Genomic DNA, 144,179 nt, shown 5'->3' with positions numbered 1-144,179 from the left:
TGTCATGATTGGCTATCAGCCTTTGGGAGACAAAGTCAATTTCTTCAGGTGTGTGTTCTCCAATCCCGCCACACAGACAGAGGATGTCGACTTCCTGCTGGACGAGATCGCCAGTCTGGGCGTTGACCTTTGACATCTGATTTGATTACTTGGTCGAAGGAAATGAGTGCATCCAATAAGACCATGGTTTTACTGTGCCATTAGTCTACATTGTATCCAGCGTGGGTGCACAAGCTTTTGACAATTACTTAAAGGTATGCTCTATAGCCTCTGATTAACATTGCAACTTTTGATCATTTTACAGCCTTGCTATACTACAACATACATCTTAACCCTTATCCAACATTGTTTTCTGCTGGGGTTTAAGGGTCACCTCAATCATGTAAATATCTTTACATCCTGTCAGCAGTCAATAAATTAAATGCTATGAAGAAAAAAAAAAAAAGAAAAAATCCTGCAGGACTGTAATAAGCCTGTTCAATCATTTTATTTAGCCTGAATGAAATGATTGGATGGTCTGATCGCACTCTGCCCGTGCACTCAGTGGCATCAACGGAGTCTTTGTCAAGCTGCTAGCTTGACAGCTGCGATTTCTAATAGCCGTGTTTGTTAACATTTGTTATACTCATTTTGGGGGAGTTGCTTTGGAGGGATGCACAAAAGTCATTGTTGCCAATTTAGCTACTTTTGGAGCTAGTGCTGCAATCTGCTTTCATTGGAAAAACACTGGGCTGTTTTTTTTCATGAACTTTAAGTCGTAATTCGGAAACAACGTGGACGCTACAAAAATTACGAGTTATATTTTATACAAAAGTGCTGCTCCACATCAGCACTGAATCTTTCACACTTGAGGGAGTCAGACAGACTAGATCTTAACAAGGCCCCAAGTGTTTTAGTTTTGTTCAAGCTTGTCTTGCTTTGTTCAAGTAAAGCAAGAATTGTCTGTTTTTTTTTATAAAAAAACAAAATAATAAATAAAAAAAGAAAAACTTGGAATAGTGAACTAGGAGGTGCTCTTTATGTACAAGCAGAAATTCAAATAGGTTCTCAGTAAACTGTCAGAACAGAAAGCTACTCTGAAGTAATACTGGTTCCTTAAGAAAAAACAAACAGAACGGGAACATGCTCTTTGAAGTTATGTTTCTTTTATTTATATGCAAGGTTTCAAATGGACAGGTTCTCAAGAAATATAAACGGCAGGAAGTGAACCTGCTCTTTGAAGTTACTTTATGAAGTAAACGGGTGCCTTTCACGTACAAACAGGAATTATAATCCAAAAATAACATTGAGAAAGGGAGAATAACTTTCACTGTGTAAAATGATAAATTAACCCTCATTTGCTTTTAAGATAGTATAAACCATGTTTAAAAAAACCCTCAAAACTTTGAATATTGAACATACTAAACATTTATTGAAAAATAGGATTATTACATTTTTAATTTTAAATATTCAATTTAATCTTTAAAACCAAGCGTTGTCTTGTAGTGTGCAGTCAGTGCTCAGAAGTTCCTTCCATTTCCACCTGGAAGAAGCAAAGAGGTGTTCAAAGAATGCCGGTTTTCATCTCTTTAGGTCATTAAGACATTTTGCATGAAAGTGAGTACTTTTGTCCAATGTAATTAAGTCTAGTAGCATTTTCCCCTCATTTCTTTTTACACAGACACAGCATTCAAAGCAGTGAATTAAAATTTGAAGCTACTGGTAGAATTAATAGAAAGGACAGGTCCTGTTAAATTTCTTCATCCATTAGCAATTAACAGTTTATTTGATGTGTGTGGATTTTTCATCTGTACTGCAATCCCACCAATCTACACAAACCAGACCAAAGAGATTTCAGTTTTAAAACCAATCTGCACCTCATGATCACCACCACCACCACCCATCCTGACACAAGAGGGGATCAAAGTTGGGATTCTCACCTTGGCGTTTACCATAGTATCCGTTGTAGTCTTCCTGCACGGCTTTTCTGTAGACATAAACAAAGATGTTTTAAGAGTACACTATGATCATCCTAGGGTCCTACATGATCACACCATTTTGTGCCAAAGTCCAGACAGTTAACCCTAAAGTTTGTGTTTTTCTGTAACCTTTCTTACTGGTTTGAAGTGGGCGGGTTCAATCGATTGAAAAAAATGCATCATTTACTTGTGGGCTCTAGTGAGACATTTGAATCTTAATTTGATGTTTGGGGCGAGGGATGCTTTCAAATGTTCAAGCCTTTTGGTACTTTCTATTTGGATGGATTATTAAAAAACATATATTTAAAACATTCAGGCCTTGTCATTCTCCTTTTCACACCTATGAATTCCGGTTAAAAATACAGCATAGACCAGTTCTTTGTTTTGTATACGAGCCTATTCTGGAAAGTATTCATTACAACCATGTCTTTATTTTCTGAAAAAAAAAGAAAAAGAAAAAAAAGATGTGGTCTTGCAGGAATTTGGTGATTAACTAAACTGACCTGATGGAGGCTGTATTTGCGACACCCACTCTAGATCACTTGCTTTACCTTGACCCCTGTTCTTCCAGTGAGGCTTCTTGTGGTTTTTCTGCATTTGTCCCTTCATGCTGAATCCTTCACCCTGGCCATTGATTGCCTTCCTCTTATCTATAAGATAAGATTTAAAGCACTATACAAATTATTTCTTGAGCGCAGCACAAGTCTGTCATGGTTAAATCGAGAAGAAGATCACCTGTGTATTTAACATAATGCCTTCTGCCTGGTCCCATTCTGCTCTTCGTCACCTCGCAGTCACAGTTCCGCTCCTGTAATCCTGTGCACTGGACACCACAGTCCACCAAACGACCCTTTGACGGGGACACTTTGGCCATCCTATGGTCTGCCATCGGGACACACAGTTGCTCATTTCTCAGCTGGCTGACTTCTTCCTTCCCGCATGCTTCATCCTCCGCCTCCAGGTCCACTCCCTTTAGGAAGACCAGCTGCCGTGCAGTGGTGATCTTCTCCGCTGCCGCAGAGTTTAAGAGGAGAGTTTTTTCCTGCTGCTCATTTACAATTAGCAATTCCTGGTTTGGGCTTTGATTAGCCTCCGGTTCAGAAGACCTATTTTTATCCACATCCTCTTCAGTGGCAGTAGATAAAACGGTTTTGCTCGGCGGCAGTTGAGTCGGGGAAGTGATGGAATCCTTTTCTGAAGGAGCCATGTTCTGGCCTTTTTTTGATCCAATTTCAGACGCATCGATTTCACTCTCCATTTCTGGCTTCTTTGGCCTCCCAGCGGGGGTACTGAAAACGAGCCAGCTGTCCGACATTGGAATAGAGTCAGAAGAGGAATACCTGCGAGTCTGCCTCCTCTCTTTACCAGCTTTGACAATTGGGTTGTTCGGGGTTAACAGTCCACCATTTTCAGCTTCCTCCATTATCTCGACGATTACTTGATTCTCAAACGTGGTGTTCTGAAGCAGCCACTCTTTAGTGGGGATATAGGGTGTCAGAGACTCCACAGACCAAACAGACTCATTCATTTGTCTCTTCATCTGACCACTACTTAAAGACATTTGATAGGGAATGATGTCTGCAGTGTCTTCGTGTGGAATTGTCTCGCTGCCATTTTCCTGCTCGTTGTCAGGGAGCTTATCAGAAGCGTTTAGGTAATGTAGCAGTTCATCTCTGTAGGGTGGGCAACTTCTAACAGAGCCAACCAATCCCATGGACTCATTTTCTCTACTGGATTCCATCATTTGCTCTTCAAGAGCTCTCCTTTTGAGGCTCTTGAAAAGGGTTGCACTGTCCCTTGAGCTTAAGTTACCTTCAGCATCATCAGCAAAAGCAGTCTCAGCCACCGCTGGACTCTTATAAAGGGACTGATCATGCTCTACTTCAGTTCCAAGGTCATTCTGAGGCAGCTTGCCGGGCATCGTCAACGTTGTTGCCTGCGGTGGGCCAACTCCCCAGCTCATTAGAATGTCAGGAACAGAGACGCGTCTCTCTTTGACAACCTCCTCTTCTTGTTGAGAAGAGCTGCACACAGGAACCATACTATCTGCAGAACTCACTGACCACACATTGCAGTGAGCGTTTCTGCAAGGGGGAACGTTCTCCTGACCGACACAGTCTTTAAGGCTCTGCTGCTTTTCTAGAGTTGCTCTGATATGCTCCTGGACAGTCTTCGTTTCCGTGGGATGCAAGACGGCAAAGGAGCGTTTGACTGAACTACTTGTGCTCGTCCTTTTGACCTGGTTGACGCTTGGCAATATATAGTTCTCAACCACGTCAGAGCCTTGTTTTTCAGAGGTGGAGCTTGAGGGTGATGGAGAGTTTGAGGCGGTTCCACGCCCAGAATCTGTGCCGACAAGTGGGCTTTCCTCACCATAGCCGCCTACGCCTCTCTGTGTGGGTTCCGTTTGGACCTCAGAGTTCACAGTTTCTCTAACAGGGCCCGTTTGAGGCAGGCGGACTCTGCGGACCTGGTTAGGGTTCTGGTAGGGTGCACTGGGAGCGTGGACCTGGGGGTGCAGCAAACGTCTGTAGTCGACTGGTTGAAAGTGGGGGTGGGGCAGAATGTAAGCTGGAGCCTCCATGTAGGGAGGAGGAGGAGGGAATGGGGGCATTACCATACCATAGCCTAGTGAGGAAGAAACACAGGAATGGTCAAATTAACTGAGATGATGGTTCATGTCCAATAAACACTACCTTACAATATCACATTTTCTTACAATAAATATAACATCTCAGGACTATTGGACAAGAAAAGGTTCATGTTATTGACCAGCACTTGTATCAAACAAACTAAACCCAGTAGGAAAAAACATTTTATCTTTCACCTCAAATAAGGTAATTGAAAAAAGAGAAATCAGTGTAATGTCTAAAACCTAACTACCAAACTTAAAAATAAGAGGAAAAAAAAACATGAAGACTAACCCATGCCTGGGAAGCCCGCATAGGGGTTATAGGAGAAGGGCATGGGCCACTGGTATTGGAGGAAAGGGGAGGTTGAGCATGGACGTAGAAGACAGGCCGGGCAGAGACATGGTGTTGGGGATAGGATGGAGGTCCTGGATCCTGGCTGGAGCCGTGCAGTCCTGGGTCTTGCGGCTGAGATATTGGCTCACCATTGGTGGCGTGAGCGTACGGGTTCCCTCCATTTGGTCCTGGATGAGGGGGCGGAGGTCTGTTGACAGCAGCCGTTGCTGCCATATTAAACCTACCAAAAGCTGGAGGAAGAAGGACTTTAGCCAGTTGTGCATCATCAGTCATTTCCTAAAACAGCTGGCTACTGTAGATTTTAGAAAACATGAGGAAATGGTTCTTTGTTTAGGACTATTTTCAGCACTGGATTATCACTGTTGATAAGTAAACTGTAGCATTAAACAGGCCCTATTATGCCTTTTTCCAGGTGAAAACCCCCCCCCAAAAAAACTCTTCCTCCAGAGCTTCGGCTCCATCTCTCTTTTGTTGTTTGAGGGCCAAACTAGCCGAAGAGTTTTACGTGATTTCGGTAACATTGTGAAATCATAAAATTACGAAAGTGAAGAGAATTCAATGGAGCTGTTTCAGGCAGCTCAGGAGCAGTGATTCTGAGGGGGAGGGTAACTCCTTTTAGACGTGGACTTCAGGTTTTACACTCTACGGACCTTTTACATGTACAAAAATATATATAACACTAAAGAAGAGGGGAAAAAGTGGAAAAGCATAATAGGGCCACTTTAAGTCAGCCCTCATCAAGCTACATAATAATCAAGGAGAACCCAGTGAATCGTTATCTAAGCCCATAACAGAGTCTGAACACCCCACTTCAGACATGCTGCTGCAGGAAAATGACAAAAGGAATTTACATTGACATATCATGCTCTTCATACCCGTTCAAACTTGTGTTTTGCATTTCAAGATTTGCTTCATTCAATGCATGTTCTTCACCTCCAGGGGCTTGGTATTGCACATGTTGTCTCAATAGTGGACACAATATTAGGTTTACTAGGGCACTAATGAAAAAGAGCCTTATCCCTTCACCAAATTATAATGGCTCCCCTGTGAAAATGCCCTTTGTCTTAGTGGCTAGTGACCTACATATGTATGGATATAAGAAATTGTTTTAGAATCTTAAAAGGAGTCTCTTCAATACAAACTTGCCTTTTCAGTGCTTGTGTACATATAGAAGGACTACCAACCCACAAACTGATCTGTAGTCTTTTATGGGCTGCTTAAATCAGAAAAAGTGAAACAAGCCAGACAGATTTCTCTCCCCTTCCTAGGTCACAAGCAGTCTCAGAAATCTCTTTGTAAAGGTGCACCATATTTTTTTTCCAAGCCAATCAAAGCAGACTGGACTTTTACAGGACGGGGGGGCTTTATGTCCATATAAACTGTTCATGGACAGTAGGAACCTGAAAATGAGCATGATAGCGCATGTTTACATAAATTTCAGTCACTTCAGTCACTTTTGTACATAGTGTTTAATGGTTCTGTCTGACTCTCTCATGCCCTTTCCCATTTAAATAAATTCAAGTTTCTAAAGTCATGCTGCATTCTGAACTTTATGTGAATAAGTGTACCAAAACATTCATTCAAGAAGCTTGAAGCTCTGATCTAAAGTGAAGAACAGTAAATCAATCAATCAATCAATCATGCAAGACAAGTCTCAACAAAAACCCCTAACTGAATACCTAAAGAGGGGATTCATGCTTCCAAATCATTCAGATGCATTTTTGTTGTGATGAAAATGTCGAGTCATTTTACCTTGTTGAGAACTTGGATGTGAAAAACACAGAGCAACGTGATTAAGCGGGAGCAGCTGACACACCTGAGTTTAAGTAGCTGCTGATCATTCAAGTGTGCGCGACATCAGCTGATTGGAGCTCTGTAGCTCAGGGGCAACAGTTAGCCATCACACACTAGATGGAGCCAAACTACCGTTAGACAACTAAGGGCTCAGCTGGCTTTCTCTTTTCAATCTTCCATCAGACATTTGACTGGATTATTTCTGCACAGTTTTTCAATACCATAGCTCCTCCACCTACTCATTAAATATTATTTTCCTAAAGCAGTTATTTCAATATACAATTAAGCACTAAGAGCATCTGTAGGTGATGATTTATCTATTACTAACATGTCAATCACTCAATTCATCAATGACAGGATCTTTCATGTGTAACATGGATGCTATGGCTCTAGGTTCTCATTCTTTAACACCAGTCATTTTGCATAACTAATGCCTCATAAATTAATTATCTTGTTCAGACAAGATACATTTAGGAATAAACACCAACTTTCCCATCATTCTTCTTTTTTTTTTCATTGGAGATTTACAGTGCAGTCTAGAAGTCTGGTGGTGTTTAGTATGTTTGTGTTTGATGTAATATCTAAGTGTCAATGTTGGAACTGTAAACATATTCAGAAGGAAAAGATGGTACCTTCAGTTTGACCTTTGGTAATGACAGAAACCAAACCAAACAGTGGTACGCAATAATAGAAAAAAAAAACAGCATTATGGCATTATTTTGCATATTAAATAAAGTTGTTGGACCCCTTTGTTAATGAGGGATGATAATAATAATAACTTTATTTATTTATCACCTTTAAAACAGAGTTTACAAAGTGCTTTGACTGACAAAGCAGCAAAAGCAAGGAAATAAAACAAAAGGAAGCTCAACAGTGAGGCCTAACTAAGCAGACAAACTAAGGTAAGAGTTCAACCCAGATAAAACAGTACAATAGATAGAACAATCAAACCAATCGATGCGATAAAAAAATCCAAATAAAATAAGTAAAAAAACATTAACATAAAAATAATTTTGTGAATTAAAATAATTCTATCAATAACAAAGTAAATCAGTAAAGCGAAGACGTCACATAATAGCCTTACTGTAAAAATGGGTTTTAAGAAGGGACTTAAAAGAGAGTACTGATTCTGCGTTCTAAAGCCCAGGGGACCATACTGGCCCATACTGGCTCCAGTATGGTCTAGTGTAGTGAACTATGACATTTCATTTGAATTGCTGCATTCCTCAGATTTATTCCACTAGAACCGTTCCATAGTCTACAAAAGAACCCTATTGTGAACACGGAAATGTTGAGTACCCCAAAGTTTTATGTTAGAGATGTACAGAATGGGTCCTTAGCATTTAGAAACTGCAGGATACTGACTTGCATATGTTGGTAATTTAGCATAAGTAGCCTAATTAGCATTCATTAGCATAATCACCTTCATGGACAGGATTTCAGCAAATGCTTGACCAATTTCTACGAAATTTGAGAGTTTTATTATTGAGGATGCTAAATCCATTTCTGTCAAATTCAACAATCAAAAAGGTTGTTCAAACCAGAGTGGCCATGTTTCCCCCCCGGCTCTTCTCTGCCTCTGAGCTACAACTGTTTACATTCTCAACAACGACACTTGCGATCATTGTCTATTGGTGATGGCAATCCTTAGCATAGCTTGCTACCTAGAATAGGCCAACGTTTTTAGCGAGCTCGCTGGAGGAAGACGTCCTTAAACAAAAACTACCAGTTTGAGGGAATTTAAACTTCAAGTCTAGATAATCCATTAATGGGATTATTGGGATTATTGGGATTTTAGTTTGTTTTAGTTCCCCCATTTTTCAGTTTTTTATACTATTACAACAAAACTGGCTATTTTACCAATTTATTTATTTCAACAGTGTGTTGGTTTATGAATCATGATCCTGCACATGCTAAACTCATTAAATTAATTCGACAGTAAATTGATTTGTATTTAAGGGGGGCTTCTTTACCCATCACACCTCTATCCTTCTCCAAGTGGAAAGATTTAACATGGCAAACTCCATAACCTTATCTCTTTTCGTCCACCTTAAGAACAAAATTACAACTTTGTATACATACACAATTCTTTCAACCACAGTCACAGTCACAGGTATTTTTTACAACATTACGGGTGCAATGACTTTTATTTGATCTATAGATACAGAGGGTGCGATAATAAGGATAAACTGTTGGTTTGTTATCTTTCTGTACAATGCTTACCAACAGAAATGATGGCCATCATTACAAAGAGAAAGAGTCTAACTGTTTTCTTCATCAAGCCCTCTGTCCATTATAATGTAGGTGCTGTTATCTCAACCTCATGCTAAATAATGTTAAAACTTATCAACATTTGAAACCTCTCTCATATACAGCTTTAGACAGAATCCCTGCAATTACTGACAAGCAAATATCCAAAAGAGAAATGGATGAATTCCTGATTCCTCGTCATCTTTTCATGACCTCATGACCTAATTTCCATCTTGATCATGGAGAAGTGGTTAGAAAAAGACATCATTTATTCATTTTTTGGATCCACTGTGGATTAGGGCTAGTTTGCTGTGTCAACATACAATTTAGACCAAGGATACATTACAATCGTTTAATCCATGGCCATAAATATCCCTTGCACAGTTTTAAAAATGTTACAGTGTCTTTGCAAAATTCAAAACTTAAAATTTAAACTTCCACTTGGTTAGGTTTAGGAAACAGTTCGGCTTTTGTTCAAATAAGTATGTATGTTACTGTTACGTGTCAGGCAGGGGCGACGCGTCTGTGTGTGTTTTCTCCCCTCCTCTCTCTCACTCTCTCGCTCTCTCTCTCTCTCCAGGTGATTGGTTTCCACTTCCTGTAAGTCGCTTTGGATAAAAGCGTCTGCTAAATGACTGTAATGTAATGTAATGTAATGTAATGTTTCCACCTGTGCAGCCCAGTCATGCTGCCCTAAATAAAAGGAGGAAGCCTGAGAAGTTCAGGTTTTTTGTTCTCATACTGAGTGAGATGTGCAGCAAAGTGTTTAAGGTTTGTGATGAGAGGTTGAGGACTAGGTGAGTTTTGGGGTACCCTGTACATTTCTTTCATTCACGTAGCTCACTTTTGTATAGACACACTAGGTTTATTGGCCGATGCCACCCCTGTATTTTGTTTTGGAGAAAGACTTATTAGAAAAGCCAGTAAAGCTGTTTTTATTGTGTTTTGTTTTCAGAGAGAGTTAGCCAGGCCTCCTTTTGTTATATTCATTTATATTAGTTTGGCACGACCATTTTTGTCCCATCCTCTCCCACATTTGTTTGAGAACCTTTGTTTGCACCCGAGTTTGTGACTAAATCCTATTTTTCTTCCGTTTTTGACCCGTGATCTTTGGTTGTTGTGTTATCGTCACCCCCTTTTTCCCCTAGACGTAAAAGGGGACATAACAGTTACGCAAAATAATTAATGAAAGTGCCGTTAGTTAAGTACATATTTTACGTAATAAAACCAAGTTAAAAAAATGCAACGTTTTATTGGTTTAACAGAGGACACGGTCAGTGGTCTCCTGGGTCAAAGTCCTGTGTTTGTTTGACCTATCCAACCCCTACGACACCCACCCACCCATTGGACTTTCAAACTGTGAACTTCAGTGTAAAACAACATGGAGGCTCTGTAGTCCGATGTAAATCAGGTAGTTTGTTTTGTGCCTGCGCTTATCTATTGGAACATTTGATTGAAAAAGTTTGCTGCTACCGGCAGCGATGAATGAATAGAGTATTTTGCATTTTCATGGTGTTTATGGTAATGCCCCTGGTGAGTACAGACCTTTACGCCTCTTCAAACCCAAAGTTGTAGGACAATGTGAACGCGTCTTTTGACCAAGAGCATATAATTAGTTCATCCCAGATAAATAGCTTTTTTTGTCAACCTTCTTTTCTTCCATATCAGTTACCCATTCCATAACTTATTATGCTTTACAGTGTCATTGTGTATACTCCGCTAGCCTAGCAATAGCTTTTTACTTCTGCCGATAGCACTCACGCTTCAGGAATTATAAAAGTGTTGGTCATTTATGAAGATTATCTTGCTTAAGAAAAAAGAAATCTAATTGAAACATCCCATTGGATGTTTGTCAAGGGAACTAGTGGAATGCTTACTTCTGAGGTTGGGCTACAAAAAAAAGCCATCCCTGCAACTCATAAAGTAAGAATATCAATGTAATAAAAGCTCATGATGTAATAATCAGCATTTTATGTAAGAAAAACATGATCACATAACGTAATAACGCTTTTGTGCATGAACTAATGTTATAAGTTATCACATTATGATAAACTTCTTACATTATAAACTCAACAAAAATGCTTGACTAATGTAATAAATTCAGCGCAGTCATTTTACATGATACAAGTGGAGTCCTTAATTTAAAGCAACTAGACTTGGACGAGACTCCGATTGGTCTAGAAGACGTGGTCATCAGTTCATTTATAATGAAGCCTCTTGGGTCATATGTGACCAAATTCAGTGCTAAAGGACATCCAGATAGAACCTTTACAAAGAAGATGCTGAATTTAATATACTGTTTGATTTTTCAGCAAGGGAATAATTGTTCCATAAAAAAATGATCACGGGTTCTAAGCAAAAAATTGACTAACTCTCAAGCTATTTGGAGATAAATTGATTTAAATAACATATCTGCAAAACTGAGTTGTGACTTATCGACAAAAGACAGCTTAGTCAACTAAGACCACTATGATCTACTAGCTGGGGCGGGGGGGCTTGTGTAGGTGGTAGTGTGCTGATCTGTCCATGGGTAGAGCATGTCTCTTTCATTTTCTCTTCCACTTTATCACTCATGGCGTTCCTCAAGGGTTCAACTTGGGTCCGATACTGTTCTCCATTTACATCCTGCCCCCAAGTCAGGTCATTAGGAATTGCATTGGGACTTGTAAAGTCCCGTTACATTTCACTCATCATTGCAGGTTTACTCATCAGCCTCTACTCCGTTTGCGTAAAATGCGTTCCCACGAGCACGGGGCATGCCATACCTTCAGTAAGGGCTATCGGGCTACATCTATCAAATCGTTTCAATCACATCTTAACATTTTTCTTTAAAAAAGGTTTTCACCTGAGGCAATATATTTATCTATATTGTATTTTTGTATTATTGTGAAACACTTTATATCCTTAAGAAAAGTGCTATACGACTTAAGTTTATTATTATCATCATCATCATAACTTAACTATATGCATCTTCCAGCGAGCCTTACATGGCTCCCATCCCATGACCCCCACTGTAGCCGACCTTGGTGAATATTTGTGCACACCCAGTAAATACCTTGCAAAGCCCTTTTTTGCACTGATTTACATATAGAAATATTTCTAATGCCATGACCCCCAGCGGAATAATCAAGGTGTGGTTCCATAAGGACAAGCAGTTCTGTTTACAGATAAACACATAGCTCAGGTCAGCCCCTAAATTGTGCCAACGGAAGGCTGTTTCTACAACCCCCCTTTTATATTTTATGATATGAACATGCAGTTGTCATGGTTACTGTTGTCACTCAGCCATGGAGAGAGCAGCATTGTGTTTTGCTGTGGGACACGGGGGGAGGGGCGCCTGTGGTGTCAGAGAGGGGGAGTTGGTGAGGGAATCCTCATTACATAATATTTGGAGTTAACACAGAGGATTAGTCATGCATCTCTCTATCATAGCGGGGCAGAGTCTGTAGAGCAGCAGATTAACAAAAATCATGTGTTTGCTATCACAACACGACCCTCATGTTCACAAACTCCAAACCACCTTTAGTTTCTCCCTCCTCCCCTCTGTCTGCCATCGGCTCTCTCTAAAACAGTGGCCTGGTCTGTGAAGCAGAGAGCCCATGGAGACTCATCAAAGCCCCTTTCATAACCTGACAGGCACGCACGCACACACACAGTAAATGTCCCCAGTTTGCCTTTGAAGTGGACATGGCATTGTTAGCCATTTTTGTATCTCTGTGGTGCTGCTGCCAATTCTGGGTCATCTGTCCTCTCATTAATATCACTTCCACATTCATCAGGCTGAAGCAGACATAGACAAGGCAAGCCTGGAGAGAGGGTGGACCATTAAGAAGACAGTATGGCAAGTTAGATAATTCCACAATCAATATTTTTGTAGTTCTGCCCACCAGTTTGTATCATAATAGCCAGACGGTTTGTTAACACAGAACCATACGAGAAGCTGTCATTGATAGCATTTCTGAAAAGGGGAGGGACTTTAAAAAAAAAGTACTTGGCAAGTGATTGGATGAACAATCTGTCAATCAAACTCTAACCAAAGCTGGTCGCACCTTGTCAGAAATCTCTTTAGGTTTAGGCAACAGACCTTCTGAGTTGGGTTTTAAAAAAAGTATCATGTTTTGGGTTCAAATAAACCCTTTCTGGCAGAGAGCCCTGACAGCAAACTTCTCCCATTGTGCGAGAAAAAGTTCTGTATATTTGAGCTTTGCCCTCATATGTTTGTCATATATACAAAAGAATTGGAAAAAAAACTAAATATGTCCTTTTTTTCATTACACGTTTTCTTTGTTTGTGATTTTTCTTTTTCTTAGTGCCAGCCATCCTCTCTCCCTTCAGTCCATTGCTGCAGCAGAGACACTGAAAGAGACTGTCAGAGACTGTTGAATGTCCAACAAAGACCGTCCAGCTAATGGTTTGTGATGATGAGGACTCGCACAAAGGAGTCACAAACAAACAGCCAAACATTGTTACATAAGGCCATCACTAGCCAATATCACTAACCCCAAATGCGTCAAATGATTTATAATAGAGGCTTAATTCATACTTAAATAATTCATTAATTATTACAAGAAAAGCACCCTCATCCTCCCTCATTAAGATTTTGTATAACGAGGTACATTTCTTTGACCCAATAGAAGTGATAAAACTGAACCAACATAAAGTTGTACTTTTGAACTTGGGCATCTTTCAAAGGTATAAACTACATCTGTTAGAATCTTTAATGAATGAATCAATGTGAAATGATAACATCAGAATGCTTACATACTAACAATGACAATCTTAACATGCCGATGTTAAGCAGATAATGTTAGACATAAACCATTTTAGTTTAAACATTTGTTTACTGGCACTAAACACACAGCTGTGGTCATAAACCAAAGTATTGGACAAATTAAAAATATTTACCTGGCAGTCAGAGGAAAACCAAGGGCAACAAAATGACATGACAATCCATCAAACAGTTGTTGAGAAGAATTCACCCAAAACCATAAATATTAACCTTATGGCAGCGCTATAGGAAAAGTCAGAGGATAACCAATGTCATTAGGATTCATCCTCTGGAAACCATAAATATCTGTACAAAATATCATGGCAAGCCTTTCAATGGTAAGATATTTCAGTCTGCACCAATGTGGTGGACCAACAGACATGCCTACATTACCAGCATGGCTAACAGTGCAATATCTGTGGACTATCCCTAGACTGTATGGACGTAGTCATGGTGACATAACCAATTGGGCTGGGCTGCGGTTTCGAAGCCTCTAGTTTGGCATTTTAGCTGGCGCCATCTTGTTTTTTTGCAACCAGAAGGGACACAAGAGGGTGGAGCTCAGTGCAACGCTGAATGAGACATTTTTAGGCGACCAAAATGTGACAATTAACTGGTTGCCGTGGTAGTAACCTGTCAATCACAAGGTAGCCACGCCCTTAAATATACCCTGCTTTATGACAGGAGAGCTCTACAGCAAATTATTAAAACTACCGTATTTTCCGCACTATAAGGCGCACTTAAAAGCCTTTAATTTTCTCAAAAAACGACAGTGCGCCTTATAATCCGGAGCGCCTTATATATGGATTAATTCTGGTTGTGCTTACTGACCTCGAAGCGATTTTGTGTGGTACACGGCGCTCTGTCAACATGTTTTAGTACGACTTTGGTAAACTACAAAGCCGCACCGCAGCAGCTTTACGGCTACCGTAGTCAGGAGCGTCGCGGAGTAATACATACTGTGCTTCACCATAATATTACAGTGTGTGTGTATAAGGACCCAACATGGCTCCTGTCAAGAGACACGCTTACGACGCGGACTTCAAACTCAAGGCTATCAGTCACGCAGTAGAACATGGGAATAGAGCAGCTGCGAGAGAATTCAACATTAATGAATCAATGGTACGGAAGTGGAGGAAGTTTGACTGACTGACTGTTTTGTTTCGCTTAATGCGCCTTATAGTCCGGTGCGCCTTATATATGAAAAAAGATCGAAAATAGACCATTCATTGACAGTGCGCCTTATAATCCAGTGCGCCCTATAGTGCGGAAAATACGGTACCCAGAAAATGATGACAAGAGGTGCCTTTGAAGAGCTCAAACGATATTAAAAGACAAAACCGCCCCAGCTGCAACCTGTTCACCCACCTACTGTCTGTCAGGAGATACATAAGTATCAGCTGCCAAACCACGAGACTTCAGAACAGCTTCTTTCCTCTTGCTGTGAGACTCCATAATTCTTCCGCCACCCTCCACCTATAATGTAGTCTTTTTTGTGTTTTTGTGCTTTCTTATGTAGCAAAATGAGACTATCATCTGCATTTCGTTGTGCAACCCTGTTGTACAATGACAATAAAATAACCTTTTAACCTTGTAGTTTACTCCTAATTGAACCATCATTTGCTAAATTTGCATCATACTTTATTGAAATAAGATAAGATAGGAAAAGATACTTTATTGTCCCACAGGGAAATTTGTCTTGGGGTCGAAGCCACTGCATCGCACTATACTCTTGCCAGCATCACAATCCACATGGAGAATCATGCATAAACATGCTTAAATACACATGTCGACAATAGTTACCAATAATAAAACCAGGTGTGATAAACACAGATAATACATAATAATCATACCATACTTGTGTGCCATATCGAATTACACTCTCTAAAATAATTTGATAGAACTACTAACTATTAACACCATAGAGTCTAACCCTTCACAAAAAATACATCACATGCCTTGTGAGCGAGCTGTCAATGTGGACACCAAGATATTTATATGAGGAAACTTGATTAATGGGTACATTGTGAATGCTTACTGGACTATGGTCCCCAGTTGACTTCCTCAGTTTTCCTCACATTCACAATAAGGTGGTGAGCATCACACCAGTCCACAGCGTTTGATTTCAAACTGGTAGAGTGATGTGTCTTGATGTTTGTGTTGTAAGCCAAGTATGTGATTAGGAGTTGTGAGAAAAAAAAGAACACTCTTAGATTTCTGCAAGTTACAAATATTTATTGATAAAACTCTTTTCCATTATGACACGAAGGATTCACAAACAAAAACATTTCTTCCACCTGTATTGTGACAGCAGTTTTAAGTGACACACATGTAAAAGGTTACAGCTACTTCACCATAACCCCCCTCTGACAGCTGATTGTTTCATAGCATTGACATAAAAGCAAAGGTAAAATGAACATTTCGCTGGTCTCTTAAGAATATCTGCCACTGATCTCACTTCGGTTAAATTAAGTGATGACATTGCTGCCAACTAGACAGATTTAATGATCATTTCTATGACCTATGTCAAAACTGTAGCGTGTGTTTATATATAGTAATAAATTGATCCTTTCAGTTCTTTCTTTCCCACTTACAGCTTTGTCTGACGTGAGTCTTAAAGGCAATGTTTAATGCACTGTGGTGATAGGTAGCTCAGTTGTTATAGTTTTTTTTTTCCTTTTAATAAAAAATCAACTGACTCTGTAGAGTCACTGATAGAATTAGGTGAGTCAAGTGTGGACATGGCCTCAGGCTGCACCATCCGCCAGTGCTTTGTAGGACTGACTTTCACAACATACTGGAACATTCCAAAGCATTACCATCATGAGATGATCATAAGTCTAAAAACCTTCCTGCGTACAAGTACCTGCCAGACGATTGTTGGTGGCCAACAAGTCAACGCTGCAAAATGTTACGCACCAAACACAGTGTGATCACTTTGTCCCAAACTGACAAAATGAGGCATCGATAAAAATGTTAACTTGAACATACTATCTGCTGCACAATTAGCAACACAATGTAAAGCATAGCAGCAAATCAGCTTTGGGAAGTTGATGAAGGCTTTTTAAACAAGGCAAAGCATATTGTCTATAAATTAAAAATAACTGAGGAAATATTAATTTATATTACCTGCATGTCATTAAGACTTACATCCTAGTGGAATAGGCTAGATGGGCTTTTGCCTATATCTGTAGTAAATAGCACGCATCATTCCTTAATATAGAGCTGCCTAAGAAGTCTTTCTTTAATATTTATTTAAGTGCATTAATGCTAACAAAAATGTATCAAAATATTATCTTTTTTTTTTCCAAACAGCTTCAGGTGCAACACTTCACTCTGGACAGGAGAAGGAACGTAGCTGAGTTGCATGTAGCCGAGAGAACGGCTAGACGGATTGAAATGAGATTTGTATTCTGAGTTTATATTAAACGTTCCCTAAATATCATCTGGATTTTATCTGGGTATAAGTGCGACCTATTTCTAAACAGCATCAAAGCTTAAAAATGCCTCAAAGTTATTTAATTCAAGATACATCCAGTTAGTCTATGTCATAGAAAATGTAAGCTGTAAAGTCTTGTATTCTACTTTTCAAGTTGATGTCAATAAGGCTAATAGAAGCTAAGTGATATAAGCTAAGGAAAGACTGCATTTGGAGGAACACGGGAGTAAGGAGGTTCGGTGAAAGGAGGGACGGATAAGCAAAGGGGGCAAGGAAGCCACCTAGATGAAGCAGGGGGTTTATTTGAAGGAGGCGCGGACCTGGCGGCCCTTCAGAGGTTGACAGGGCCGGTAGTTGTCCACCATGCAGCACGGAGCTTCTTCATCTCCGGTGAAGAGGAGACCGCGGAACTTGGCCATCTAACGAGGAAAGAGAGACAAGGAGAAATATGATTAAGATAAACGACTGGCAGCCGCTGAAATCCAAAACACTTGTGTTAAGTGAATTATCACATGTGTTGTTTCTAAGTATAACTCCAACACCTGCCTTTCAATCAGAAAAAAATATTTTCTGTCTGCAGAATCATTCCTCTAATGTAAATGGACACAGGGTGTGTGTTGCTTAGGAACCAAAATTATGAAACATTCCCATGAGTTCTTGTATCCTCAGTTGGCCAAATCATAGTGCACCTCGATGTACGAAGGGAAAAACAGTACGGCAAAACAGTGGTGTTCGCTCTCCTGATGCACCGTCCCTAGGACTGATGGAGACAGTACCTGGATAATGTTAAAGGGGATATCTGTTGAAAAACACACTTTTTCAGTTTATTTGGGTATCTGGAGTGCCTACCAACCCACAAACTGTGAAATAAGACAACCAAGTCAATGTTTTGACTGCAAAGGGGAACCATATTTTTCTCGCAAGCCAATCAGAAGAGTGGACTTTTCCCTGGACGGGGTCTTAAAGAGACAGTCGCTTAGACGGAGCGTTTCAGACAGAGGGTGAAGACAGGTGTATTCAGACGGACAGTATGAGAAAAACAACAAGTTATTTGAACATTAAAGCATGTAGACATATTTAAGTAGAAACCCCAAATACAAATATGAACCTGAAAATTAGCAGGATGTGTCCCCTTTAAATAAGAAATGTGGAATTTTATGCAATAATCTGCATCACTGCTGCCAGTATGTCTTTAATCCGGTGTTAAAACACGGCAGTCACAGTCACAGTCACGACCTCCTGCTGTGGTTGGTATCTCCCGTTTGCACATGGTGGAGCAAAAGACAGCCCCGCTGATGCTGAATCTAGTCCCATATGGGACATAGTAGCATTAAGCTGTATAAGAAAATTATCCCTCAGCTGAAACAGCCTTTCACTTCCCTCTACCAATTAAGCCAAATCACTGAGCAACTGGTTACAAGTGCACATGTCAGGGGGAATGGTGAGTGTAAAAAGCGTATGTGAGTGTTTGTGTTTGTGTGAAGCGACTGAAGCAGCAGAGTGGCGTGAACAACAACTCCCCAGGGAGCCATTTGGCCTTTAGCGAGCTGGTGAGCCCGGATTATATGCCCCTCAGCAGGCTCACTGTCTTCTTCTTCTTCTTCTTCTTCTCTGCCTAGGCACATTTCATAGTTGAACATCAGTCCTTGTGGGTTTTATGTCACATGAAGGTATGGGGTGGCAGTGTTTGTCATGTTAAAGCGGTAGAATGCAAACTGTTCACTGGAGATACAGGGAGTCAGTGTAATCTAAGTGAAACACAAGGCCCTGAAGGGTCAGACCCACCCTGCTGTGAAGCCCGATATGATTTCTGACGCTCTTGACCTTTACAATTCAATTCAATTCAATTCAGTTTATTTTGTATAGCCCAGAATCACAAATTACAAATTTGCCTCAGAGGGCTTTACAATCTGTGCACATGCGACATCCTCTGTCCTTCCCTCACAATGTTTGGACCAACATTCCAGCTCTGTTCGTATCAGTTGTCTTTTTTTCAATACTGCAAAACGAGGAAATAACTTTTTTACCTCTAACTCTCTTAATTCTAGAGTAATTGACTGGCTCTGTCTTTTGGTTTATTATACTCCCTAAGGCCTGACACTTCAAACTCTTTATTATCTCATTTTAAGTAGATTTTCCTTCAGCTTCCAGGAGAATCCGTCAGCAGTCTCTCCAGACTACGTGATCAAAAAAGCTGTACTGAAGCAACATGTCCAACCCACATAACAGCAGGTGGGCTGCCAAGAAGAAATGTCTGTATTTAGGACTGCCACAAATACACACAGGCTATTGAGTGCACGTTTAAGCACATAGAAACATGTACTTTATACTTGCAATGAAACACCCATATGACCTTCCTATATTTAAATTATATCTATTGTGTAATCCACAGTCTGTAATTCAGTTCAGTTGTTTCAGTGTTTGGTCCTCAAACTAAAGTTCAATACTACATGCATTTCTTTCTTTATTCTGTTTTACAGTGCAGAACTACCGAGGACTAAAGCTGCCATTACAATAATAAAATTAAAAAAAATGACTAAATGAACTAATTAAGCCTCACTTATCAAATAAATGTGCAAATACATTTGAAAATACATAATTGAATAAACACAGAAATAGATAAAATAAAATAAAATCCATTTAATAATTTGACAAATTACTTATTTTTGTTTACATTTATTTCATATTTGTTTATTTCTCGATTCATTCTTTTTTGTTAAATGTTTATTTATCTCCCTATTTATTCATTTTAGTATTTGTTAAAGTAAATAAATTCATTTAGCCTGGTGTGCACATGTTTACAACGCATGCTAACACTATAAATGTACCTTGTATTATCTTTTTCTGTAATTATTTATTTATTTTCAAATAAACCTGCACATTTGTTTGATGATTGAAGCTTTTATTTCCTTATTATTTTATTTATCTAAACACTGAGTGGTTTATTTACTGATTCTTCTTATAGAATTTCAGATTTAGTCCTCCATACTGACTGGCAGATGCGTAGCATTAACTTCTGAGAACGTATACAACCAAAGCTCATAAGGAATGAAGGATAGCCATTGTACACAATTACTGTAGTTAAATGCAAATTTATCAATACTCAAAATGTGTAATTTATCAGGTGGAATAATTTACATAATTCGTAATAATTTTATGAAGGTAAAGGGAGTATATATATGTGTATGTACATGAAGCAAAGATCAGTACCTGTGCAGGGCTGACACTGATTGGCTCCTTGAGGACGATCCAGGTGACACTCTCCAACAGGGGAGGTGTGGTCAAAGAGCCATCATAGGTCCAATAATCCAGAGAACCAGGAAGAAGAGTCTTTGAGTCAAAGCGTGAAAACGTGGTCTGCTTTCCCTGCAGGTGTCAACAAAGGAGAGAGAGAGGGAAGCCATTGTTACGCCTTGTTAATCTTAACCATGGAGTTGTTAGTCTCCCAAGCTTATACATTGCTGTGCATAGACAGTATTTTTCGTTACCTTGGTCTTAATAGCATCCAAGGCATCCAGAACTTTCTGAAGCCTGGGGTTGGCAGCACCAATCTGGAGCACAACACAGATACACACGCATTTGTAATTATAATACTCAAATACAGGGCATGAATACTTAAAGCACGTTTCCACGACTCACCTTGAGAAAGACCCCAACCACTGCGAGTCCATCGGGCTGGCTGGCTGCCTCTCCAAAGCTGGGATACTTAGTGTTCCAGTGCACCAGGTGAAGCTAACAAGAAAAAAAGAAGTTTGAATTTTAAGCAGTTGGCAACCTCGGGTGACTCCCTTGGCTGTATAGAAGTCTATGAGACATCTCTAGTTTCAAGTCTTCTTCATTACACCATGATGTTCATTTAGTAAATGATGGTCCATTTAGAGTCAAATAGACCATGAAGTAGGGTATGCTTTAGGGCGGGGCTACTGTGATTGACAGGTCGCTACCGCTAACAGAGCCATATACTGCATCTCTCCCCAGCAGTCCAAATATGGTCAATTCCATACAGTGGTTGCAAAAAAGCCAAGATGGCGCAGTCAAAATGCTAACACAAACAAATGGGTAACATCACGACGACTTCGTCCACTTCCTAGATATAGTCTATGCTTTTAAGGCCCAGGCTTCTCGTTCCTATTCCTAACTCGTCACATACGGACTCTTGTGTCAGGAGCCCTTAGCATCACTTAGGTTAAGGCAACAAAAAGATCATAACTTGGGTTAAGATAAACCAGTTTGTCATGCAACTTTAGTAAGGTGGCCTATGTTATGTATATTAAGTGCTTATCGCAACTTACTAATGCAACTTGAAATAAGTCAATGTTGTCTTTTGGTTTCACAGGGGACATGGACAGCGGCCTCCTGTGTGAAAGTCCTGTGTTTGTTTAAGTACATTTGTTACGTAATTTCAGTTATGTGGCCTACGTTAAGTGTTTACTTACGTTACTTAAAGTAAGTCAACATTGACTTTTGGTTTCAAACCAGACACAAACAACTGTCTCCTTGGTGAAGGTCTAAGTTTAAGTACATTTGTCACATAACGCGGCCTACGTAAGGTGTGTGACGTTTTCTGAAAGATCCAAAAACGTGGGCGCGCATAGAGTGGGAGGAGCATCTTTAAAAATGTTGTGACCAATTCCCTTGCTCTTAAATGCACCGTAATGGCAGAGCCACAGTCAGGATTGTAGACATGCTGGTCCTGAGTTAAATTTTTTATGTTTATATATGTAAATTCTGTGTCCCAATCTCAGAAGAAATGCTGTTAATACCCTCTTCACACGCAATAAATTAAATTCTGTTGAGGGAAGGCTCTATATGTAAAATTTTGAAGTGTTACTTTCATATATTTTGCCTAAGCCTCTTGAAAAAGATAGGTTAGTACCACCATTAACACCACACAACGTAGCGGTTTATCCAGTAACATGGATTGAGGGCCTGTTACTGTATGTGGTAGTTGTTAGCAGACGATCCAGTAGTCTCAGTACCTCACAGGGGAACGTGATGCCGTTGACAGTGTGTTCGGAGCCTCTGTCATCACTGGCTCCCCAGTGGAAATGAAACTGCTTCAAACGGTACGTTCCAGAAATAGGACCTCCAGTCAGGGCTGGTGAGAGCAAAACACAACCAAATCATTAGAGACACACTCAGGGGAAAAAAGCTTTAACGTCAACAATGAAGTAAGTCTATGCTCGTCAGTAACCTGCACATACAGTCAGTGATGACATGTTTGGACTTTGGTTGTATATAATCCCAGTACTTCTACTTATTTATATTACATGTTTAATGCTTTTATTCTTTCTATTTTATTTCAACTGTGTAGCCTTTGATGCTGTGGTCCTGTTCATCAAAGCAATCAGCATAGTTTCATTAGGTCTCTCGTTCAGAGGTGTACATTTTAATGGTATATTTCAATAATTTTGACCATAAAAACACAGAGAACCATGACTGTGAAACATTACTTTCAAGACATCCATTATCAGTTAAAAAAAGTATGTCTGCTACCGTGTCGTCTATTTGAGGGGGTACTCCACTGACTTTAACTCTTAAAGGTCAGTGAAGGTCATGGTTAGTACTACTCAGCCTGTGTTGTATAACAGTTGTATATTTTCTTCAGTGGCACTGTAGGAACTTCGTCAAGTCAAGTCAAAAAGAACATTTATGCAACAAGTCCTCATTGATTGTTTGTTTCTACCTTCTATTAAGACCCGCAAGAATGCTTTTAAAATGTACGTCCCGTCCCCCCCCGATTAGGAGATCAACACGTCCTCATACATAAACATAAGGTTGTGAAACGTTCGTAGTTTGATTAAAGGGTTATATTTAGGTAACAAAACTACTTGCTTATGTTTAAACAACAAAACTAGTTATGTTTAGGATAGTGGCTCAGGGAGAAGGTAAAGAAGACACTTAACACACCACCCAACAACATTGAACATTGAAATTAAGTAAAAAAAAAAAAAAAAAAAAAAGAAATAACAAATTGATATTGATATGCACTCTTGGATGAATGTTGTATAAACAGTGTCAGTGCAGCAGGGTGAGGTGGTGCAGATGTCCTGTTGGCCTCCAGATACACTCTTATCTGCTACAGTACATACAGCAGGGTGGAGGCACTAACCAGACAGACAGATAAAGTTTACCACTGTAATACTGTAATACTGTAATACTGTATTACTGTAATATTGTAATGCTAATGGAATTTCCATTTAGTGTGGTTCAATCATCCATCCAAAGATGCAGTTCATGGTTTCATTTGAGATGAGCATTGACTAAATATCTTGTAAACAGGCCTAGGAAAAGTGTTTGATTTCAATTCAAACCACATTTGTTATTAGTTAAGAGGGAATGATTTGAATTTAGTCTGTTTCATAATTATTATTATTATTATCTACCCAAGATCTTGCTCATTTCAGTGTTTTGTTAAAAGAAAAAAAACGAGTTCATTGAAATGAGGTAAATATATGAGGTATATATTTATATATATATATATATGTATATATGTATATACGTATATATGTCTATGTGACACTAGGAGCTGAACTGTGCTTACTGGAGCTGTCTGTGTCGTCCAGATAGTCCACCTGGAAGGAGTGTCCATTGTTGAGAATGCCGTTGGCGTCGGAGGGGTCGTACTTGATTTTCAGAGGCTTCAGAGTGGAGTCATATCTGACCTCCTTAGGGACAATGTTGATGGGAGACTGTCTGGGCCCACTAGCTATAGGAAAATCTGCTGCCCATTTTTCAGGTCCTGCAAATACATATTCCAATATTAGATATTAAACAAGTATATGTAAGTAGCATGTACTTTGTCCGATTCTCTTATGCTCCGTGTGTGGAGCACTTAAACGCCAACCTCTTTAAAGTTTTGCTGTAGATTTATGACAAAGAAAGTAATTCTCCTTTCTTATGCCTTCTTTGCCTGGCATTATCAGGTAGCAGTGCATAAACCAGTATTCAGATCCTTCACATGTTGCCACAGCTGAAAATTAGTAAAGCTTCATTATTCAAAACATTCTTCTCAGGTTTTCTCAGCAGCGATGTGAAATTCAGTTCCTTTATTCAAATAAAAGTAGCAATACGTTGCGTATAAAATAAGTAAATATACAGAATCAGTGAAAATATACTTTAAGTAACAAAGGTAAAAGTATTTAATATGCAGCATGGGCTCATTATTTTATATACAATTTAAGCAAACCCCTTGGGTAAATGTAACTTACAGTAAATGTAACCACTGATAGCTAGTAATAATGCTATTCTTCTGTTGCTTTATTAGAAGCCATGCTCAGAACCTTCACACGATAGCTAAATAAAATATATATTTATTAATTAAATTGATAAAATATTTATTGGCATTAAATTGATCATTGATGGTTTAGATCAAACTCTCGCCCTTTTCAAAAGTTGAGTTTCATATATGTTTAGCTACTACATGGTAGCTGGTACATATTTAAGAACAATGTTTTATTCATTCATTTTAAAATCCAATTGTTCATTCACTATAAATCCCATTTCCCCTGAAGGTGCACTTAGGTGTGCTACTTTAATATGAATGAAATAAGCCATGACAATGTTTTTGAGGAATGGCAACTCACTGACTGCAGCATACTATCTGCACTTATGCAACACTGAGTAAAGAGTTTCAACCTGTTACACATCAAACCTGCCGTCCGGTTCACACACTGAGGGATCCTCACCGTTAGTTGGTCCGTATCCCCATCCGTGAGACATGGCTGCTCCCAATGCGTGCTATCCTGGTAAGACAAAACACTGATTAATCCAGGGTCAGGTCTGAGAGAGGCTGAAGATGGATGAAGATGATGGTGATGATCTGGTGACAGACACTCGGCTGAAAGGCTGCTGCTGCTGGGCTTTATATAGGCTCACACCGGGGGGGGGGGGTGTCGTTCAGGAGGACGGTGCAGCCATCCAGAGATACGATGGACGTCCTCCTCTCCTCTCCCTCCCCCTCCTCCCCTCTCCTCCCCTCCTCCCCTCTCCCTCTCCTCTCTCTCTCCTCTCTCTCCTCTCCTCTCCCTCTCCTCCTCTCCTCTCTCCTCTCCTCTCCTCCCCTCCCTCTCTCTCCTCCCCTCTCCTCTCCCTCCTCTCCTCCCCCTCCTCCCCCTCTCTCCTCTCCCCCTCTCCCCTCTCCCCTCCCCCTCCCCTCTCCTCTCCTCCTCCTCTCCTCTCCCTCTCCCTCTCCTCTCCTCTCCTCCTCCCCTCTCCTCCCCTCCCTCCCCCCTCTCCTCCTCTCCTCTCTCTCCCTCCCCTCTCTCCCCCCCCCTCTCCCTCCCTCCTCCTCTCTCTCTCCCCCCTCCCCTCTCCTCCTCTCCTCCTCCCCCTCTCCCTCTCTCCCTCTCCTCCCTCCTCTCCTCCTCTCCTCTCCTCCCCCTCTCCCTCTCTCCTCCCTCCCTCCCTCTCCCTCCCCTCTCTCTCTCCTCTCTCTCCCTCCTCCTCTCCTCTCCTCCCCCTCTCCCCTCTCCTCCCTCCCCCCTCCCCTCTCCTCTCCCTCTCCTCTCCCCTCTCCCTCCCCCCCCTCCCCCTCCCTCTCCCTCTCCCTCCTCTCCTCTCCTCCCCCCTCTCCTCTCCCTCTCTCTCCTCTCCCTCTCTCCTCCTCTCCTCTCCTCTCCTCCCCTCTCCTCTCCTCTCCTCCCCTCCTCCTCTCCTCTCCCCTCTCCCTCCTCTCCTCCTCCCCTCTCCTCTCTCCTCTCCCTCTCCTCTCCTCTCTCTCCTCCCCCTCCCTCTCCCCTCCCTCTCCCTCCCCTCTCCTCTCCCCTCTCCTCTCCTCTCCCTCTCCTCCTCTCTCCCTCTCCTCTCCCTCCTCCTCTCCTCTCCTCCTCCTCCCCTCCCTCCCTCTCTCCTCCCCCTCTCCTCCCCCCCTCTCCTCTCTCTCTCCTCTCCCCTCTCCTCCCCTCTCCTCCCCTCCCTCCCCTCTCCCTCTCCTCTCCTCTCTCTCCCTCTCCCTCCTCTCCCTCCTCTCCTCTCCCTTTCCCCGCCGCCCACTCCTTTTGTTTCGGTGTATTCTGAGGCAGATTGTTGAAGAGATCTGTTTTTTTATTGTATTTACTCATCCCTGAGTCGCTCCCTGGCAGAGATGGATGCGTGCACATCCTCCTCACATCCTCCACACATCCTCCACACATCCATCCTCACATCCATCCTAACACCACCGCTGCTCTCAGCCTGTCTCAGGATCAGTGTTTGGATCGGAGCCGCCTGAAGATGGTCCGGTCCGGGGGATTTTAGCGCAATATCCTGAGGTGGACATTTTTCCTTTCACCTCTTGCCAGCCTCCTCTGACCTCGGTGATCCGGTGATCCGGTTACCCTGCTGCTTTATGGAGGCTGCGTGCGCCGCGGGATGCGATTTGCGTGCCCCTGGCTCTCTGCAGGGCCGGACAGAGACATTTTGGGACCTGATGGAGAACATCACCCCACCCACCCCCTCACCAACTGTTTCATTATTCATTCAACTCATACAAGCATTACATACTACATTAATTCAAATGGTTTAGGATTTTAAAAAAAACCCTGACATCCCTTCTTTTAGCCTGTTGTAACTCAAACCAGCACAGATTACACTCACAGGCCGCTGGAGGGATCATTGTGACTTACATGTTCCAACAATATGTTCCTCTGATGTCTGCTGTGGATAAACATCCGTATATACATTCCAATATATAAAAGGAGCACCTATTAAAATAACCTGTTTCTCCAGTCGTCAAGATAAGAACTTCTCTTCAGTATTCAGTTATCCAGGTGACTGTTTCCATGGTAACAGAACAGGAGCCTCTAAGCAGGTTACAGGGTTATTTTATTTTCATTGTACAACGGAATGGAGATTGTAGTCCCATCCACCTACATAACAACACACAATACAACTATACCATATGTGGAGGATGAGTTAGAGGGTATTACAGCCAGAGGAAATAAGATGTTCTGATGTCTGGTGGTTCATCAGCTGATACCTCTGTACCTGCTGCCTCACAGCAGCAGGGGGACTGAGTATTACATTACATTACATTACATTACAGTCATTTAGCAGACGCTTTTATCCAAAGCGACTTACAGTCAGTAGTATGTTACATATCATTCACCCATTCACACACTGATGACAGGCTACCATGCAAGGTGCCACCATCAGACTCTAACTAACATTCATCATCCAGTCCACACCGATGGCCTTCAGGAGCAACTTGGGGTTAAGTGTCTTGCGCAAGGACACATCGACTGCCGAAGCCGGGTATCGAACCACCGACCCTCTGATTGGAGAACTACCTTGCTCTCCACTACGCCACAGCCGCCCTTAGTATTGCCTTTAATGTATTTTTATACCCCTTCTCACCAATATCACTGATGCTCAGTAGATGAGTACTAATGATGTTAACGACATGGAACCAATTTCGACCAAAAAAATCCATATTTCTATTATTGATAACTTTTGTGTCAGATATTTGAGGGTACTAAGGCAAAGAATGCCCAATCGACATGAATACCAGCTGCAACAGTGATCTGTGTGTGAGAGTCATCGTAGCAAAATGTGGTCCTGAGACACCTTCTGTAGTAGGGTTTTTATTACTTCGCCAGGCATTTTACATTTACGTCTGTCCGTCTCTCTGTCTGATCAAAGTGAGGGCTCAGGTTGATGATGGGTGTGGTATGAGTTAGGGCGCAGGAAGAGAGGGGTAGGAAGTTAGGAACACACACATTTGGCCTATCACAAGATGTTCTCCAGTTTTTACTTATCACTGAAAAAACTATCCCTGCCACTCTCCTTAAAGGGACAGTTCACCACAAAAAAGAAATACGTATCCATCCTCCTTCTTATCGTTCTATGGCATGTGGTGCTCAAAGCGCCGGAAAAAAACATTTGAAAAACTCAACAGCAATTTATTTTTCCAGGAATCATCTCTCAAGATAACCCAAAGACCTTGTTTCGAGCAGTTTGATAGGAATTTCTTTTTCTTTCTCAAATGCATCGTCCTTATTGACCTTCCATCCCTCCTTCTCATCCCCTATTAACAGAGAGTATGCAGGGACCGCCTCAGTCAGGTACATTAGTTACATTGATGATACCTTTACTCAAGTACAGTTGTGAGTACTTCTTATTTCTTTCTGTTTTCCAAAAATTCAGCTTTAATTGTAATGCAGTAAAAATATCATACTGAAATAGGCAATTCTGCATATTGAATATTTTTACTTTTGTACTTAAAGTGCATCTTTCTGATTCTGTACTTTAATTTACTTCTAGGGAGTACTTTTGCACCGTATTGCTACTTTAATTTAAGTAAAGGATCTAAATAGCACACGGCTGTTGATGACACTTGAGTACACTAGATTGAATTGCTGTAAATCTACGGTAAATTTACAACAGTATCTTACTGTATTTTATAATTACTGTAACATACAGTTAAATATTCATCCTTCTCATGTAAATTAACAGGTAATGCCGTAAGTTAACCATAACGGCAGATAACTATAATTTATCAGCATAATACAGTTTTTTATCTGAAGAAGTGGAAATACGCTTTGCTAAGTTCAGTGAGTCACTATAATATTATTTGTTTTACAAAGTCAGCTGTATAAATGATTAAGAACAACTAATACACTAAAGTAATATTGTATTGTATATGAATTCTTTTTTTTTATGTGTGGGGAATTAAATCCAAAAGTTGCAGATTGTATTACCCTTTGTAAATAAATGGTAACATGCTGGTATATACTGTAAAAGTACCTTAAAACCCAATTATTCTACTCTCACATACTGTAATCGAATACGACAAGATACTACCTGGTAAGGTCTAGGTAAGAAAACTATGTGGTTAGGTTTAGGTAGCAAATCCACTTGGGTAACAAAACCACTTGCTTTGTTTAGCTAACAAACTACCTGGTTTGGTTAAGGTAAAAAAAAAAGTTACACACCTTAGTTAACCTAGGTTAGATAAGGTTCCCCAAATAGCTTTCTCCTGTGTCAAAGTCCTGTGTTTGTTTAACCCAATCATTGCACCCTGACCTCCTCCCTTTTTTCAGTCTTTATTTTACCTCAACTGACCTCTTCCTTTGCTCCTGTCTTAATTGCTACATCCACTAGAAACTTGCTGTTTAACAACAAATAAATATGGGTTGTAATAATCTGCTTGTACAAAGACCTCTGGGTTCATTTTTTGAGGGGGACAGTCTTCACTGATGATGTCATAGTGATGTCATTAGCTTGGATAATACAACTTTATAACAGAAAGCCATGAAGGCAGTGGCTCAGGGGGTAAGTTGAGCGGGTTGTCCTTTAAGACACTGAACCCCAAGTGGCTCCCTATGTGCTTTACAGCAGCCCACTGCATGGGTTAAACACAGAGGTCAAATTTAACGTGTGGAGTTTGAAAGATGTGTGTGTTTGCCAGTCAGGACAGTGTCTAATTTTTTTTTTTAGCTAGAACCATAATTGTTAACACAGGCTTCTGTTTTGACCATTCTGTTTTTAATTTGTCTTGATACTAAATCACTGAAGTCTCCCTTTGTTTTTTACTTTAACGTGTACCAGTCAGTCTCTGTAGCACCTTCCTTTGTTTTGATGGTTATTCATGGTAACTTGCTGTTCATGCTAGAGAGGACATTCTATGTTGTTTCTTTTTGTTTCATAAATAATGACAATTTTAAGTCATATGTAATTTATTTAATTGATATTGATATGCACTCTTGGATGAATGTTGTATAAACAGTGTCAGTGCAGCAGGGTGAGGTGGTGCAGATGTCCTGTTGGCCTCCAGATACACTCTTATCTGCTACAGTACATACAGCAGGGTGGAGGCACTAACCAGACAGACAGATAAAGTTTACTACTGTAATACTGTAATACTGTAATACTGTAATACTGTAATACTGTAATACTGTAATACTATAATACTGTAATACTGTAATACTGTAATACTGTAATACTGTAATACTGTAATACTATAATACTGTAATACTGTAATACTGTAATACCTCGGCCTTGAATTGCAATGCATAATTGCAATCTCATATTGTTGAGATAAGGATTAAAGGTGCTGATCATAACTTGTTGTAATATTGAGGAACAAATTAGCTGCTAATGAGCTACATATATAAGACAAGGAAGCATCAGCTTCACACTCTCTTCTCACCATAACACATATTATAGTCAGTCTGGGTCGATCGTTCCTTCCTTTGGCCCCATCTGCTGGTAGTTTTAACAGTGTGATTATGGCAGATGGAAGTGCCCGGAGCTTATATTTTGGCTATCTGCACACATTTAGTACATGTTTTTCACATGTGGAAAAACAAAATTGATGAAAAACATTCCGTGAAAAACAGACAACCAATATGAAAAACACATGTGTCCAAAAATGTGTTTTCAGTTCACATGTATAGCCAACTTTTCACATACTGGATGTTCACATGTGATTTTCAAATGTCTTTATTGTAACGATTGCCTTGTGTTTATTATATATTGTATACATTGTGTTATTATGTATATATTGTCTTATTATCTAGTCGTGTCTTACATAAAGCATGTTAAACTGTCTTGTTATACTAATAAAGTAGTATTGTCATGCCTATAAACATGCAAATTATCATCATCCAGTCTGTTATTATTCAACATTATTGGTGTACATGTGCATATATGTAGACCATTAATGTCAACAATATTAACCAAGACATAATATTCAGAGTTTGACACCTGGTGTTCATCTTAATATTTCTAATAACTCAGTATTCTCTTTTAAATCCTTTCTTAAAACCCATTTTTACAGACTGGCTTTCATGTGATGATACTTTTTGTTATTATTTATATTATTGTTTAAAAAAAATTCTAAGTTTATTTTTATTGCATCGATTGGTTTTTATCGATCTATTTATTGTACTGTTTTATCTGGGTTTAACTCTTACATTAGCTTGTCTGCTTAGTTAGTCCTCACAGTTGAGCTTTCTTTTGTTTTATTGCTTTGTCAGTCAAAGCACTTTGTAAACTCTGTTTTTAAAGTTGCTATATAAATAAAGTTATTACTATCATTATTATAAATAACTTCATATTTGTCACACAGTCAGTCAACACATTTGCTGCCATCTTGTGGCCCGATCAGAGATACCTGTCACCCTTACTCCTCATCTCTGATTATCTAACAGAGCATAGCTATAAGAGTAGGAGTCCATCAGGAAGCTTTGATTCACCACGCTATCTACACAGGACAAAAAAACAAGAGCCTCTGTCCACATAGTGCCTGTGTCTTCTTTCAATGAATTCATTCATTAATTCCCTCATTGATATTGCACAAGGGTTACTACAGTTCTTGTGGCACAATTATTGAAAGGGTCCACCATCCAAAATGGCAGACAACGAACATATCGATAGATAATATTGTTTAAAACTGCAGTTGGGATTCTGTAAAACATATTTATTTAGTGTTTGTGTGTATAGTTGTGATGCACAAATACCATTTTTAGAAGAGTTTACTTAGTTTTCTTATGAAGTGTTTGCTTCTGCAAGAGATGTAGGATATTATGAGTGTATGTTTTTGATTTTAGTGTGTAGTTTTGATTAAAAAAAACACAAAAAATTGACCTGGCACAATGAAATAACCCAGGCATTGGGAGAAAATAAACAGACATGGAAAAATTAAAAACTGCTGTAGTTAAAAAAAAAATACACGCAATAAACTGTGTTTGGCAACAACAACAAAAAATGCTGAGATACAGAGATGTAAACTCGCTGGTTTCCTGGTTACATGTGGTGTATATGAAGTGAACTGTGGACATTTTGACATTATGACTCCAGTCTGTGCTGTCAGATTTCAGGGGCCTAAAAATCCACTCCCATGCACACACACACACACACACACACACACACACACACACACACACACACACACACACACACACACACACACACACACACACACACACACACACACACACACACACACACACACATGCTAGCACACTTTTGGAACAGCAGCCTTTGTGTGTGAGACTGTGAGCGGGGCTGAAGAGAAAGATGACATGAGACAGGACGATCTGTTGCAGGTCCATTCTAGCTTTAGTGTCAGTCAGACGCCATCACCCGAGGCTCAGGTTCAGTCTGCCTCGTGTTCCTGTAAAGCGCTCACCATGTCCTGCAGATCAGCCAGCTTCTGAACTGAGACCGTGCCAATGTGACTCTTCCCTCTTCCTGTTTGTTCTCTCCCCCTCTGTCTCATCAGGGAGGCCATTCACAGCTTCACTCAGGTGAATCCTGCTCAGCACAATGAAGTGCTAATTGCAGTGCGAACCGTGTAATCATTAGCACTCCCTGAGCTAAATACCCCACTTCATTTACCCCCCTGCTGTCATCACAAAATAGACCCAGCATCCTGGATGAACATGTGCAACAGGTGCAAAGTGAATCTGATATGTATACATTTAGTATGTGGCTAGGAATATGATGTGTGTTTGTATGTTTTTTTTAATGTTTTATTATTATCTGGGATCTAAATGTATGTCTACTGCTATATTACATTACACTTATGAACTGATGCTTTAATACAAAGTGACTTCCAGTAAGTCCATTCAACCGTGTGGACACAGGAAACAGCCCAGGAAGGTTTGGGTTCAAATAAATGTTGAAGAGGCGTTACTTAAGAACGTCAGTTACGTGACAAATAAATCAGCGTTGACTTCTGGTTTCACAGATGTGGCGTGAGGAACGGTCTCTGGGGTCAAAGACCCATCCCTCAGCCCCTCCCACCCTCCCTGAGTTGTTTTTGCCGGTCTTTTATCTCCTCGTACATGATTGCGTGGATTTTATAACAATTCATTTTGTGAGATATTTGTATGAAAGCGAATTCATTTTCGTAAGTATATAGCCTGCATTCTCACTTCCAACTGGTCAAATACGGCAGCTTGGTCAGTGGCCCTACGCCTTAAGCTATGACGCTGCATATGGCCAGGATTATGGCGGTGATAAAGACCATAGTCAGGTGACATAGTATAAGTAAAATCTTTTCTGTCAGATGGTACTGCAATGTTTTCTTCGGAAGAAGAAGTAGTATACAGTTGAGTTTCATACATTGTAACTACTTTTGGAGCCCCTTATAAGTTATTGGAAGTAAAGTGACTGATAATAGTGACATAATTCAAACATTTTAATATCTTAACATCTAAATATTAAAGCAAGGAATCCCAGTCTGTGTGTGTATGTGTGTATGCGTATGTGTGTCCTTCACATATCTTGAGAACAGTTCATCGGCTCTACTTCACACTCCGTGGCCGTATTGCTGAGGACACAGGGACGTGCACTGTTGAAGTCTGTGCAATTTCAACACCGGACACATCCAATACTAATAAACTAATAAACAAGCGCCAGCAGAGCCGTGATAGCTTCAGGGCTTCAGGACTGAGTCTAGAGCATCGTCTGTATATGCTGGATATACCAACATTATAACCATATACTGTGTATAAGAATAGATTGTAGTCATAGTGTACGTCACTTATTGAGTTTTGGACTGCGCGTAATTTCGCTGTCGCCATCTTGACATATGGCCAACGCCATCTTATGGTCTATTTGACTCTAAATGGACCATGATTTACTAAATGAACATCATGCTGTATTGAAGAAGACTTGAAACTAGAGATTGAGACCATAAACTCATGTTTACAATGTTTACTGAGGGAATAAATCAAGAGAGAAGTAGAGTCATTTTCTCATAGACTTCTATACAACCAGAGGAGTCGCCCCCTGATGGTCAGTAGAGAGAATGCAAGTTTTAAGATACATCCGCTTCATTCCACAGAAACAGAAGGTTACCACCTGGTTACAACCAAACTCTTCTTCACTTTCCAAGCTAGCAGTGTTCTGAGAGGCCACGCGCTGAAATGGCCCTTAAAGTGGCCCTATTATGCTTTTCCACTTTTTCCCTCTCCTTTAGTGTGTTATATATATTTTTGTACATGTAAAAGGTCCGTAGAGTGTAAAACCTGAATTCCACGCCTAAAAGCAGTCCTGAAGCTTTGCAGGCGTATTCCTGAGGGAGGAGAGGAGGACTTCCTCCTGCAGCAGGAAGTGGAAATGTCCTGAGTCCATGGCAGGGATGCTCTTCTGATTTTTGAGGATGTTTCTACCGTCCTGTTTTCCTGTTTGTGGTCCCGTTCAGTCAGGTTAGCAGTTCTGGATTCCTTGGAATTCCAGACCAGTGGGGTAATTACTGGGTCCTAATTGTTTTCTACCAACATTGAGGTAAAGGACAGATAGGTCCCTCGCCTCCAAGCTTCCCGGTCCTATCACTGTGTTGACATCGACCAAATTCCCAATGCAGTTGTTTTGATATTTGGCAACCCTACATCCGTTGAGATGGTACGGCGGCATTACATGCAGAGCTGTGATGTAGATGAACAAAAATGATGACATACAAGATGTTTTAACACAGAATGCTGAGCCAGTGAAAATCTCCTGCAGATCTATTTGACAGATATGCAGTCTCTGGAGATGTGGGGAGCATCAATCCTGAATTCCCAGGATAATGGAGGTGATAATGAGATCTAAGTGACCTTTATGCAGTTGTTTTTTCTGCTTTCCTTTCCTCTTCCAGACGCACAAATTATACTGCGAGGATCAAGTCTGATATAGAAAAACTAAAGGACAAAAGAATAAATGCAAATTACAGTTTTTTGCTTAAGTTTACCATAGTCTGTGAAAAAAAGCCATGTATTATTGGGATTTCCCTTTAAGCAGTACACTTGAATTGAAATGATTCCATCTCTGGTCTTAGAAGAGACATGTCGAAGAAACTCTCTCTCACGCCTCAAGCCTCTCTCTCTCTCTCTCTCTCTCTCTCTCTCTCCCTTCCTTCTCTCTCTCTCTTCTTTCTCTCTCTCTCTCTCTCTCTCTCAGTCGGATGAGTCGACCAGAGCGAAGCCCGCTGCGGTATTGCGACTCTACTACCGCTTCTGCTTCAAAAATAAAAGCCCTTAGTTGCAAAGCATTATGTAGGCTATCTGTCATGTACAATTATATACATTTTTGGACCAGTGCCTAATTGCCAAATGCGCCAATTAACAGAATCCCTGGAGGTTAGATTGTCATTGTGTGATTTGAAATAATTGGATTTAAATTGAATTGCAAATGCTGGTTATATGCACCACTAAATATCAATATAAACTAAAGTGATTAGGTTATCATGGGGACCCCTACAAATGAACCTTAAATGAAACAAATCTGACGGCTACATATGGGTCCCATACCTGGAGGACTGGTCATGCTTAACCCTCAGCTCAGTGAAATGATGACTTGAAGACCCGGGGGAAGTTTGATTTGATGTAAGCTAGTTACCTAGTTACATGACCGGTTTGGCAACGTTGGGGCAGATACATGCTATATTTTTAATACATTTTTTGTTGTGTTTATCACTAATGGCATGTGACAGAACACTATCATCGACAACTGAAAAGGAAGCATAACAGTGGGAGCGCATCAAACTTTAAGAAGATCACTGCACAGCCGACCAACCAGCCAGACCTGCCGGACCAAACGCCACCAAACTTACTCAGGGAAGAGAGGGAGGAATGTCCAGATGGAAGCTAAGCAAACCCAGCTGGACCTGGGATCTGACATCTTCTCAGAGACCTGACTCCATCGTTTTTCCTGGATCAACCTGCACTTGACAGGCCGACAGCAGGACGAGAGGAGGTGGACTCTGTGTTTACATCATGATGCTTGGTGCTCAAACACAGTCAAAGTTGATGGACAATGTTTTTCCTTATGTTGAATTTGTAACGTGACGATGTCGGCCGTATTATCTTCCCAGAGAATTGTTTTTGTTGATGTTGTTTACATTCCTAATGATACAAATTAAAAAAAAAATGCACCACAGGAATGTACTACAGTGGTCAGCATGTTGTGTCAACATGTCTGTGTCTGTGTAGTTGTATAGTATAGTATGTGTATTTATTGTCTGTGTAGTTGTATAGTATGTGTATTTATTGTCTGTGTAGTTGTATAGTATGTGTATTTATTGTCTGTGTAGTTGTATAGTATGTGTATTTATTGTCTGTGTAGTTGTATAGTATGTGTATTTATTGTCTGTGTAGTTGTATAGTATGTGTATTTATTGTCTGTGTAGTTGTATAGTATGTGTATTTATTGTCTGTATGTATGTATTTATTGTCTGTGTAGTTGTATAGTATGTGTATTTATTGTCTGTGTAGTTGTATAGTATGTGTATTTATTGTCTGTCTGTGTAGTATTGTATATTGTCTGTGTATGTGTATTTATTGTCTGTGTAGTTGTATAGTATGTGTATTTATTGTCTGTGTAGTTGTATAGTATGTGTATTTATTGTCTGTGTAGTTGTATAGTATGTGTATTTATTGTCTGTGTAGTTGTATAGTATGTGTATTTATTGTCTGTGTAGTAGTATAGTATGTGTATTTATTGTCTGTGTAGTTGTATAGTATGTGTATTTATTGTCTGTTGTAGTTGTATTTATAGTTGTATAGTATGTGTATTTATTGTCTGTGTCTGTGTAGTTGAGCTGCTGCAACACTTGAATTTCCCCCATGGGGATCAATAAAGGAATATAATAATGTCACACAAGAAACGTGTGCTTTTATTTTCTAGAGCTAAATGGCCTGGTTTCCGTTGTAACTCTGTAACTGTGGTTAACTTGCCGCAGTTCACGGACCACAGGCTTGCGCCACTTGATGCCCCCCCCCCACACACACACACACACACACACACACACACACACACACACACACACACACAGACAAACACACACACACACACACACACATTCCAGCAGTGACTCTCTGTTGTGGTCGCCTCGCTTCCAGAAGCGGACGTGCTTTTTTTGGGGGATTTAGCAGCCGGTGCGTCCGCTCAGCGATGGTGTGAGGAGCCGCTGCTACAAGGTAAGCTGGAGGATTCAACAGCTTATTAATACGAACCGCTGTCCGTTGAAGACATGACTCATACCGGGGGAGAAGGAGGACATTCGGCGGTGAAGCGGTCCTTCTCTGACACGTCGGTTCGGGAGATTCACGCTGCAGTTTGCCATTCAAATTTAAAACGTTAAATTAAAGTTTCTGGAGTGATGACATTGATGTGGGGGTAGAAACAGAGTGTTGACAAGGTGCATTGGGTGAATAATCACCTATAGATGCAGCGGTTTGCGTCAGACGCCGTCAAACGGAAGGGAAATACGAAAATACGCTCCATGTCACACACACACGCATCATAACGGGACCACGACGAATGTCACACACACACGCATCATAACGGGACCACGACGACGACGACATGCATCCACGTTAATTAGCCCACAGCCCGAGTACATCACACCCGAAAAGGGGTGATAAAGTGCTGTGCTGAGCAGAGTCACTATATAATATATATATATCATTATATATGTAATGTATTTTCGGTGAGACAAGTTGTGAGCTCCTCTGAGCTCGGCGTCGGTTGGAGGACTAACGGACGCGCAGATTCCCCGCGCGTTTCTAATTCGAGGAGACCAACTGGTGAAGATGAGGATTATATTATTATATTCTCACTCAACATAGAAAGGTGAATGAGTTATAATGCAAATCATCTTCATTTAGTTTTTTTTCTTACAAGGTGGACTAGTGCTTCCTGTACAATGCTCTATATCTTCTATGTCTATGCATTCAGCATAATGGAACATTACATTACAGTCATTTAGCAGACGCTTTTATCCAAAGCAACTTACAGTCAGTAGTATATTACATATCATTCACCCATTCACACACTGATGACAGGCTACCATGCAAGGTGCCACCATCAGACTCTAACTAACATTCATGCATCATCCAGTCCACACCGATGGCAAGCCTTCAGGAGCAACTTGGGGTTAAGTGTCTTGCCCAAGGACACATCGACTGCCAAAGCCGGGTATTGAACCACTGACCCTCAGATTGGATAACTACCTTGCTCTCCACTACGCCACAGCCTCCCCGGTGTATTCCCATCTATTTAATGCTTTTCTATGCAAAGTGATTCATCATTTACTAAACATACAATTTCATTGATCTGCTGTTGCATTTATTAAAATAATGATAATGATAAAAGGACATCAGAGGGTTACGAAGTTCCAAAGACAACCGTCAAAGTGAGGTCTGTGGATGATTCAGAGTTAGAGGGACGTTTCCTTCCTGAAAGGCAAGTTGCTTCTGATTGTTTAAGGTTTTTTGTGCTGATAAAACAATCACCAAAATATTGGGAATGAAATGATCGATTTTTATTGTATTATTGTCTCAGTAAATCAACGAGGAAAATGTGCCAACCGTTCCTGGTTCCAGCTTTTTTCAAATAACTCGACTTGATGCGTTTTGAGCAATTTGCCAGATTCAACTATTTCTGCTTTGTTGAAATGTTTGTTTCAATATTATTTCTTAATGACATTGTTTCACAGGACTGCGTTAAAAAAAAAAAAAGGCGTTATTTCCGTTGTATTTATATTTCATGACACTTTATTTCATAATGTCAATTTTTGCATACTGTAGTGCAGTTATTGGCTCATTTTAATTACAAAAAAATATATTATTTTAGAACAAGAAGCATTTAAGAACAGGATTAGAATGTATTTATATTGTTATTATATTGTTATAATATAACTAAATGTTGTCTCTACAGCAGCAACAGTAATGGTTACAATCGGAAATATCTCACTGGAAATGCATCTAAAATATCGATAAAATAAATCAATACTGAGTGAAGTTTATAAAGTAACCTGTCAATCACAGTAAGCCCGCCCTAAAGCATACCCTCTTTTATGGTCTATTTGACTCTAAATGGACCATTATTTACTAAATGAACATCATGCTGTATTGAAGAAGACTTGAAACTAGAGATTGAGACCATAAACTCATGTTTACAATATTTACTGAGGTAATAAATCAAGTAGTTATAGTTGAGTCATTTTCTCATAGACTTCTATACAATCAGACTTCTTTTTCCAACCAGAGGAGTCGCCCCCTGATGGACATTAGAGAGAATGCAAATTTTAAGACACTTCTGCATCGGCTTCACTCGGCAGAACCGGCGGTTGTTGCCTTGGTAAATCATGCATAAACAAAAATCATGGTTCTAAAGCCATACCAAAACTGATATATGCTTCTTACATGTGTAACTCCGTAGCTGACCTCTGGGTTTGCCTGTGTCATCATGAAAGACGATATAAATATCTAGTAGTGGGGGCCTCCCTCCGCCGGCATTGATTCACTTATTTTACCGTAAAAGCAAATGCTATAATAAAAAACATTCCGGAGAAATATCTATGTTGATTAATCCGCTCCATGTTTCAGCCCTTTGTGCTGCTGTCTCCAGTGCAGCTTGCAAGAACAGTTTGTCTCTGACCTCCTTCTAACTGTTACAAAGCATTAGCTATCTGATGATACACTGATGGTGTCGGAGTGAATTCCTGTTGGTGCTTTCACAGTTCTTGGTTTTGATGCGCTGCCTAGACAGCACGTCTCGTGTGAACACAATGACTCGCTTGACACTTCAAATATGACGTTACGAGTTCCGTCTGAACGGCCTGTTACTCCTCCACGCTTAGTTCCACTCCATGTGTGATGTTTATTCATGAAAGTATTTTTTGAGTCTTTTGCTTCAGGATCGCAGTATGCAGGCTAACCATGCATTATGGCAAACTCTTTCCAGTACGAGCACTGAGAACAGCTGAGACGTAAGTGATATAAAGATAAATCAATTGTCCAGGAAATTCAATTTCACATATTTACACACTTCCTTTTTTGAGAATAACAGTTGAACTGAAAGGGTTGCCTTCAGCACAAGGTGAGGGTTGAATGGCGGTTAGTGAGTCAGACTGTTTGGAATGGACAGCATTTAGAGTTGTAAAACACTCTGAATGGCCCGGCATTGTGAATTACGTGGGGGCATCCCAGATTGCCTTCATTGTGTGAGGGACTGTAGCTTGCTCATCCAGCAGAGCAGGACACATTTAAACACTAGATGACAGTTTTGACCGTAAGGTAGCGAGAGCATCGTGGAGAGTGAATTAGATAATCCCTATTTCCAACGTCTGTGGTAATGTGAATTGCTGAGGTCTGTGCATTAGGTAGGACAAAGTTTATTTTCCATTTATTTATTTGTTATCTACCCCACCCAGTTATAAAATTCTCTCTTCAGCATTTGTATACAGCAATGCGTGCCATTTTCTTGAAACTGATCTCCAGAAAAAAGGGGGCACTTCTGTATGATCCCTTCTTTACCCTTAAACCCATTTTGCAGCGGGACCCAAACTGTGGGTTGGAACCCCTCAGGGTTCTTGAAGAACTGTTTTATAGGGGGGGGTGCACGTGACTAAACTGAAGACTTTCACTTGACTTCTTAAGTGCTCCTATTAACATTTTTACCAGTTGCATATATTGCAATAATTGGATGGACTGGAGCCATATTAGTTCCACCCGTGCCTTATCTGAGATGTCAAAAAGTCAAAATGTCCCCATGACAAAGGTCCAACGATCAGATTCATTTGGGAATAATAGAGAAAGATTACTCTGATGATGCAGGGTTTTGACCATTGGAGATGATTTTAGCTGACATGTCGGAGCAGAGCCACACCTCCATCTCTCCTATCAATGTCATACATTTCCAATGCTTTCCTCCCTTGCACACCCATCAGTTCTCGTTTTCCGAGAATGCAATCTCAGAACGTCCAATTCGCTATCAGCGTTGTTCCTCATCAAATTAAGCTACCACCTATAATTTAGTACAGAAATGTTTCAGGGCGGATGTCCTTTAGCTGACCATCTCTTGGGGGGAACTTTCCCACCCCCCCCCCAAATTCTACGGGGATCTCGTAAGTCCTATTTTCATAACCTCTGCAATCGATACCGAATGTTGCCAGGTTTGTAATTGCGAATCGTCTGTGTCCTCCAGAATCTCCACTCGTTCCCTGTTTTTTTCTCGAAGCAGACGAGTTCACCGAGCATGAAGGTCCTTCTGACAGAAACTTCAGGAGAAGAAGGATGGTCTGGTGATCACATATAAGGATGTCCTTCCATACCAGAGAAGGGGATTAGTACCTGCTACTTGGACTCGAGTCACACTTAAGTCGCACACACAGTGTCATGAGAGTTGACTCAGACATGAGATTTGGGCTCACAATCATTCATCATTACATCAGTACATCATTCACCATCGAGACATCGGCACCAACTGCACTTTCTCTCTCTCTCCTCTCTGACAGCCAGCTGATACACACACCCACACACACCGCTGCAATGCCCACACAGCCTCAGCTTCACTCACTCACTCACTCACTCACTCACTCACTCACTCACTCACTCACTCACTCACTCACTCACTCACAGTGCCATCGCTTCATCACCCGACTCATTTGCTCCTGTTGAATATTAATTTGCGGGTTGTCTGTCATGTTACAGCTTCCAGTGTTTACCATTCAGTATCTAGACAGTTTAGGCCCGCCACAGTTTCATAATGAACCAAAAAAGGAAACTAATATCCTAATATTGCACTCAAAGTGCACCAGATTAACTTGGCAGTGTAATATTTATCTTTTAATAATAATATTAGATTTTTGCCTTTTATGCTTTTTCAATTTTTCCCAGCGGTATCTAAATAATTTATTTTATAGAAATATTGAAAAAAAATCACTAAATTTGAATGTTTGTGCTAATAGATAAAGAAGTAGTTACAGCGGATAAAATAAGTATTGAACACGTCACCATTTTTCTCAGTAAATATATTTGTAAAGGTGCTATTGACATGAAATTTTCACCAGATGTCGGTAACAACCCAAGTAACCCATACATACAAAGAAAACCAAACAAATAAGTTCAGAAACTAAGTTATGTGTAATAAAATGGAATGACACAGGGAAAAAGTATTGAACACATGAAGAAATCGAGGTTCCAAAAAGGCATGGAAAGCCAAGACACCAGCTGAAATCTGTCAGTAATTAGAAAGCAATCCTGCACCTTGTCTGTGCAAATTAATATCAGCTGGTTCAGTCCCAACTGATGGCCTATAAAAAGGTGTCTCATTACCAAGGTGTCACACAAGAAACATCTCATGATGGGTAAAAGCAAAGAGCTCTCTCAAGACCTTCGCAACCTTATTGTTGCAAAACATAATGATGGCATTGGTTACAGAAGGATTTCTAAACTTCTGAATGTTCCAGTGAGCACTGTTGGGGCCATAATCCGGAAGTGGAAAGAACATCATTTCACCATAAACCGGCCACGACCAGGTGCTCCTCACAAGATTTCTGACAGAGGAGTGAAAGGAATTATCAGAAGAGTTGTCCAAGAGCCAAGTGCCACTTGTGGAGAGCTTCAGAAAGCCTGGAATTAGCAGGTACAATTGTTTCAAAGAAAACAATAAGTAATGCACTCAACCACCATGGCCTGTATGCACGCTCACCACGCAAGACTCCATTGCTGAAGAAAAAGCATGTTGAAGCTCGTTTAAAGTTTGCTGCACAACATTTAGACAAGCCTGTGAAATACTGGGAGAGTATAGTCTGGTCAGATGAGACCAAAATTTAACTCTTTGGATGCCATAATACACACCATGTTCGGAGGTCAAATGACACTGCACATTACCCCAAAAACACCATACCAACAGTGAAGTTTGGAGGTGGGAACATCATGGTGTGGGGCTGTTTTTCAGCATACGGCACTGGCAAACTTCATATAATTGAAGGAAGGATGGATGGAAAAATGTACCGAGACATTCTTGATAAAAATCTGATTCCATCTACCAGGATGATGAAGATGAAACGAGGGTGGACATTTCAGCAAGACAATGATCCCAAACACACAGCCAAGGAAACTCTCAACTGGTTTCAGAGAAAGAAAATAAAGCTGCTAGAATGGCCCAGCCAATCACCTGACTTGAATCCAATAGAAAATCTATGGAAATAAGTAAAGATCAGAGTTCATAGAAGAGGCCCACGGAACCTTCAAGATTTGAAGACTTTGTGGAAGAATGGGCCAAAATCACACCTGAGCAATGCATGCGACTAGTTTCTCCATACGGGAGGCGTCTTGAAGCTGTCATTACCAACAAAGGCTTTTGTACGAAGTATTAAATAAATTTCAGTAAGCGTGTTCAATACTTTTTCCCTGTGTCATTCCATTTTATTACACATAACTTAGTTTCTGAACTTATTTGTTTGGTTTATTTTGGATTACGTGGGTTATTACCGACATCTGGTGAAAATTTCATGTCAATAGCACCTTTAGAAATATATTTACTGAGAAAAATGGTGATGTGTTCAATACTTATTTTACCCGCTGTATATTACAGCACATGCTTTGACTTGACTTGGACTCCTGCTCAAAGGCTTGAGACTTGACTTCGACTTTAGCTCAAAGACTTGAGACTTTACTTGGTCTTGAGACCAAAACCTGAGATTTGACTTGGACTCTCATTCAAAGACTTGAGACTTGGCTTGGACTTGCCTCTCAAAGACTTGAGATTTGACTTGGATTTACTTCGCAATAAATCGAAACTTGACTTGGACTTGCCCCTCAAAGACTTGAGACCTTGACTCTAGTTCAAAGACTTGAGACTTTGACTTGGACTTTCACTGAAAAGACTTGAGACTTGACTTGGACTTGCCCTTTAATGACTTGAGATTCGACTTGGATTATTGCTTGAAGACTATAGACTTGACTTGGACTTGTACTTCAAAGACTTGAGACTTCACTTAGATCCTTGCTAAGACTTGAGACTTGACTTAAACCCCTGCAAAAATACTTGAGTTTTGACTTTGACTTGAGACTTTACTTGGACGTGCTTCTCAAATACGTGAGACTTTAACTTGCTTCTCAAAGACTTGGACTTGCCTAGCAATAACTTGAAACTTGACTTGGACTTGCCCCTCAAAGACTTGAGTCCTTGACTCTAGCTCAAAGACTTGAGACTTTGACTTGCCTCTGAAAGACTTGAGACTTGACTTGGACTTTCACTGAAAAAACTTGAGACTTGACTTGGACTTGCCCTTCAATGACTTGAGATCTGACTTGGATTCTTGCTCAAATACTATAGACTTGCCTTGGACTTGCACTTCAAAGACTTGAGACTTGGACTCTTGCTCAAAGACTTAAGGCCTGACTTGGACCTGCTCCTCAAAGATTTGAGACTTGACTTGGACTCTTGCTCAAAGACCTAAAACTGGACTTGGACTCTAGCTCAAAGTCTTGATACTTGACTTGCCCCTTGCTGTAAGGTTTTCTGTGGGTTTTTCAGAATGTAGACACACAATAGTTGATATTATTGGCATTAATCATTCAGGGATATATGGATAAAGTGGTTTCTAGGAGACTGTTATTGAAGTGATAAAGCATAATCTGAAACATGCTGTATTTCTGGTATTGTTGTCCTAAATAAACTACCTGGCTGCTTGCCTCTCTGTTTCTCCGTAGCCACCTCCCTCACCTCTTCCTTGCATCCATGTCTTTGCCTAAGTGGGATTATTTTGGTGTACTGTTATAAATTATGCATAACCTCAAGCTGGTCGGTCCAGCAGAAGCATTCTTACATTTAATATTCCTGCCATACTGAGGATTGACTCCTCTGCCCTCTCTGCACAGAGCCTCTGTGCCGCCCTGCTCTCTGCTACACTGGAGCCTTCACCCTCTGTTTTCTCCTGCTGTCGCTCATAAGGAGCATTATAGCTATGAAGCTTTACCCATACAATTCACACAATGATAATAATTTATGATGTAAGGCAGTGGTTCTCAAATGGGGGTACGTGTACCCTTGGGGGTACGTGAAGGCACTCCAGGGGGTACGTGAGATTTTTAAAAAATATATTTAAAATTAGCATCCTTTCAAAAATCCTTTAAAAATAGTTATTTAATAAATATTCAATAAAATATAAGTGTAAGTTCATCAACTGAATTCAATGCAACAATGCAATTTTCAGTGTTTAACAAAATCAGACACTGATGGCAGAGCGCTGTGTATTACATCTTTTTTTCAACCTGAAATGCTTTGCGCTGGTTAGGGGGTACTTGGCTGAAAAAATATTTCACAGGGGGTACATCACTGAAAAAAGGTTGAGAACCACTGATGTAAGGAGTAGCATCCTTCTGTCTTTGTCAATACAGCCAACTGCCCAAAAATAATTAAATAAGCTGTCAAGCACCAGATAGAATCAGTATTAGGGGAGGGTCAACATGGCTCTGTGTCAGGGCTGGACATTATGTCCAAAAATGTTATAGCGATACTATTTTATATTTTGATCGATGTCCATATTTTTTTTTATTGTAACCAAAGTTTTATTGGTTAAGCCTACCTTTTCCCCCTTTTTCATTCATTATGGAGGAGATACATATGAAAACCAAATAACTAAAATATTGTGTTGACAATACATATCTACATCTATTCACTTAGGTAATCAAGTGCATTATAAATGTACATTATAAATTCACCAATTAATCTGCTGCAGATCGAAACAGCATGGTTTTCAGCCGATCGGCCAAGTTCTTCAGTCTGAGTGAAGAAGACCTAAAGTGCGAAATAAGAAGTGGAGGAACAACCTTTAAAATATTTGGAACAACTTACTCTTTCAGACACTTATTATATCATAAGTCATTCCCATCATGACTTAACTTGGACTTTTACTCGAGGATTTCAGACCTGACAAGAATCTTGACTTGGACTTGCCCCTCAAAGACCTACAACTTGACTTGTACTTTCGCTCAAACACTTGACTTTAGCGGTTACTGCTCTTTGTAACCGCAGTAACCAGATCGTCTGCCGACAGCAAGGTGTCTCTCCTGCTTATAGGAGCTTACAGCTAACGTTATTCAAGGTTGAATTTGACGCGTAATTATGAATCCCCCTGCTTTTCTTGGCAAGACCCACCCTGTACAGCATTCAAGAGCTGGGATTGTCCAGGCGTCCGTGATCACAGAGGTACCTGTTAACTGATTTGTTCCGGTCCTATGCCCTGACCAACGGGCTATCCTGACCCTAACTACAGAAGGTCAAGGCCTGACAAAGATTGAGGCAGGAATGCAAATCATGTAATCTTTACATTTTTTTAAACTTTTTAGTGAAAAACTTGGACACAGTTTAAGGAGATGCTTATGACGCTCAAAACTATTCATCCACTGTTTTACAGCCACAAGGAGGACTGACACACCTTTATTGTCCTTTAAAGTTGCAGATTGATTGATTGACGGATATCACAATATTAAAATAATAGGAAATAGTGTTTTTTTTGGTAATGTGTACAATGTGACTCAGGATGTGATGTAAAGGTTTTTTTTTCTTTTTTACATCATCTCGACTTTCATTTGCTTGTACCTTGTTATGGCAGTCAAGTCTAAAAAGCGGGGGCCTTGTTACAAAACCTCAGAGGTGGACATCACTACCAAGCTCCACAAAAACTTGAGGACCCTTTAGCGCTTCGCACGCAATACGTGATGATGTCAACTCCACTACTGTGAGCATTAACCCGGTTTAACAATCACCTAATCCTGCTTTGAACCGTATTATTGGAAATGTGCCTTCTTTAAAAAGTGGGGCAGAGTGAATCGTGGGGATAGCCCAGCCAGAAGGAATCACTTTGATGGATGATAGTGCATTCTGTGTGTATGTGTGTGTTTGTGTGTGTGTGTTGGACAGAGAAAAGGAGATTCCCCATATGTCAGCTGGTGCTTATGTTGCCCACTGACCTTGGGGAAAAGAGGACTTTCCCATCTGAAGAGCAGCCTGTCACAATGTCGAACCATAACAGCCCTGAAGCCAGTTGAATTAAACATTTCCAACAGGAAATGGGTATTTGCTGCAAGGAAATAGTATTCATACCTGCTTTGGATGAGATGAGGAGGATATATTTTGAAAGTGAGAGCGGTGCTGCTGATGCATCATGCTGTTTGTGTTTAAATGAGCTCCACTGAAATTGAGTGCAGAGACTGATGGTCCCACGGGGAGGATGGAGCCAGCAACAGACAGGAGAGAGTTTTTCCTCTGGGATACATTCTCTGTGTGTTTGTGTGTGTTTATGTGTGTGTGTGTGCGACAAGCATTTAGTTAAAGCACACTTAAAGGAATGAATGCAGTATAGGTCATTACCGTTGCTCAGAATTATTTTACCACACTGGATGGTTAATGACGGCGGCGGCGGTATGGCAGAAATCTTCTATCACTAGACAGATAATTTAATATCTTGATATCACGATAAAGCATTTTTTCTAGTCTTTACTATTGATGGAATTAAAATCTTCACAAATTAAAAGTTAGGAGTGTTTTTAAAATTGAATTGAAAATTTAGACATTGTTATTGTGTATAACGATACCTCATCTTAAAGGGATAGTTCAGATTTTGTGTGTTTGTATGAGGTACTTCTCTATAGTCAGTGTATTACTACAGCAGTTGGAGTTTGTAGAAACAAACAGGAGTACCTGCTGCTTTGGATGTATTTTTGACACCTAAAAAAAATCAATATCAATATCTATATTTACAATACTTGAACAGCTCTATTGGGCCATTTGAAAGCCTTTTTTTCGGCAGGGAACTGAAGCTGTAACATCCATCTATCCACCAGACTCTTTTGACAAAATCAAACATTTTATCTTTGCAGAACACATGAGTTGCTGGTCTACAGCGGCCTCAATACGGTTTGTGTTCTTGTGTGACTTTGTTTTAAGGGTTTGTCCGGACCATAGACCGTATATAGGGAGTGGACGTAGTCACAGTGCCGTCACCCGTTGGTGGCCGTTATCATGCCTCAAATTTGGCATTGACCGTCCCCATCTTGGGTTTTGGCTGTCGGCTTCTTTTTTTTTGCAACCAGTAGTGACACAAGCGGATGATCTCAGTACAACCGAATGCTGAATAAGACAATTTTAGATGACCAAAATGTTCCATTTACTTCCATGAACTAAAAACACTGTGTAAGGCTCTAACACAAAACCACAGACAACTCCAAGACCAGACACCGCCACACACAATGAACGGGAGCTACCACATTTGGAATGCGGAGGAGGGACGTAGAGACACCGTATACGGCTAACTCTAAATGGACCATAATATACTAAATGAACATCATGCTGTATTGAAGAAGACTTGAAACTAGAGATTGAGACCATAAACTCATGTTTACAATGTTTACTGAGGGAATAAATCAAGAGGGAAGTAGAGTCATTTTCTCATAGACTTCTATACAACCAGACTCGTTTTTTCCAACCTGAGGAGTCGCCCATGGTGAAAAAAAGGAAAATTTAAGAAACTTCAACCTAGGCTTCACTTTTCTTTTTACCTGGTTCAGATTCACCAAAGTCAACCAATAACATACTTACTTATTTATGGACCAGCAACCTGTATCAACAGAAGACCCCACTCTGCTAAACTGCCAAAAATGCTAAAATTCCATTGTATTCACTTCAGTCCATAGAAGTGCTAAATCAACTAGGACATACTGTAAATCTAAGTCTTTTTTATTTCCCATTCTCAAAAAGATGCTCAAAGGCAGATAGTGTTTGGTTAGTTCTTGCATAGTTCTTTGTTGTGAGAAACTGTGATGTCCTGATTTGTTTCTGAGTGTTCCTGTATATCCATCCAGAACTTACTGCTAAACCAACATGTCCTCAGAGAAGTTTTAGGATGCCAGGAGCTGAGAGGGGAAAATCTTTCAACTCTGTCAGCTGTCTGACTGCTCCTGAGGAGATGACCATGTTCCCTATATCCTGTTACACACTGACTGTCAGAGACTGCTGGACCAGCACTCCAAACATACAGAGATGCTCTGTTCTTATGGGCCCAATTTCCACTTTTCACCCCATACCAATACATTCTTTACAAGCACCTGCTTTTCTGCATGTGCTTTTGGTTTTGGTACTCTGCATTTAAGTAACCAAAGTAACTTGGTGCAGCCTTAAAGGGATAGTTTGGACTTTTTGAAGTGGGGTAGTATGAGGAACGTATCCATAGTGTCACCTAGATAGACAGCACAAGTGTGCTGTAAACTATACAAATAAGGTTTAACACAGCAGCTCTAAGACACTGAATTGTATTTCAGCCTGCATTCATGTTTTATTTTCAGCCCAGCATTGTTGAAACATAGCAGCTAACTTCGGTAGTGAGAGTTAGCCAGGTGACGAGTGGTGAAACACAAAGATCAGAGGAGAGAAACGAGTGCAGCCCACACAGTAAGTGACAGCGAAACACAGCAAAGATTGAGCTGAAATGAAACCAAACTCCAACAATTTATTCAGCACTAGGATCACAACTATCTTTTTGGAAACTTGGTGTAACGCATTTTGAAGACCAGTGAAGTAGAAAGAGTTAGATCTTGATAAGTTCACTGGCTCTGGGGAGTTTTTCCATCCCATGTGAGGAGCTGTGAAATCTCCCTGGAAACAGTCCTCTACGTGTTTGAAGCTGCAGGTCACAAGAACAAATCAATATGTCCTTTGAAAAGGAACATTTCTCTGCGTCCTGTCATGCATGGCTTCAGATCTGATACCATGTAGTTTGACTTTTCATCACAGGATATTCTGGAACAGTAAATACATCTACAGCTCCATCTACTGCTTGATATGTGCTGTACTGTATAAGTAAGGGCTTGCTTGACTGATTAGTCTTATGATGATTAGGAGATATCAGTGCCTACTTCAGGACATCCTGCAACCGTGTGATGTCACAGATGGAGGTGATTCATACCCATAGAAATAGAATAGGAGTAGAAGGGACGTTCCCATTCAAATCAACCTAGCAGGATGGTCAGAGCAGCGGCCATATTTTAAGTATAAAGTTGCCATTGGGACTATTGTGGTGGTCTTACTTCCAAGTAAACTAAACCAACTTCCGGCAAGTCGCAACCTCACTGAGGCAAGGCTGTTGCATGGACGGTGGAGAAGTAACGTTACGAAGCATAGAAAATTATTTAAATTTAACAGCTTAATGCTTCATACACAGAAAGCACATTGAGTGACTTTGTTGGTCCATGTTCTCTACACGGTGTAGCACTAAAGCATTGTGGAATCCCCATTAAACTAACAACAATAACGTACTAGGACATCAGTGCAATGTCCTACTACCCCAGTTCTATTTCCATGCTTATACCTCTGAATCCCCCAGCAGATCAAACACTGGGGATTGAGTGAATTTAAGCTCCACAGTGACACAAGTGCATGTGCGCACACTTACGGAGGCTGCATACATAGCTTTGAACCCTGCAAGATCAGCTCCGGTTGTGTCGACTTGTAATGAATTTCAAACACAAGACAACCTTTACTTCACAGGATAAAGGTCACTTTCTGCCTCTCTCTCTCTCTCTCTCTCTCTCTCTGTGGCTCAGGAGGTAAAGCGGAGGTCGTCGTGTGAATGTCATGTGTAAGGAGCTTTAAACTGTGCCATTAATTTGCCAATTATATCAATTATCTACAGCAGGCATAAGCCTGGAACGAGATTATGTGTTTGGTCGTGTGTGTGTGTGCGTCTGTCTGTCTGTCTGTCTGTCGGGCTAAGCTTTCTCTAGCATACTGCTGGACACATCAGCCAAATATTTGTTGTGTCTATTTATGACTGTATGGTTGCATAGAATCACCATTTTAAAAAATGTAACTTCGACTACTGCTTCAGGTGGAATCTTGTTTCCCGTTAGGGATGGGGAATTGTTCCTGTCCAGATATACATGCTTAGGTAAGCCATAAACGTAAGTCCAGCGGTATTCCTAGTCTTTCTTTCCCATCTACCCTGAGGCACATGATCATGGCTCAATAGGGCAGTGCTTAGTGTGTGTGGGCGGGGGGTTGCATACTTAGGCTAGTCCAATATTAATTTGCAATAAAAATGTCGGCTTCCCACAATTAAATGATCGACTTTGATATTAACGTTTAAAATTTCCACTCATAGAAAACTCCACCGCATATCAAATCAAGTGCTTCCTAAACTAAACAGCCAGCCACCAGGGGGCGATCAAGATGTTTTGGCTTCACTTTTGGGGAGTCGCCATTTCAATGCTTCAGCAGCCCATGAAACACTTTACTGAACGTTCCAGTGGCGTATCAAAGTAGGAAAGTAATATAGTGTATGTATTAAAGGTTAGATGAAAATGCAGTGAATTTAGGGCGAAGAAGAACTTTATTTTAAGTCTTATTTCAACTTAAAAATGTGTTAATTAGCAGAAATTAAGCACAACATGAAAGCGAAAGCAGTACTCTGGTGATCTACTTCTGGGTAAAAAGGGTTGGTACAATTTCATGAAGAAACTGTGAATAAGGACCCAAAATTTGATCAAAACAAGGTGATTATCATTTTGGTCCTAATCGTGGAGCACCAGTGCATAGCAAGCATATAGAGAAAGAAGAGAGGGTTGGCTGCGCTCAGGGCAAACACATCGGTGTAGAGGGAACAGCTAACAGTGAAGTAGTCTAGTGGAAGTAAATGTGCAGTGTAGGTTACAGGTTGCACATGGAGAAACATTGCAAAAGAATACCCCTCAATACCCGATAAGTATCCGTGTCTTGCTTACCGAACAATGACAGCGAGGAGATTATGAGTGAGCATGCGTGAGAGGAGTGAATGGCAGAATATATGAAAGAAAACGCACGTCCGATACGCTTGTGGTCCAGATGGGGGGGTTAGCCAATTGTAATTTGTGTTTGTTCATTCAAAACATTACAGCAGTGTTCGTTGAAGACACGCCTGGCAGAGATCTTTCTAGATCTATTTGTTACAAGGTTTTTTATGTTTAAGAGTGTGAATGATTGTATGTCTATGTTTGAGGCCTGTGATAGACCAGCAAACTGTCCAGGTTGTACCCAGAGGGCAACCTCCGGTTCTGCCGAATGAAGCCGATGGGGAAGTTTCGTAAAACTTGCATTTTCTCTACTGACCATCAGGGGGCGACTTCTTTGGTTGCAAAAATAAGTCTGGTTGTATAGGGATCTATGAGAAAATGACTCTACTTCTCTCTTGATTTATTCCCTCAGTAAACGTTGCAAACACGAGTTTATGGTCTCAATCTCTAGTTTCAAGTCTTCTTCAATACAGCATGATGTTCATTTAGTAAATTATGGTCCATTAAGAGTAAAATAGACAATAAAGCTGGGTATGCTTTAGGGCTGGGTTACCTTGTGATTGACAGGTCTTTATCGCTACCAGAGCCGCACACGGGGTCTCTACGTCACTCCTCATCATTCCAAATATGGTAACTTCCTTTCGTCAGTTGCAAAAACCACAACATGGGGACAGCTGTAATTGAAGATGGCAACAGCGAAATTTACGAACTGGGGACTTCATAACGTCAGTCCACAAACCAATGGGTGACGTCATGATGACTACGTCCACTTCTGATATACAGTCTATGGTTGTACCCCTTCTCTCACTCACTGCGAGCTGGGTAAAAAGTTGCGGACAAGGTGTTTAAATGTCTTGATTCTAAGATGCAACCGACGCGGACTTGGGCGATTCTGCCTCGATCAACTGACGGAATATAATCAGTAGTTGTTCTGTGTTTTACCCTGTCACAAGAGTTTCTCTCCCCTGCTCTTTGTGTTCCGTTTCAACAAAATCGGCTGAAAAAAACTAAAACAAACTTTCATTCAGCTTGAAATTCATAAGTGGTGACGTTCTGTTGGGAGATGCAGTGACTTAAACCAAGTTGCAGTAGAGAAACCATTTGTAAGGAAAAGTAACTTAATAACTGACTAATGTCTGCTAGCTGCTAGGCTAATTCCTGCAGTGTAATACGCCATAGGCAGACAGTGTTTTTTCTTAGAGCTGCTGTGTGAAAACCTTATTTGTGTAGTTTAGCAGCGGTCCCCAACCTTTTTTTGCGCCACGGACCGGTTTCATGTAAGACAATATTTTCACGGACCGGCCTTCAAGGTGTGGCGGATATGACGAAATAGAATGATACGACCGGCATGAAACAAATATAAAATGCATAAAAGATACAAATGGCCATAACACTGAATCAGTGGGAGCCCTGAGCATGTTTCTCTGCAAGAGACCGTCCCATCCGGGGGCAATGGGAGACAATGACACCTGAAGTGTGTTCCTTATGTCCAGTCTACTCCGTTATTTTGTTTTGATTGCTGTCATCCCGCTTCATTTTCGCTAGCTTGTGGGCTTACTTCTTGATGTGACGTATCACGTGTCTGAGACAAGCGTCTGGACATGTGTCAAGAGGCACAGACGGATATAATTGGGAGAGAATCCGGTCATTTTTCAAAATAAAACATCTTTCAGACTCTGATAAAAAAAACAAAAAATGGAAATAATATATTTATTCTTTCTGTAGAGTATGGATCGATCCAAGTATTTAACACCAGCTTCAGACTCAGGCAGTTTGGTCGTGCCACTGAGGTAAATGCCCGGCCCTATTTATGTTGAATTAAATCATCAATGCAAACATCTAATGGAAAAGAGATGACAGGAGAGATAAGACAGTGGCAAGTCCATGACTAATCATCACTGCAGGCCGTGGACAATCCACGGCAGAGAACGACCACCAGATACTATCTGCATATGCTCAATAATATGCAGAATATTAATGCCTCAAGTAGCCTACATGCACGCTCACTTCTGCATACGATACTATCTGCATATGCTCAATAACATGCAGAATATTAATGCCTCAAGTAGCCTACATGCACGCTCACTTCTGCATACTTCAAGCATTGTGCCATACGTAAGCTACTACAAAGGAGAAAGGCTTCAACGTACATGTTTCAAGCTACATCCACAATGACTAAGGTAAGATCGTGACCCTTAACATGTTTGTGTACTAGTCAAAGCTAGCGATAGTGCTAACACGATAAATGTTATGTGACTATTACTTTTGTTCTGTCACTTCTTGTGAAGAGTAAATGAGATTAATAACGATTTGGCTACAAATTGAGCATTTACACGTTGTGTTATATGCGACTACAGACGTAAATGAGGCTTGAAGCTATTTTCTGTAACGGGGCATCACATGGCGGCATTTATGTTTTAAACTGTCAATGGTCCCTTTTAGATAGAATACATGTAAATTGTAGTTAAACGAACTGCAGTTGTGGTTTATGCTCATACCGGTTTTTCAGACCTTCTCACCGTAACATTTTCATGTAATCTTACATTTTTAATGTTAAAGTGAAGTATGTATTGTAACACTTATGTTTTTTCACAGATTGTTTGGGAATTCTCGTTCTGTGCACTAACAAAGCTTCCTGTGTAAAAGTGTGGCATCTACAGCAGCTTTGTGCAAACCATGTGGCAGCACTTTCTAACCTGACTGCACATCTCCACTGAAGATCACCTCTGTTCCCCCAAAACACACTGCCCCCTGTTGTGCCCCCCAGAGTTCCCAGCTTCTTGCCCCTAGCAGCACTCAATCCCCAATGAGTCTGTCTGTTTGGGAACATAACTATCTCTCTATCTCCTGGAGGACAGATGGATGGTATACCCTCCATGAAGCGACAGATTAAAATTTATGAACCATTCTGATGCAAAGATATTATTTAAAGTATGTAGTAAGACTACATACATTGGTGTCTTGCTTTTTCATTTTGTTCATTTGTAAATATTATGTTTCTTTCTTTTAATGATATCACAGAATAAATAATCTCTTCCATCACTTGCTGCATTCATTTGCCTTTGTTTTTAATAATTACTATTTATATCATAAATGCTTATGTTTGAAGTTATAGGCTGCTGTAAATCTAACTCTGCTCTGTGTGTAATGATAAATCATAATTGTTATCAACATATACGTGTGCACAGTCACTATTTGCCATGCATCAGCTGGAGCTGGTATTTAGCTAGTGATTGAAATGAGAAGAGAATTTAACAAAACATCCATGAAATCAAAATGGAAATGAAGGTGCTTTTACTGCATCAATTAATGAATAATGATATATTATTGACCAGCAATTGAGTATTTAAAACTTGCAACACTACAACCAGCTGCAATATTAATTTGATGTTTTCTATACAGTAATGCATCAATAATTACAATGTAGTAATATATAGTAATGTTTTTAATAATATATACTATTTTGAAATAATGAGTAGTTTTACTTTTGATACTCATATATTTTGTTTCCAATACTTTTGTACTTTAATTCAAGTAAGATTTTAATGCCGGACTTCTAAAAGAGTATTTTTACACTGTGGTATTGCTATTTTTACTTAAGTCAAAATTCAGTACTACTTCTACAACTTATTTTGGTGTTCCAGGAACAATTTACCACCCCCGAATTCCAGTGGCGCCCGGTGTTCACAACAAGGAGATTTAACGTTCTAAACCAGTCTATGGTTAGCGCATGGCTAATTCACTGACGACAAAGTTGGAAAAGATAAGAACTAAGACTTTAGTTTCACACCATTGATTAACTGTAAAAGTTAACCGTTCTTTTATACTAATAGAACGTTAGCCAAAGTGTGTTAGGCAGTGTACAGATGTGGTCCAGAGGTGGTCAGGTTGGCTTATATTATACCCGCATACATCACCACCTCCGTGTTCATACAGCCTAATAGAAGCAGAAAAAAGTCCTGCTAATGTTGTTTTTGTGCAGCTTTTTTGTATCTACACAGAGATGACCTCTTTTTTTATTTAAAAGTTGACAATGTTTTGGCTGTTTTGTGTTTCAGGCTGTTGAGCTGAATCTTATTTTTTTGGCATTTTTTTGTGTTGAGCTGTTTTGGCTGAGGGCAAGGATTAAAGTGGTTTAATGGATTATCATATTAAAACCACTGAGATGATTAGCTCCCAAAAGCATCCCTGTCTGAAGCAGATGCCTCTTTGGTACAACATTGACGAGCCTCAGACACAAAACACAAAAACAACTTTCACTGGTGGCAAGGTCACTGCCATGCATGGAAATAAAAAGCCTCTAGAACATGAAAAAAATTATTAACATGTGCACGACAGGGCAGGAAGGGGGAACCAGACTAACCCGGTGTAGCATTACAATCACAGCAAAGCACAAGACTTTTCTCCCTTTTCTGTTGACTTGAAATCAAACAAATCCGCACATTACAAATCTTGTGAATCAGTGGTAATGACTGATTATCTGGCCATAGCAATGTGCTATCTTTTTACTTTTAGCAACAGCCTAGCTAGCTAATTCCAATACGATTTCATGCTACAATTACAGAACATAAAAAGCCCCACGTGAACTTAAACATGAACCAGGACTGTTTTTCTGTTCATAAGCTGTTACTCCGCATAACGCTAATTGCTAGCATGCCGATGTTGTTATTAGTGTTTAAAGCTGCCTCCATTTACGTCAATAAATTGGGGCGGCTGTGGCACATGAGGTAGAGCGCTTGTCCCGTAACCACAAGGTTGGTGGTTGCCCCTCTACCGGCAACATGCCGAGGTGTCCTTGATTTTGTTGCTCCCCGGGCGCTTCATTGCAGCCCACTGCTCCTCTGGGATGGGTTAAATGCAGAGAAATAATTTCCCCATTGTGGGACTAATAAAGGATTGATTATTATTATTATTAATACTTTGCTCTAAAATGTAAAGATTAGGACCTGTACCTGCCAACAAAACTAAAAAATACCAATATACATTGGTTTTCAGCTGGGTTTAGTTTAAAGACTAAATAATACTTCTACAGTATACTACTACAGTATACTACTGTTTGAGGACCACTGACAATTGTTTTCTTTTGGATTTTTCTTGGCCAGGGTTGGGCAATATGACAACATAGTGAGTCGATAGAAGTTTGTCAACTGTCAGAGACTTTGTCTTTCTGTCTACCATGGTAACAATCCTTTTAATATCTCTCAATATTTCTGGTCGGATTTGGTCGTTGTGGGTAGTGGTATAACCCGTTGTGTAACCCTGTAAAATTATAAATGCCAGCTTAGTGGTCAGTGAGTAAATTGATTTCTGTCCAAAGTTAAATGTGTGTGTTGCCTGGTGTCTCTGTGAGGAAAGAGCCTCCAGTCTGTAACACTGCTGTACAACAATGAGTGGAGCGTACATGTTGAATGCTGTTCCAGGTCTTCTTTAGGTGAGCCTAAATGGGTGTCGGATCAGACTCGGTATCGGCAAATGCCCAATATTCTCAGTGAGGGGATTCAGGGCCCAAAAAATGGAAATGGTGTCACCAAATTTAGTTTTGTGAGTTTAGTGAGGTTATTGGGTGTAGGCCTTACTGTATCTCACAATCAATACTATATAAATATCAGGAAAAGTTTATTTAGTCACACAACAGATATTCAGTTATGTTCAACTGCAATCAACAAAGTCCAGCTGAGTTGAGCAAGAAGACAATGCAGTCCTGATTGTAAATTAAAGGGGACACATCCTGCTTATTTTCAGGTTCATAATTGTCTTTTGTTGCCTCTACTAGAACGTGTTCACAAACTTAAATGTTAAAAAACGTTTTATTTTAATTAATTAATTAAATTAAATTTTTCGCGACAAGCATTTATGTTGAAAAGCCTTGAGAGTGCATTTATGTCCCCTGTAAGCATACTCAACTTGCAAAGTCTAAACTCCCTAGAAAGCCAGCTCAAACTCAGCACTGGTAATGAGAAAGGCCTCATGTTTCATGTTGTAAGGTTTTATCGTCAGACTGTGTGTAATATTCATACTGTACATTGCAGCAGATAAAAGCTCGGTGTATTTTAAAATTACAAAGCGTGGCTTTAATATGTAAATAAGCTGTGTACTGTGGAGCTTTCTTGTTTGAAACGCAGCAGCTCTCTGATCCTTTTATCACACCCACAGCATAGGCCCCGATAGGCTCAACACACGTCTACCATTCAAAACTCCGGGTCTGCTAAAGCTGCACGTTCTTAATGAGCCTGTTTCCAGGCAACAACTTCATCAGGTTTCCACCAGAGAAAAATATCTTAATAGGACCCCCGGGTGTCATTTCCCATCATCAGTTGCGGGACAAATCTGAGACCGTTAACAAATTAATCTGTGAAACCGAAGAGCTAGAAATTGCTTATTTGTAGACAATTAAACACCTGCTGTTGGTGTGTGTGTGTCCGGGTGGATACACCAAACAGCTACCAGAGTTTCTCTTGCCCAATGGAAAAACATTTTTTTCAGAAGTGGAAAATGCCTCTTCCTCTGGTTTTACTCTCTGTGAGGCTAGCTTATGTGTGCTTATGTGTTTTTTGATGACAAAGCTTTTACTCTTAAGGCCCTCCTTACTACTCCTGCTCCCACAGTGTCAAATACTAACTCTGCTGACAGCTTTCATAAGGCCTTCATCGTTGCATCTACACATAGCAGTAACCAAAAACCACGCATGTCTACGGATCAATTATTAAATAACCTCACCTATACATCTAAAATTGAATTGATTCTATGGCACCTGCAAAGACCAGGGGAACCAAACCAACGCTACGGCACGCCTTGGTAAAATAACGACTAAGAATTAAAGAGAAAATGCAGACTGGCCAAGTTGAAATGGAAATAAAAGGACAGTGGTTCTATATCAAATTCTTAATGTACTAATTTCCACTTATCAAAAGCAGTTAATCAGGCCATCCCTCCTATTATATAATATATCTCCAACGTCACTGCAATAATCTGCCACAACTCAAAATCATCGACTCCATAATTAACCCTGCACTTAGTCAACTATCTGAACTCACCCCTTAGATCTGTAAGCTATTTAGTTCCTTCTTCACAAACAAAATTCATTAAATCTTACTCCAGATTGGCCATGTAGCCTGGTGGCCCTTCTCTGAACTGCAACCCCTCTGCCTTGTTCGGTCACTATAAGGCTCTTGCATTGAGATGTTCTGACCCCCTGATTTCTGAAGGAGGATTTTAACTTGTTACCATTCTGCCCCCCTTTTTTTTCAGAGGGAGATGGATGGGGTGGGGGACAGGGCATGTTCAGGGAAATTAAGAAAAATAGTAGAGAGTATATGCCAAAAAGAAGTGGTATACGCATTCTGAAAGCTGGAAACCTGAAGGGTAATTTGACATGAAGCACTTTCAAGTTGTTCACAATTTGCCCGGAATGAAAATTGATTGATTGGTTGATTACAATAAATCGTGAAAGTGAATAATGGCCAAGAACATAATGAAAAAAAGTATACGATGGCCATCCCAATCCTTACTTATATCTCTTAAATGTGTGCAGCAATTTCTAGGTTGTTACCATTTATCAGGGAATTGATGAAAATGATCAAAGTCCCTCCAAAATACCACATTAAGACAGTGTTAGCTTTGTTGGCACTGGTTGTACAGGTTGTAGCTGCTGCAGTAGTGGACCAATCAACTATAAATCGAAGCACTTTTTGTTCTAGATCTGGCCCCAAAAAAGATCAAATCTAGGTATTGTTTGCCTGGAGAAGTTTTGAGACTTTCAAGTCAATACCATAATGATATTTAGTAGTGGTCAGTGATGCCTCCTCTTCTGCGGCCCCTCTGACTTGGTTTTTTTCCCCAAGGCTCAATCCTTGGCCCCTTGTTGTTCTGTCCATACATTCTGCCACCGGACATAGAGCAGTGGTTATTCATAAGTCTTAATCGAGCATCAGAAAGCTAATCAATTCTTCATGTTATAGTGCTCCTATTCAGTTTACACAATCCTGTGTGTAGGACCAAATCAAATCAATTGAAAAGATCATAAACACAGATAAATAAAATTATACATTCAGTGTAAACTAATACAATAATATTGATTGCACCAAATACACCAACAATACACATATCATTTTGTTAAACATCAGTAACATCTAGTTTACTGAAATACAATTTGCATACGAGGCTAAGCTCAATAATAAGCCTCTTATATATATATATATACACATGTGATGTACAGACCACATGCATCACAGTAAAAATAGCTCACACATGCAAAATTCATGTGTCGCCTCAGATTCCTCGCTCTGTTTGAGCTTACTGAGGCTCAACTTGTTACATACACAGATTTTGTCAGTGTCAGCAGTGCTGCTGTCGACCTCACTTGTTGACAGCATTGTAGTGGAAGCCTCGTGGGTCTGTTGGAGGTTTAGTTGTGCCATCGACTGATGTCAGAATTTATTACTGAAAATCAGATGTCAGTTTGGCTGAGAGGTATAGTAGGCGTCTAACAAATACCAAAAAAGGCAAATAGAAGTAAGGTCTATAAAGGAATTCTATCTTCCCTTTTCAATGCCACTCTTAATTGCGCATGGGGTTTAATACCATCATGCATTGCTTTCTTGTTTGCCAAGGTTGATTGCAATACTTAGGAAAACTTTGTGCACACCATGAGGTACTTAACAGTGGCAGCTTTACTTCAAATGTTTCATTCCTTACATTTCAAAAAATCTGATTCAGCAATGTCTTATCACCATACAAACAACCACTGTAAACATCGAGTTTTCAGGTTTGACATCCAAGCAAACTGTAGCCATTTATCTTTTGAAGTTACATGTAAACCAGTCACAAAACCTGGCAATGCATGTACATACAGAGTAATCCTAGTCCTAACATATATCTTATATTATAAAGTGAGCATCACATAATCTTTAGCTGTCTCGGACAGCTTTAGGAGCTACTGATATGCCTCCGAATTGACCCTTCACTAAGCCCCACCCCCTGCTGCTACTTGGTCAAGCTGTTGGAGCTACCTTTGAGCCCACACTGTCACTAACTGCACTACCTGCTGAAATATTATCCAATTTTTAGATAAACAAAAAACAAAATAAACAAACATAATATTATGTTAATCTGATTGCCGTAAATTAGATTAAGCGCTGTGATGCCATCGGCAAATATTGCTGATGTAGGCTGCTTTTTTGTTCCCCAGAACATGTGATAAGGAAAAATGCTGGTTCAAAAAAATGCTGCATGAGACGTGATGATATTAGCAACAACCTGATGCAGATTCAGCATTTACTTTGATATATAAAGTCAGTTTCACTAAATCCCTCCACAGCACTCATGCGCCTAATTACTCTATTCTTCGACCCCCTGAGGTCGCTGCCCTCTCCCAGTCTCTCACCAATGTTGGTTTGTTCTTACCAGACAGAGTTCTGGCTGTGCAAGATAAGGAGACATGATGCAGCTCACATGATCTACTGAGAACCAATATTTCACATGTACCTTCTGTAGTAACTTTATATCTATGTGTGTTTGTTGTGTCTTTTCTCAGATAACTGGAGTTATTGTGAGACCAGTTATCCAGAGATGTCAATCTCTTCCAGTTAGCGACAACTCGACAACAATGATGGGGATATAAAGGAGGTGAGTGTGCATGGACAAAAACTCTATCCTCATATTTCAATACACTTTATTTAATTCTCGATGACCTTTTGACTTATTTCATACAAAATACACTTTAAAATGACCCACGTTCAACTGTCTATAAACCAGAAAAAAACTCATTAGTTATAGTGTTGCTTATTTCTCCATCATGTTTGATGAGGGAAAGAGAAAGCAGTACATTTACGGTACATGATTTGTGATACAGAGACAACTGATATCTTTATGCAGAGTGAAGTTTTGGCTTCTCCATTATTTCAGTATCACTCAGCAGAAAGTGTAGTTTAATTATCTAAGGAAAAAGATTCACGTCCATATTGTCCTTGTCGCATTAACTTCCCCCTCGATGAGTTATTCTATAGATCAGGACAAGGCACCCTTTTGATCCATTCAGACAAGGATTTCCCAAAGATGCCAGATTTCCCTTTGGATACCAAGTCTAAGCAAAGCAGAGAGTGTTTCTGGTGAGCCGTGAATTCCCTGGAGCTCTCCAGCAGCTTGTTGCAGATAAAGATGTTGATCAGCCTGCTCTGTAATAGAGCACTGTCACCTCTGTAGCAGCACTTTTCCTGCTCAACCCCACTGTTAAGTAACTTGGACTAAAAGTATTTTACTCTTTTTTTTTTGCTGCCATCCGCCTCAACAATAAGCAAAAAGGTGACCTTGAATACTCAAAGGTGAGCTCACTACAGTCCATTTGTGGTTAGCTTGCCCAACAATGGAGAACACTAAAACTATGCTCTCCTATATCTACGCTCTCAGTTGTGCCCATTTGGCCAACATAAGTGCTGGCAGGCAATGGTTCAAACCCAGAGATCATCAGCCATGAACTAACAGAAACAAATTATTCTTTATGTTACAGTACCTGTCATCAATTAGGTCGGTGTAAAGCTCTACAGTAGCCATTTGGCAGTAAAAGCCAACATGCAAGGTCTGTGAGCAAGGTTCGACCACGATCCTCAAGAACAGCTCCAGTCAAGTATTCAGCATTCTTTATGTCTGTACACTCAGTTTGCTCCAGTCCGTACAAGCCAATGCTGGCTTACAATTAGGCCTCTGAGACCAGAACATTGACATGTGCACAAACCCTGAGCTACAATCAGCCTTTTAATTCTTCTGGGACAGATACATTACTCTAGTGTGAATTGTCTTGTTGAGGCATTAATGCTGTAAAAAAAAAATATCCCCACAGTCTGAAGTAATCAGTCTACCATAGTTTGTGAGGAATATGACAGGATAAGATAGGTGTTAAAGATATGATTCACGCTTATTTTCGCAGTCAGCTGGTTGTTTCGGTCCCCACCTCCTTCACACATCCCACCACTGAGCTGTTCCGTTTCTATCTGTCTGTAAGTTGGAGGCTTCACAGGCATCATGTACAAACCAAGGATTTCATTTCTGAGAGAGAGAGGGAGAGAAAGAGCAGCTCTGCAGCTCTGTGCAGAAGGCGAGCAGGTACTGAGAGAGAGCGCGAGAGAGAGAGAGAGAGAGAGAGAGACAGGGAGAAGCAGGTTAAGCCCACGCTCTTCTCTTCTCTTCTCAACCCTGCTCTAAAGGCTGAGTTGAATCATAACAGTCAGTGGGCGAAAAGAAAGAGAAAAAAACTAAAATCCTTTCCACGCAGATTCTGACGTACATGCATCTCCAGTCGATCGGGGGTCGTACGGATGGGAGAGAAGGGAAGAGAGGGAGCTGTTGATAGCCTCCAGCAGTGCTTAGTCTGCCCCTCTCTCCATGGGACTTTAATGGCTGTTTTTGTCTCTTCATAAAATACATCCAGCTAAAAGAAATCCAAACGACTTTTCTCAACAGTTCACTCAATAGTTGCTTCAAGGAATTAAATGGTCACGGCCAGTTACAGGAAATGGCTCTACAGGTAGATTTGGCAGTAAAGGCTCTTCTTTGGGAGGTGTGATGGAAATCTTAGAGCTAGTACCTTCGAGACAGAAGAAGTTTCGGCAGACCCGGATGTCTTAAGCAGTAACATTTATTGTTTCTCGATCGAGGAGAACGGGGAAACACCACGTGTGAATCACAGCGTACTGCTACCCAACTCTGAAGATGGTGTCCTTGAGCACAGTATTTAACCTTCCCCAGACAAGCTAAGTTCCGCTATATGCAGCTGACCTTGGCCTACCAGCTGCCCTAGCCAGCTCAGCCTTATCAGGCACATAGAGTGAGACAGGCGAAGAGAGACAGACAGTTGACCTGACCTACAGACAGTTACCTTTAACCTACAAGAGGGAAGTTTAACATACAATAAGGAAAATTCCTGGAGGAGGGAGCTCAATCTCACTGTCTCTCCAGTTAGATAGATTTGTGGCGACTTTGTGTGAATGAATGTTGGTTTTCTTTCAGCTTTGCGCCAGCCGCATGATAGAAATGTTATTTAAACACACCGAGTCGCAGTGGATTCTCCGGACAACAAGCATCCTTATTCACACATGGGCCACCAATCGGACACTACATGACTTTGTACACGGGGGCTGGCTAAATTAAGTTGTGTTACTGGATTCCAGTAGCAAGGTGCAACGCAAATGTGTTTTCTCTAGTTCGGAGTTGGTATGAGAAACTTTTAAAGCAAACCTCTTGTGATCTGCCGTAATAGTTTTGCACTTTGAACTCCACTAAGGATGTTAGATATCTAGGCAACTAAGTAAACAAGGCCTTATAAATGGAAAAGGTATGATGATGCTGAGTTATTGGAAGTTACCGTGATTATGAGTCTCCCACTTGTAAATAGCGTTCATGTCAACTTCGAAGTCCTAAATATGTCTGGGGATATTTTTATCTCAGCCAGGCGTAAGTCTGTAGGGATCATGGGTTCGGTCATGTGTGTCGGTCTGTCTGTCCATGGCTAATCTCACACAATAATGGTCCCTTCAGCTTATTCATTTTTAAGTACATTTATGACCATATGCTCAAAGCCTGAGCCGGCCTGGAGCCGTTCACGGAGGGCGTTCACGTTAGCTCAGCCATCGAGGCAGCAACGTTGGTTGCGTTGATTCACACTTTGTTAAAAACATTGTATTGACGATTTAATAATGTAATTGACAACTGCATCCTTTCTAATAATAACTGGCAGGTATGAATCGCAACCGATCAACAACTGCTTCAGTAGCAAAAGGCATTTCACGAGGCCAAAAAGAAGCCATACCTAGTCTGTCCCAGCCCTCATTTTTGGCCCTGTGTCGTGGCTATGAAAACTGACATTCGTAGAGTTATTTTTCTCGTTTGAAACAGAATATTTGTAGATGAATTCCATAGCCAATATGTTAAGATGGACTAAAGTCAGGCACAATAAAGATGCATGAATCCCTGTTTTTGTTATCTTTGCCTCCATCTTGACTGTAAGGGAGCCGGGAGGGACAATGGAGTGAGGTTGAATTCTTCGTTGTTTGGGAGGGGAGGGAGACGCACCTGGTGGAGATCTGCACTCTACTGAGGGCTACTTTTCTATTTACTTTTCATATAAAATGCAATGGTGAGTGCAACAAAAATCACCTTGAGTAGCAATGGTTTAAAGATCCAATGAAATGGATCATTGTCGCTGACAGACATATTTTGTCAGTTTTTCGATAATGACATTGACACTAATGAGTATGTAGTGTGGATTTAGCTAATGTTAGCATGCTAACACACTCACATAAGATGATGCACATGGTAAACAGTAGCCCTGCAAAGCATCAGCCTCACAGATCTAGTAGTGTAGCTGTAGACTCAAAATAAGCAAACGATTTTTGGGGCAAGAAAGTCCTTTTTTTTTCTGGAGGGCTGCATTAGCTCACTGCTTAATTTCAACTTGTCAGTTCTTAAGTGAAGATTTCCTACCAACCCACTGACAATTCATCTTGGGAAAACCAGGGAAACCCACATGAGGATGCACGTTCACTTACTCCAGCTAAGAGAAAACCGATTTCGAGTAGATGACTGGATAGTTCAGATTGTGAGCCACTGATTGAATAGAAAATAGAAATATTGCATAATGCAGCTGTAAATTAACCCCCCAGATCTATGGCTTCCCTCTCTAAATTCGCCTGCCTTCTTCATGTACTGCAGCAGCATTCATAACGTTGGGCACACTCCATGCTGAGTCCTTGATAGATGCAGTGATATAAATATCTAAGTGTAGCTGAAGAGGTTTCACTTAGCAACCATCTCTCCTCAACCACAGCAGGTTACAACCCCTTCAGAGGAAGACGTTCTGTCCTCCATGTGTTACGCCCCTCAGCAAACCGGATTAATATTCAGGAGGGTGATGTGACGCTGTTTCCTCAGCAAAACTTTAGTGCAATGAATCTGTACAAAATAAAGCAGTTGACAGAGGAAGAGATCCACAGAGAGTGCAGACCTTATTTATGTAAACACTCTATTCAAAGCATTACCTGAGATATTTCTCAATTTCTCTCATTATACGATCGACCACAAAATAGCTTAATCTCAGTACTTTCACATAAAATTCTTTAGAACTCACATAAAGTGCATAAAACGTATTATCAGATAAAAGAAAGGAAATATTACTTCTAAATATTACAATCTTTGTACTGGACAAATGGACACTGAACTCAAGTACACACATACAGACTTCAGTAAAAACTAAAGTAACCAAAAATGTAACAACAACATTCTCTTGAAACTTGAAATTTATATCGACATGTTAACTCCGTTCGAAATCTACAACATACCTAAAAAGTGGGCATTAATAATCACGGGAGTGATGTGACAATGTTTCCTCAGAAAGAACTTTACTGCGGTTTTGAATTTGAACTCTTCATAACTTTATGGTTTATGTTAATCCTCATTCTATTTATTTATTTATTTATTTATGAATTATCTTTTTAACCACATCACAGATTTGAACATGAATTTACCATTAAGTTTAACTTGTAAAAGTGCATATTTTCCAACAGTTGATCTTCATCGTTTGCACATTTTAAGGGAGTTTACCGTAAAAGGCAAAGTCACATGGCTTCCTTAGGTCCAGTGAATCACTCGGAACTCACAATGAGGCCTTCTGAGTTGAAGGTTGGGTTGGTTTGTAATGTCCCAAGGCTATCTAGGGAGCATTTCATGCATTGAAAAAATCAGTCAAATAAGAATCCATGCAGGAGGTTAGCTGCAGTGATTAATCCAGAGAATTGAAGGTTCAGTCAGCACTGAACTGTGAACTGTCATTCAAGAAATATGGATTTATTTTGATATTCTTATCTGGAACGGCACAGTGGACAAGTACAAGCAGCAGAGAAAGAGGGATTCTGATTGGCTGCAGTGTTTGATAAGAACACTGCTAGCTGGTTCTTGGCCGTGATCCTGCCTGTACGTCGCCTATAGTGCAGAGGTTCATCGGTCCCTCCACTTTAAGTGAACGTGTAGTGAGCCACGCTCCTGTGTCACAGAGGTGACTACGAGCAATTCCTACTGGCAAACGTCGGTGGTGTCGCTTTTCACAAATGATTCGCTGATGTTGCTCACTCCTCAACTGCATCCATCGTAGGCTCTGGAAAGAAACAACGTACTAAGAGTTGCTAAATTTACTTGCCCAACTTGGCATTTTACTTGCCCCCCGGGTAAGTCTTGCTTTTGAGCCCTGCATGCACACGTTATTTCAAAATCAGAGTTTCTGTTGGCATTTAGCTTTGCCTCCGGTGGTTTGTTCGAGGGTACTGCAGGCCCTGTTTTTTAAATACAATAATAGTAACAGTCGGTGCAGATACCCCAGCACTCGCTAACTCGCTTGGTATGGAAGCGGCGATAATTAAGTATGTAAATGATGTAACGAAACCGAGAATGAATAATTAGACGTAAACTTGATTTCACAAGGGACACGACCAGCTGTCTCCTGGTTGAAAGTCCTGTGTTTGTTTGAACTATTCAACCCGCCCGCCCCACATGGAGTATCTTGCCCATTTACTACGTTTGTTCCTCTGACCGTCTTATAATGAGGAAGATGGGTTTACAAAACAGTTTGTGATGCTTCGGGTGGTTTGTTCGCACGTACTGCAGGCCCTGCTTTCTTTAAAGTGGCCCTATTATGCTTTTCCACTTTTTCCCTCTCCTTTAGTGTGTTATATATATTTTTGTACATGTAAAAGGTTCGTAGAGTGTAAAAAAATCTTAATACAAACTCACAAATAAAGAAGAAGTGTGCGGCTGGAACTATAGTTGTTGTGACTCTTTCAGAATGTCACCATCCAATTTCAATTCTTGGGTGCATGATTAGATTGAAAACCGATTCTTGATTCAAAATCAATTCCCATTTCAAAATCGATTCTCGACTTGGTCGTGATATTTTCACCTCCAGTTCACTTTGCGCAACAAAGGCAGTGTGGCAAAGGATTGCAGTGATCCTGGGACTCCTGTTTTTACTCCTGGCTCTACAGAGAACGTGAAATCACAGCAGCTACATTTTAATTCCCCACAACGCAAGTTAACTTAAAGTCAGTTTTCCCTTCATTGGTGTCCCATAACGCCAAACCACAGTTAAATCCCTGACACGTTGACACACCTGACAATTTTTGGGGAAACAAAATGCAGCCACATTGTTGCTAATCTACAGGGCTGGTCGTAGTTTCATCACTCAGGAAGTCAGGGTTTCCAACCATCTGCATCAGAATACTGTCTCATATGCATTCAAACTCATCGGGGCTGTGGTAGGAAAGCCCTCCTGCCTAAAGCTGTCAGACAGTGGTTTCTAATGTACTTGCCTGAATTATTATTAGAATCCAAAGGACAATACGTGCAGTGTGTGTGTGTGTGTGTGTGTGTGTGTGTGTGTGTGTGTGTGTGTGTGTGTGTGTGTGTGTGTGTGTGTGTGTGTGTGTGTGTGTGTGGGTCCAACTGGAACGACAGTACTAAAAGCTGCAGAATGTAGGAGGTATAATGATCGCTGCTCACTCATGTCTGTTTCACATACTGCTGTGGTTGCCATGGTTACACATCCTTTCTCCTTTTGGTAATGTTGTAAGACAACTAGAGACAAGTGAAAGGGAGAGGAAATCTCTCTCTCTCACACACACACACACACACACACACACACACACACACACACACACACACACATTAGACGTTATATGTGACGTATGGTTTTAACGTGCCTCCTTCCCAGCGGACCGTTACACGGTGGCCATGTTTGATTTATGCTGCAGCTGGAGCAGGAAACCCTGAAGACGACAGGAGTCGAATAAAATTGATGATTTTATATCGACTAGCTGGTTGAGCTCCACATTTCAAAGAGATTAAAGGATCGTTTAGGGTGCCCTGGTGTTTTAATTATCAGTCAGGACATTTTATGACATTATTATTGGTTAGGTTATTACAGTTTAAGATTTATTACATTTCAATCAGGAGAAGTGAACATTTCATTACAATTTCAGAAAATTACAATATTATTGGGTGTTACGATCTCTACAGCAAATCAGGACATGGTAGGTTCAGTGACTTCATATTGAGTTGATCACAAATTAACATTTTAACAACACTTAATCATTTTTACATTATATGTACACATAGCTCTCTATTGGCCTGAGGGTTAACTGTTAACTAGCTAGTGACAGACACAGACACACAGGACAGTAAGGTTTTGGGAACAGATTATCAAACCAGAAGAGAGATAGAAATCAATATATCATGTTAGGGCCCCCCTCTACTCCTTTCATTGATTTTGCCGCAGGTCCCATTTTGTATTGACTTTCCTCTGCCTGCACATTGATGTCTGAACAATGACTGGCTCCCAATAGCAGTCATCTAAGTGTAGTCGATAACTACGGGCCATTATAGCTGACATTAAACCAAATATTGCTCAATTATAGCCTGAGTCACATGGACATGTGTTATAATCTGGGCTCTGTGTGCCTGTGGTAATGTCAGATTTTTTTTTTAACTTGATTTCTTCAAAAAATGTGGATAAAGTAGTGGTGTTCTTTCAATATACCAACGCTTGTTCAGTGGTCCCACGACTCAAACAATGACGATGTGTGTTCCCCTCTAGTGAAAGTTTTGGGCTTCTCTGGGACGATGTGTCAGTTTCCACTCGTTACATGCATAGTGTCATTTTAAAATGAGCGTGCTAACATAGATTTAGTTAGTTTTTAGGGTTTACTCACGCAACAAAACTACTTGGCCAGGCTAAGCAAAAGATTGTGTTAACATTGGAGTTAGTTGAAAGCAAGGTAGTTCTCCAATCAGAGTGCGCCTCAGTCGATGTGTCCTTGGGCAAGACACTTAATGAAGGGTTGGACCTCAATGTCATCATTGAAACTCCTTTCACTGTTGTATAGATGCATTGAACAGTCTGCCTTAAATTGAACAGTTGGGGCAGAGAAAGGGTTGTTATTTTTGGTCATGATATATTGACGTATTGATCTACAGCGTAAGTGCTGCTGTCGTTGAATTTTTATGTTGAAATCAGTGAGCTGCCGTGTCTTCTTGTCTCGTGGGTTTCATTTTCTGAGAACAGAAAGCTGTTCAGCAGCCAAACTGAGCTCTCTCAGATTTCACGGCTTCTCACCAGCACATGAACACACCATCAGTAGTAGACTTTCAAATGAGCGCTAATTTACTTTTAAATGCATGACCGCTCGATGACAACACCGGCAGTGGGTTTCACTATGAGTAACTAGGAGTGGGTGCTATGGATAAAATTGACTGTATGTGTCATTTTATATTTTGATATAATCCATATATTTGTGAGTCGCCTTTTCCGTAAAAATATATCGAAACCTTTTATATACATTGGCCAGACTTGAATGTCTGATTTGTCCAATGCAGCAAATTAAATAGCCATTATATATCTTTTTATTAGGTAAAGGTATTTCATTGACTGTAATTTACCATAACCTGAGAGTTTAAGGGGATAGCAACTGAATAGCAAAGATTCGCCTGTTGTATTGATATTTTTCTTCTTTTCTCCAATAATGTCTTTTTTTATGGGCAATAAAAAACTGTATAATTCAGACACTAAATGTTTTATTTACTTTTGAAATAGTTTTGTCCCCAAAAGAAAAAGAATCAAAGGATTGATACATCCATTTTAAATGTCCCCACAGTGTGACACGACGGGGAGATCACTGTTGGAACTTGGATGCTGAATTAGTGTTCCAGTCAAGAAAAGCTTCAGTGACCCTCTATCATTATTGAACCTGAGTGGGGCTCTCTGATTGAGGAGGTTTTAACTGTGATAAGTTCAGCTGATATCCCAACAGTGTTAACCCTACAGCAGTCGTCTATTTCTATTGTGAAGTTTGATGAGAGCTTTGCTAAAGCAACATGTCACCTGTTAGGTTTTAAGGTGGTCAGAATGGGTACCAGACCCCGGGTCTTCACTCAAGAGTTTGTCACTCAGCACCATTAGTGCCCCGGAGGTCATGAAAACTGTTTTCTGGAAGAAGATTTTAAGCATTAAAATAGAGATTTGTCATCATCCTCATTATCACCTTTCAATGTTCTTCATATTTCCGTCAACATCTGCACCGTGCCCCGGTGTAGAAGTAATCTGGCTTCATTCAATAAGTACCCTGTCTGCCTCCGGTGCTGGTATCCACCCTCAGAGGGTGACTCAAAGGCTTTTTGTTCGCCAGCTTCCATTTAGCTTAAAATAACTTGATCTCAGCCCTATTTTCATTTCTCCTTCCCGCCTACACACAGCATCAACCCAGCCTGCCTGGCACATATGGCTCTTTGAAAAAAGCAGCAGGAGATGGTGGTAAAAGATGGGTTGAGGTGGGGTGCAGCCGTCAATCTCTTGTGTGTTCTCCATCCCTCCTATATGATCTTGCAGACTTTGTTTCCGTCGGCTGCTTTACCTCCGTTCCTCCTCTCATATACTTCTCTTTTCTCGCCTCTCCTTCTAGAAATTTACATTGGACTGTCAGTTGTATAAATAGCTAATCTCCAGTTCGGAGAGCAGTGAGATTCATTCGCCTCCTGGAGATCGCTGTGAAACTGATTGGTAAATCTTAGACTACATTCAGTACGGAAACAAAAAGAATAGTCATCGTGACAGCAGTTTACAGTCTGCTCCTGTTCTGATTAGTGGCTTAGTTGTCTTCTTTCTGTTGCTCTGTTAGATTCTCCCTTATGATACCATCCCTCACTCCTCATGAAGTATAGTGGTTCCGTTCAGAAAGGAGCAGAAACACCATTCTTAGTGATGGACCGTGTTGCAGCTCTGACTTGGGCATCATGATCGGTCGGACCAAGTCAGTTCCAGTCTGGGCCAGTTGGTGTTGACAGGAGGAAGTTGCAATAATAAGGCCCTGTCCCACAGCCGGCACAAAGCGGCACACCGTGCAGATGTTTTTGATAGTTTCAGAACCGCAGCAGTTGTTTTTTGCACGCCCATCGCCAGCGTTGTTAGTAGCAATGAACTTTGCCTGAAAAGGATTTGTGGTCAGGTTGCGTTGTCTGCGCATTGCTATCTTGAGGCAGCAGAAAACGCCATGCACTTTCCACAAGGTGCTGTCTTTCATATTCTTTAAATCGGGCCCATAGAGGATCCTTGGACTTAAGATCCAGTTGCTGCCCAAAAGAGTTATTCAAAAAGAGAGAACAACAAAAAGAAAAGGTTTCAGGGGGAGGAACGTGTTATGATCTGTTTTTAGTGGGAAGTCAGTGAGGGATCATGTACTTTGTATGACTTTGAGTTCTTGAAAAATGCTATACAAATTGAATTTATGATAATAGTAACAATGACTATAATAATTATGATAAAATGATAATATTAATAATGATAAAATGGATGATAAAATAACACTAATGCTAATAATGCATATAATACTATTGTTATTATAAAATAATAATAATAATAATAATAATGTATTATTTATTATTATTGTTGTTCCTGGTAGTTCTCTTGGAACTCTTGGACAGTGTGATCCTATGTTTACCCTCTAAAACTCAGAACCATCATCCTTAACTTAACTCCTTTTAACAAATATTCCTCAGATTTCTTGCTAAGCTAGGCTAATCATGTCCTGCCCCCAGCTCTGTTCTTACAGACGTGAGATTGTTACCATGATATCTTTTCATCTCACTCTCAAAGGTCACTTTTTGTATCAGTTCCTCTTAAGACGTGGGAATACCTTCATTCAGATTCTAAATGACTCACCTCCAGATACTCATACTTTATATTTGCCCTGGTCCTTTTATAAAGGACCAGTAGAGAAAAGAAAATGCTGCGTGGTTAAGACCCTGTTATTTGCGTCCTTGTACAGTAATGTCTGACTTCACTAACGCATCATTTGAAGTGAATCACTTCCTCTCTCGATTCAGTTGCTTTTTATTTTTAGACAGTGTTGTGAGTACAATGTCTTTCCAGTGATGCAGTGTAATTCAAGACTCCTTACCCATAATCGTCCAAAGATGACAAACATAGTGTTTAATCCATGGTTCTTTCACATGATGTTCATTTACACTACTCATTATATAAGTGTTTAGTGAATTAGATATATCTAAAGCCTGTGGCCTCTATACTCCATGTTCCTTTTTTTCCTCTATAAAAAAAAATGTAGCAGTGAGTAGTGGGTAATGTTGATATAGATGCAACTGTACATCCATGTTTTTACTGTCTAAGGCCATTTGGTCGTTTTGGTGTGAGTTGCTAGCTGTAGACATGAGCAACAAAGGCTCCATCGCATCTCTTTTGACTGATATTAAGCCGTGGCCTTGACAGCAACAAACATGGTTGTACATCACACCCTCTATTTTAATCGCCCACTACATATGATAAAAACTCGACAGTGTACTCAGTAGTAGGTCAGAAGTTAAGATTTTATTTCCAGTGTGGGAATTGTAAGCTAGAGTTTGCTTTTGGCGAAATGCTCTGAGCGAATTTAAGCTCTCCAACAGTTTTGCTGTGTTGGCTCTGTATGTCTGGGGCTTTTATTATGAAAGGTAAGAAAACAGATCTGGTCTGTGCTGCCTTTGTATGATCAAAAACAAAATATACTCTACTTTTTGGCAGCGTAATGTTCACTTACTGTGAGAAAGTACCCAAGATAAAAATAACCCTTTGAAAATGTATATTGACGTGCGGATTAATCGCAAAAATGAGCCGCTGGTGTGTAAAGGCCTTTACTGAGTCAGACCAGGGGGAAAGGATACATTGTGTCATTTTGGTTCCGGTGCGTTTCAAATTCAGATTAAATTAAATTACAGATTTTTATCACTTCCTCTACCATCACATTCTCAGTGGCCCTAACACTTAAAACTGTGTCACTCTAGGTTCCCCTCTAGCTTCAGTCTTGGACGTATCAGGGACGGCTTGTCAGTTGCTCTTTACACTACGTCTGTTGCTCTTTAGGTTTTCTAAAGGGAGACTTGTGCTCAGAAACACTACCAATTTAGTCCACAGGGACCACCAAAATCGACACAAAAACCTGCAAGATGAAGTACCTCGTAGTAGCGTTAATCATAAATATTGTTAAGAGTCTGGGTAAAAGTAAATAGTGGAAAATATACAGGAGGTTTTAATCGTGAGGAAATACAAGTCATTGTAGTCACACTGAGCTCACTATTAACGTATCTTGTTTGTTTCATTTAGACAGAATACAAAGTCGTCATGTTGTGGTTAACAGGATTCCCTCTGATCTGTTGGTTTCTCAGGAAGTCCATTTTCCCAGCTAAGAAATACCATGCCACTAGAATGGTTACAAATGAAAATACAGTTGTCTGACCTTGTACTTTATTGTTCGGATTTGACATAACCAGTGATGACACAACAGCAGATTGTAAGTGTTAGAAACATTTAATAATAATAATAATACTTTAATTTTATATAGCGCTTTTCTAGGTACTCAAAGACGCTTTACATAGGGCGAAGACAAACAAAACAAAAAAGAACACAAAGGAGCAAACAAAACAAACAAACAGAAGATTTTAGTAAAAAAGAAAACTGGAGAAGCTGTGCGGAGTCATATAGTGGAGGGTAGGGAGGGAAAGGGAGCAGGGGTTAGCAGGTGAAGGCAAGTTTGAAGAGGTGGGTTTTGAGGGCTTGTTTGAATGATGATAGGGCGGCTGTGGCGTAGTGGAGAGCAAGGAGTTCTGGATCAGAGGATCGGTGGTTCGATACCCGGAAGGCAGTCGATGTGTCCTTGGGCAAGACACTTAACAAGTTGCTCCTGAAGGCTTGCCATCGGTGTGGACCCCATGAATGTTAGTTAGAGTCTGATGGTGGCACCTTGATGGTAGCCTGTCATCAGTGTGTGAATGGGTGAATGATATGTAATATACTACTGATTGTAAGTTTTGGATAAAAGCGTCTGCTAAAGTGACTGTAATGTAATGTAATGTAATGATAGGGTGGGGGTTTGACGGATGTGGATGGGGAGGGCGTTCCAGGAGGGAGGGTGCAGCAACAGAGAAGGCCCAGTCACCCCAGGTCACGCTTGGTCCTGATGGTCTTCAGAGTGTTTTTGAGGCATTTAACAGACTATATCAGTTGTTTTTCCTCAGTGATAATCATGGTTTTATTTTGAAATACATCTTTTCAAACAAGCAACCAAAACCCACAGTCTATCTGTGATATCTGTTGCAGTTATACTGATGGAACTACAGAAGGTGAAGTGGGATTCAACTGATCTCAGTGTGTGTGTGTGTGTGTGTGTGTGTGTGTGTGTGTGTGTGTGTGTGTGTGTGTGTGAATGTGTGTCTTACCCCAGCTCACTGGGAGTTACTGTAGCTTGTTAGCAGCCCTTCTACCAGTGGAGCTGTCAGCTCGTGTTAAGCAGTTGTGTCACGGGCCAACTAGGACAGAGGAAACTCACAAGACATGCACACGCACCCACCTTTCCCACAACGCCACCGCAAACGCAAAGAGTGTGAGTGCACTCATAGCCATGCAGCGTACACATCAACACTGTGGTGGCCCTGCATGGCTGTTCATCTGTGATAAAACTGCCTTGCGAGCAGTCTGAACCCTGAAGCCTTTCCCCGGAGTCGCCTGAGATGTGGACTCACAGTTATATAAGAGCAGAGTGAGGGGACATCTTACAAAACCCTTACCTGCACTAACCTCATGTGCCACAGCCGCCCTATATAAGAGCAGAGTGAGGGGACATCTTACAAAACCCTTACCTGCACTAATAAGTGCAAGCCGAGTGGACTGGTTGGCCTCGCCCACTGAGTAGAGAACTTTTTTATTACTCATCATCCCTCAGCTGCCTGTGTTTATGTTTAGATTTATTGGTTCCAGTTCTTGTATCAACCAACTCGAGCATAGCCTTAAAAGGAGTGCCAGGGACAACACTAATACTTTTCCGAACAGGTGGAGTGCTCTGAAAAAAAGATGTTGAGTACATTGTTTTTTCTCTAATTGGCTGTATACTTTCTCTCCTCATACACAACATGCTGGTGTGTAAGAAAAGAAATGCGTCATGGACACTCAGCCTTAGCCTAATAGGGTTATCACTGGCACAGCATAGGTTCAAATCGCAGAGCTTGTCTTGGTGGAGTTTGCATGTTCTTCATGTATCTGTGTGGTTTCGCTCTGGTTGCTCTGGTTTCCTCCTACGGCCCAAAAAAACGGCGGTTGAAATGACTGTAAGTGTGAATGTGGATGTTATTTCGCCAATGTGTGACAGACTTGCAACCTGTTTAGGGTTTCTCTCACCCAATGAATTATTGGGTCCCAATCCTTCACACAAGAGGCAGTGCCATAGGTAGAGAGATTGAGAGAGGTGAATGAATCTTGAATAAAAATGAAGTGATACGTTTAGGTTTTAAAAACAATAAAATCACAAGTGACTACTTAAAACACAAAAAGGGCATGTATATTGGAGCCTTCAAAACAAACATGTTTGTTCCTGCTTTTTGGGGGGGGGCTGTGGCTCAAGGGGTAGAGCGGGTCGTCCTTTCACCACAAAATTGTCGGATCCTACTGTCCGCATGTTGAAGTGTCCTTGAGTGAGATACCGAACCCAAAGTCACTCTCAAGGCGCTTTGCACTGGTCCACTGCTCCTAAAATACAAAAAGGATCATCAAAATCTGAAGGAAGGCATGGGGGCAAAACCTTGGTCCCATTAAAACAGGACTGTGGGGCACATGGGGATGCTTTAATTAAAGGTCAAAAGTTGAAAGGTCTTAACATCTACAGCACTAATGTGATTTAATTAAACCCACAGGGCTTGTCACTGTCATGGACTGTGTTTTTGTCCGACTAACCGTTTCCTGTTGCTCCTCTGTCTTCCTGTCTTCCAGAGTCTGCAGCTCTCCTCTCAGGGACAGTCTTCTGCAGCCCTTCTCTGGTCACAGGCCTGCCTGGCATCTCTCATCCATACCATTCCTCTTTCCATCCACCCATCCTTCCCCCTCCTGTCATGAAAGGCCTGTCCAGTAGTCGGAGTCACCATCACGTGGTCTCCTATGAACCATCATACGATCTCCTGGGTCACCATGTTGACCGCAAGCCATATCTAATCAGTCAGAATGACATGCCTGTGCCCATTCCCATGCCGCATCCAGCTGAGCTGTCTTACTACAACGCTCAGCGTGCCCCGTACCCCTCTGACAGCAACAACATCGTCCCATACGGAACCTTCCCAAGGAGGTGCCACTCCACCTCCTCATCCCACCATCCTGAGGTAAAGGATGAGTGTATGGCCATGGTACCATATATAGGGGGAGGAGGAGGAGGAGGAGGAGGAGGAGGAGGAGGAGGAGGAGGTGGAGGAGGCTATGGGGGAAAAACGCCAACACGGGTACCAGCAAACTTTGCGGACCCGTTTGAGCGTCAGTCATCGTTCCCCAGAGATGGCTACCACACACTGCAGTACAAACGCGGAGTGCTGGCCCACACTGGGGGGATGGGGGCCCACCACCACAACAACAATGACAGCCCAGGGAGAATTCGCCACCTGGTCCACTCGGTCCAAAAACTCTTCACCAAGTCACATTCATTGGAGGGGCCACACCACACACAGTCCTCCAAGGGGGCAATAATGGGAGCGTTAATGGTGGTGGTGGTGGAGGAGGAGGTGGTGGTGGTGGTTCAAGGGCCAGCCCGGAGGGTGAGACTCCACCGGTGGGAGTGCGCCAGCGGAAGCGCAGCAAGAGCCGCGAGCGCTGTCGATCAGCGGAGCCCAAGCATCGAATCCACCACCACCACCACCACCAGCTCCACGGCTCAGCGTCTGCTCCAGGCTCCGGGTATTGGAGCTCCGATGACAACCTGGAACGGGAGCTGTGTCTCTACCACCCTCACCACCACCAACCTCCGCCCTCACCCTCACCCTCCATTTCCCCCTCGCCCCTTGCCATGACAATGGGCCGGTATCCCGGCAACAGCCACGACAAGTTCCCCCAGACTCCCCTTCCCAGTCTTTCCTCCTCGCAGTCCCAGCAATACTTCATGATGGACCCATACGGCACACTCAACGAGCACGCACACACCCACACCCACACCCACACCCACCATGGCCACACGCACCACCACTCTGCACTCAAAGCCTCCAGGAGCAACAACGACGTGAAGTACGCAGCGTCGTCGGCATGTGTGCCAGTTAGTGGTAGCAGCAATAACGGCGGCGGCGGTGTCGTTGGAGGAAGCGGCCCCTTGCTGCCAATGGGCCTTGTGGACGGGCCCATTGTGAAGAAAGGGGCGTGGTCATCAAGCCTAACGGTGAGCAGGGCCAGAGAGGTCTACACCAACAACAGCAGCCACAACCAGCTTCGAGCCGGCGCAGGATCCGGTAACCTAAACCTAGATAGAGCTCTAGTCAAAGCTAAGGGCAGTCAGCAGCAGGAGCGCACTTGCCATTTCTTACAGGTAACTAATTCCTCCCCCGACTCCCATCCAAACCAGTCGATTCACTCTCCTCCCCCACTCTTTTTGCCTCCCTTTTCACCACAACTTACTTTCCTCACCAATGTTTCCTTTAAGTCAGTGGTGTCCAGTCTTATGAAACTCCAGGTTTTCAGTCCGACCAAACACTACACTCTCTGACTTTGCTGAAGACCAGCTTCAGTTAGAGAAGGGGCAAACCAATCAGTGGAATCCATTGCTGGAGTGGACAGGTAGCAATTCTGAAGTTTAGGAAAATTTGGCCGAGAGTTTCAAGATGTGCACGGCTGCTGTACTGGCACATTCCGTTATAATTTTTTTGAGTTATATTGGTCATGAAGCACTAGTGTAGCAGGGATGACCTATACAAGTTTAAGTTTATCTAAATCCCAATTTTAAGTAAGGCACTGGATGTTTGCTTCTTTGAAAGTTCCCAGATTTATTTATTTATTTGTTCATTTGATCAATGAACAAAAAACAGAAATATTACAAGTGACAGTATACAGATGTGAATATCTGATACAAGTAAGTATCAGAAAGTGAGTAGATAAAAGACAAACTACATTGTGCTACAAGTTATAAAAGGATACAGTTCTAGTCTCCCTTAAGGCATTCTTTGAGATGGGTCTTAAAAGTGGAATATGTTCAGTAGGGCACAACCCTTTTCGCACATGGTAAGCTAATCCAATGTTTACCTCCCTTTACTGACAGCACAGTGTGTCCAAATGTGGTACGCCCATGTGGCACCTCACCCCCCTAGTGGTGGCCCAAGTGCCAATTGATATGTCATCACACCAGTTGATAAAACAAGACTACGTGTTATTGTCACTTTGATCACGAAGGTAACACTGTTCTTTAAAACACTGTGTAAAAGCTGGAATTTGGAATAGAATTGAGTATTCATAGTATACATTTATATTATTATATATGTAGATAGTATGAGAATATTATCAATATTTTATTAATAAGATATAACTTAGAGAAAAAGGCATAATTCTAAATGGTCTGCTACTTCAGCACCACGGACAGCGCCCTGAACTCCCTCTGCTGTTAGGGGATTGAGAGATGGGTGGAAGGTTAACAAAGGGGGGTACACAAATGCCCCTTTTAGCAGCTTTACATGATTAAACTTCCAAGAGATCAGTGGATGTGCATCCCAGTTTGGTGGGTTGCTCCAAATTCCAGGGTCTGCAGAACTGTGTTGCTTGAGTGTTTGGCTTAAATGACAGCTGCAGATTTACATGGCAGGGAACCATGACTGGACATCACTGGCTATGGCTGGGGACACACTACAACTGGTAATAGGAGGGTTAGGCATGGCTCCATCTCACATTCATCAATTTACAGACAGATTTTAGCCATTCTGATCAAATAGAAAATATAAATATATAACAATATATTTGTACCATCTGAAGGGTCTTTCAATCCCAACAATGGACCGTTGAATTTAGGAAATATTTAAAAATGTACCAAAATCATTTAATTAAAATTAGAAGGATCTTGTGCAGAAAGTAGTTATATTAAATAACATTAGGGCTGCAACTTACAATTATTTGTATTATTAATTAACTAATATGACGATTAGTTTTTCCATGAATGTATTAATTGATCTTTTGATTCACAAAATGACAGACCACATTGACAAATTGCCCTTCACAATTTCCTGAGGCTCAAGGTGATGTCATCAAATTGTCTGTTTTGTTTGACCCGCCTGTCCAAATCCAAAGATATTACATTTTACAATCACACAAGATATGAAAAGCAACAATTACTGGCAGTTCAGAAGCAGGAGAGGATATTTGGGATTTTTCGTAAAAAAATAATAAAAATAAATAAAGATTATTAAAAATAATAATGAAACGATTAACCCTATTAAGTTAGGGTTTGTGTTCTTCTGAAACTAGCAAGATTTCGCTAGATTTAAAAATATTATCTTAAAAACCCAGCATAGAGTTGCCAACTGTTTTCCAATGCAGCAATTCCTAGCAGCAATAACTCCAATAGTCGCTAAATCTAGCAAAAAAGTCGCTGAGTTGGCAACACTGACAGCCTGTCTCCTGGGGCCTCCCTCCGAAGCCACGCCCCCCCCAAAATCCTGCAACAACCACAGGTACCATATATTTTCTGTCCTATTTTTTTCAGAGCATTTGATTTATTGATTGCTCTCGCGATGAAGAGAACTTCTACAAGTATAAGAAAATCATTTTTCAAGAAGATTACCAAACCTTACCAATCCAAATAGTTTGATATTATCTTTTTTTGGTGATCGACTAATCAGTGAATGATCTCATCATTTTAGTTCTAAATATAATAATCTTGGATGATGGGTTAATAAAGTAACCAAAACCGAAACTTTGTGGCGCCTCAGGGTTATCTAAGAAAGGCATATTCTGAACTAAATTAAGTCGCTTTTCACCAACACTATGATTTGGAATAATTAGCTTGGTACACAATAATAATACTGTGTCATGGAAAATATTATGAAGCACAGATACCAACACATCGTACCAAACATTTACACAGTAAATGCAGACTCCCCGCTCATTTGGTTGGATCAATTTTTTGTAAACGCGACATAAACTCAAGTCGATCTAACTTCCAGTTCCTCTGGGACTTTAAAAAGTCGTTCAACGATTTAATGGAAAAAAAAATTTTGATGCAAAAAGTTACGCCCAGTGATTGGGAACGTTGCCTCGAATCGTCTGGTGTAGTCATATATATCAAAGAGACGGAGACCTTGATAGAAACAGTGTAACAAAAAACTTAAGTGCATGACTGATCTTCTGAACCACATAAAGATTTGGGTACTTTAGCACACAATAACCAAACTGAAAACTACCTGCAGTGGCCTTAAAACTTGAAGTATCCCAGAATTAGCCCCGTAACTACGTGTCTAATTCAAACCCTACACTTAGAGATGATATGCTCAACATGCATTTAGTGCGTGGTGATATAAAAAGGTTGTAGTGCGTCACCAGCCTTAGAGGAACATTGCTCCCCACCACCAGTCCACTACTCCGATATCCCAAGAACCCCGCCGCCACCTCCTCCCTCTCCTCCACCACTCCTCACCCCTCCCGCCTTTCCTCCACTCACCCAACTCACCCTCCCCTTCCGCACTTTTTATCCACCCCACCCCTGCCACCCACCAAACCACCTCCACCTCCACCCCCTCCCCACCCCCCCCCCCCCCTTTTACTTCCTCTTGGTTTGGGGAGCCTCCCTCTTCCTTCTCCTCTTCCTCCTCTTTCCTCCTTTTGAGTTGAAGAGAGAAGTAAGTGCAGAGCCAGTAGCAGCCTTACTCTCTGAATGCTAGGTTTATGACATGAACCCATGAAGAACGGCTCCCTCTCCTGTTTGTAGACTTCATTTTTTATTTAGTAGTGCTTCCTTTCCTGCCTCTCTACCAGTTACCTCGCCTTTCCTCAACGTTTTTTTTTTTTTTTTTCCTTCGTCTTGCTGTGCTGTGCTGTTTTTTGTAGTGCTGTGTTGGGCAAAGTGCTGGGGAGGCGTTTAACTGATATGGGAGGTAGACGAGTTGAAAATGTCTGCCTGCCACACGGTGGTAATTTAACTAAATTTGAAAAGTATTTATTAGCATTCCCTTTAATAGAGGACCCCAAATTGTGTTGTTCAATTTGAGTAAACTTCCAGACGGAGTAAACATGTAACAGTGATTACATGGATTTCAACAGAACATGGCAAGATATGCAGCAAGAAGAAGACTGCAGCTATTCAACATGGGTGTGAACAATGCATGGTTTGAAATACTTTAGGAATTTATTATTAGGAAATGCTCTCTAAATGTCAGATAATACAAGAAAATTGTTTCAAGTCAGGGAATCATTCAGCTAATTTTGTCAAGTCTGTTTCATTAATCCAAACCAAACTCCCAGTTAAACTCATCACACAGTACGATAAAGACGATTTAATCCTAGTAATATTGACTGCCACTACTGGGATCAAGTAGCTCATGACAAATATGGTGTGTAAAAGTCAGTAGCAATTATTTAAATGTGTCCAATACTTATTTATCATCATAACTAAGTTATTCTTTTCATCTCAGTGGACAATTATTAGGCTGCTCCTCATAACAGAAGTGTTTCTGCCTTCTCATCAAACATATGTATTACAAGTGTTAACTAAATCTATGACTTTCAGTTATTTCAAACTTAACTTCCAAATGTATTCAGTAAGGGATTTGAAAAGCTTCTTTACTGGGTTCAGATGTGATGAAATGGTATTGAACCAAGGTAAGAAGATCTCCCATTTCAAGATTGCACTTGAATGGAGCATTCTGGGAGACAAGCACAATCAGTGGTTGAGCTACCACTGACAGTACAGACTAAATCTTTTCCAGTGGCCACTCTAAATAAACTCTATATCCGGAAACACTGAGAAGTCAAACAGGGAATGCAGGTCAACTCGTTTCCAGTGTGTGTAGTAAGTTGTAAAAGTTAAACAGCCACCCCAGCACCTGCTGTTGTTGTTTATTTGTTACATGTACTGTGCTGTGTGGGGTTATCTTGTGTTTGAATGTGTGTCTGTGTGTGTGTGTGTGTGTGTGTGTGTGTGTGTGTGTGTGTGTGTGTGTGTGTGTGTGTGTGTGTGTGTGTGTGTGTGTGTGAGAGAGATTAGTAATTATGTACAGCACACATGTATTAAATACATTAGTATAACCAACACAAGAGTCAACATTCATACTCTATACTAGCATAAAGTGGAATACTGTCTGGGCTTTTCTTTATCTCACCTGTCAATCCTAGTAGTTGTCTTACTGACCTGTTTTCATTTGGACTTGATGCTGTTTGCTGTCAATGCACACTTTACACTTTCCTCCACGTTCCCCTGCTGTCATGATTAATTCAGTGATCCAACGCGCTGTCAATCCCAACTCGTCAAATACTGCAGCTTGGTCAGTGTACCTACGCTTCAAACTCAGCTTTATGGCTTATTAAAAAGAATCACTGTATACGATATATATTTAAATATTTTAACTTTTATCTAAAATAACATAACTGTTTAAGCCCTTAAGGTGTTTGATGATACCAGTATGATCATTCTAGCAAACTAATCTGAACACTCTGAGGGGTTTTACTGTCATTCTGAACTCGGATTGGTCTTTCGAAATGTATACTTATTTAGTTTGACTAATTATTCACACAACTGAACAGCAGTTATATATATATTTTTTGATTTAATATTCATTTATTTGTTTTGTCAGTTCTTGATGGCTATTATACCCTCTAGATACCACTCTAGCATCAGTTTTGCTCATGTCAATTTCTACTCGTGACATGCATACATTAGGATTAGGAGAAGATTGTTGATTGGGTTAAAATAATTGCGGGTTCCTCCTCCCTACGTGGACTATGCCACATTACTTCCTCCTTCAATCCCGCCATAACTAGGGCCATGTGGAGGGTCACAGTCTGCATTGGGCCACTGACCAGGCTGCTGTATTTGACGACTTGGGAGTGAGACCGCTCTGTATAATCAGTATAATCAGCATTACGTTTCCAGTCAATGCACGTCAAAACATTCTAAACAATGTGCCACATTAAAAGCCGTCCAGCAGCTCAGAGGACATTAAAAAACAGCGCTTTTTTGGTTGTCCATCCATTGATCATGTGTAGGTGTAGTGCTTTCTACAGGGTGTCAGTAGAGCCCAGGCCAGTGTGTGCCTCTCTATCAATTAAATCTGTAAAAGATAATTCAGTGGCAACGTTTGGGATATCCAGAATGTCATTGAAGACCACTTGTTTTGAAGGTACTTCCAAAACCCTAAAAGACTCCATCTGGAAGATCCAATGCAATTCAGTTTAAAACGTTATCTTCAGTTATATATTGAAACCAATGGTTACCTCTTTGACCTGAATGTATGCTAATGCAGACAGGCAAATACTGGGACTCCTCTGACACCCGCTGAAGTGACGGATCATCAGAAGTGTCTATTTCAGGATCCAGCAGACCTGAGTGGGCAAGAGACAAAGAGAGTGGCTCAGACTCTCTCTGTCTCTCTGCCTGTTGTCAGTCTCAACAAGCAGCAGTGTGACTCATTTATTAACTGTGATATGGACATTTATTATTCAAAAATACTGAAATCACGCCAGGAGCGGTGACACAAAGTGAAAGCACACACTTTTTTGTTCAGTTTGTTCAGTCTTATGGAATATTGCAAACAGTGCGCTGTGTAGCAAAAATGTTTGGATCATTTTCTGGTCATCGCCTGGGCTAACAAAATGAAGAGGTAGGGAAATAACCTTTTTTATTTTTTATTTATTTCTATTATATTTTTTTTTTTCAAAATTTCACGTCCATGTGACATCCATTTGTTAAATCCTTCTTCATTTGGAGAGGCCATAAAATCCTCGATCACTGTATATGTGTAAAGGCACTGATAGGACAACAGGGGCTATGTGGACATGTTCTCACATATGCAGTGGTTTACTGTTGGGTTAGGGAGTGAGGACAAATCCACATTGAGTTTAGTTCAAATACAACACAGATGACGGTTGTTTGAACTGCAGATTAGACTGCTAGTGAATTTGATTTCAGTAAACATTGCTTTCAGACAGAGGGAGGCTTTTCAGGATTTCTTTTTAAAACCTGGAGCACAAAGACAAGCCTCAGAGTACACATTCAGAAAAGCTAAGCATTAAAGCCACGATCCAGAAAAAGAAAAAAAGAAAAAGAACAACATTTCCCTTTCAAACAATATCGCCTTTTTTGATTGTGGCGAATGGAACACGGTAGTGTTGTCGTGTCAAGACAACAACACTAAAGCTGCCCCCCCGGCTCTGTTTGTTTTATCTGCTAAATTATTATCTTCAGGATCTCGCCAGCTCGGCTGTTATACGCTGCTGTACCTGTTATTTCTGATGCTGCTGCCTGAAGCCATCAAAACAGCCCAGCGTTGCCACGGAAACAATCTACAGCCTGTGATATAAAAACACACGGTGGATGCTCTGGACGTACTGTACAGCACCGTCACTGCGGATGTCACAGTGACTTATTTCTTAAAACACAGATGGACGGACACACCAAATGATTTAACAAACAGCATCAGAATGGCAGCTTAAGCCATAGAAAGCAGCGCTCCACTCCTCAGCCATTACAGTAGAACCGTCACTGAGCTGCAGTGGAAGTGAGGCCTGTGCGTGGGTGAGAGGCGCTGCTGATGCCACTGCAGCTGGTCCTTTCCCCGCATTCGCTTTTTATAGCCAAACTGCTCATTTGTGTCTCTTTGACGTCACACACATACAGAGGGAGAGAGAGAGAGAGAGATAGAGGGAGAGACATTGAGCCCGGGCCGATTGGTTCAGCCTCTTTCCCTCTCTGTGATTCATATATAATTAGTCAGAATGGTGGTGCGATTCTCCCGCTGTCTGTCTGTCTGTCTCTGTTATTTTCTGTCCATCTCTCACACTGGCCTCTACAGTCTGAGGGAGCTGGATCTGCTCCAGCTAGCACTAACATGCTAAAAAGGTGCGTCTTATTAAAACTGATCATTTGCCCTGGGTTATATTTATCGACTGTGTGCTTCATGTACAGACATCATGTAGCTTGATCACAGCTCAACATGCTGTTGTTATCATTATCAGTAAAGCTTCAGTTCAGCAGCCTTGTTGAGGAGTGGCCTCCAGACAAAAGAGACCACATGTAAAGAAACCAACAATAAAAACACTGGCTGTCAGGGTTTTGGTTTCCTTAAAGGGTTTTCAACTATTCTACCATGTGTTTGTGTATAAGTGACTAACGGGGACAACAAGTTTTGGGATTTGGTCCAGTATTGAGAGAGAGCGCTGCAGCAATGTCAATGTATGTCCACCTTGGCGATTTCGGTGGTATCTTGAATTATGGCCGTCGCCATGTTGTTTTGGCAGCCAAGTAACGGAAGCTACCATATTTGAAATGTGGAAAAGTGATGTAGATACGCTGTATACGGCTCTGGTAGTGGCAGCAACCTGTCAATCACAAGGTAGCCTCGTCCTAAAGCATACTCTGCTTTATGGTCTGTTTGACTCTAAATGGACCATAATTTACTAAATGAACATCATGCAGTATTAAAGAAGAATTGAAACTAGAGATTGAGACCATAAACTCATTTTGTCATTGACTACTATACAACCGGACTTCTTTTTACCACCAGAGGAGTTGCCCCCTGCTGGTCAGTAGAGAGAATGCAAGTTTTAAATCACTTCCGCATTGGCAGAACCTCAGCAGAACTGGATGTTACCGCCCGCTCAGATACTGGACAAATTCGGAAACTCATTGTCCCCATTAGCCACTTAAACACAAACACATGGGAAAATATTATTAAAGGTTGAAAAACCAAAGTTACCCTTTAAGTGATTAAACTTCTGTGTTATAGACCCTTTTCTCGCCTTACATTTGGACTTATCAAACACAGGTGTAGCTAATAACATTAATAATGGCTGCCGATCCCAATAAAGCTGTGCCACTTCCAGGGTTTTGGTGTTGTGCCGGCTGGCTCTCTGTCATGGAGAAAGCCGGCAGGAGTTGAAATGGAGTTTAATCTCATTACTCTTATGAGTTCCACCTGTGCTGAGAGAAAGCTATGGTAACGCAGGACTGCATGAAAAAGCTTTATTAGCCACCTCTCTGTAATTTGGACGTTATTATCATCCATTACGTTGGAAAAAGGACACGAAACAAAGACACTCTGTATAAATCATTTTTAGTTCAACTGTTGGGAGAAAACACCTGTAATAGAACATAATGAACCATTTCAAAATTAGCACATTATTTCAGGTCGCTTGTTTTTGATTAATTCCCCCATAATGTTCTTGTTGGGTCTTCTAACCGTACAGAATAGTTACTATAGAATATCAGTGACTTAACATATTTCATATACTTTTATTGCTATTATGTATTTTTCACATTTGGTGTTGTTGGGACTGTGACATTTATTAAGTACCGTATATGTTTCCTTCTTTTCATTTGGACTTTTCATTGGTGTCCACGTTCAAACTTATACAAAACAGTTATTATATGAAAGTAGTTATTAGCCAATTACATCAATTAACCGCCCTCGTAGCGCAGGTTTCTGATGTGTTTCCCTATTGTTTCCTTTTCCGGCTGTATTTCCAACGTATCACGTCTGTTTCCTCCTGTGTAAAGACTGACCCAGTCTACACAAAGTGAATAGTCACTTCACTGTTCTCTCATAGCTGTCTTGCTACTTTATTTTAATTCCATATAGCTCCATTGTATAGAGGCAGAAACACACAGACAGATATCTCAAAATAGACTAATAATACCAAAACTATCTGACTGGATGGATACCTACAGGTCATAATATCTGGAAAGAGACATTGCTATTGAGTTTTTTCAAATGTAAATTTTTGGGCACTTTGAGCACCACAAGCTAAGTTCCATCTAGTTCCATGAGAAATAGTGCTACTTGTAAGAAGAAAAATATGGAATTTAGATTTTATTGGGTGAACTGTCCCTTTAAGTTTTAACCAAGAAATTATTTTTTTTCGATCACACTAAAGAAATAGATCAGCAGATTTATTTTCTCACTTCACTCTCGGGGCTTCCATAGCAACCACTACGGTAAAGGTGAAAAAACTCTATGTTTTTGTGATTTGAGTGAACCAACCCTTTCAGCGTCTTTTGAAAAACATCAACATCCCGTTTGATTACTTTACCTTTATTAAGCTACTCTGCAAACCTCTGGAAGGGTTGGTTCTATATATTTATCTTAATTTGTAAGTATGGTATTTATAACTACACAGTCTATCTATCTGACCCCATATAACAAGTCTTTCTCAATTAACAATCAGACCCTGGGGTCATATCAGTGCAGACACATACTGTACAAACACACACACACACACACACACACACACACACACACACACACACACACACACACACACACACACACACACACACACATGAATGCTCACACACACATTAGGCTCTCTCCTGTGCTCATGTATGGACACAGTCCTGGAAAGCAGATGTATGATTTAGCCAGAGAGAAATTTCAGACCTACTCAAAGCACGTACACGTACTGCTCCATGCTAATTAGCCGACAGACTGCACCACAGCAGTGTGAGAGCTGTGAATGGATGCATGTGTGTGTGTGTGTGTGTGTGTGTGTGTGTTTGAATAAAAGAGTGATGGATAAGAGAAATGCCAGCCATCAGTTTAGTCCAGTGTGTGTTTTTTGAATGCTAGATCTCGCTGAGTATCACTGTTGTTGTTGTGCGGCATGTTAAGCTCTGTTTTAGTAGCGACCATGTACCATCAGGACAGTTTAGTTAGCCAGTTTGGTGGCTGGGACTCTGACAGCAGCGGAGTGGATCCCCCTGACAGTGTCCCTCTGCCCGGTCACCAGGTGCCTCAGGACGAGTGGAGCGGCTTCTCCCCGCTGGGGAAGGAGGACGACATCCCCTGTCGGAGGATGAGGAGCGGCAGCTACGTCAAAGCCATGGCCGACGACGACAGCGGCGACTCGGACGGGAGTCCCAAACCCTCCCCCAAGATGCAGGCGCGCCGGGCCAGCTACCTGAAAGCCACGCAGCCATCGCTGACTGAGATGACCACTCTACAGTAAGATTGCATTTCTGTTCTTTTTGTCCCCTATATGTTAACCATGGAGCTCAGACCTGCATCTTGTCAATTCACAAGTATTTTCTTTTCCAGTTTATTCTTGTCTCATGTTGAAACAAGGCTGAAACGATGAAACAATGTGTGACATTTCATGAAATTCTTTTTTTTATTTTTCTTACCGTGTGTTTATGATACACATGAGCAGGTCTATTTTTATTTTGTTCTTTTGCACAAAAATGTTTTTTTAATTTAAGCTACATTTTAAAAGGACAAAGCTATTAGGGATTTTTTTCTCCCTGGATTTGTATTTAATTCTAGAGCCAATTCAAGGCCATTTTGGTTCTGATATATTACGAGCCGGCTTTCTTAAAAAGGACAGAGCATATTGAGCTCCAGAAGTTGTTGTCGCCTCCAACCATCACCAAAGTGGCAGGCAAAACAACATAGTGTTCTCTTTGCTGCTCGCATGTTAATGCATTAACATGGACTGCCGAGGTTCACATCAGAAAGCCTTATCAAAAAAACTCTCATCTGTAACAAACAAACACGGTGTGATCTATTTTTAGTGTTATTATGATGAACAGCACATTTGTCACTGTTAAAATGACATGAAATCTGCAGCAGGACGTGGTGTGTTTGCCTCAACATTAGTCTGATTATTTTCTTAACAAACAGACGGGACTCGTTTTGTGGGATGAACCTGAACTCATCTCAGAAAAGAATCAGAGGTGGACGACGCCAGTTATTCATTAAACTCATGAATATGTTTTTAATTCTCTTTTTCCACTACATCTGAAGTGTACTGTGCCTTTAAAATACTAGTGCAGTGCTTTTTCAGGTTTTGCCCACTTGCAGCATTGTTGTTCACTCCAGGGAAGTGAAGAAGAGTTTGTTTGTAACGTTAGTACATCCAGCAGCAAAGGTGAACGAAGCTCCGCCCCCTGCTGCTGTACAGAGCACAATCGCTTGTGTATTCAAAGTTTATTAACATTGAACGTGTCCAAATTGAACCAAATTGGACACTGCACTTCTTTGGGTCCCCAGCAATTCACCCACCAAGTCTGAAGTAGATCAGAAGGACTGTTATTGAGATATATGAAGGACACACAGACACACGATCCCACAGTCAACTTAGTGCTTACTCTATTTTTTTCATTCCTTAAATATTAGACAAATATATGAGTATTAGATTGATATAATTAAAAAGGAACATTTGTTTAGGGTATAATATGAATCAATTTCCTTAAAAAACTATGAGTAGACTCATTAAATTCAAAAAAGAATTCCTCTTAATCATCACTTATGAAGAGACCCTACCCTCTGCTTGTATCTTATTTTTTCTTATTGTCCTTCTGCTTGCCAAAGCACAGCCCTGCACACCAATATACACCCAGTGTAATGACTCATGTTTCCATCTGAGAACTTGTATTTTGAAATTGTTATTGGGCAGAATCTTAATTTAAACCAGGTTTTTATTTAGCTGAAACTTATATGTATTTGATGTCCATTGATGTGTGTTGGGAGACAATCCTAGTCTCTAATTCCAATCTCTTTTTTGTTTCATACTGAAGAACTCTAATGAAGCAATGTAACAATCTTGTAGCCCTAACACAGCGGCTGAAGGTAGGCTCGGTGAGTCTGCCCTGAGAGAGGAGCGATCATCAGACTGATCTACAGCACGGAGACAGAAATATCACCGTCGCCTAATTAAGCTTTCACAGCTCTCCAAATAGTGAGAGTAATTACAGTGAGGAGTCGAGGGACGGCTGCTCTGTCGTCTCTGTCACTCTCCTCTTCCTGTGTCAGGCACTCTCTCTCTCTCTCTCTCTCTCTTTCTCTCTCTCTCTCACTCTGTACTGTATGTATGGACTGGCCTACGCTACGAAAAAGATGGACACCTTGCTTGAAGCACTTCTGCTGTGCAGCCTGAAATTGATACTAGCTGTGAGGAAGACAGCCTTCCCTTTAGCCATCCCCTGCCAACATTTTTTCTTTTTTCTGTATTTTAAAAAAAAAACAATTCTATATTTTACACAGTAGGTCAATCTTCTTTCAAATCAAAATGTGGAAAGAATTCTTGGAACTGCAGAGGTGCACATATGTATCAGTAGAATGAAGACTTCTGCAGGTGTGTTTGCAACTACCACTTTACTATTAAGTGATTATACGAATACAACCCACAATAGGCCAACCAAGAGTTTAATTGCACCACTAACTCATGTTCTAAATAGGAATAAAAGTAATAACACTTGGAAAAATTATCCTAAACGTTTGTCATCTTAGATCAGGTTTAAAAAATGGATCACAAGATTTTTTTTATCACTTGCCTCTCAGGGCTTCTGTACTTCCTTTAATAGAAAGTTTTTTTTGTTATTTTCCTTGTAACATATCATCATATTGTTGATGCTTCCACAGACCATGGTGATAAGAACTACATGCATAATGTTACGACCAAAAATGACCATATGAGTCCTCATAATAGAAATATGTGTGGGAGAAGTAAATATGCTTTGAAGAAAATTGGTATTCATCATAAATTGCATACACGTGCAATCAGTGATTAAATCCCACACAGTCTACATGTATATTAGTTTGAACATGACCATGATCTCATTAACTAACTAACTGAATAATTACATTTGTCATATATTGTGTAGTAATAACAACTTCCCTTTTAAAGACTATAAGATATTGTCATTGTTATTTAAGAAGGACATTATGACCCAGTTACTGATACAGTACATCAAAATGATATGTAACTTTTACATACAAACTTTCATACTGTATGTATTCATATGTCAAATTTACTGTGGTTGACTCCACCAACCACAGTTCCTCTGAGGTCATAGTGCACATGGAAATATAAATCTGAACAGTCCAGTTGTGTGAAAATAAGAAGAAGTGATCAGAGTAACTGCTGGCATTTGGAATAAACCACTGAGATCCTTTTTTAAAGTATTTCTACTCCCAATATTTCGTTGGCGTTCCTAGCATAGTTCGAGCTCAGTGGTTGTTCACCTGTATATGAGTCGATTGTCTTCACAGTTCGGAGGGTGAAACGTGTTCTCAAAGATGATAGGGTATGAGATATTCAGATCAATACCGGTTTAATAACTTTGTATTCCATGTTTTGTTATTTTTGACACTGCCACATCCAAACCATATGTTTGATTGACATGTTGCTATTATGTTCAAAAGAGGCTTTGCGGCTCAGTGCGCGCTATCATAAAAGTATTTTTGTCTCATATTTCTGCAAAGAAAATGTGAATGTTGTCTTAGGGATAATAAAAAAATAATTTATAGGGACAAAGATGTCAGACTAAATATTCAGACATTAACATAAGAAGTCTTAAACTGATGTTATGATTAGGATGTGGTACAGATTTTTGGTTGTTTTATCGTCAGTGTGTGTGTGCGTGTATGAAAGTGTGCGGTGTAAATGTGTCATGTGTTCCTACTGTGTGTGAAGAGCTGTGACTAGAGGAATGCGCCGGTATGCCAGGAGAAGAGGGAGAAATAAATAAATGCTTAAATAAATGGTAATTATAATAAACCTGACAAGTAAGTTTAGTGACTACATAAATAATGTTAATAGTATTATCATTTGTATTATTATCATCAACATCATCACCAATAATAATAAGATAAAAGAAAATAATCATAATAACCGTCATAGGGGATTTTTTTAATGATCTTACAGAAAGAGGGAGACTCTGCAGTTGTTGTTGGTAGCATCTCCTCCACCACGTAACCATTTACAAGCTCATTAACTTCCCTCCCAGTGACAGCTGAAAGCCGGTCGCTGTGAGCCGAAGCAATGGCATCGCTCTCGTCCTCGATGCGCCTCACCACCCACCAGTGTGATGGAGCTGTGTGTGCGCAGGTGCTTCTGCACATCTGAAGTGGAGTCAGACTCTTAACATTATCCTCCAGACACAGATTGCATTTCAACATGATGTTCTTTTAAAGACCTGCTTATTTGAAAATGTACCTTAATAACTGATTCCTTGAATTGCAAACTAACCCAATACATTACTTGTCACAACATAAAACAATCCTAGTACTGCAGCATGTTACTCTGTAATGCGTTACCCGCAATGCTGCAAATGATGGTGTGCATGCTGATTGGATCACTGAACCATCATGGTTGGATCACGGGGCTCTATATAACACGGCTGGTGACCACTGCTCCAAACAGACTATTGCGATGTTGACCTTGTGTATAACCCTGCCTCCCTGTCGTCCCTCTGGTCAGGATCTCGACGGAGCACTCCCCCAAACTGCAGATCAGGAGCCACAGCTACCTGCGTGCGGTGAGTGAGGTTTCAATCAATAGAAGCCTGGATACCCTGGACCCCAAAACCCTCCTCGACCCCAAATCGCTGCTGTCCTCACCCCAATATCGGTCACGCAATGAAAGCTACATGAGGGCCATGAGCACCATCAGTCAGGTTGGTTGCCGACAACTGCTGCCTTTATGTTGTCAGGATGCTCCACCTGAATCATGTTACCATAGATACACACAAGGCTTGGAAGGATGTGATGGAATATGTGGGGAGTGGTCTTTACCACATAGAAAACAAACTTTAATTTAATGCCATTATTTATCTTGTATGATTTGTTTCAAGCTTCAAGCACATGCAACCTTTTGGCTGTATGACCAGCTGAATTAATCTTCTTTCACGGGTACACTGTTTTCCAACACAGACCTTATTCAAATATTTACCATCATATTAAATTAAATTCACCATACCTCATTTCTGAGAAATCTGTTTTGGGACTAAACACATCTGATAAAGTAATTTATAAATTTCCTTGAAAATCTGGATAGTCAGAAATAAAGCTTTTTACCATATCACATGGTTATCATGAGCCAAGAGATTAAGTTTGTTCAGTTGCCAGGGATCTGTAGACGATCAACCAATCCATGATGGAAACAATGCTTTATACTTGTAAGCATGAGATTTTCAGGGTCGGAAGGTCTAAAGGATTGAGAGAAGCTTCTTCAAAGGGTTCTAGAGAGTTCTACAAAATGAAGTGAGTTGCTGGTGTGCCCAGAGGTGCAGTAATGCATGTACAGTACACACGTATACCTAAATATAGCCAGAGATGTGTATCAGTGTACAGCAAGGCTGCAGCCAGTCATGTTGGTCCTTAATTTTTATCATGGTAGACTTTGTTGTTCTTAGACTTGAGCCTTGTTCTTTGAGGCAATCTGTATCAGATCCCACTGTTTCATAAAAAGGCTGTTTGCCTCACTATGTGGAAGTGACCGGGATCACTCTTTAATGTGTAAGGCAACATTAGGCTTCTTTTAAATACTGCTTTCCTAACTTTGTAAATCAAAATGTAGAAGATAAATACATAGATATAAATTCAAAATAATAAATCGAACACCAGCATCTTGGTTTGAACACACAATACTGTGTTCATGTGGCCGTGGATGTATTTGATTGGCCAACCCAGAATGACAGGACTGTGCTGTCATGCCTCAGTGCCGTCCTTCCATACCATTTTCGTGAACAATATATCAACTCCCGTATGGAATTTCTTCAAATTTGGCACAAACATCCAATTGGACTGGTAAAAGGTCACTGTGACCTCACAAAAAACGCTGGGTAAAAATTATGAAGCAATTACATTTTGGACAGACATGGATGTAAACTGCAACTTGATTAGATGCCAAAGTTAGACAACCACAAGGCTGTAACTCTAGTTTTTCATGCAGTGCTGGTTTCTGTCTTAACCCAACCTGAAACAGCACCAGGCATGAGGAGAAGCTCCATCTTGGAGGGAACAAAAGTCCCTTCCCTCTCTGTTGCTCAGAAGAAAGGACGTACAGTATTGAACTAACTAACTTTAAAGACACCAATACACCACAGACCTTTTGTAGGACACAATGCCGTCCTGGTTGGAAAACAGTGCACCCGTCATTGTTAGTTCATGCCATCTGAACCCAGGCCTGTGCACAATGCCCCACTACTTCATGTCTCCAACTCCACAAATCCATCCATTACAAGTGCTGACTTAAAGGACATGTCTGGTCATGTTCTATATTTTTCTTCTTGTCAACAAATCCCATGTGCAGACCCAAACCAACACTGAATGTATCCATTAACGGATATCAGAGCCTAATTTATCTTCTTCCTCTGCGCTATACAGCTCCATTGTTGTCCAAAATCTATTAAAAACACAATAAATGAGCCACAATGTAGCTCGTCACTACCATGAACGAACAAGCTGTAGTTTTCACACTTCTGTTTGAATAGTGTTTGTTAAAAACTATGGCGACCAGCTGTTTCAGCACATAAGCAGGCCTTTTAAAAAGAAAAAATCAAATATTTGGCTGCAATGTATTAAAGTTTTAACGGAAGCTGAGAGCAGACAGGGACAGGAAGTCAAAGAGCACGGAGAGACGTTCCAGCAGCGCATTGTTGGTTTCAGGTCTTTTGTGGGATTTATTGGGAAAAATACAGAATAACGTCAGAAGAATTGTTTTTTTTTTTCTATTTTATTACAATGTGAATATTGGTGTTGGTTATGTAGAGGATAATTAAGGACCGCATGGTTATTGAAGACACTTCACTCAACACTGATGGTTGAGTTATTATTCTTACCTTTACACCTCAGAGGTGATGATCTGGCTTATACAATCGCTGCTTTCCTGTGTTTAAAATATAAATATTGTAAAATTTTGTTTGGAGTAATTAAACTGTAAACTTGGTGTTGGCACCATTTTTAGTAACCTTGGAATTAATGTGATTTTAATAAAAAAAAAACACTGCAGCAGTCCGCATCCATAATGAGCCTTTCTTCAAAGCTCCAGCATGTAAAGTAAAGCTGTGCCCTATGAGCCTTCATTTGTCCCTCCTTAACCTTACCTTGAACCTCCACTTGTATCACTCATCCTGAACCTGTCCCTAATTACCATTACCATACTGAATTGCCTCTATTAACAGTTTTAATATCCTCCTCTGCATGATCCCAACCCATAAAACCCCGATTAAACAGTATGCCGCAGTATGCCTTTGTTGCGAAGTCGAGATCCATTCAATTTGTTTTCATACTCGAGTCAATGTGAGTCAATGTGAAAATGAAGCTCAGTGATTGCAGAGTGAAGAAAATAGGGGGATAAAAATTGCAAATAGAATCCAAATAATGGGATGTGGCAGAAGGCTTGTTGTTTGTGTATGTGTTACAAGAGTCTACTTTACTGAGTTAAAAAATCCTGGCTGGAAGGTAGAACACTAAAGGCTCTATCTTCCAGTTTTGTGCAATTTCCTTGAGATATTCTTTGTGTCTGCACCGTGATTAGGGGTTTGCTTACACCAAGAGAACATGTTTGCACAGAGTTGAACGCAGAATGGCAGATGAGGTTGCGTTTATGCTGATCAGTGCAATCCTGGTCCTCGTTTTGGCACAAAATTGTGTTCGTATTAAAACCCGCTCCGACTACCTCTTACCACAGCAGACACGGGGCAATTTTCTTGGCTTTATCCTCTGGCCTCTTTCTATCTGCTTCACATTGTTTTTAATTTACTGCAGGTTGATTTGTGCATCAAACTATATGGTTTTAATGTGATTGAGTCTCAGCAATAATATCATCCACGTGAACATAATCCGGTGGAAATGTTGATACTGATGTTTGAAGAGTGAATTGCCCACAGCAACTTTTAAAATCTTTTCGGTGCAGTTGATTAAACATAATTGCTGTCATCACACAGCAGCAGGAATGATGCATGTGTTTCATGTACAGTCCCTGATTTAACAACACAGATGGCACAGCAGCCGTAGCCTCATATATTTCTAAATTCAACACTAAATAATTTTGAGTAACTCAGCTGTCCTCAGGATGGCTGCAGTCAAATCTGTCTAGGGCTTTTTGATAACAAGCAAGAGTCATCATACAGTGTATGCAGTTAACAAATACAGCATCTTAGTGACATGATTTTAGAACGTGATGAAACACATTACTTTTTACTGGGATTGTACCTAATATGATAATATGTGTCGTACAAAATTGATCGGTTAATTGACATGTAAGGTCATTTTTTATCTTCCAACCAGAGTCCCGTTTGCAAACCTTCTTATCCCACGACCGGAAAGCTCAACTTAATCTCACGTGATAGCCTTAATTATCTCTAAATTGATTCCCAGACGACTTGTAATACAAAACCTGAACTGCCCTGTAATCACGTATTTGCTCAGAGCTGCTGCTGGGCACTGCAGGAAAAGAGCAGGATTGAACAATTGATCAAACGAAATGGGTTTTTTTCTAGATTCTAAACCAGCGAATCTCCAAACTCCAGGTAGTTTTTGTATTAAAGCGTTTTCACTCCCAGCTCGTCAGATCTGGACCACTTTGGCCCCTTGGCGCCAGTTGCCGTGAAATCCCACCCGGTACACCTCTTCAGTAAATTGGGCTGCTAGAAAAAATTTGGTAAACAAGGTTGTTCTTGAGTATAAGAAGCTTTTTGAGTGATACAGGGATGCAACCTGAGTCCGGATACCTAATCAGCATCCAGAGTTTTGTTTGGCACCACTTCCCCTCATCCGAGCTCAGTAATCTTTGTCCCTTGTGGTAGACCTTACCCAGAGTTCAGTGGAACAGCCACCGGTGCCTCCTGTATACCGCGTGGTCCCTGAAAATCTTCCTGTGATCAAAAAGTGTTTTTTCACAGACCAAGAGCAAAGTGGCAGCACCACGGATCAAATTCTCACCAAGGAACCACATAGATGCTAGCAATTCATCGCTAATACCTTTGTGACCTGCATGTCCAAAGTGTCTACGCAGCCCAAACTCTGACTAACAATAGCGTGCTTTTAAGTATAATATTCTGAAACTTTCCTCGATGTCTATCGTCTTCAATGTTCCCTCTGTTTCTCCCCTCTGCTCTCTCTGCCTTCAACCCCTCTAACTACTTTCGCCTGTCCTCCTCCAGCTGAGTGAGGTGGAGGTGAACGGGCAGCTCGAGCAGGTGTGTGAGCAGGTCTACAGTGCAATGCAGGCCCAGGCCATGGAGGCGGCCATGGACAGCTTGGAAACCATGGACACCCTGCCAATGCCAGGGTGCTTCCGGATGCGGAGCCACAGCTATGTGCGGGCGATTGACCAGGGCTGTGCGGGGGAGGAGGAGGGAGAGGGAGGGAGGCCGCTGCTCCTGCTGCCGTCCTCCCCACCACGAACATCTGCCACCACTGTCAGGACCATCCAGAGCAGCACAGGTAGGGCACTAACGCAAGAGCTGACGTTCTGATTTAATGTCTTTGCAGTTATATAAATGTAATTTATGGTCCTGTCAGATTGCTGCTAGACAGTCCTGCTAATACACGTTTGGCGGGAGAGTAAACTGTTTTTAACTGCAGTAAAAATCTCTAAGGCTTCACGGTGGTGTAGTGGTTAGCACTGTCGCCTCACAGCAAGAGGGGCCCGGGTTCAATTCCCGGGCTAGACTGCCTTCTGTGTGGAGTTTGCATGTTTTCCCCGTGTCAGCGTGGGTTCTCTCCGGGTTCTCCGGCTTCCTCTCCAGCTGCATGTTCAAAGACATGTTAATTGAAGACTCTAAATTGCCCGTAGGTGTGGATGTGAGTGTGAATGGGTGTTTGTCTGTATATGTCTGCCTTGCAACAGACAGGCGACCTGCCTTCGCCCATTGACAGCTGAGATCGTCTCCAGCACCCCTGCGACCCTTAATTGGATAAGCAGGTTATGGAAAATGAATGAATAAAAATCTCTAAACACGATTGAGGCCGAACACAGTTGTAATTCATTATGTCTATCTTTTTCCCATAAATTTAGACTTTTGTCTAAATCCAGATTCCTACCACTGCGAGCAATCAACCCTCAATCATCGGGGATTTTGTAAAGGCAACAAAACAAAAACGTGACTGTCAACAATGGCGAGACTGTACAGGGGCAGCTAAAAAGAGCTTACTAACTATACATTGGTACCTATGGCTATTGCAACATTTGTCTCCCCAGTCCATAGATATTCATATATATGTCTGTCTCTCTCCTCAACTTTTTTCAACTCTAATTTTAATTAATTGTTTTTCTTAAAGCAATATTGTCAGTAGTGTAATTTTCAATCCCGCCCAACCCTAGTCCTGGGACATGAGCCTCTACATTTCAGGGACTGTCTCAATGAGTTATAAGCAGTGAGATGATTTTATCACTATTAAGATGAACTATACCTTAATATATCACTCTAATGAGAACACTGATGCTTGTTCTTGGACTGAAGAATTGCTCAGTTATAAGTGTTTGCTAACTTATGCATGAACAGTCAAATAAACTAAGCATTCTTTTGGCATGGGTAAATCTGGACTTGATGAGAGTGGGAGCTGCTGGTGGAGAGTTTCATCACATTGCATTACAATACGCCCCAACATGCACGTCCTCCTGTACTCCTTCCACATCAACAGAAAAAGGGTTTGACAACAGGTTCAATAGCAGCCACATTTTTTAATTCTATGATCAGTGATGTGAGTAAAATCACATATTTACCATTTTTTTCAAAAATGTTGGCGTTTTATTTCCCATACCTTTTCGAAGACTTTGCTTTCTTTGTACTGCTGCCATGTGTAGTGCACTGTTACATTATTTACCCAATGCATAACTTGTGCATTAAATACCACAATAGCAATCCATTGGTCTCACAGGACTATGATAAGTAAAATGCCAGTCTTGAGTCATTTTACTCACACCTTCAATAAGTTGATCAAATACCCTATTTTTTGACTTCCTCAACTTTTCCCACTTTCTTTTTGTAGCTCAATTTGAATCCTCACATGTGTGATAATAGCTGGGCTGTTACATCACTGGCCAACGATTATGAGTAACAAGCACACTGCTGCTTTAGTCTGGGAATAGTACTCAGATCTGTGATAACACAATGAGCCAAATGAATCAGCTCCCCGGTTCTCTCAAGAGAGCTGACAATTATCTGGCCTCCATTTCCATGTGACTTCTTCTGGAACGACTCCCATGAGATGGACTGTTAGTCACAGTTGTCGCCTGCATCACTCTGAACATGGTAGTTCTGACGTTCAGATATGTAATGTTAATACTACAGACTGCTACAAACACAAAGGAGCTGCAAAAAACATAAAAATAAACTATTTCTGAAAGTAGGTTGTTTTTTCTGTTGTAACTATTTGTTAGTGAAAAAACACAACATTTGTGCAGGTCTGACCCTGCAGTCAGTTATAAAGTACTGTTTTTACTTTACTGAAAGGGACATGGAAGCGAATAAATAGAAAGCTGAAAAAAGAAAAGATGTACTTTTGCGAGATCTTGCAAAACATTTTCATTTGGGTTCCCATTTCAATTCAATTCAATTTATTTTATATCGCCCAAAATCACAAATTACAAATTTGCCTCAGATGACATCCTCTGTCCCTTATGACAGCAGTTGTTTGGAAAATAGCAATATGAGTCACTGAATTTGATGAATTAACTCTTTATTAGACCACAAATGAGACAAGAATTAGCGAGCTAGCACCTCACTACCCAGCGCAATAAGGCTATTTCACCGTGTTGAGAGTGAACAGCATCTCCAGAGACGGACCTTCAGTTAGCAGTCGTAGCATATTGACTTTAGCCAGCGTGAGACCCACTGCTGGGGGGTCTGATCCCAGAGGACTGCCCCCGGCTACTCGCCCGGATCGACAAACTTTCTGTTGCCTTCTTTACACGGTTAGACACCCTGGGCAACAGTGGGTTCGTGACGGCTAAATTCAAGATGCTACAGCTGCTAACTGAAGGTCTTGCGAAATATGACAGCTACAGCAGCTCTGAAAATATGAATATGGGAACCGAATTTGTTGAATTTGAGACACAAACGAGACAGGCATTAGCTTGTTTGCATACATTGTGGTCCATCCACCTCACTCATCGCTAAGAGGGAAGCGAAAGCAGTGTCCAAGTACAGCTTTTATTTATTTTATTTATACTTTTGATTTTTTTTAATGTACACCCCATGTCCCTTCTTTACACATGCCAATTTAATAGAAAACATGTCTGTGCATTGATGCAAATTTCTAAGACTTGCCCTCCAAAACCAGAAGGTTTAAAAAGACAAACAGGATTTCTCTTGAAACAATGTAAGCCACTGGTTTAACAGGGATCAGTTCAAACCTCATTATGTTATTGTCCTATTCTTAATCTGGGCCACAGTTTTGTAGATTACACGACTAGATAACTTCTTGCTGCAGAGATCCCTTTGGGGGAAAAAGGCAGTCACTTTTTTGGGAAATCTTACTCCGTGTCTTGTGTCTTCACTGGATCAGCCACAGTACTGCTGTGTTACACCACATAACAGGAGGAAGATTTATTAAAACGCTCCGGGTTGCAGTTACGTGCATAACTGCACTCTGCCGTGCTCTGTAACAATGAACCAGAAATCTCACAGAGATAATCTTGTAAAAGCCCCCCCCCCCCCCCCAAAAAAAAAAAAAGGCTGTCTTCATGCGTGGTATTCAGATGAGAACATGCCAGAGTGGATGCCACGGGGACTTTGTGTCGGCTGTTTGGTATTAGGGTTGTCTTTATTTTCAAAGTGCTCAACTGGAGGTGACCTACATTCGCAGCTCCTCTGGGAATTCTTATAGAGTTAACCAAGAAGATAAATGGACACACACACATTCAGATAAGCACAAATGTTTGTGTGTGTATATACTATTCACTCATGCGCACGCTCACACAATCTTCCTCAGTCACACAGTACAGTAGATGGTTAGCCCTGCATCCACATGACTGGAGATTGTGCTGAGAAATGTTGGTCCAATGTCCACTGAACTGTGTTTTCCAATCAGGCCTATTGTGCAACTGCATTATTATCACCACAGGACTTTTAACAGCTGCATTTGGCATTTTTTCATCTACATACGTGGTATATTTGATCAAACATGAGTATTAACCCAGAGGGCAAGAAAACACAAGAGACAATGCTCTGTTTTGCTAAAAAGATAATCCACCAGATGACCCAGGGAGCCATTTATTCAGTTGTTTAAGCTCGTTGTTGCTACCAAGAGAAAGTCATTGACCAGCCCACTGCCAAACCATAAACTGTGAATCAGCATCATCAACATGTTATTACCAGCTGAGACAGCGTGTGTCTGTTTTCACCTAACGGGTCTTTCCGTGAGTCATCGTGGCAAAAAAAGTTGTCCAGGAGACACAGTAGCAGGAAGTACGACAGAGGAGTTTTTTTAGTATTTTGCCAGATGTTTTAATGACTGTCTGTGGCGGAAACCCAGCAGTATGCAGTTAAGAAACTTTACGGGTGTTTAGTTGCCTAAATTGACCACACAATGGAAGCAGGATGTGAACCCCCAGACTATAATCCTCCTGTGCTTTCACCATCTGCCAAGACTACCTCCACACTGACTTCTTAGTGACTAACTATCGTAGAATTATCCTCGTTTTTAATAAATGTACTGATTTAAGAGAATCGTTCAAAAAATACCTAGCGGTCTACAGTGCTACGTTCTAATTTGAGCTCTGAAGGTGTTATTTATTCTCCCTTAGGCTATCACCAAGAAAGCGAGTTCATTTTCAATGTTTATTAGCAGTATTATTAAAAGACTGTTATTTATACCAAAGTATGCTATTTGTCATGATTTAATTAATTAATTAATTAAGCCTTTATTAGTCCCACAATGGGGAAATTATTTCTCTGCATTTAACCCATCCCGGAGGAGCAGTGGGCTGCAATGAAGCACCCGGGGAGCAACTTGGGGTTAGGTGTCTCGCTCAAGGACACCTCGGCATGTTGCCGGTAGAGGGGTTTGAACCACCAACCTTGTGGTTACAGGACAAGCGCTCTACCTCATGTGCCACAGCCGGCCCGCCCTGGTTATTGGTAGAAACCAAGCAATTCTATGTAAAATCAGACATTCAGCACCCCTTTATAGCCAGAATGGAATGATCCTTTCTTTTCATTACCACGTTTCCACCACTGCAACGATTCGTGAGATGGGCAGTCCAATCAGGCTCCTTAGATTGAAATGATAAATACATGAATATTTCGGTGTAACCCCTACCGCATTTAATATAAAGCTAAAGCCAGTAGTTGGTTAGCTTAGCACAAAGACTGAAAACAGGAGGGGAAAGCTAGCATTGCTCTGTAAAAATGACAAAAAAAATGTTGAAACTCACTTATTAACACGTTAATCTTGTTGGTTTAATATGTACACAAACCAAACCGTGAACATGACACTCTGTCGGCCGGGTAACTATACCTTTACACTTGGATTTTGCTCCACAATACAAGAGAAAATTAAATTAACATAGAGAGTCAAAATAAATGTGAAGAAGATAAAGATAGATAAATAGAAACTGAATGCATCTATTTATGAAATAAAAGTTTATCTTGAACTCGTCAGGATGTCTTGTAGAAATAAGTAGGTGGTAGAAAGCGCTGGTGAAATTGAAATAGTTTCTGTCTGAGGCCAAATGTGAAGCAAATTGTCATTTTAAATTGGATAACTTGACTTTGGTGATGACAGAGCAGTCCATTAGAGCTGAATCAGCGGAGCCTGCATGTCTCATCATGCACTTTAAAGAAAGGTTTCCTGCTCTAGTTCTCAGCAGATGTCCTTGACAGCAGAGAGTGCTGGAGCTGAAGCCTAATGATGTTTGCTGTTAAAGAGAATATGAATAAAGAATGAAGACGGATAAGCAGGGGTGTCCAAAAGTTAGTTGAATAATAGTGAATGTGTAGTTTTAAACCAGTTATATGGCAAGAAAATTTGAGTTCCTAGACCAGTATACTCCATGTGCTACAGAAAAGGTATTTTCTAACAAAATTACTACGCATCAGTCAACACCTTAAATACAGTGCATGGCCTAAGGGCCCACTTAAAATATGATATGGTTATATGTAAATAGGTAAAATTAAAACAGACAGAAATAGACCAATATTTCTGCTCATGGCCTTAGCGCCCACTTAAAATATTACAATGTGGATGTAAGATGTAAAGTCTAATATTAGAATGTAACAAACAGAACAGGCAGGAATGGTAAAATATTGATATCTTTTTTACTAAATTTTGTCTACATCTAGTGTTTAAACTAGGACTTGAAATTTACATACAGTGCAATTTATCAAAATTACGCTTAAACTAATCTCTATATTATTTTTAAACATTTACCATAGTTTGAAGACCCCAGATAAAGAAGCTATGCAAGAAAAAGCTCAAATACCCAAATATGTAAAATAAAAAACAAGAAAGAGACACATAGATGAGATTAAATAAATAGAAAGATGAGAGTCCACAAAATGGGAAGAAATACTGAATACCAGCTTGACTGATGGAGGGATAAAGGCCGAGTCAGAGGTTTCTATAGTAAAAGGCAACCTAAACGAGGTCAGTGTGAGTTAAGTAGCAGAGCGGGCTGATGAGCTATGTGTAAGCCCAGTTAATCACCTCCTCTCTTTGTGCTTCGTCACAGATCCAACTTTCCCACCAGCCCTCTTTGTGCTCTCCATTCAACTGCTGAGGGCCATATAACATTCTCCAGATTCATATGAAGACAAAACTCTAGCCTCCATGTGATACACTCTAAAAGGCCTTTTTGGAATGCTTTCTCTGAGTATGATGTTTGACCTTTACCGAATGGAGTTAACACCGTCCCATCCGGTCTCTCTCCATTGTTCCCCGGCACATTAAGGCAAAGAGGCCAAGGCAAAAGTATGTACTGTATAGTTTGAGTGTGTATATTTATACACTCAGTTAACTATTTTCTGCACCCAATTTAAACTAATGGCGTGTAGTCCAACAGATCTGCATTAAATCCCACCGTCATGAATCTCAGTTTTTAGTTTAACTGTTTCAGAGAGGTGTTGATTCATTTTGGAGGCTCTAGCTTGTGGTGCTGTTGGACTGTATTTAACTGAGGTGTTTCTAACAGTCTGTTCTCCTAATTTGGGTTGGACTGTGGCTCAGTGGTAGAGCAGGGTCGTCCTTCAATCAGTGGATCGGCGGTTTGATGCTCCGCTAGTCCATTTCGATGTGTCGTTGGCAGGTGGCAACATGGTAGCCCCTGTCATCAGTGTGTGAATGGGTGAGAATGGGTGAATGATGACATGTAGTGTTAGAGCACTTTGAGTGGTGGAAAGACTAGAAAAGAGCTATACAAGTACAGTCCATTTACCATTTGTATCAACTAAATATACAATAACTTTAGCAAGGTGCACCTAATAAACAGGCAACTTAGTGTATATTTTAGTATTTTCTTACTGTGGGTGGCAGTGTCAGATTAACCCACCAGCAGGCCACGGGGCAAAAGTAACCATACATTGTTTTACTAATATAATTTAGTTGAAGGGCATAAGCTGCTTGCTTCATTGCTAATGAGGCGTTAATGGCTTAATTTGTATGTAATGTGTCGTAGAATGCCTGTACTCTACTTTAGGCCATCAGAAACAATGAGTATTTATATTAAATGTATTAACTTGAGTTAAAGTCACCTCAGGGCACCACACACCAGTTAATTAATTCAGTTTTATTTGTGGAAGTTGCTGGTGAGTTTTTGCCTTGTAAACAGTACTAACAACTCAAATTCCAGCCCCAGCACCAGGAGCCACAGTGTGCTCCTGATCTGGCGGTGCAGTCCCCCCAACTCAGAACCCCGAGTTCTGGCTTAATTCAAATTGTTCCACAGCCACTAACTGCTGTGTTCCTCCAAAGCTGCTGCACAATCTCCTTCAGGCGAATTAGTACTCCTGGCAACAGGGACGAAACCTAAAATATGCCTCATTTTCTCTTTCCTGCCCCTTTGGATTTAATACAATAAACAAATTATCAAAACCTACCCACTTTACCCTTAGTCTGACTGACTGTTTTTTAATTCTTCAAAAATCTTTATGGCTTTTCCTGTCCAACCTGTGGGCAGCTCTACTTCTGTTCCTCTCATTGACAACTCAAACTGTTTTTTAATTCTTCAAAAATCTTTATGGAACCACCCTTTTCAATCTGTCCAACCTATATTTAATCCATGAGCAGTTATTCTCATCCACTTCAATTTATTTATCTACAGATGCTGTCTTTTGGGGGTAAAAACTGGAGTGAGATGCCCTCTTCTGGTTTGTAAAATCAGACACTGTTGCAGTATACCCTGCCTAGTTTTGTGACGTCATACTGAGGATTACAATTAGTCTCAGATAAACCTCAGCTAATTGTTTCAATGCTACGCTGCCTTTTTCAGTTCAGGTTTTGTTTTCAATCCAGCCATTATCTTTCCTGTTATCTGGGGCCGGGTCTTGGAGCAATGCTTTCCAGCTTTTCGTTGGGAACCCTGAGGTGTTCCCAGGCCAGCCAAGATATATAATACCTCAAGCTTGTTCTTGGTCAAACCTGGGACCTCTTACCAGTTGGACTTTCCCAGAAACCCCTCTAAATGGGGGTGTCCAGGGGGGCCACATTATTTGGCCCCATTTGGATGTGAAGGTGCAGTCGCTGTACAACAAGGTCCCTCTGGACATCTGAGCTCTTCACTTATAAGGCTGAACCATCTTCAGCCCCCTTCCAACCTAATTCTTTCGGTCACTACCCAAAGCTCATGAGCGTAGGTGAGGGTCATAACATGGATGGACTGGTGAATCAAGAGCTTCGTCTTTTGGCTCAGCTTCCTCTCCACCACAACGGTCCTCAATGCCCGCAGCACTGCTGACGCCACACTGAACCACCTGTGCATCTCCTGCTCTCCAGAACAAGGCCCCAAGATTCTTGTACTCCCACTTTTAGGGCAGTGACTCACTCCAAACCCGGGGGGGCACAATCAAATGTTTTCCGGCAGAGAACCCTGGCCTCAGACTTCGAGGTACTGACTCTCATACCCAATGCTTCACAATCGGCTGCAAACCACCCAAGTGCTTTCTGAAAGTCACAGTCTGGTGATTTTGTTTACAATGTTGCATTTTATTTAGAAATGCCAAAATCTAAAGTCACTGTCCTGGCTCCATATGAATAGAGCCCCCAAACCTTAGCAACATTAATGCCATGATCTACACACATCCGCTTTCATTTCAAATGGAACTGTTTATGGTGTGCATTAAGTTTTACTGCTGGCTTATGATGACTACTTGCATACAGATGGAGGCGGAACAACAGCTGACATTGACCTGACATTGATACTGGTGGTCATGCACGCCAGTTGAGCAGGTGGCACTCGGCCAAGTTGGAAATAAATGGATCTGAGCAGTGGAGAGGCCAGGAAGTGTAGCTGTTACAGATGTCCACCGTACAAGGTCATGCCCCATACTGGGAGACTCATGCAAGTCAGAAATTTTTAAAAAAGGGTCTGCATAATTTAATACTTATCAGTAGTTTCCCATAAAGGTTATCCTTCTCATATATTTGAATTTACCAAGTTCACTCCCCCTTGTGTTGGATTCAGGCAGAAGTTTTCAGAGACTGATGAGAAGAGAAGCAATGTGATACTAAAAGTAAATGAAGTAAATTAGGACGACGGGAGAAGCGCAGCCCCAACTCAGAGCTTAGGATACCCTATCCCGTTCAGGGACAAGGTCACACACAACTGTCTCTGGCAACACTGCAGTGTTTTATGATGCCAAATTGAAGCATACATGTGCAGTGCCCATTGGGAGCTTGTTCACAATTTGAACGAGCCAGTTGCTCGACTCCCTGTATTGCTGCTTTCAGTTCTGTCTGAGGCCAGGCTCCTTCGGGGGCTTTCCCATTCGGAGTGCGAGACCATTTCGAACGGTTGCCCCTCTGGAGTCGGCTGATTACTTTGCCCCCAGAAATGCTTCTTACATCGTTGACCAGTACTGCTCATCACTCGTTGTCTCCAAGGAAGTGAAGAAGAGTAAGGCTGTCAGCAGCCAAAGTGATCTGCAGTCAGTGATCTGCGGCCCGTGATTCCATGCTCAACGCAGTCCAAGAGCTTGAAGTCCCACCAATTTTAAAAACATAGCTTGTTATGTCACGTCCTTGGTTTCCCAATCAATATACCCTCCAAGTACGAAGTATATTAGAAGAACGGTTCTAGAGATATCGGAAAGACCCAGCAACAAACACACACACAGACAGACAGACAGACAGACAGAGATCCTTGGCTTTAAAGTTAGATTCTCATTTCAGATAGGATGATTTGACCAAGTCTAAATCTGAACAGGATGAGTTGGGCTGTGTTGCCCATTGCATGGACACCTTTAGGGGGAGTTCTTAAATTGACAGCCATTACAACCATCCGCTACAGTCCCCAACCGGCGCAGACTCAAATGAGGGCATTTATCAGACTTCTCACAGCTCCCTTTGGGGGCGAAAAAGGCTTTATACAACTTATTCACATACATTACATTACATTTAGCAGACGCTTTTATCCAAACTTACAATCAGTAGTATATTAAATATCATTCACCCATTCACACACTGATGACAGGCTACCATGCAAGGTGCCACCATCAGACTCTAACTAACATTCATGCAACATCCAGTCCACACCGATGGCAAGCCTTCAGGAGCAACTTGGGGTTAAGTGTCTTGCCCAAGGACACATCGACTGACGAAGCCGGGTATCGAACCACCGACCCTCTGATTGGAGAACAACCTTGCTCTCCACTACGCCACAGCCACCCACATATGCAGTGGTACTCCCCAACACCTTCAATACAGACCAGAAAAAACCTGAGCCTATCCTTTGACATACATTTAAGCAGCCGAGCAGATTCTCAACACATTTCATGTCAGTCTTAGAAGCTGACATCCACCAGCAAGTAGCTCCCTTTTTCAAACGAGGCCCCAGTGAACCTCTAACACACTGCTGATGCAACGAAAACCAAGTGATGAGCTGCCCTGACCCTGTCCAAAAGCAAGCTGAACGTTCTGCTGAAACACTTGAATTACGACAAGCCAACTCTGTCTGGGGAGGAGCGGAGGCAGAGGAGACCGGCTCACCGCTGTGGAAGACTGATTTAACAGAGACAGGGAGGAGGAAGCTTTTCTCCCTGCAAATTTAAATTAACAGGATAAAAGAGATTATCCTCATATTCCTCGTTTGGCCCTTAGGCCCCCTTCCAGCCAACACACAAAGTTTGTGTCTAAGTCTCAGTATTACAGAGAGAGATGGAGGAGGCTGAAGACAGATGTGGGCATTGACAACTTGGATTTATCTGTAACAAGAGTTCGGGGTGATTAAAGTACACCAACGCTGCCTCCTAACTTATTTGCAACAGCAAATAGGTTTTGAAGATAACATTATGCCCACTGGTTTTCTATTAACATAATGATGAAATGTTATTAACTGTATCTGGCAAGTCACAAAGATGTTGACATTGGATTATTAAACTTTTTATGGTTATGTTTAGACATTCGCAGTACTTGGTTGGAGTTAGCGGAAGATCCTGGTCTGGTTTAATACAGAAAAAAGTCTTCAGTGACTTGAGACATAATGTGACATTAACATTTAACCAAAACCACAATCTTTAAGCAAAATGCCATTGTTGGCTAAACCTCACCACACACAGCAGTCTGGATGTGAACCCCGGTCTCTGGAGTTACCTGTTTTTTTTTACACCCACCCCTCACCTCTCTTTGTGTGGCACCAAGATGGAGCGCTTCATCCAGGTAGCGATCCCTGTTGACACCAAAACATAATTGGGAAGACAATTTAGTACTATGTTAATGTTATTTAAGACAGGGTTTGGAAGACAGGCAGTTAGCAACTCCTATTTCTAAGTCTACTTCCTGTTTTCTGATCAGTGCCGTAGCACCAAAAATCTGGCCCCTGTACATCAGCTGTTCAGGGCGTTCCAGTTTGGAGCAGGGGGATTGCTTGGCCCTTATAGCGTTGTCGAGAACCGCCCATCACTTGTTGAATGCTACGTAGTGAAGTAGAGCTTGGTTCATAGACTGTATATAAGAAGTTGATCTAGTCATCGGGAAACGAGAGGGTGGACAACTTTTTCAACTGTTTACTGGACGAGGCAGTTCATCTTTAAAGGTTTACAATTGGAACGTTCACATTTACTCGGGCATAAAGTTGATTCGTAGAGGTGGTTGTTGAGTCATGTTACTACTTCTCTTGAGAAGAGATCTGATTCATCATGGCATTTCATTGCTGCTTTCCACCCTGAGATGACATTTGTGCTTTTCTTTTTTTTCAAGCAACAGAGTTTGGGAAACTTTCCTATTACTCTCTTTGATGCTAATATAGATATGAATCTCATGTCTGTGTTAAGCATAGAGCTGAAGTCAGACACGTTTTTTGTTTGTGTAGTCTTTAAACAAATATAAATGTTAAAACCACAATTTGTGTACAATCCATCTTCACCCTGCAGCCCTTCTGTCTCATGCTATGGCGTGGTTGGTTTTGGTGTCTGTAAAGGCACAATGGTACCAAACCTGGAAACCTTACTCATCACAAGAAGCAGCACACAGTTACTGCCTATACCAAATTTCATGGCATCCCATTTGATAGAAATTTCAGTCAGGAACAAAGTGGTGGACTGACCGACTTTTCCATCCTTGGCCCCTAGCACTAGATTGGTTTTAGAATCTGGTAACAGAGTATAGCACATTACTTATGAAACTTGGAGCTCAGAGAGTTTGCTCTCTTCAGAAGTGACTGTTAAAGGGTTAATATTCGTGTATGAGAGAGGGAGCGAGAGACTTAGGCTGCGTCGCTAACAAGGTGCTTTATGTTCCCCTCAGGCTGCATGTTATTTATGAACACACAGGCATGAATAAATGCCATTTCACATCTGTATTTGGATCTCCTGGAGCTGTTGGCTAAATAAGAAGCATGTCCACAGATAACAATGCAGAGATGGAAAAAATGAAATTGCTATGTTCCACTGCAGCATGGAAGAAGAAAGAAATGGGTGTATAGTGGTTGGTGTGCATGCTTATAGTGACAGGTTCACCAGTGGGCCTGCAGAGGACAGACTCAGACACTCCAACATGTCTGTTTCCTAGCTTATTCTAGAGCTTTTAATCACATCTCAGGGACTACCTCAGTGTGCTCAGTTACCATCACTTGCAACAGCGCCAGCTTCATTTCAGAAGTGATTGTGTGTGTGTGTGTGTGTGTGTGTGTGTGTGTGTGTGTGTGTGTGTGTGTGTGTGTGTGTGTGTGTGTGTGTGTGTGTGTGTGTGTGTTAATACCCTTCTCTTATATTTTGAACCTTTATGTGTTTATAAAAAGGCAATTGCTAACAAGTGGCTAAATGAGACTACAAAACATCCACCTTTACACCTTTACACTAGCCTTTTCCTTCTGTTGATTGCATTCACGCTTCAAAAATCATAAAATAATTTGTTATTATTATCTCGCTAAACAAAACATGTAAGTATCAGAAACATTTGTATGCCACAGAGCTTATTTTCAGCAATTATCCAAAATCCACTGGAAAAATCCTTTTGGCTTTTTGTTGAGAGAACCAGTGCCATGCTTACTTTCAGGGTTGGCCTACGAAAATACATCATCCATCTAGTCGAGAGACAGTGTGTGTGAGGATGAGCATGATGTCAGCAGTAACCTGTCAGCTGTGAATGGAGCAGTGCAGTGTGGATTCAGTTCATTATTTGGGTAAATTAAAAACTACAACTCCTTGAGACCTAAACCAAGTTGACAAGCTACTCCTCTGAGTTTTGCTTAGCTTTTTTAATTTTTAATTTATTTTAACTATTTAAATGTTAGCACAATTTACAGCTTAATTATTAACGTCCCCTTTGTTTGTATCAGAAGAAACACAATGAAGAATGTTAAAGGCAACAGCCACATGTTGTATATTTAATTTTGTACAGTCAGAAATTGAGGAACATCTGATAAAAAATAAAACAGAGATTCCATTGTTAAAACTGTCATGTTATTATCAAGAACTTATATTAGTACTCTGTATAGGCAAGTACTCAAATGTAAGTACTTGGTCTGAAGAATTGGGCGAGGCACAACAAAATGACTCTGTATGATTGGGTGTGAATGATTAGTCTTAGATGTCACCTTGCATGGTAGCCCCTGCTATCAGTGTAAGAATGGGTGTGACTGGTTGAATTATGACATGTAGTGTAAAAGCGTTTTGAGTGGTCAGAAAACTAGAAAGGTGCTATACAAATACAAATCCATTTACCATGGACCAGAGGTAGGGAACACATTCAAAGCACATAAGTCGACTGGATTCTGTTTAAGTAAGTCTTGGAAAACTTGTGTTGTTATTTAGAGATTGTTGTCCATTTTAATCTCGATGAGTCAAGTTCTACCGAGATCACCGGCAGGAAGACATTGGCAGAGTTCAGAAGACTTCGCCACTACAAATATCCTATGTATTGAGTTAGGCAATGTTCTGTAACATTTGTTGTCAATCTATGCATTTAGCCACTGTGATGAGCAGTTCTGTAGCCTACAAGCTTACTGTGAATATTGTGGGTAACAGAAGGCAGTCCGTTCAAAGTAGATAATCACAATCAGAGTTGTCATTAGTTAAATCCTCCAAATGATTCAGTTGTTACAGGAAACTTTCTTAAATGTGTAGTGGATAAAGTGGCATAAATAACAGCTGAGCAGTAAGCAAGCAAGAAGAGTGTCTACGTTGTAGCAAAGTCAGGGTTACAGAGGTCTGCTAAACTCTCTTCTTTCTAACTCCACACCCACAGATATTTTTTCTTCATTTTCAAACTTGTAGTCTTCAGCCCACACAGCTCCCTTTCTGGAGACACAAAAAGCTTATACAACTTTTTTCACATATGCGGCAGTACTCCCCGAACCTTGGGAACACACTTTGATGTGTAAAATCTGTGGAGTTCCCCTTCGAGCATGAACTTTAGCCTAAAATGCATAGTTTAGCAGTTTGTGGAAAAAAAACACATAAAAACCTTTAACTGTCAAGAGTGATTCCAATAATTAAACCTACAGATGAACCGACAGATTCTCCAACCAAAACAACTACACAGATTGTCACTGCCATCCCAAAACGACCTTCATGAATGCTCCTCAGCATTTCCTCCGCCAAGGAAGTTATGTTTTCGTTTTAGTTCGTTTGCTCGTCAGCAGGACTAAGCAAAGTCTGCTCGGACAATTTTTATGAAACTTGGCAGACTCAGCAGAGAATCATTTGTTGTTTTAAGATAAACAGTAATGTCTACCTGAGCAAAAAATAAAGTCACTCTCTTTGAGAAATGCAAAAGGCTCTCTAGAGCCTTTGGTTTGTCCATTCTGGGCTACTGTGGAAACATGGCGATGCAACACGCCGACTCCATAAAGAGGACTTGTTCCCCATGAAGATATGAAGGGTTCATTTTAAGATAGGAAACACTATAATTGTTTGTTTCAGGTGAGTATACACTAATGAAAACATAGTTATTGATATTAAATTGCATTTCAGTTGATTCTTTGAAATTCTACTTACTGGTCCTTGTTTTGTTGCTATGTGATGTGATATGTACTGCTGTCTTTAATGTCAAAGTCTGGCTTTTGTCGTACGATAAATGGACATGACCTCAATCATTTTTTCTTTAGTAACTTATTGTATGATATGTGGACATGACCTTTTTTAAATCAAGCCAGAATAAATAGCAGGATTTTTGCCACTATCATAAGACTTGGGCATTGCACATTTTTGTAAACCGAGTCTATAGGTCAATTTTATCTATTTTATCTATCGTTTTGTCGTGTAATTTAATTATATTTATATAGAATCTTTTAATACTTTTTTCACATGTCTATCCCAATGTCTGGATATTCTACATAATAAGTTAATTTCTCTTTGAATGGGTATGTTTGCATTATTATGGTATTATATTATGATTATATCAGTGGCATAAAAGGGCTTTAAATGACAACAATATTGTTTATCGCAATTATTTCTGGGGAAGTTATCATGACAGGCTTAATTCAATTCAATTCAGTTTATTTTGTATAGCCCAGAATCACAAATTACAAATTTGCCTCAGAGGGCTTTACAATCTGTGCTGTTAATCACAGTGTGGCTGGATCCAGATCCAATATTCTGTGTACAACTAACTGAATGTCCCTGCAGTACATTTGCAGTTTAAATTGCTGGGAAATAAAATGAAACTTAAGCTTGTGTAGAATTGGAAAACCTGATCTAACGGTCACGGAGCAGTTTGTTGACAAGCTGAGTCAATGTCTGCAACCTACACAGTATAGAATTTTAACATATCTTATTTCTTCAACTTCTTACCCCCCCACCCCCCATTTCTCATTTTCTTGTAGTTTCATCTTGCATCACCACCTATAAGAAAACCCCTCCTCCAGTGCCGCCCCGAACCTCCACCTGCTCCACAGCCTCCAAGCCCTACATCTCCATCACAGCCCAGAGCAGCACAGAGTCTGCACAGGTACTGCACTAGTCCACTACATTACTTTTTCCCTCATGTAGTCACAGAACATCAACACATCTATTTGTGAAGTAATGTACAATAAGGGTAAGGGTGAGACTACCCTAAGGGTTATAGCACTTTTGGAAGCGTTTCCCTCTGTAGTTCAGGTTGTTTTGACTGGAAAGAAGAACATCTCTTCATCTCTGGAGGTACAGACACCAGGATCAAGATGCTTGAAAATACCTCCTTCCTTTTCCAAGTAAATGAAACTACCCAAAAACATAAGGTTTATTAGTATACCAAGACAGATCTTGACAGATTTCCTGTGAACATCAGTTAAAACACCATTATTAGGCAAATTTCAAACTAACTTTTAAAAGAATTAGTTCGAGTGACATTAATATGCAGAAGGGTTTTATTGCCTTACTTCTGGTAGCTTACAGAGGCTAATGTTAGCAAATCTAAAATGGATTTTGCTGTATTGCTGATGTTACTGAGTCAGTTTGCTGACATCATGACTCTTTGCTTCTTGTGCTACTGTTTTCCTACATTTAAGCATTCACCATACAATTTTTACCCGTGGCAACAGGCAACCTGTTATCTGAAAAGATTTGCACCCCATTCCTGTTAATGGACAACACATTCTCACTCCCAACTGATTAAATACCAACGCTTGGTCAGTGGCCCTACGCTTAAAACTATGACGCTCTCAGTTCCTCTCTATCGTTTTGGACCTGTCCACTCATTACATGCATAGTGTCTTTTCAAAATAAACTTCTAATCTAGTTTTACCTCAGCTTTTAGGTTTACTTACGATTGTGGTTTGGGTTAAAATAAGTACGTTTGTTACATAAAAATGATGTTGGTTAAGTAGAGAACTTTAGTCACAAAACTACAGGAAAACAAGTCAACGCTGACTTGGTTTCACACATGACACGTACAGTGGTCTCCTGGGTGAAAGTCTGTTTGTGTGACCCATCTTACCTCAACCCCCAACCGCCCTTCAAGGACTCACTTTATACAACACCATTTGCTCTGAACGTTTCACAATGTCACAGAAGAGTGAGCTGAAAGCCTGGTGCGTCTCATATAAACGCTACAGGGTGCGTTGGTATAAAGACGCCGAGTGCCACCGACCAAGTGTTAGCATTTATTGAGTAGGGGGTGAGATTGGGATGAAAATGGTGAACAGTACCTACAAATTTTCCACTGTGAAGGAAAGTAGAGCAAATATTTGTTGTGTACATCCCAATCAGTGATTGCTGTAAAGCACCATCTTTTAGTCTGCTGCTTCCATGTTAAGTGCCTTAGGCTGAAATGTCCAGACGGAATATATAACTACAGGACAAGGTGGCTGCCATCAGTTTTCAAATCCACTGTTCATCGCTCACTTGCTTAAAGGAATACCCACAAAATGACCATTTATATATCAGTTACCCACCCAGTGTTAACTAGAATTCTTGAAGAATACATACTTTTTCTCTCATGCCTCCACGGTGAGCGAAGAGTCAAAAAACAGAGAAAGAAAATGAAAAAAATGAATTGAAGTAAATGGGGGCCTTGTTTAGCAAAAACAGAAATATATCAAAACACCTGCTTAGGTTTTAGTGAAGATGCATGTGTTTGGGAAGAAGTGAGCATACCACTGGGATTTTAAAACTTCAATAATACTGCACGAGCTGTGTGAGAGTTTGAAATAAAAGTTAAAGATGGAGACAATAAAAGATAGCGATAGAGTTTTTTATTCTCTATTTATTCATTAATTTTATGGGCCTTAGTCTGAACATATGAGTTTTCAGTCTGCAACGGAAGATCTTTCAAACAGTCATAACTTTGTGCAGCTCTGGCTTTTTCACATAACATTCAATGTAACATTTAATCATATTTCATTAGGGTCAAATGAACCCTTCGTCTTGAGAGCAATGATCAATGTTTTCTAAAACCAACCAGGATGCATACATGGAAGAGGAGGGACCAAGAGGTGACATGACCATCCAATCAGGGCTCAGTAACTCAACGGAAAGCATCGACAGTATGAAGGCCCTGACAGCCGCCATAGAAGCTGCCAATGCACAGGTTAGTGCTTTGTACTGATACATATCAACATTTGCTTTGTGCAGTTAACAGATTGTAACTTTGTAAAAGCCACCAAAAAAATATCGTTCCCAATTCTGGAAAGTGGCTTCTTGTAAAAAATACATTTTGCACTGCTTTTATGAAAAGTGTATCAACAATGCACTTAATGTCTCCTCTCATTGTTCCTATGTAGGTCCATGGACCAGCAAGTCAGCACGTCAGTAACAGCACCATGACAGTCAGCACCCCCACCCCCTCAATCCTGAGCAGGGGGCCAGTTGTTGAAGACCACCGGGACATATACAGGAAAGAAGCACTCAGGAAGGGCAAATGTCTCTCCATAGGCATCCAGGTATGTGTGAGACAGCAGTGGAGGCGGAGATTGATGAATGGTGGAAATAATTGTCTTCATTATTGGTGATATAAGGGACTCATCCTGCCTGTCCCCTGAAGGTGGATGGACCGGAGGAGGATCCAGATCCAGAGGACCCATCCAAGTTTACCTCTGTAGGGGTGCAAGTGGAGGATGACAGAGGGTAATCTTTTTCTTTGTTGACCTTTAAGTCAAAAAGTACTCGGCCATTTAAAATCCCTATTTGAGCAATTAAGGAAAAAGGCATGTATTGATGAATATAATCCATCTGAAAACAAAAGTCAAGTGTCCATAATAACTCCGAAAAATGTTTTGCACATCAGCCGTATTTCCATTTACATCAGGTTTTGCAGGTTTTGAAGTATGGCATTAGAATAGCTGGTTGGGGTGGTATTTGACGAGTTGAGAATAAGTATATGAACTACGCCGTAGCCAAGTTTATTCACCTAAAACCAGTTGATGGAAACTTGCCTAGTTTGCATCACCTTTTTTGCAACATTAAAAAAATATAATTTTAATTTCGGAAATGCCGAAACAAGGTAACTGCTATTTTCCCCCATGTTAATACCGGCCATTAAAAGATCCCTTTTTCTTGCGTTCAATGTAAAGCCACAGGAATCCACAGGAAGTACTAAGCTTTTGATTGTATAAATCAGGTCCCTTTTCTAAGCCCCAGCCCCGCTTCTACTCTGTGTAGCTGTCAGAGCTACCATGGAGCCCACACTATCACATCTGATCTATTTATTTGGAAAAGCAAAGAAGAGATTTCAGAGAGAAGCAGACAGAACGGTTTACAGGAAATACCCTGGATGTCAAACTGATTCAGCACCATAAGCAGTTTTAGAAACATATATCTCCTTCCAACCTCTCCGGGTAACGAGTGTTACTATCACACAACGTAAAACCGTGACTAGCTCCAGATCCACTAAACCAGCCTGAAGATGAAGAACATCCAAAATGATTGCATGAAAGTCTATGGAGCAAGGGTGGGACTTAAGAAAGGGTCAATTGGGATATTCATTTTGGCTAGCTAAAAATAAAACAGGCTTAAAACAATATGTAGTCACCGCAACAAATGGATAGCAGACTCTTTGGTGTTTTAGTACAACCGCACATGAAAATGAGAAAACTCAATGATTACTTACATAAGTAAACACGAGTTTTCTCATAAAAATGGGTCATTTTCTCATAGACCTCTCTACAGTCAGACTTATTTTTTTTGGCAGTTCTGTCCAGTGTTTCTATTGGTGATAATAACATAAGCTTACTCTGAGTAAAGACTGTTATGGCAGCCACAGAACAAGCATATGTTTTTACATATATTGCTGAGTTTTGCACTAGTGAGCTCACCGTGTAAAAGATCACTGGTTATATTAAAGTTTTTGGTACGTCAAACTGATTAGATGATGTGTTCAATTATTGAAGTTATGCTACATGAGGTGTATTTTCTCTCGGACTCGCTGAGTCTAGCTGAGTCATATCCGGCTGTCGTTTAATTATGTCTCTCTCTCTGGTCACAAACAAACACCCACAGACTCATCTGCCAAGGCTATCCTCTGCCATAAACTCTAATATCTGTTGCTGAGGACCAGTTCCACCGACTTCTAAACTCAGTGCAGGTTTCGTCAGACCCCAGTCTGTTTAGACGTCTCTACAATTATGTTAAAGAATGTAACGCTTTTAAAAAAAGATGATTGTGGAATAGTCTTGTTGATGTACTCACTCTCCGAAACAACATTCCTTTGAAACCAGACAGCAACCAGTATAATTAACCTCAAACTGAGGAAGAAGAAGTTGTGAGTAAATTCTCATTTTTATGGTCGCTGGTCAAAGCTCATGACCATACATTTTGATATTTTGATAGTTAATTTTTTTGGATTCATCTAGTTTATCTGATGTCTGTCATTATATAATTTACATTTAATGTTTTATAAAAGACATTACTTAACAAGATATTCAAATTATTATGTTAAAACAAAGGTTACAGTCAGGATCAAGTAGCCCTATAGAGTGTTGTCAGACTGACGGCAGTCAGTAATGTCTCAGTTCTGTCTCCATCACAAGGCGATGTGGTGGTTTCTTTTACACTGTGCTCTCTAGCTTTAGCTTCTATCTTTATATTTTTAACCTGTTTAACTGCTGGAACAGTTTATCATTCTGGATATATCCTTTAAACATATATTTTAGACCCTTCTGGCTGCTTCTTCCTAAATATACTTTTCTTTTTTTTTAAATTTGCCTTTTGACCTGTAACCTATTTTCAAAAACATGGAAGCCTGAAACCACCTTAAACATGAAATTGATCCAAACGGGCAGACATGATACAGCCTTGGTGTTAAAAGTGTTTTCTGTCTCTCTCTTTTGTTCAGGTATCGTCGGTTCCAGCGTTCCAACAGTGTGACAGCAGCTGTGCAGGTAAGCTTCCACTACTGTTGTTTTGTTATCAAGATAGCCCATTCAAATCATTAACCTCCTCCACAGAACAACTGTGTGGGTCCTCACAGATCATTTAGTGTTTGAAGATAAGGGTGTTTGATTTGATAGTAGATACATGAACAAAGATGACATTTTCTTTCTAAGCAGACATTACATATTTCGATTAAAACAGGACTTAACTGTCCACTGAACCCAGTGATGGACACAATGTCCTTGTAAAGCTTTCAGACGGCGGTTATGAAGCTTGGGGTAGTAAGGCGACCAACATTTGGACTCCATCAGAAATTAATCCATATCAGAACGGGATGCACATAAAAACTTTTTTAAACAAAAAAAGACACTTGTTCTGGACAGTTGGTAAAATAGACCTGGAAATATTCTAGCAAATCCAAAATGGTGAAGCATTACAATCAAGTTCTACCCAGACCTACCAGACTGAATATAATTAGGAAGTGAATGGACCTCTAGTGGTCAGACAAAGACTTAACAGACCTCCACCACTCCAACAACTATTTACTTGTTCAGTCAGTCATTGAGATGTATCCATTATTCCATCCAGGCAGATATGGACATCCCGGACCTGCTGGACACCCCTCTAGACTCCCCGGACACCGACATGGAGGTCCTGTCATCCGGTGCCCTCTCTCGACAATACTCCCGCGATGCTGCCACCTCTACCGTCAGCATCCAGGGCTCAGGGAACCACTACCACGCCTGTGCCTCCGATGACTATGATGATGTGGGCTTTGACCCGTCCATCCTCCCCCCTCCGGATCCATGGATAGACAGTGTAACGGATGACTCACTGGATGTCAACTTCAACAGCTCTGCTATTCTGGAGGTATGTGGGAGTGTATTCAGTGATAACAAGCAGAAAATGAGAAAACAATCAATTTGTGGATCAATTACAAAGGAATTGCCTGGGCATTTTCCTTACTAATTTGATATTAATTCATGATTACATGTTGGTATAAGGATAAGCAATTTAAATAATTTAACTTTGTCTCTTCAAGCATCTTTGACGGATTGGATAGAAAACTAAGTGTAAATGCACCCAAAAAGCATTCAATGCAAATTTAAATCCAACTGTTCAAAGAACTCTGGAGGAGGTTTGAGATGGATTCTAGCCAGAAGTTTACAAAGTGTAAATGCATCCACCCCTCCAAGACACAGGCATCTGGAATTTATCTAGGCATGAAACAACTGTGTAAATGGTTTGATACATTATTTCTTCTATATACTCAGTTCTACACATCAGCTATGTCAACGTATACTCATAACTCAACAGTTTGAGTATGATATCTTACTAAAAGTTACTCCTTGTTTTTCGTGTGTTTTCCTACAAAAGCAATGCGCTTCAATTTCGTCTTGTTACATGCATACTGTCTTTTCAAAATAAACTTCTGTCTTCACAGGAAAGCTTCTTTGTTAGGTTTATGAAAAGATTGTGAAATACGTTGTTCGGTTTAGGCAACAAAACTACTTAGTTAGGTTTATTAAAATATCATCGTTGGGTTTAAAATAACCACTGAAGTGCTGTCACGACATTTCCCAAGTTACGTGACAAAAAAATCAACATTGACTGCTCGTTTCACATGGGGAACAATCAGCGGCCTCCTGGTTGTTGGACCCACCAGCCTCCTTCATGGTAACGTGGATAACATACAAAATGATTTCGTGGAATATCTATGAATTACGGCACATTATTATTTGAAGAAAAAGCTTTGAATGCTGGATGAGACTATGAAAAATAAAAAAACAAACCTTAGTTATCTCACTGTAAGATTCAAATATCTCTGCTCTCCAACAGTGATCAAATGATTTCACACAGATTTCACTCTCCATGCTCATTAATGGTTTCTGCTGTATAGGCCTCCATTTGCATTTGCACTGTCTTGTTAGACTGCAGCTGACTCTGTGTTGAATACAACTTCTTAGCAGATGGGGCCAGCTGCCCCGGGTGGTCCAAATGTTTCCATATTTTAAGTGACGGTATTCCTATTAAAAATGTAGCTTGTTTTCATCACCAACCGCTCCTTTAGATCTTGTGATCACAGCATTAACAAAAAATATTAATGGAAGTTTTTTAAAAGACATATTGATTCAGTGATTAGTTTACCAATAGGTCTATGTTCTGAAATTCACATATTACTGATATAACTTAACATTTGTAATTTGTTGATATGAAAAATCTTCTCTTTTTTTTGTCTATATTAAATATAAAGATTGCCTCTGCAGGATTGTCTTGACATGCAGTGAAAGTGTGAATTCTTTGAATGGCAGGTGGTGCAGAGGTCAGTGTGTCACAGAGATGGACGCTGGTTCCTGAAGCTGCTGCAGGCCGAGACCGACCGCATGGAGGGCTGGTGTCGACAGATGGAGCACGACCAACGGGACAATGACCTGCCTGAAGATGGTATGTTCTGTTGTTCATGTCATGTCTAGGGTCCAAGAATGAACGTTGCTGTGTGCATTCGCCCTAAAATCTGACAATACTACGTTATTCTGTTAAAAAAGTTATCACATAGAACAGTGGTTCCAAATCGTTTTACTTATGAACCCTTAATATGAAAAAAAGTCTTGTTACAGAGTGCATGTTTGCATTTGAACACTGTCATTAGTATCAAATACAGATGCATGCTTCCTTCTGCTTGGTGATACGTTTGGCGGGTGTAGTTGGGTAGAAAGAAAATAGGTCCTAAAAGAATTTATCACAGCAAGGTCTGTGGATTAACTTGAGTTACCGGGTCATGATTCTTTGAAAGAGACATTGCTGTTTAGTTTTTAAAAAGTATTTTTTAGGCGCTTTGAGCACCACAAGCAGAGTGACCTCCATGATATCGGGGAGAATGCAATATCTCCAACACTCAAAACACCAAAACTATGTAGTTTGATAAATAGCACTACAGGTAAGAGGAAAAATATGAATTTTGGATTTTTGAAAATAACTGTTCCTTTAAGGTTTGTGCACAACCAGTACTACAAAGTCCACCCACATGGTTCCAGCCATAGGAACATTTAGATTCAGGATCAGCGTTGTTTCATGGGACAGAAGTGAAAGCCTGCTGTATATCCATATACAGATAAAGTAGCTGAGCGCCTCAAAAGGTTCATGGGCTTCTAGAGAAGCTCCTAATGTCAAAGACCTCTAGATGTGACGTCAACTTTGTTTGTAACTTGTCCAAAACAATTAATTGCACCAAAGGAATCCTTAGTTCATGCGCTGCTCATCAGCATATGGGAGAGTTAAAACACACTAAGAACTGTCCATGGTACGTTTTCTGGAGAACAGATGGGTGTGCTGATGGGTGTTTTTCTGTAGGTTTCTCTCGTTCTAAACTCTGTGTCTTTGCTCGCAGTCCTTGGGAAGATGAGGAGTGCTGTAGGAAGTGCTCAGCTCCTGATGTCCCAGAAGTTCCAACAGTTCAGGGAGCTGTGTGAGGAGAATCTGGTGAGTTTCTTTTGATGTCCTTTACCCATTTCTTTCTTTCTGGTTTTCTCCTCCAAGTTCTGTCTTGTCATTCCCTTTTTATTTACTCAACCTTATTATCTTCTCAATGACCTGATGCCTACTTATGTTTCTGACATTCAGTTTTTAGCCTCCAGGAATAAAATATATAGGAGCCCTGAGAGGCAAGAGAGATTGAGTTTTTACTCTGATCATTTTTTTTTCTATGCACTCAAAACCATTGGTGAACCTAGATAATCAACTATTCGATAATTTTAGGGGCCTGATTTGCCAATATTATACTCAGTTGCTAGGGGTCAGGGCTTCCATTGGAACACTAAATCTCTCTAAATATGTTTTGCCATGCTAGCAGCATTCTAGCTCTTGAAATGGCAATGCCGGTCTGTCATCCAGACTGAAATATCTCAACCACTACTGCATGGATTGTCATGATTTTAGATTTTTTGGATTTGCTCAAATTTTGGCCACCATCAGGTCAAATTTTCAATTTGTTGGCGATAATAACATGTACTACTTTTATTCAAAGAGTATCAACAAACTGTAAATACTAAAGGAAACCGTATTTTTTAGCACTGACGTGGTAGGAGACCAAAAGTTCTGTCTGATATTTAATATTATTCTAAATGTAATAGTATGAAATTATAACATTTTGATGGATATATTTCATGAGTTTTGTAAAGTGTAAAATAAGATTAAAGAATAAGAGGTTAATCCTTCCAAATCAATCATCGATAGCAGAGAAACATGTCTTCAGTTACTCAAGAAAGATCACTATGTCCGATCCACCAATGTTAACTTGTATGTGCCACTGTGAATACAGTGTTAGAAAAAGAAACAAACTTATTATTGCTGTACTGGTAAAACTAATTTTGATCAACTGAGCAACAAGCGAGGTTTCGATGAAAAGTTGGTGCTTTTCCCAAAGAGAGCGTCAACCCCAGTGGTTCTGTTTGTTGCAGTGAGAGTTTGTGTTTTCAGAGCAATGGGCCTTCAGAACAACAACCGTTTATTTTTGGGATAACGGGCTGTCGGACAAATGGGCTTTGGGTCCAATGGGATGTTTTTGGGAGTATTGTGGTTTTGTAATAATTGGGTCTGAACAATGGGCAGTCCCTCTTTTAGATGTTCTTTAGCTATATAAATGTTTTGAATCATTATAAGAGTCAGTATGAACTACACCCTTTAGAATACAACGGGGTAAAGCATATTTAATGAAACCTCACCATGACCTCCGACCAGTGATTAAATATATATTCTATATAATCTTTTTGAATACATTTTTTATTCATTTTCGAGACACATTATGGGGCGCTTTCAGCTTCTCTTAATTAACTTGAAGATTACCTAATGTGTAAAAAACAGTTTTTAATATCTTTTCTCTTCCCTGGCTCTCGTCTTTGATACTACTTCTACCCCCGACTTTTCCCCTTCTCCACTGTCGTAGAACCCCAACGCCCACCCTCGTCCCGTGGCCTCAGACCTGGCTGGTTTTTGGGATATGCTGCAGCTGTCGATCGAGAACATAAGCCTCAAGTTTGATGAGCTTCACCAGCTACGAGCCAACAACTGGAGACCCCTGGATCCGCCTGAACGAAAGGTAAACACACTCAGCACTTCCACGATGCTGACTGATTGACCAGGGATCTGAACGGAGGGTTTAGTGTGCTGCTGCTCCTTTTGCAGTTTGCCTGTTCAACATTAGTTTATTGAGCTACTGTGACGGAATGTTCATTTTTAAGGCCCCTATACACTGTGATAATCTGTGTCTCAAGCCCCTTTCAGATATTCAATTCAATTCAGTTTATTTTGTATAGCCCAGAATCACAAATTACAAATTTGCCTCAGAGGGCTTTACAATCTGTACACATGCGACATCCTCTGTCCTTCCAGATATGCACCCGTTAACGTTAATCTGATTGCAATCGAACGTTATATGGCAAATCTGAACAAGCACCCAGGTGACTTTTATGTAAGTCAATCGCTTTACACCCCAAATTTAACATTGTGTGTAATGAAAAAAAACGTTTCTCGTAAATACAACGAAACTGCATCGTCAGATACACTTTGAGGGAATCATGTTTTCATATTTTCTCCCGAAGGAGGTCGGGTTGGATGGATGTGTCAAACACAAAGCTGTCACCCATGAGACCGCTGTTCGTGTCCTGTGTCAAACTAAAAGTCAGATTTGACTTATTTTAGGGTGCTCAAAATAAATGGCAAATGGACCTGTACTCGTATAGCACTTTCTAGTCTTCCAACCACTCAAAGCGCTTAAACACTAAATGTTTAATCACCCATTCATATACTGATGGCAGTGGCTACCATGGAAGGTGCCACCTGCCCATCAGGACTATCTAACATACACACATTCATAAACCACAGGCACAGCCAACAATTTGCAGTTTGGTGCAGTTTAAGTGTCTTGTTTATTTTTAGGAGACAGGATTGCATTCAATGCTTGTGTACTGTTGGACATTATTAAGCGAGCAGCAGAATTTACTCTCCGATGATGTCACATAATAAAAATGATGTGAAAACCCATCTGTGGGTTCACTATGAGAAGAGAGGTGAGTTGCGATTTACATTAATAAAGCTTCAACAGGAAAATCGTCTTTAAAGTTCTTCAGTGATGCAGCCTGCTGGAGAACAGGAAACACTCTTGATCCTTCTTATCATAACATTTAAATCCACCCTTGTCTCTCCCCCCCTCTCTCAGTTCTCTCACCCTTATACCAGGTGCTAAATATTGCACCAGCATTGTGGCTCTCTCTGTAATTGTCCTCTGATGTTTGAATGAAGCCATTAGGAACATTAAAGTGAAAAAACACATCCGTCTGAATGACTAAAAGCACTTAGACAGACGGTGCCAACAGTGTTAGATATTACTGGTTTTAGATCAAAGTTAACATCCATGAGGGAACTGTGGTGAACAGTGACAGAACACACTGACCTGGTGCCCCATTGTAATGCTGAAGACATTAACTGCACAGTTCATGTCGCTTGCTCTATGTTGTATTTTACCAAACCTGCGATGATGCGAGTTGATGACCTGTCTCTGCTTCCCTCTGTTTAACTATTTCATTGTCATTGTTGATGGTTGATTACCAGACATGGGTTGCACTATCTGACATGCCTCTAAATAGACATGTGAGTGTGACATGACATGAACCTGTGAGACTGTTATTATAGTGTGTCATAGAGTGTAGGGGCCTTTACATTTAGATATGTATAGAAATATATAAATATGAATATGTCCTCTCACAGAGCACTTTACAAGCTCCACTTGTTTTATCTGCAAGACTCATCCTTTTCACCCTAAAGCTCTTTATTAGCTCAGAATTATACAGTAGTCACACCTGAGCTTCCTGGATGGAAGCCTTCCATGTTTGTTTGAAATGCAGGTGGTAATGCCGAGTGTTAAAGAGAAACTTTGGTACTTTCCAACCTGGAAGTTGGTCCGGTATTGAGTGGATCAGAGTAAACGTCCAATCCACGTCCATTAAAAGTGCTGTTTTTTGCCACAGAAATCAGCAAAATATTTAGCCATGACACTGTAGCTTAGTGTTATCCAAAATATTTGAAAATATTTTGGATAACACTAAGCTACAGTTTTTGTACTCCGACACAACCAACTCTGACAACTACTCCATTCTTCTCTACAACTCTCACTCCACTGTTTCCGCCTTGTCTTCCGGCAACAAGTCACGTCTCACGAGATTTCAGAACAAGACTTCTCCTTGATTGAGACTTGGTTTGACAGAGCAGAAACCCCTGGTTCTGAAAAGTGAAGCCAATGCTGAATTACCTGCATTCTCTCTCATGTCCACCAGGGGGCGACTCCTCTGGTTGTATAGAAGTCTATGAGAAAATGACTCTACTTCTCTCTTGATTTATTCCCTCAGTAAACATTGTAAACATGAGTTTATGGTCTCAATCTCTAGTTTCAAGTCTTCTTCAAAACAGCATGATGTTCATTTAGTAAATGATGCTCCATTTAGAATCAAATAGACCATAAAGTAGAGTAAGCTTTAGGGCGGGGCTACTGTGATTAAGAGGTCGCCATTGTCCGAGTTTTGTCTTATAACTTTAACCCTTTCACAGTGGGTTGTCAGTCCATGAAAGTTAATTGTGAAACTTTGGTTCCCAAAAAAATGCAGTTGTATTTAGCTCCACCCTTTGGTGTCACTTCTGGTTGCAAAAACACAAGATGGCCACGGCAAAAAGCTAAGATGGCGGCAGCCAAAAATACCCAAACGACACAAACCAATGGGTTGAATCACAGTGACTACGGCCACGTCTTCTTCTATTCTATATACAGTCTATAGTTTATACACATAGCAATTTATTTGATAACAATTTAATTTATCTGTAGGTTCCGTTCCATGATGTTGTCACACACTTAAAACATTATGAGCCTGTCAGTGGAAAAAACAAGCACTTTTAATGGATGTACAATGACTTTAGGATTACTGGACCAACTTCAAAAATTGTTGCCATATTATTCCCTTTGACACAAAAACATGGGAAGGTTGGAAAAAGTTGTGAAGTTAACCTGTAAAGTAGTGACAGCAGTCCTTCTGAAGTACAAAATATTTCAGTCATGTTGCAAAAGAACAAGCAATTAAAAGGCAGCGGAGTTTTGCATCCCATGGCTTTAAAACAGCTCGTATCTTGTCAAAATAACAATCTATACATTCATGCCCATGATGAAAAAAGAAAGCCTTGTTGTTAATCTTGCAGTGCATGTTTGTCTGCCTCTGTCTCTGTGCTGATACAGATACTCTGCATATCTTTAGGTGTATCTGTAAAACTCTTTCAGCTGCCTGCTCTATTGCTCTCTTTCAGTGGTGTCCGTTGTGGCTTTGCATCATTGTGAATACTGACTCTGCCGGCTTCCTCATTCAGTTGTTGTCTTTTTTTCTTTCTTTGTGCTTTTTTTTTTCTGTGTCGACAGTGAAGGCGCTCGCAAACAGCCACGCATCAATCAGCATAACTGCAATGCCAACAGCACCACGGGGCCTTGACACCTCTGGGCCTCCGTAGATCCATCATGTCTGTCTTTTCCATCCATCTGCCCATGCTTCGTCCTGCCCTCCCTCCGCTCTGCCGCCTGCAGCCACCTCACCGTGTGTGGCTTTTTTTGTTGTGTGTGTTGGACGGGAGAGTGTGTGGCTGAGATTCTTGGATCAAATTAAAGACTTGCATTACACTACATTAAAAAAACAAGGAATTATTAGGCAATAAAACCAAATATGTTAAAGCACCAGAAAAAAGGCAAGTTTGCTACTTAGAAAATAAATTAGCTGATTTGTAGTGTCAATAAAAAGGCAGAAAATGATGTGTTCTGCTTAGTAGTGAATCTGTCCCCGTGTTTATATATGTACAGCTAATGAAAACATAAAATAGGTGCAGGAACAGACCTTTGACACAAAATACTCTCTATATTCTCTATATTTATGTATTATTATACTAGAATACCTACCTTGCATGCATATGAAAGACTTCACAAGGTCCACTAGGTCCGATTCCAGCCGTCCCCATGCAGATAGATAGTTGTACATCAAAGTTTATATAATAGCGAAAATTAGCAAAATCCGTGAAACAACACATGTAGGGAATGAGTTAAGATTGAAAATAAAAACAGACAAAAATTATTCAGATGGCGAATTCATCTAACCTCTTCTATACTTCCACACACGTACTAGTGTGTAGGCTTAAAAGCTACTAAAGACGCATTAAAGATGGCAGTTAAACTGTGCATCACATACACACATCAACACACACACACGTCTGTCTTTTTCCTGAAATGTTCTCCCCCTCCCTCCCTCCCTACCATCCTCTCCCCACCAGGAGAGGAGGCTCCCACCTCCGGTGCCAAAAAAGCCACCCAAGGGCCCCCACCACCACCACCCCCCTCTGGCCAGGGACCGCTCGCTGGAGAGCTCGGAGAAACAGCGGCAGGAGGCCAGGAGGCGCCTCATGGCCGCCAAGAGGGCGGCTTCGGTGCGGCAGAACTCGGCCACTGAGAGCGCCGACAGCATCGAGATTTACATCCCCGAGGCTCAGACAAGGCTATGAGGACAGTGCCGGGGGACACATACAGGGGTCGACATGCAGTACACGGGGAAACACACAAACACAAAGATGTACGGTCGTCCACGCCAATATGGAGGGGTGTAACCAAATACCAGTACGTTTAGTTTTTGGAGGGATATTCTTCCAGGTCATAACTCATAAACACACACATACCATATGATCATAATCAGTCTAGATTGGGCCGTTCCTGTCAGCCACCGTAGTTCTCCTACATGATTGGCACACTGGAGAAGTTTCGGTTGGATGCAATCTGCCATCTCACCATTAGATGATGCCAAATCCTACACACTGGACCTTTAAGTTTTAAAAGTTTGCAAAACCTAATTTTTCATATTTAATGGCCCCGCAAACCGTGAAATTAAATATCCGCCCTTAGCTTGCAGCCAAACTTTATACTCTGGTTGAAGGTGTCGGGCCTGTTTCCTCTCAGATCACACCCTGCATCACTGATAGCTGTGGTTGGGTGTAGTAATGAGTGTTCTCTGTTACACCTGTAATCCCACCCAAACGATGTTTTCACAGGGTTGACATTTTGTCAGTAGAATTAATGCTTGTATTGGAGAAAATCACCAATAATATTACAACGAAAAACATCTACGGATTAGAAATAACATGAACCACAAACACATGACATTAAAAATACAGACGTGGACTCCTCCCTAGATACAGACATTGGCTTTGCGTTACACCCCTGCCAACCCATGTGCATTTGACTTTTCAGAACCCACAAGACCCTAAAAACTGCACCCTTCAGTGGGTAGCATCAGTTGACCATGACCTGTAAGAGCTGTCCAAACCTCTAATGCACCAGGTCTTAACAGTGTAGACCCTTAATTTAGACACCTGTAATGTTAGAACACTGCCTTCAGATACATTGAGTCCAACTTCTGATAATTGGGGCTTTTTATATTGACGTTACATAAAGTGCCAGAAAGCCTGTGTAGCGGAGGGTTGGAAGATATTGGTTGGGTCAAACTAACACAGGACTTCCACCCAGGAGACCGCTGTACACTTCAACGTCGACTAATTTGACTTTAGTTTTGTTACGTGACCTGTGTACTTAACATACACCTAACCAAGTTAACCTAAAGACGAAGTGAAACTACGTTGGAACGTTGAAAGAAAGTGAACTGAGACTTCCAAATCTGAAGGGACAGTCTTACTGACCAAATGGCGGGCGGAGTAAGGACGATATGCTACACAGTGTTTTCAGACTCGCAGCCCGGTCCGGTCCTACAGGAACTGGTCTGACTTTTGGTAGATGTTGAAGGGTTTTGTCTGTGGGTCTTTGGGTTGTATAACAAAAATGCATATGTACTGAGGTGATGGGCAATCTTACACACACATTAAACATCAACTTGTGTCATATGACAACACTTGAAATGCACACTGGTTTACACTCACAGGTAATTCTATCAGGTCTGGTGGCCGTCGGAACACTGCAGGCTGTTGTAATATAGAAACAGTGTCTCTCTCTTCCCTCCGGAGAAGAGGCCGCCATGATCACTGTTGATCTTTCATCTTCCGCCCCCTCTCCACGCCATCACCATCAGTTCTTTATTGAACATAGGGAACTTCATGAAACAATAAGTTGGTGTTTTCATCCTCTATGGTGAACCCTCTTAAAGACAGGGACGATATTTTAAAGGAGAATTCTGTTATTTTACAAATTTAGGTGTATTTTCACAAGTTTTTGACTCTTTTCGGTTGTGATCTTTTTGTTTTTCTCACCAGTCGGGTCAGAGGGCAGCACATGTCACCTCAAATAGGAGCTACCAGCCAGGAAGTAACCAAGTTTTCTAAAGCGCTTATTCAAAGATTTGTTTCAAATTGTCCGACAGCCGGGGAGGTTGCGCCCCCAGTGTTTTAGCAATTCAGCTTTTGATGACCAAAACTACAAAAACTAAGTTGTAAATAACATGTTTTTTCTTTTAACTTTGTAACGTGGAAAGCCATCAAGTGAATTATGAAGTGCTGAAACTGTCAAAGACATTATATTACAGGAAAACAACGCCTAATAATGTTGGGAAACGAATTAGTTTAGATCTGTGTGTGATCACCACCTGTGCATAGATCACTTCTTTCCTCCCTCATTGGTGTGAACTTCAAGTTCATTCTTTTTAAGGTGGTTTGTATTTTACAGGGTACATTAACAAGCAATATTTAGTGGCGAAAGTGGGCTTTATGGAAGTTCTCTAAGATTTACTATGTAACACAAGACCCTATAATTAATGAGACGGAATGAGGCTCAATCAAATGTGCAGTGTTGTATTATTCTCATGGCTTCTCTTATATAGCTTCTCTAGTTGTGCGATTAAACATTGACATTAACTTTATTATTTCAAGATCTTCAAATTCAATAGATAGATAGTTGTTTAGACAGACCATAGCTGAAGTAATCTCTTTATACAGATTATGCATTAATTACAGTTTGTAGTCTGGTTTTAGTTTGTAGTCCCAGTAGGATTGACCAATCACGTTCGTGCAGGCTTTGGTTGAATGCAGGTAAACAGTTTGTATCGAGAACAAGTGGCAACCTCTGGTTCGAAAAAAAGTGAAGCCAATGCTAGAGGTGTCTTAAACATGCATTCTCTCCAAGTTGGCAATAGTACACAAACCAATTGGTGACGTCATGATGACGACGTCCACTTCTTATATACAGTCTGTTGCTGAGATGAAGTGGTGGAGCTCATCAGCTGAAAAACCCATCGTCTAACGTCTGACAGGGATTTGTTTTTTTATTGGTTTTAAATAAGCTCACAAACTGGCTACTTGTGAAACTATCTGGTCCTACACGTCGTCTCCCAACTCAAACTCCAGTCTTGCTGTCAAGTTACTAATCACACTGTAAACAATGATCAGCTACACCAGAACCCCAGATATATAACCCCTTGCCTCCAGAGGCTTCCAGATGGGTTTCAGATTGTAGTTGTAGGAACACAGATAGAATCATCTTCTGGCTCTTAAAAGACAGAGAAAAATTCAAGCTGCATTTTTCTTTGTGTATACAGCCATCAGACACTTTTTTTCCGTTATTAACTGCATTTAACTAAAGCCTTCTCAAATATTTGTGGTTATTACTACTCGGACTACAAACTAAAACCGGAATGCTTCTGATACCAAAATATTCTACAATTAATCTGTTTATAGAGATTGCTATAAATTGGGCCAGAAGTAGTAATCCGGTTTTTGCCAAACATGAGCTTCCAGGGACCTGGAGTTAATTCAGGAGTACCTGAACAAAATGACAATAGAAGTGATTGTTTCAGAACTACAGATCGTCCCAATTCGACAATGCATAAGAATGATAATTGATTATAGTCTTCATTCATACTTGTACAGATATGAGACCATTTTTAATCTGCACTGCACCTTTGACCAATTCTGAAATATTGTGTAAAGCCATTACCAGTTGATGTGATGATGCCTAAGATGGCCTGCCATTAGTATCTGCCGGATATTTCATAACCTTTTCTACTTTGATGTAATGGTTTTAGCTTCAGGAGGCAGTTTTGACAATGAAATGCAGCTCCCAAGTGTTACTGAGAGGTAACTGAACCGTATGGACTATGGGCCTGGTCACATCAAACATGGTGATACTCCTTCATGTCCTTGTGATTATAGATATTGGATGAGCTTTACCATCAGTTGAAATAGCAAGCTGAAATGCCAGTCATGAACTATTTTGAACCAGCTGAGTTAGATAGCATCTATGTGTTTGGTCTCGGCCACTGGTTTACAGAACTATTTTATATATCAGAGTTCAACAAAGGAATTCAGCTGAATTCAATTTAGTGGAAAATATCGCTTTCGTGAATGTTTTGAGAAAAAAGCGTGACCAGGCTCTTGGTTACAAAGAAATCGGGTGATACAAGTCAACTTCTCAAAGTGTGCTGGTGGTTTACCATTACTGGTTTATGTGTAGTATTTAATACTATAGAAGTCAAGGTGAATTGACCTACTTGTTTCTACTTACCCAGAGTCCCTTTTTCCTTGGCAGGCTATTTGAAAGAATAGCTGCTCAAGCTAAAATGCTTGAAATCTACAGGAACAATCGGAAGTTGTGTGCAGAAAACGTATACTGACCTACTTCAAAGATGAGAGTTAACAAGCAGAAGATGTTTTTTTGCCGACGAGAGTGTAGTTTTCATGTATCAAAGTGTTTGTGTGACTCTGGCTAAGTAGGAGTCCATGCAATTTTAGAATGACAGGAAGAGAAATGACAATATAGCTGGATATCAAATATTCTTGTTCTGTTTATGGTCACAAAACTATAATCAGACCTTTTACTTTGTTTTTTGGTGGGTTAGGCCGACCAGAGTAGCGAATATGGAAGCAAGACTTTTCATTCTAAAACCCCCCCAAAATAATAAAAAAAACTAATATTTTTTATTTTTAAGATTCTTTCAAACTGTTTCAAGCAGTTGGCCATTAATGTATCAAGCATCAAAACGCTCCTTGGCCCTCCTAATGAATTCCACTGCATTTAGATTGTATTCACCTCTCTTATGCATTAATCACAGAAAGGAAATATATTATTAAACGCTCTACCCAAAGATTCCACTGATCTATAAGTTTTAAATTCTTTATAAATGTTATTTATTAATTTACTTCCTCACCTACACAGACCTGTGCGACGGCGTATTTTGGCCATTATGGGTAAAAAAAAAATGTTTTGAATAAAAAACTACATGGGAAGGGGATAATATTCCAAGAAAAGTGAAAAGAGATTGAATTTGTAAATTCATGAGGAAACAAACTCAAAGATTCTCTGAAATTATAGTCTTAGATTTTGAAGAAAAAATTATTTGCCAATTATTGTTTCTGATGTCCTCTCTAAATGTTATTGATATTCTTAGTACGAGCATTAATCTCATTTATCTCTCTCTTTATGTGACATTCCAGTAAAAACTTTTTTTTCTTAAATTTATGTTTTTTTACAAAAAATCCAACGTTTACCTCTGTGCTTTTGTTATGGCGAGTAATCTACCAAGCCAGACATGGTATTTTTATGTTGCGATGGCTAGATTAGCTTTCTTAACATAGCTTAATATCAGACAATTGCTTTTGTTACTAATGATCTAACAAAATATATGTAAAGTATATTCTGAATACTGCAACTTTTTTATTTTTAATCCAGCCTCATCGTCATTTCTGCTACTGTCACTTTAAAGGCATAGTGACTTAACGCGTTAGTCAGTTTACTCTTCATTTTGAGCCCTAATCAGCCAGTGAAAACAGTTTCATAGTGTCTTCTGTGTCTCCATCTTGGTCAAGTCTCAGGAAATAACCCTGATGATGTCACGGTGATATCACTGAGGTAATCTCAGTTTGGGTTTAGAGAGTTCAAATTTAGAACAGAAAGTGTTACAGACTGGAGGTGTAGTGTAGTGTGACATATTTGGCTGTTGACCAGGCAGGGTACAACAAAGAGGCTCTTTCAAGTCGCATTATTGGAATTGTGGGATCCAGCATTTTAGAGCTTGACTTCCACAAAGGACTAAAAGTCTGGATACTTCAGCCTCTGCTACTTCTATTTTGACCAATCTTTTTCAATCTGTCTCCTGAGAGTCCCCCAACTTTATGCAAGCATAATACTAAATAACTGAAGTACCCTCTTACAAAACAAAAACAAGAAGCTATTAAAAATCACATCAAATGTTTGATTTACTTTGGACTTATCAGAGACAACTCCCAGTGGACACACCAACAACAGACTGAATTTGGTCATGGACGCTTGGAAGCTTTCTGACCAGAGTTCTAAAATGCCATAAGAAGACATTCCAGATCCATATTTCATACTCCACAGCTGAAACTGACCTGGTTTCAACAGTGACAAAGAAAAACAAGATGATGTTTTTTGGCCACTTCCTGTTGTTTATCTGTGATAATGCCATTTATACTACTACTTATGCCAACATTTATTGTGAAAACCTCCTATATAACTGCCATTCATCTCTCCAGAGCAACACTGATAATCGGAAGTAAGATTCAAAGGAATCGATTCTACGCAGACGAAGATGTGTTGTTGATGAAAGTATTCAGTATTTATTTTCTTCTTTTGTAAAGATCAGTTGTGAGTGTGTGTGTGTGTGCGTGTGTAGGGAGAGGGTGTAATTTTGTACAGGATCTAATTACCTCTGTGTTTAAATGATGATGACAGTGACAATGACAGTGAGCCATATTCAATGTGAAATACCCTTCTTATCAAGAGGAAAGGGCCATACAGATGCTGAAAGAGTTGTTTTTCTTTTTCTTTGAGCATTTACTGAATTATTTATTTTGTGTTCCAGTAGCAAGCTTACTGTCTGTGTGTTTGGGAGGAACAGTAGAGCAGGAACAACATCACACGAACCGGGGGAACCAGGACGATGTGCACATTGGGAACATTTAGTGTATATTAGAAGCTTCTCAGATAAAAGCCTTGATGACTGTCACACACGATGACTCACATTAGAAAAGAGGCACTGGCCTCATGGTTGGAGATGCTAAATCTCTGCCAGACAATGTCCAAACTTTAAAGCTGTGGTGTCGAAACTGACCAATGTGAAACATGAAAACAAAGAGGATGAAATCTATGAAAGATCAGGGATGCCAATATTGAAACAGAATTGTTCTCAAATTTAATTTGTTTGCAAGTGAACCGTGACAAAATTAAAGTGTCAAAGAATTAAAACGATATGTTTGAAAATGCACAATTATTGACAAAATAAAGGTTAAGGCAACTATAATGAAAATGGAATTAAATGTAAAATGGACTTTGCATTTTTAAATTGCAACATGTTTTTCAATTTCTCATCATTGAAAATGTGTGGGGGGGAAATCCCATTTACTAACACATAAGCATCACCATAGACATTTGCTGTTTCCTGCATCAGGAATTTGCTATGTCATGACATTTGACTTTTTAATATAATGAGACCATCTTGCCAACTACATTTCTTCAGTAAAGTCTTTATGGGAAAAAATCATATTAGTATCATCAGCAACCAAAACTTAACAATAAACAGTTTTATGCTTGACAATTATCTGTCAACAGAATTAAACATTTCCATTTCAAATGATACATTTATACATACAACGTGTAAATGATTAAAATATATATATATATTTAAATCTGGTGATTTATGATGCACACATAAATTGAAAATGAAATTCATATATTTTATTTATTTAAATTGGCAGTCTTGGACTTTCATAGGGGACAGCCTTGGATGTAATGCTGCTGCTTTTCCTCAGGAAGAGATGGGAAATGTGGTCTATAAAATCAGGGTCTCCCAGACATGTTGGTCTGTTACTCAACCTGTGTGTGTGTGTGTGTGTGTGCATCTATGTGGTCTAACGTTTGTATGCAGTCCATTTGTATATAAAACCATTATGGAAGATATACTGCGTGTGTGTGTGTGTGTGTGTGAGGTCTCTTTAAAGTGCTTCCTGAGTCCCTTGTTTTCTATGTCGGGCCTTTCCTCAGTACGGTCTAGTAGCCTCATCGAGCCATTCTGTACATTAACTCTCCACTCGTGTTTGTACAGGAAACGTGTGAGGGTGTTTCACGACGCATGCAGACACAATATTAGTACTTATGAATCTATATCTAAGTTGAGAACATGTATTTGGTTTATTTATGCTCTTATTTATTGATTTTTTTTTTAAACTATGACATTCTGTTGAAGTGGTGTGTCATGCTCTTCTGATCTTATGTTGTATTGTAAAGAGATGATTATACGTCCATAACTATTGATGAACCCATAATAAAATTACCTATCAACTCTTCTTCCTTGTCTGGTCTCTATTCCTGATTGAAACATCAAGGCAGTTTATTTGTATTTCTACCTTTGAAATACTGAGGTAGCTTAGCCTGCTTTGTATAAGTTAAAGAAATACATTAGAAAGAAAAGGGTCATATATATAAAGCATAATAAGATTAAATAACAGAATCAGTTTATTTGCAAGAAAAAATGAAACTGGCAACAAAAATGTTCCAATCAGCTTCAGTTTTTTGAAACAGCAGCCTATTTTGTAATGTAAATAAATCTGCCACACTACTTCAATGCATTGTGTAAATAATTATTGAGTTCACGCTGAGATGTGTAAATTGTGTTTTTTAAGTCTGACCCATGCATTTCTTTTTTAGATCTAAAAGCAAAAGTAGCAAATTAAACTAATATTGGTAAACTTGGACTATCCAATCAGCTACTGCTCTCCCAGGCAAATAAATTAACTTTTGACATAATCATATGTAATAATCACATTGGCAGATAGTCATGGGATCTAATTTTGCAATAAAAGGTGTATGCTTAGACCTGGAACCTGTAGAAGAGCGGTCATCATCATGTGTTCTCCTCTGTGAACACATGGTGGCGGTAGTGCACTGAGGATTAGATGACCCCGGTCTGCTGCAGGGCTTCACCAGGAGGATATCAACTGGCAAAAAAACATGCATTATGAATATGTATTCATATTTCATTACAGGAAAAAAAAAAGTAATTACCTTTCTTTTTTGTCCTGTGATGTCAGTTATTTTTTATTTTTCAGGCATGTTTCATTTGTGTGTTTGTTTTGCAGCACGGTTGACTGATGAATTATTATTATTATTACTGTTAATTATTATCTTAGTTATATTATTATTCATGAACTGCAATTTCAAAAACACGCTTTATTACATACACAAATAAAATAAACTCTCTCCTCTCTCTCTCTGTCTCTCCCTGTCTCTCTCCCTCGCACACACACACACACACACACACACACACACACACACACACTGAGGGCATTAAAGGTATCATTATCATCCATTACGTCATGTTATAGGATTGACATTCAAGGAGCATGTGAGTGATTCAACTTGTTTTCATTAATAAAACTCTCATGTGTCATGTCCCGCTCTCCTTCTTTTCCTGAATTCCATTTTTCAGTTATTACTTCCTGTTTTATTTTGGTAGACTCAGGCTGCGGTAGAAAAGTCTTTTTTTGCTTGGGGAAGGTTCCTTAGTGTGTGAAATGACCCGGAAGTATCTAAGTGGCTGTCATAATTAGAGCTGTTCAAATTCTCTAAATGCTAAAGAAAGGTGCTTCAGTGCTTCCTTTATTATCCTTTTTTTTTTACCAAAGGAAAGGAGATAATGCTGCCCCACAATAAAGTGATGCACCATTCGACCATCCATGTAAACAACAATAAATGCCTATGTTGCACAGATTCAACGATCATTTTTATACAGTCATATGCTTACGGGATTAATGTTGGACAGGGACAACAATATCAATTCATTTTTTAAATTTATTCATTTTGAAAATGTAAGATGCTGCTCGCTTACCGGTGTGTTTGGGGTCGTTGAAACACCCATTTCAATGGCATTTCCTCTTGGTCATAAGGCAACATGACCTCTTCAAGTATTTTGATGTATTCAAACTGATCCATGATCCCTGGTATGCAATAAATAGGCCCGACACCATAGTATGAGAAACGTCCCCATATCATGATGCTTGCGCCACCATGCTTCACTGTCTTCACAGTGTACTGTGGCTTGAATTCAGTGTTTGGGGGTCGTCTGACAAACTGTCAGCGGCCCCTAGACCCAAAAAGAACAATCTTGCTTTCATCAGTCTACAGAATATTGCGCCATTTCTCTTTAGGCCAGTCAATGTGTTCTTTGGCAAATTGTAACCTCTTCAGCACATGTCGTTTTCGCAACAATGGGACTTTGCGGGGGCTTCTTGCCAATAGCTTGGCTTCACATAGGCGTCTTCTAATTGTTACAGTACTCACAGGTAACTTTAGACCTTCTTTGATCTCCCTGGAACTGATCATTGACTGAGTCTTTGCCATTTTGGCTATTCTTCGATCCATTCGAATGGTAGTTTTCCGTTTTCTTCCACGTCTTTCTGGTTTTGGCTGCCATTTTAAAGCATTTGAAATCATTTTAGCTGAGCAGCCTATCATTTTCTGCACTTCTTTATATGTTTTCCCCTCTCCAATCAACTTTTTAATCAAAGTACGGTGTTCTTCTGAACAATGTCTGGAACGACCCATTTTACTCCGATTTTCAGAGAGAAATGTACTATAACCAGCATGTACAACATTTGCTGCCTTCGTCCTTAAATAAGGGCCACCTGTTTGACACCTGTTTTTTCACAGAATGAATGACCTCACTAATTGAACTCCACACTGCTATTATTTTGAACACGCCCCTTTCAATTGATTCAATTTCACAGAATCAGCAGCATGCATGTCATGACTGTTGGGTCTGTTGGTATTCTATTACTCTACTACACCTACTAGTACATTTTTTGCCATGTAGAAATATAGTTTCTACCAAAAACATTGATTGATCTGGTTAGTGATGTTGGACTGCTATTATTTTGAACACAACTGTAGGTGGTGAAATCTGGTCTGCACTTGTGAAATGGCTCACTAGCTGGAGCATGATCACAGGACGAGAGGAGGAGCGATTGGTTTCATCCGGTTCTGCCAAGTGAAGTCGATTCAGAAGTTTCTTAAAATGTGCGTTCTCTCTAATGTCCAGCAGGGGGCGACTCCTCTGATTGTATAGAAGTCTATGAGAAAATGACTCTACTTCTCTCTTGATTTATTCCCTCAGTAAACATCAATCTATAGTGACAAGTCTTCTTCAAAACAGCATGATGTTCATTTAGTAAATTATCGTCCTATTTAAAGTAAAACAGAAAAATCTGTTTCAATGTCCATATGGACACTTGGCAATTGTTTAGGAAAGACTACAAATATTGTGAATTTTTTATGCTTATGCAGCCACATATTACAAATTGTGATAGGGGAGAGCCGGGTCGATTGGGACACTTTTGTATCGACACCACATAACCTTCCAATGCTCACAGACTACTTGAACAGTCATGAAATAATATGATCCCTGAACAGTTACAGGTGTCTGCTAACAATTTATCAAGTTTTATAAAGCTCAAACAGTATAGTGCATTTTCCCAAAATGTGGACTACCTGGGATTGTTGGGACAGTGACTAGGAACGGTTGGGACAGTGACTAGGAACGATGGGACACTTTGTTCTGTGGCAAAAAAAAAATCATTAAATTGAAAAATGTAGTCTGACACCTTACATTTATAATGTCACTTGTTCACTCATTTGTTTTTTGCAGTTTTTCTTAATTTAAAAAAGGCTTTTGATACAGTGAACCATGATGTACTCCTGTCAAAACTGTCTGCTTTTAATTTCTCCTCTGTTGCCATAAAATGGATGAAATCATATCCAACAAACAGAAACCAAAGTGTACGTATTGGCAACGCTCAATCAACATACCTTAACTGCAACATTAGTGTTTTTCAGGGATCAATACTGGGCCCTATTTTGTTTAGCTTGTACATAAATGGCAGGCCTTTTGTCTGCCCATCTGTCAACATTCAAATGTATGCTGATGGCACAGTTCTTTATCTGCATGATAAAAACAAACAACAAGCTGCAAACAAACTAAACGCAGCCATGTTCCCTGCATCGAATTGGTTGAGAGACTCAAGTTTTCACCTGAACTTTATGTTCTTTACAAGGAAACCCACAGAGACTCCCCAACCTGATGTTTGTGTTACAGGAGAAAAGCTCAAGGTGGTGTCCAATTTCAAATATCTTGGATTCATTATAGATTCAAATCTGTCAAAACCTCTTTATGCATGCTCTGATCTTTTCACACATTACATACTGTTTAACAAGCTTGTAGCAAACAAGCATGACAACTCTGAAACCTAAGTTAAGTGAAAGTACTTATTACCAAACCTTTAAACAAAAACTGAAGAGATGGCTTTAAGCGAACCAAACCATTGTTTTTACAAATCTGTGATGTATTTATTACACATTTACATTTAGGTTGAAGCTGAAATGTTGATTATTGTGCACTGTCCCTGGTGAATAATAAATAAATGAATATAATTGGTTTAAAAAAAATAACATTTTCGTAACTGAGTGAGATACGGAATTTGGCAAAAAAATATAAAATGTGTGGACTAGTCTGAAGAATGTAAAGAGTATGAGCATGGTGAATTGCAAAGGCATAGTTACTCTTTAACTTGCAAAAAGGCACTCGCCTACACTGTGCTTTCCACACTTATGACAATATAATAGTAACCTTTCTCAAAATGATTTTCCCTTTAATTTCCTTTAAAAGCACCGGACACGTGATGATGGATCATTGTGTATTTGCATCTGTAGGGCGCTGTGGTCTTTATCTTTGACTGATGTTTGATTCTAGCACTCAATGGACTACCTGCTGCTAGTTAAGCTTATAGATGTGATGTAAGGGACACATAGGAGAGTGGGCCTCGTTCACAAACCATTGTTAGGCAGCTTTCACTGATTCTGACATTCACCAAGGTTTTCTTATTCAACATTTGTTCTTAGGTAATGACAGAATCTAGACACAGTCAAAGAACATTAGTGTGCCGACATGTCTGTGCAAAATAAACCCTTATTGCAACAATTTAATTGTACAGTGATGTAGGTTTTCAGTTACAAAATAAAATGTATATATTTTATTATTCTTTCTCAAGAACAAATTTAAGAATAAAATGTACAGATATTGTTGAATGAGGCCCAGTGTTCTCAGAGATAACCATACCTGCAATCTCAGTCAAACACCACCAGAACCCAGTCAAGAAGCAAGAGATAGCAGGACTCCTAGAACCCTGTCACGTTCCTCCACAAGGTTCCTAGATCCCACTTACAGACCACAGACTCAAGTCAATGACCCCTACGACCCCTGTCAAGGACTTTTAAATCCCCTTTGTACCCAGTCCAAGATCTTTAGTACCCACTTTGGCAACTTAGAACTCTGTGAAAGAACACATGTGAAGGACCTGCAGATCTACCTGGGACCCCTAAAGCTCTTTCACGCTGCAGACAAATTAGCATGAAGGACTTTCCACAGACCCTGACCCCGGTCCGCTCTGACGGAGGAGCAGATAAACATTTGGGCCGAGTTGTCCCTGCAGGACGCTCAGAGATCTCCGTTAATCTCCTCCAATCCTCCCTACAGCCGTCAACAGCCCCCCAGGGCAGAGCTGGACTCTCTCTCTGCTGTCTTCTCACATATTAGCCAGGCTCTTAGTCTGGAGACCCCCAGATTAACGCCCAAACCAATTAGAGGCTGCAGCGGACGAGTCAATTGCCCCCCCCCCCCCCCCCCCCAACCCCCCTTACAATACAGACTCCAGCGGTGTTTATGCTTGACATCTTGTAGGGGAAAGGAAATGGGAGGGGTGGTCTCTCCATGAGGGTGGTATTTGTTTAGAGGTTAAAGAGGCAACCCCCCCCCCCCCCCCAATAGCTACTGTCAAGGTGTCCTTGAGCAAAGGAACAGACCTTCAACTGGACCAAAAGAGCTGTTTAATGTCTAGAAATATAAGCATGTTGCCGGGAATGTTATAGTTTGGTCTATTATTTGAATTTGGTTTAGGTAACATTTAGCCATGAATTCACTTCCTGTTCATATAAAGACATGTCTTCCCATGCAGTGAGACATGTTTGTCAGACCTGTAAAGCCGTTGAGTCTCTAATCTGCGAATGAGATTAGGGTCTATTAATCAATACAATTTAATCAAAGGTTGACGACTAAAGATTGTGAGTGGTTTTAACGGAGTTAAACACCGAAGACGTTCACCTTCAGTTTTAGGTCTTTCTGCCAGACTGGCATTCATTTTCAACTATAACACACTTAGTAGCTGAAGACGATAGTACATGAGCATGCTTGTTCTGCTCTGGCTAAGTAAGACTAATTATTTTTAGCCTCTCAAAACCAAGCGGCAAACCTCTGCTGCTGAGAAATGAAGCAAATGCTGAAGTGCCAAAAACTTGAGTTCCTACAATGGCCACATGAGGCTGGCTCCAGAAGTGAGTCTAATCCCCATAAGCCTCCATGTTAAAATGGCCGACTTAAAGCAAAAATAAAGATGCTTACAGCCTGGTACAATGAAAAAGGTGTTGGTCTCTATAGCTAATATCCCCGCTCATAACTGTACAGCAGAGAAGGGGTGGGGGGCTGGCGGGTCAGTCAAAAACAGGACTTTCATAAAGGAGACCTTTGTTCTTGTCCCGCAAGAAACCAAAAAGTTAATGCTGACATTTTGTCCCATCAGTCTTAAGTCATGTGAGTAGTTCGTCACTTGCTAGTCACATAACTTGTTAGTCAGTAAAGTTGACCTAAACCACTCTTGTTTCCTAAACCTCACTAAGTGGTTTTGTTGCCTCAACCTTACTTCCTGTAAAGATGGAAGCTTATTTTGAAAAATAACTACGCATGTAACAAGTGTATATGGACATGTTGTCCCTGATGCTAGAGAGGTACGTGGAGCGCCACAGTTTGCAGCATAGGACCACTGACCAAGCTGCTGTATTCGACCAGTTGGAAGTGAGACCATATGAATGTAACGAGTGGAAATGAACACATGTTGCTTGTTTTCTCAGGAAAAGGCACAAAAAAAGAGAAGTAACTTTTGAAGGGATATCATATGAACTGTTGTATGAGCATTAGATATTGGGCTAAAAATAAACTTACAATTCACTAAGTGCACACGCTTTGCTAGAGGTCAACCTAACAGTCATTGTTAAAGTTGACCCTGAACTCTCATGTGGTGCCATGGACGTGAGCGAGCAGTGCACACTGGTTATCCTCCACAGAGGGCCTCACAGCACCTCCTCCTGACGTCTGCCCCTGCTCTCTGTCCGCGTCCCCGCCTGCATGTGGCGGGATTCCCAGGCCTCCCCGGTGCTTAGGCAGCGGCTCCCCCGCTGACACCCTGTGACCTGCTTTCGTAACCGCTCTGACGAGCGTGTGGGACAGAGACAGGCACTCAGAGTGAGTGGAGCTCCGTGAGAGGCTGCGTGTGTTCAGCTGACAGGTGGGTAAAAAACGATGTTTAATGGTGGTGGGCTTCAGTTGGTGTTTCTGGTGGAGTGCACAGTTTGCTGTTCCAGTCAAAGTCCAGCAGTTATCAGTCCAACAGTGAAGGAGACCCCCCCCCCTTATCTCCTTAGGCTGCAAAAAAGACAATTTGGTCAAACAACGCCAGGCCACCTGTGTTTCTTTTGAGTTTCAAAGCAGGAAGTAGTGTGACAGACATTCTTATAGTGCAGAGACACATGGACAAGGGTGGACGTAGTGGGTGGGTAGTGAATGTGTTTTTCAGAGACTGGGGTTCTTTTCCAATCTCCTACCCACAGTCAAAATTGGTTTTCTTTTGTGCCATAAAGCCAATCAAACCATAACATTAATAATTATCTAAGTAGAAGAACAAAATTATCACCAGATACCCCGGATTATGTTAAATGATGTTTAAAAATGAATGCTCAGAACAAATATGGTATGGTTAAGGATCTCTGGACATTACTTCCTCATTGGTATATTGGAACTAGATGTAAATCACACATGTAGATCTGTCTTGGACTTTAAACATGGCGACAGCAGGGCCATGCAATATTCTGCATGTCATGATTACAGTTACACATAGTTGGGTTTAGGAAGAACATCGTGGTTGGGCTCAAAACAAGTAAAGGTAGTAAAACCTTAACAACACAACATCCGTACGGGAGACACGTCACAAGCACTTTTACAACTCCACTAGCTCTAACCGTAGAATATTCACACAAATACCTTCAAATTGCGGTCAGTACCTCCCACATGGTGTTAAAATTCACACGCAAAAAGTAAAAATATGG

The 144,179-nt window shown here is 40.5% G+C and overlaps 4 protein-coding genes across 4 annotated transcripts in view; 2 read left to right on the top strand and 2 right to left on the bottom strand.

Moving 5' to 3' along the window:
* Nucleotides 1-133, top strand: part of gad3 (glutamate decarboxylase 3) — a 24,411-nt gene extending 24,278 nt beyond the window's left edge. The window contains exon 16 of the mRNA XM_054602168.1: nucleotides 1-133. This exon is cut by the window's left edge and continues 41 nt beyond it. Coding sequence (XP_054458143.1) covers nucleotides 1-133 — 133 coding nt within the window.
* Nucleotides 134-1,448: 1,315 nt separating this feature from the next.
* On the bottom strand, nucleotides 1,449-5,175 carry LOC129094131 (uncharacterized). Its single transcript, XM_054602166.1, has 5 exons — nucleotides 4,883-5,175; nucleotides 2,694-4,586; nucleotides 2,510-2,608; nucleotides 1,920-1,966; nucleotides 1,449-1,522 (listed from the first exon to the last, which is right to left on the bottom strand). The coding sequence occupies exons 1-5, from the start codon at nucleotides 4,923-4,925 to the stop codon at nucleotides 1,493-1,495; spliced, it is 2,112 nt and encodes a 703-aa protein (XP_054458141.1). The 5' UTR covers nucleotides 4,926-5,175; the 3' UTR covers nucleotides 1,449-1,492.
* A 10,796-nt stretch (nucleotides 5,176-15,971) lies between these two features.
* Nucleotides 15,972-25,136, bottom strand: cahz (carbonic anhydrase). The gene is made up of 7 exons (XM_054602376.1): nucleotides 24,885-25,136; nucleotides 23,741-23,938; nucleotides 22,176-22,294; nucleotides 20,836-20,928; nucleotides 20,685-20,747; nucleotides 20,407-20,562; nucleotides 15,972-17,615 (listed from the first exon to the last, which is right to left on the bottom strand). Exons 1-7 carry the CDS (start codon nucleotides 24,916-24,918, stop codon nucleotides 17,496-17,498), a joined length of 783 nt encoding a protein of 260 aa, XP_054458351.1. The 5' UTR covers nucleotides 24,919-25,136; the 3' UTR covers nucleotides 15,972-17,495.
* Nucleotides 25,137-76,679: 51,543 nt separating this feature from the next.
* LOC129094350 (disks large-associated protein 1-like) lies at nucleotides 76,680-128,470 on the top strand. Its single transcript, XM_054602479.1, is given in 15 exon segments — nucleotides 76,680-77,292; nucleotides 77,295-78,127; nucleotides 88,516-88,730; nucleotides 92,986-93,181; nucleotides 97,673-97,955; nucleotides 113,932-114,056; nucleotides 115,989-116,114; nucleotides 116,308-116,466; nucleotides 116,568-116,650; nucleotides 118,857-118,902; nucleotides 119,483-119,764; nucleotides 121,207-121,339; nucleotides 122,283-122,374; nucleotides 123,837-123,989; nucleotides 128,243-128,470. Coding segments are annotated over 15 exon segments (3,567 nt in total).
* Nucleotides 128,471-144,179: the final 15,709 nt, after the last annotated feature.

Source organism: Anoplopoma fimbria, chromosome 8 (assembly GCF_027596085.1).
Source record: "Anoplopoma fimbria isolate UVic2021 breed Golden Eagle Sablefish chromosome 8, Afim_UVic_2022, whole genome shotgun sequence".
Taxonomy (NCBI): Eukaryota; Metazoa; Chordata; class Actinopteri; order Perciformes; family Anoplopomatidae; genus Anoplopoma; species Anoplopoma fimbria.
The sequence above is the reverse complement of the archived record's forward strand: the minus strand, read 5'-3'. Positions and strand labels throughout refer to the sequence as shown.

Coding starts and splice junctions, on each gene's coding strand:
- LOC129094131 (XM_054602166.1), bottom strand. CDS start 4,925: ATGCCCTTCTCCTATAACCCCTATGCGGGCTTCCCAGGCATGG. Junction 1,967..2,509: donor CTGGAAGAACAGGGGTCAAG/GTAAAGCAAGTG, acceptor TTATGTCTACAG/AAAAGCCGTGCAGGAAGACT. Junction 1,523..1,919: donor ATACTATGGTAAACGCCAAG/GTGAGAATCCCA, acceptor TGCTTCTTCCAG/GTGGAAATGGAAGGAACTTC.
- cahz (XM_054602376.1), bottom strand. CDS start 24,918: ATGTCTCACGGATGGGGATACGGACCAACTAACG. Junction 23,939..24,884: donor GGGATACGGACCAACTAACG/GTGAGGATCCCT, acceptor ATGTATTTGCAG/GACCTGAAAAATGGGCAGCA. Junction 20,929..22,175: donor GCATCACGTTCCCCTGTGAG/GTACTGAGACTA, acceptor TTTTCTTGTTAG/CTTCACCTGGTGCACTGGAA.